The sequence below is a fragment of the Balaenoptera ricei genome, chromosome 2, assembly GCF_028023285.1.
Source record: "Balaenoptera ricei isolate mBalRic1 chromosome 2, mBalRic1.hap2, whole genome shotgun sequence".
NCBI classification, from domain to species: Eukaryota; Metazoa; Chordata; class Mammalia; order Artiodactyla; family Balaenopteridae; genus Balaenoptera; species Balaenoptera ricei.
Genome location: NC_082640.1, coordinates 103,287,702 through 103,424,749, shown reverse-complemented (window position 1 = coordinate 103,424,749; position 137,048 = coordinate 103,287,702). Strand labels below are relative to the sequence as shown.

Here is a 137,048-nt window from a genome sequence, read left to right as displayed (position 1 = left end):
CCTTCAGGCTGCAAACTACATCCCGTATCTTTCAAGTAGGACCCGGATATTGCTAACATCCTTCGCCCCCAGTGAGCCAGGGTCCACTCGTGCTCCATCCCCCCATAGCCGCCCAAGAGCTGTACACGGCCTCAGAGGACTGGTTCTGCTGGAATTGCCCCTGCGGAATCTTTGGAGACCCACCACAAACTTGGACAGCAAACCGTCCTACCCTCCCTTCCCCAATCCAGCCCCGTGGGGTCGCCCACTCCGCAGGGTTTCGATTGTATCTTGTGCACACCTCTGTTTGAGCACTTTCAACATTGTAACTTAATTATTGATTCACTTCTCACTTCCTCCGTCACGCTGTGAGCTTCTTGGGTCCAGAAGGTGCTCTTCTTCCTGTCCCCAGCACCTATCATAATGCTAGCAGGAATTAAGTGCTCAGCAGGAATTTGAATGAATTGTAACCGCTGGCACTTAACACCGTTCTCCAGGGTTCCAAGACCTCGCCAAATACAATTGCCTTTTCTACGTTTCCTCTATCATCCTTTTCCACACCATCACCTCTTCCTTCTTGAAATTCTGCTTTGACTTCACTAGACTCTACACTTGCCTGGTTCTCCTACCTCCTTGAACCTTTTCTAGCTGCCTACTTTACTGACTCTTCTTTCTCCTCCCACAACCTTAAATGCGGGTTGTCTCCAAAGCCCAGCAGCCTATGGCCTTCCTCTTTTCTAGTTTCAGATATGAGTTATCTGCAGACAATCGGATAATCTCTTCCCCTAAACACCAGCATATATTTCCAATTTCTTGATAGCAGTTTCAGTTGTGGGATATACCACTAGCATCTCAAATGTGATTTGTTTAAAACAGAACGTATCCCATTTACCCATATTAACTCCTCTTCTCATCCTCGGTGTTTCTGTAAATGCCTACATCCTTCTAAGCGGAAGATTCTTGGCTATCCTTGGCTTCTCTCCTTGAAACCTCCTCTCACTGACCTTAAATCCTGTTTGTTTGTTTTGTTTTGTTTTGTTTTGTTGTCGTCTTTGATCTTTCACTCCTTCTTTCCAAATCAGGCGAAACCCCAATAGTTATTGACCTATGAAATTTACATTCAATCTGCTGACTGCCCTACTCTGGACACAACAGTTTGTCTATTTTCATTTAAAAATCACCCAGAGATAAACACAAAATTCCTTTGGCCTCCAGACGTGCCACTGCATCAATTCTAAACCCTCCGTAATCTCCTAATCCATCTATACTACTCATACTTATCCTCAATTTCTCGTCTGTATGGCCAGGACACTCAAGATGGCTGTTGCTCTCTGCACAGACCCTGCAACAAGTCCCTGCTTCACTCACATGACTATCCAATCCTCTTAAGTATAGGGTTAATTAGCCCCCGTAACTGATGAGCCCCACCTGACGTCAACTCCCCCCCCCCCCGTCAATAGTAGCCTCCTTCTCCCCCCAAGTATCAAAGATTGCTGCTATGTTCTGTCTGCTGCCCTCGGTGGGGTGTCACTCCAGGACCTTTTGCTTCAGACCTCCTATCCAATAATCCCTTGATGTCTCTGTCGCTGTTTCCAGGCTCTTTCTTCTCTTTGGAGCTGGGCCTGTGGGGTGCAGCCCAACATCATCCCAGGTGTTACCTGCCTAAACCACACTCATCCTCCTCATAATGGAGTTAATGTTTTCTCTGCTCAGTATTCCTCTTTTCCGCATCCCACAGGTTTGATCTCAAGTGTCTACATGACTTCCCCATCCCCACGCCCTGACTTCAGCTGACTGGTCCAGTGGTAGAAACCTGGTCAGTACTGGGCCAATTGGTTATTCCCAGGGACTTTCTGAACTAAAACTGGAAAAGAAAGCTTTTAACCCCTGGTGGTTCCGGTGGAGCTCCTGAGCAGCCTGCTGATATTGTGAAGAAAATTGGTTTATGGAAAGAGAAAATAAAATCAAGGTGCTAAGAGAGACAGAAATGGAAGGATAAAAGAAGATCCAGTCAGCACTTACATTGCTAGTTCTAGTTCCTGAGGCCCAGCTGCATGGTTGTTTAGTCTTTTCCTTGACTTCTAAGCACCAATACATTTTTTTACCTAAATTTATCTGAGTTGGGTTTCTATCACTTGCAGCCAATAGGTCTTAATTGATACATAGAATCCACCCATTAAGAACACACCTTAAATTCCATGTTCTCCTTAAAAACTTGCCCTAATGCCTCCATCTCAAAATGATTGCTCTCCTTCTAACATCCTATAATATTTATTCTTTATGCTGTAACACTGGCAATTACTTGTGTTCAAGTGAAAACTAGATCACAAACATGACTAAACTGCTTTTTCATTGTTTTATGTATACAAGACTTTTCAACAGGGAGTAAAACCCTTGAAGGTAGTGATTTTTGTCAAATACTTTAAAATATATACGACAGTAACCTGCACAAATTTAGACAGAATGGGCACTGCCTCAAGAGGCCAAACAAAATACAAATTTCATGAAAACCTTTTAGAAGGGCTGTAGTGACACAGTCAAGCAAAGAACATTGTAATAGGGCAAGAGGCAAATATGATTCAGCAATTTCACCTCTTGATGGAGTCCTTTCAGAGTTTAAGGAGGCAAAGGAAATAAATGATTTCAGAAAAGGAAATTACCTGGTGGGAGTTTGATGTCATCTGTAACCCCACAGATCCAGGGTTAGTTCCCTGCTTTGCTAATCCAGGAACTCTGTTTACTCAGAGGATTACTTCATGACAAGCAACTTCATAGGAGGAGAAATGACAAACCAGAATGTCCATTTATTAATTGACAACAGAAAATGGGTCTGATTTGAGACCCAAGACCATCTACCCAGGACAGTCCCTCCTTGGTGGGGAAACCCACCCTCCAGGCCAGACACAGACCAGTGGGTGAGGAGGGTCACATAATTAGAAAGAGCTGGCAGTGCTCAAGCAAACTGTCCTTTAAACAACAGGTATTGTCTATTCTTCCTTTGGGGATATTTCTATCTGCTGTGCTGAGACCAGACATTTTATGACGCCACTTTAATCAGTATATAAACACAGACATGTTCTTTTTCTGTGGCTCTTGTCTTAGTTGACTCCAGGTAGGTATACCCCAATCCATCCCCCACCAATATATGATCAGCAACAATCCCTTCAGACTGAGGTGATTTTATCCTCCTTTACAATTACAATCACAATCCAGGTGGCTCTATCACTGTCCCTTCCTGACTTGGATTTGAGAAAGATCTGCTGTGTTTGCCACAGCATTACATATCTCCTCAACCTGAATTGCTTTTGCTTAAACCTAGGAGAAAATTTATTTTTCACTTGCCAGGGTGCAAGATTTGGACAGACTTAATAGCTTCAGTTTCTGATTGACATTTCCTAACTGGTAGTTGTTTTCTGGAGTTGAGCCCTAAGGGGGAAACTACTCATTGTTTCCTGATATTTGTTCTTCCTTTGTTTCATTGTAATAGAATATTTAGCTGGGCCCATAAATAAAGTTTACATTTCCCATTTGCAGCTACCAATGGAAGTGCAAATGTTATGTGAGAGCGGCTGAGAGCTTTCCTTAAAAAAGTTGACAGGTGTCCTCTCCATCCTTCCCCTTTGCTTTCATATTACTGCTTAGAACCTGTCATGACAGAACCCCATCCTGGACCAGGAGGATGAGGGCAAGCTCCTGCAGAAGTAGTAGAAAGCTAGAAGGAGCCTGGGACCTTGAGGACTTTGTGAATCAGAGCAGGCCAAACAGCCCTGGATCGCCTACATCTGGACTCTTAACATGAAAAGTAAGCTTTTTTTTTTCCTATTAACACTGCTAATTAGGGTTTATCACCCACAGGTGACTCTAATCCTAAATAATGTATCCCACTTTGTACCACTATCTGTAAGTGTACAGCTTGACCAATTTTGGGTCATGTTTCTTTTTTAGTAAAAATAACACATCCAGATAACTAATAAGGACCTACTGTGTAGCACAGGGAACTCTACTCATTACTCTGGAATGGCCTATATAGGAAAAGAATCTTAAAAAGAGTGGATATATGTATCTGTGTAACAGATTCACTTTGCTGTACACCTGAAACTAACACAACATTGTAAATCAATTATACCCCAATAAAGATTTTTAAAAAACCAACACACACACATACCCCCAGGGACTTCCCTGGCCATCCAGTGGTTAGGACTCCACGCTTCCATTGCAGGGGGCACGGGTTCCATCCTTCGTCAGGGAACTAAGATCTCGCACAAGAGTGCGGCCAACAACAACAAACAACAACGACAACACATCCAGGTAGACCCAACAGGAAAGATAGACAAATAGGCAGGGACTTCCTAAACTCACTGAACTTTCTGTGATGATGGAAATGTCCCCTATCAATGCTGTCCAGTATGGTAGACCTCAACCACATGTGGCTGTTAAATACTTGAAATGAGGAATTGAATTTTTAGTTTTATTTATTTTAATTAAGTTTAAATAGACGCATGTGGCTAGTGGCTGAGATATGGGACAGTGTGGTCCTAGAAATGGTGCAAGAACCCTGAATTACTCCTTAATGGGTCAGCATGTGAAAGCCAGAGATTAATTAACATGATATGGGAAATATATAACTCAAGTATAAATTTTGTCACAGATTAAACCATCAGAAGAGTCAGGTAATACTGGCTCGGGTGGTTTCAACCAGTAGGGCATTATTCTGCATTTTCTCTCCCCCATCCCCTAAATGTGGGCTTCCTCAAGATTTAGTACTTAAGCTTTTTTTTTTTAATAAATTTATTTATTTTCGGCTGTGTTGGGTCCTCATTGCTGCACGCGGGCTTTCTCTAGTTGTGGCGAGTGGGGGGGCTACACTTCATTGAGGTGCACAGGCTTCTTATTGTGGTGGCTTCTCTTGTTGCAGAGCACGGGCTCTAGGTGCACGGGTTTCAGTAGTTGTGGCACATGGGCTCAGTAGTTGTGGCTTGTGGGCTCTAGAGCGCAGGCTCAGTAGGTGTGGCGCACGGGCTTAGTTGCTCCATGGCAATGTGGGATCCTCCCGGACCAGGGCTCAAAACCATGTCCCCTGCATTAGCAGGCGAGTCCTCAACGACTGTGCCACCAGGGAAGCCCAAAAAGCTACCTATTATTGTTGAACTCTGGGAGAGTGCTCAACAAGTCCACAGTCTAGTGCATGGCATGGTGTCAAATAAAAAGTGGCAGCACAGAGTGAGAGGAATTATAGTAGAGGGAGTTACTAGGTACAGTGTGGCCCAAAGAAGGGTGTGATGGGCCAGGCACCGAACCTAACACTTTTGAGGCAATTTCTCTTTTAATTCTCACAACATCCTATGAAGTAGGTACTAATATTATGCCTATTTCACAGGTGAGAAAACTGAATCTAACAGATGTTAAGTAACTTGCTAGTCACAGGCTTGTCATAGCTGGTGAAGTGGTGGAACTGGGATTCAAATTATGTTTGTTGGTTCTCTCCAGGATACATGCTCATTATCCACTACTCTGTATCATATCTGCTCATCTGAGTCAGGGAGTAGTTCCTAGAGGAAACTGAGCTGAGTACTAAAGGATAAAGCACTTAACAGACAGATGAGAAGGGAAAAGGCAATCCAGGTGAGGCAGCATGCATGCCCAAATGCACGGGGTTATGAAAGAGATCATGTATCTGAAAAAAAGAGTTCTGTTTGGCAGAATGCTGACAATTTCCAGGGACTAAATTCACACACAGAGTCAAGCCTAGGGCCAGACAGTTACCATATCATGTCTCTTACATCTTACCACAATCTTACAAGACAAATGTTATTTCCCTGCTACCTCTGAAGATAACGAAGCTCAGAGAGGTTAGGTGACTTGAACAAGTTCACAGAAGCAGGGAAGTGGTAGAACTGGCCTCTGAATGTAGGTCCTATATCTCTATGCACTCCTTTGGATCATAGGGTATAGTGAGGGCAGAGGGAAAAGGAAGCAATAGAGCAGTTTCTCAAGTATTTTTTTCACTGTGACCCACAGTAAGAAATGTAATTTATTATGACCCGATACATACATACATATTAATATGGTGGAATTTTCCAGGGCCCACCAACATCCAGTTCTTCTATCCCTCTGGGCATATTGGAGGATTATATTTCTCTGCCTCTTGGCAATTAGGCAGTCATATGACTACTTCTGGCTAATGAATTATGAGCAGAAGTGACATTTACCAATTTCTGACCAAAACATTTCATTTCAGGTTCAAGACCATCCAATGTTCTCTTCCCCACCACAGTGATTGTGAAAGCACGTACTGAGCTGGATGTACCACAGAACTGAAACACCCTGCATTGCTCTTTTTTTGTTTTGTTTTTTTTGACTGCACCGCGCAGCATGTGGGATCTTAGTTCCCCAACCAGGGATCGAACCTGTGACCCCTGCAGTGGAAGCATGGAGTCCTAACCACTGGACCGCCAGGGAATTCCCCACCCTGCATTGCTAATCCAACAAGAAGAGGACAGCTGCCCTAGAGCATTTCTGAGATTCACAGTAGACTTCGCATAAGTGAAAAATAAGCTTTGCTGTGTTAAGCCACAGAGATTTGGGTGTTATTTGTTACTGCAGCAAAAGCTATCCTATCCTCACTTATGTAATATATAAATGAAACATAATACTTGATTAATCTAAGTAATACACTCTCATAGTTTCAATTCTATATATTACACTTCTTTAAATGTTACATGTGACCCACTAAATTGATTTCATGACTTACAAACAGGTCACCACTCATAGTATGAAAAACATTTTTGAAGAGTGGTCTGGGCCAGACAGCATCACAAATCATATTTCACACCAAGCCCAGGAGTTTGAACTCTATCCTGTAGACAAAGGGGTGCTCATTGAAAGGAGAAATACAAATAAGATATGACTTTTAAAAATGTTCTCTAAGAACAAGTCATAATGGCTTTAAGAGATGGATGATGGTGTAGAGGCTGAGGAAAAGGTACGGAGACTAACGTAACGTAAATCAGGGCGGTAGCAGTGGGCATGGATGAAGAAGACAGTGAGATGTACTAAGGAGGTAGAGTCAGAAGGCTTAGGAAGTGTTTGAGGGAGGTATGAGGAAAGATACCAGGAAGCAGTTTTGGATAACTGGGTGGACAGTGACCCCATCAATTAGTAGAGTGAGTAAAAGAGGAGGAACAGGTTTATAGATAAGGATAAGGAGGGTAGTTTACACACGTTAATCCGAGGCACTTGTGGGTCATCTGGTAGGGAGTGTGCAGTAAGCCTGTTGACATATATGGAGACCTGGAGATCAGAATCAGCTGATTATACAGTCTTGGGAATTATATTAGCAGAGTGGAGTTCAAGCCTAAGTGAATACCCATTCATTCATTTGTTCATTTGTTTAGTATATTGTTTGAGTGCTAATATGTGCCAGACATCATGCTGGGCAATGGGCCAGATACAACAGAGTTTGCAGATCGACAAGAGAAAAGGGCCTAAAATGGAAAACCAACACTTAAGGGACGAAGCCTGAGAAAGAGTGGTCAGAGAAGCAAGAGTAGAACCTAGACAAAGTGGCATCACATAAGCCAAGGGAGTCAAGAGAGGAGTCATCAATAGTGTCAAATGATACAGAGAAGTCAGACAAGGTAAGAACCTAGAAGGAACAATGGATTTGGTAGTATTTAATGATGTGGGCATGGGGAGCAATTTTTTTCCCAGGATCAGGGCTAAAGAATAGACAGAAGGGGACTTCCCTGGCAGTCCAGTGGTTAAGACTCTGATCTTCCAACAAAGGCGGCAGGGGTTTGATCCCTTGTCGGGGAACTAAAATCCTGCATGCCACACGGAGCGGCCTATATAAATAAATAAATAAATAGTCATCCCTGTAAATTTATTTTTTAAAAAAAGAATAGATGGAAGATGAGAGCATTCGACTATGACTGTGGCCTATATTTTCAGAAGCATGGCTCTTATAGTGAGTCTCTGTTATTGATTGCTAAGCAGCATTTTCTCTCCTTCCAGTACTGTGTCCCCAAATATTGTTTGGAAAACCACTCCTCCTCCATTCTCAGCCACATGATTTGGGTGGGATTAACTCCAAATCCGGCTCCAAGGGTTGCCCTAACTGGCTCAATCCAATCAGCACAGCCCGACCCTTGGTCCCAGGGATTGGTTCAGAAATTGACAACTAATCCAGTCAGTGCCAAGGAGTACTGTGGCCTTCTAGGAAGAAACAGCTTCCTCTCTCTTCCCTGGAGGTTCCTCAGTGAGATCCTCTATCTTTCCCTGGGTAAGGTGGTGGGAGGATTTGAGCTATTTTGCAGCCATGAGGAGAGAACTTAAAACTGCCAGGGGTGAATGGGATGGGACACCAAGGATTAAAGTAGAGTGAAGAACACAAAGGGACTAGGCTCCTTCAGACATCATTTGAGCTACAGCATCAAGTGTTGCTTAAAGCCAGACATGCTTCTGGACTTTTCAGTCACATGAGCCAATAGATGCTTTTGTTTAAGCCAATGTGTGTTGAGTTTTCTGTTACTTGCAGCCAAAAGCATCCTAAGTGATGGGGTTGTGAGAAAGAAAATAGAACATAATTATAACTAGAGGAGACACAAGGTCAAAGAATTTTTACTTTTCAGACAAAAAGAGATGTGTTAAAAGGAAGGATCCAGCAGAAAAAGAGAGCTTGAAGACAAAGGAAAGGGCAATAATAAATAGAATAATGGTTCAGAGAAATAGAAGTAGCAGAATATAAGGCATAGGAGGAGATTTAGACAGAAGGGAATGCCCACCAGTACCTGGGACAAACTAGGCACTCAATATTTGTCAAGTGAGGATGTTAATCATTTGGAATCTTCCAAAAACTCCTACATATTGACAACTTGTTTATATAAGTCTGCATTTTCTGCATTTAAATCTTCCTGAGTCATTGTCAGAGGGTCACTCTAACTTCAGCACATGATAATATGCATGTGCTGCTTATTTCAGGAAATATCAGGGATAAAAATAGTCCCTGATCCTGAACCCCTAATGTAATTTTTGGGCTTCCCTGTGTCGAGACCAGTGTTTTTCAAAATGAGACCATCCCGGGACTTTCCTGGTGGTCCAGTGACTAAGACTCCACACTCCCAATGCAGGGGGCCCAGGTTCGATCCCTGGCAGGGAACTAGCTCGCACATGCTGCAACTAAAGATCCCGTGTGCCTCAACAAAGGTCCCGCATGCTGCAACTAGGACCCTGTGCAGCCAAATAAATAAATAAACAAATAAATAAATAAAATGAGACCATCCCATACTCTTGAGGAAATCACCATGGGTATCTGTTAAAAGTGCAAATTCCTTGGTCTCACCTACTGAAACAGACTCTGCATTTTAATAAGCTCCTAGTTGCTTCTCAGTAAAGTTCAAGAACTGCTGTACTACATTGGAAGCAGGAATGGTGTCTTGTTCACCTTTGTTTCCTCAGAACCTGGTTCAGTGCCTGGCACAGAGCAGGTGCTCAATTGAATGTTTTTTGTTGTTGTTTTTGTTTCTGTTTCTGTTTTTAACTGAGCAGCTTCCGGATCTTAGTTCCCTGACCAGAAATTTAACCCACACCCCCTGCAGTGGAAGTGCAGAGTCCCAAACACTGGACTGCCAGCGAAGTCCCTTATAAAAGTAATTTTAAAGATATAAGGTTATCCCTGTGGCAGCATCTCTTTCACTTCCTGGCATTCTGACGTGCTTTTCTTGAGTGCTTTTTTGAGTACAGAGGACACTTCAGGGTATGTGTGTATCAAGTGCACACAGCATCTGTTATGTGTGCTGAGGTAGGAAAAGGTTATGAACCATGGAGCTATACTGAGAGAGGCCAGAGAGAGGGCTGACTTTCAACATCTTAAAATCAATTCTCACTCACCAGGAGGAAACAATTAAATACAAAAAAAACCCAGGTTTCCCATTTAATAAGTGTTCAACATGTACAGCATATACAACTTAGTCATGGAGCTCAGGCCTATGGGGATAGACATTACCTTGTAGTTACACACAGCATTTTCTCAGACTCCTTTGTGCCACCTTGGCCTGGCAGTCAAGCCAGTCTAACGCTACTGGGAGAGGTCACGTTACAAGATAATACATGTTGCCCAATCCTGTTTTTGGGGTGTGTTTACATGTGCTCCCCCAAAGGTCTGGAACAATACACACCAAACTGGTCTTAAGAGTTAAGGAGAGGGGGCTTCCCTGGTGGCGCAGTGGTTAAGAATCTGCCTGCCAATGCAGGGGACAGGGGTTCGATCCCTGGTCCGGGAAGATCTCACATACCACCGAGCAACTAAGCCCGTGCGCCACAACCACTGAGCCTGCACTCTAGAGCCCGTGAGCCACAACTACTGAAGCCCACGTGCCTAGAGCCCGTGCTTTGCAACAAGAGAAGCCACCGCAATGACAAGCCTGCGCACTGCAATGAAGAGTAGCCCCCGCTCGCCGCAACTAGAGTAAAGCCTGTGAGCAGCAATGAAGACCGAACACAGCCAAAAATAAATAAATAAATAAATATTTTGAAAAAAAGAGTTAAGGAGAGGGACTTCCCTGGTGGTCCAGTGGCTAAGAATCTGCCTTCCAATGCAGGGGACGCAGGTTCCATCCCCGGTCAGGGAACTAAGATCCCACATGCCGTGGGGCAACTGAGCCTCACACCACAACTACTGAGCCCACGTGCTCTGGAGCCCATTCACCACAACTAGAGAGAAGCCCACGCACCACAACTAAGACCCAACACAGGCAAACCAATCAATCAACATTAAAAAAAAAAGAGTTAAGGAGAGAAGGAGAATGAGAATGAGGGCTACCTTTTTACTTTATACACCTCGGTATTTGGATTTCTTATTTACAACGGGCATATATTAATTTTGCACTTGAAAAATAAATTCAAAATATCTGAGAGTGACTGAAACACGCCCCACATTCCCCCCAACTAATTAAATTACACTTTACTCAAAGGATTAACTTAGAAATGTGTGTCACTCGGTGTTGCAAAAACATTTTTTGAATGAATAAAGAGCCTCGAGGAGACACTGAAAGAAACCGTGGCTTTAAGCTCTGTCCTCAACACACCAGGGGTTTGCCTTCTTCCTTTCCTTTTGATTTCATCTATTCCTCTTTTTTCCCCCTTCTCCCTTTCTCCCTTCTTCTCCTTCTTCTTCCTCTTCCAAAAAAAAATAGCACCTGCATGAGAGCAGTCAGTAGGAAAATATGATTCTATTCACACATTGGGGCATTAGGGCACGATTTGGGGCTGAAAGAGAAAGTCATCCAGTCTAAGGCAAAGTAAGAAAAACAGGGAGAAAGAGGAAGGGCCATGCATGAAAAGCATGGTGTTATGCTGAGGGAACACAGCTTAGAGTCCCCAGGCTGTCATCTCTCCTCTCTCCTTGAAGTCTGGCTGCTCAGTTCATCATTGAAAAGTGCTCAGGCTCTGGTGAACCAGTCCCTGCTAACCAAAGACAGAGAGAATGATTTATAAGATTGATCAACAGTTTATTATGAAAAGTATATTTGTCAAGAATATTTGTCAAGAATATTTGTGTCTAAAAAGGAAAAGCCTTTTTAGATTAGGGGGCTGCTTGGAGTTCAGGGGCTTCAGAGCAGATGGATATGGAGGGTGTTAAGTGATATTTTCTCCAAACTGGGGAAATCTGGAATGTCACCCACTCTTGGACTCCCGGGAGAGTATGACCAGGCTCATGGACAGGGCATGCTAGCTGCTCAAGGCCCCTCCAGCCTACAGCACTGGAGACGTATTAGAAGACTCTCCTTTCCCTATCCCGCCTCTGGTTACTGTGTTTCTCCCTTCTTGCCCCGTCTTGACCACCTTTACTATCTTGCTCCTCCATATGTTTTACACTAAAATTACTTCCAGTGTGCTGGTCCCTTACTGCTTTGAGTAAACAAGCTGTAGGTGCTTGTCTACCAGACCAGGGAGAGGCACCAAATTACTGACGATGGTTAAGAATGCTACTCTGGGGCTTCCCTGGTGGCACGGTGGTTAAGAATCCGCCTGCCAATGCAGGAGACATGGGTTCGAGCCCTGGTCCAGGAAGATCCCACATGCCGTGGAGCAACTAAGCCCATGTGCCACAACTACTGAAGCCTGCGCGCCTAGAGCCCGTGCTCCCAACAAGAGAAGCCACCACAATGAGAAGCCTGCACACCACAACCAAGAGCAGCCCCCGCTCACCGCAACTAGAGAAAAGCCCACGCGCATCAACGAAGACCCAACGCAGCCAAATATAAAATAAAAATAAAATAATTTTTTTAAAGTAAGAGTGCCACTCTGGGGTCAGACTGGCTCCATTATTTACCAACTATGTGACCTTGAGAAGCTCTCTGTGCCTCAGTTTCTGGATGGACACAGAGATATATCCTCCAGGAAGGAGGGATTTGCTGGCCCAAATGATGGCCTTTAGCTTTCAGATACTTCAGTATCTAGCTAAGCTGCAGAGAGACCCTTTCCCCAAGGTCATGGGCTTCCCATCTAATGAATACATCTAATGAATAATAGAGGCAGGGCATTATAAGTCTGGCCATTTCTGTCCCCAATGTGGGACATCCTCACCATCTATTTTAGCTTCAGAGTGCCTACATGATCAGTTCATATTGTTGTCAGGTATGCACCATAGTTCAATTTCTCCCCCTTTTCCTCCCTTCCATGGTTGTCAATCCCAGGAACACTCCCTAATAAACACTCTGTACACTAAACTGGGTCTCAGAGTCTGCCTCTTGGAGAACCCAAACTGCAACAGTTGGTGCTAGGAGAGGTCTGCAAAAGCAGGCAAAAAATTATGTTCAGAAGCTGGGTCACTCACCACACAGCTGGAAATGAAGATCTGGTGGTCCAGTTGTTGAACATTTCATCGATGATGAATGGAGATAGTATGATGATAGAAGGGATGTATCAGGCATTTAAAAAATATGTGGCGGAGGGTTCACATCAGCTTCACACCCAGCCTGCCAAAACGAACCAAAAAGCTGCTCCAGGTTCCAGAAGCACCTTCCTCCCAGGGCTCCAGGGAGTTTGCCAACTGAGGCTGCCTCTCCTCCAATCTCCCCACCTGGCACTGCCGCGATTCAGAAGAAACAGGGATGCTTTTGGCTGCCCTGCCAGGCGCACACTGGCTGGAGGCTATCTGTATCTGCCCACATCTACCTGGGCAGAGCTTTTAAAGGTGCCAGAGCCTCCCCATAGTCCACTCTAGGCAGGGTCTCCCCCCACCTTCCCATAGTGCACATCTGAAGGTGCCCACACTTGGTGAGGGGTTGGAGGGGGGAGGGGGGAGGGGGGACCATCTGAACAGCAGCTGCCCACCCCCGAGTGCCTCTGTGTGGTCCGGCCCAGTGGCAACCCTGACCACCACCTGAGCACAGGTGCCCTCTTGGGACCACCGCCCTTATCTTTGTTTCTGTAAGAATAAACAAAAGCATTTAAATGTTTTACCTTCTTTTATGCATACAGACTCCAAAATCAAAAAGCAACACAAATTTTTATTTTTTGACTTAAAAGGTATAATGAAAAATTATGGGGAGAGTATTCATTATGGCAGGTGTCTATCTGTTAGAAAATATGTATATATCTATATGTCATATATCTTGTTAGCAGGTTTATTTTTTGAATGAAAGGTAACAAAGAAATCGATCTGAAATATGTACCACGAGAAGTCCCATGTCCCGTCAAACTTGTCAGTATTTTATAAATAAACTTTTCTTTGGAAAAAAAATATGTGGGGGGGGCATCAACATCCATTCATGATAAAAACTCTTACCAAAGTGGGTATTGAGGGAATATATCTCAACATAATAAAAGCTGTTTATGACAAACACACAGCCAACATAATATTCAACAGTGAAAAGCTGAAAGGTTTCTCACCAAAATCTGAAACAAGACAAGGATGCCCACTCTCATTACTTCTTTTCAGCATAGTATTGGAAGTCCTAGCCACAGCAATCAGACAAGAAAAAGAAATAAAATGTATCTAAATTGGAAAGGAAGAGGTAAAATTATATGCAGATGACATGATACTATATATAGAAAACCCTAAAGACTCCACACAAAAACTACTAGAACTGATAAACAAATCCAGCAAGGTAGTAAGATACAAGATTAACATCCTGAAATCCATTGCATTCCTTTACACTAACAATGAAATATCAGAAAGGGAAAGTAAAAAAAAAAAAAAAAAAAAAAAATCCCTTTTAAAATTGCATCACAAGGGACTTCCCTGGTGGCACAGTGGTTAAGAATCCCCCTGCCAATGCAGGGGACATGGGTTCAATTCCCTGGTCTGGGAAGATCCCACATGCCATGGAGCAACTAAGTCCGTGTGCCACAACTACTGAGCCTGTGCTCTAGAGCCCACGAGCCACAACTACTGAGCCTCCATGCCACAACTACTGAAGCCCGTGTGCCTTGAGCCCATGCTCCACAACAAGAGAAGCCACCGCAGTTAGAAGCCCGTGCACCACAATGAAGAGTAGCCCCTGCTCGACACAACTAGAGAAAGCCTGCGGGCAGCAATGAAGACCCAATGTAGCCAAAAATAAATAAATAAATAAATTTTTTAAAATAAAGTAAAATAAAATAAAATTGCATCAAAAAAATAAATACTTATGAATAAACCTGGTCAACGAGGAGAAAGACTTATATGCTGAGAACTATAAAACCTTGATAAAGGAAATTGAAGATGATTCAAAGAAATGGAAAGCTATTCCATGCTCTTGGGTTGGAAGAATTAATATTGTTAACATGGCCACACTAAAAAAAAAAAAAAAAAAAAGGCCATACTACCCAAAGCAATCTACAGATTTAATGCGACCCCTACCAAATTACCCATGACATTTTTCACAGAAGTAGAACAAGTAGTCCTAAAATTTACATGGAACCATAAAAGACCCATAACTGCCAAAGAAATCCTGAAGAAAAATAACAAAGCTGTAGGCATAACCCTCCCAGACTTCAGACAATATTACAAAGCTACAATAATCAAAACAGTGTGGTACTGGCACAAAACCAGACATATGGATCAATGGAACAGAATAGAGAGTCCAGAAATAAATCCACACATCTATGATCAATTAATCTTTGACAAAGGAGGCAAGAATATACAATGGAGAAAAGACAGTTTCTTCAGCAGGTGGTGTTGGGAAAGCTGGACAGCCACATGCAAATCAATGACGTTAGAACACTCCCTCACACCATACACAAAAATAAACTCAAAATGGCTTAAATACTTAACTATAAGACATGATACCATAAAACTCCTAGAAGAGAACATAGGCAAAACATTCTCTGACATAAATCTCACCAATGCTTTTTTTAGGTCAGTCTCCCAAGGCAATAGAAATAAAAGCAAAACTAAATAAATGGGACTTAATCAAACTTATAAGCTTTTGCACAGCAAAGGAAACCATGAACAAAATGAAAAGACAACCTATGGAATGGGAGAAAATATTTGCAAATAATGCAACTGACAAGGGCTTAATTTCCAAAATATAAAAAACAGCTCATACAACTCAATAACAAAAAACAAACGACCCAATCAAAAAATGGGCAGGGGCTTCCCTGGTGGTGCAGTGGTTGAGAATCTTCCTGCCAATGCAGGGGACACGGGTTTGAGCCCTGGTCTGGGAAGATCCCACATGCCGCGGAGCAACTAGGCCCGTGAGCCACAATTACTGAGCCTGCGCGTCTGGAGCCTGTGCTCCGCAACAAGAGAGGCCGCGATAATGAGAGGCCCACGCACCGCGATGAAGAGTGGCCCCCACTTGTCGCAACTAGAGAAAGCCCTCGCACAGAAACTAAGACCCAACACAGCCATAAATAAATAAATAAATAAATAAATAAATAAATAAATAAACCCAAAGTTTAAAAAAAAAAAAAAGGGCAGAAGACGTAAATAGACAATCCTCCAAAGATCACACACAGATGGCCAATAGGCACATGAAAAGATGCTCAACATTGCTAATTATTAGAGAAATGCAAATCAAAACTACAGTGAGGTATCACCTCTCACCGGTTAGAATGGCCATCATTAAAAAGTCTACAAATAATGGGGAATTCCCTTGCAGACTAGTGGTTGGGACTCGGTGCTCTCACTTCCAGGCCCCAGGTTCAAACCCTCGTCAGTGAACTAAGATTCTGCAAGCTGCGTGGCACAGCAAAAAAAAAAAAAAAAATTAAAAATTAAAAAAAATAACAGGGCTTCCCTAGTGGCGCGGTGGTTAGTAATCCGCCTGCCAATGCAGGAGACACAGGTTTGAGCCCTGGTCCAGGAGGATCCCACATGCCGTGGAGCAACTAAGCCCATGAGCCACAACTGCTGAGCCTGCACTCTAGAGCCCACGAGCCACAACTGCTGAGCCCTCATGCTGCAACTACTGAGGCCCGTGTGCCTAGAGCCCGTGCTCCGAAACACGAGAAGCCACTGCAATGGAAAGCCCGTGCACTGCAACGAAGAGTAGCCCCCACTCGCTGCAACTAGAGAAAGCCCACACACAGTAACAAAGACCCAATGCAGCCAAAAATATATATATATTTAAAAAAATAACAAATAACAAATGCTGGAGAGGGGGGCAGAGAAAAGGGAACCCTCCTACACTGCTGGTGAGAATGTAAGTTGGTGCAACCACTATGAAGAACAGTCTGGAGGTTCCTCAACAAACTAAAAATATTGCCATATGATCCAGCAATCCCAATCCTGGGCATGTATCTGGACAAAACTCTAATTTGAAAAGATACATGCACCCCTATGTTCACAGCAGCACTATTCACAATAGCCAAGACATGGAAACAACTTAAATGTCCATCAACAGATGAATGGATAAAGAAGATGTGGTATATGAATACAATGGAATATTACTCAGCCATAAAAAAAGAATGAAATAATGCCATTTGCAGCAACATGGACCTAGAGATTATCATAGTAAGTGAAGTAAGTTTGAAAGAGAAAGACAAATACCATATGATATCACTTATATGTGGAATCTAAAATATGATACAATTGAACTTATTTACGAAACAGAAATAGACTCACAGACATAGAAAACAAACTTATGGTTACCAAAGAGGAAAGGGGGTGGGGGAGGGATAAATTAAGAGTTTGGGAGTAGCAGACACAAACTACTATATATCAAATAGATAAACAAGGTCCTACTGTATGGCACAGGGAACTATATTCAATATCCTTAATAAACTATAATGGAAAACAATATGAAAAAATATATAAAACTCAATCAATTTGCTATATACCAGAAACTAACAAAACATTATAAATCAACTATATTTCAAAAAATATAAATGGGAGGCATAATAATTATAAGGATAGTGAAATTGGGTTCTGTTACTGAAAGCCAAGTGTGAAAGCCAGAGGGCCTCCTTAACAGTATATGAAGAGGTCTTCAACACCTGCAGTGGGATGGCAGGGAAAGCTGAGGTCCCAGATAATCATCAGAATAGTTTAAGCTCCAGTAAGGTTAAACTCCCAAGCAATGCAGGTCAGCTAAGGGCCCTAGTTAGGAAATAATGAGATCATGACACATGGAATGGGGATATCTGATTGATGCTCCTGAAGATCTTGAATTTCCAGATTCTCCTGAACCCTCCGAACCTAAAGAAATGGCCCACCATCCCACACTTTCCTCTTTCTTGTAGACAGTACAGAAGCCTGTACCCTGTAAGACTGCATGTACCCTCCTCGAAGTCTGCCTGTATCTCCCTCCTGGATACTCGGCCAATAACCAGGGTTAAAGCACCATATAACCTAGTAGAGGACATATTGGGACTGCTAAAGGAGGAAAGGGACTATACCCAAAGGAGCTGCAAGAACTAGCCAAGCATGTACAGGCAGGAACTGGGAGAGAAGCAAGGGACTGGATTCTGAGGGCGCTTGATCAGGCGACCAGGTTGTAAAATTGGGTTAGGGAGAGTTTATTGATTTGGGAGCACTCTCCTAAAATACAGAATTTATCACTCTGCCAAGGACCCCAGGAAATGGTACAAATTTGTTACTAGAATGGCTCTTAGAAGCACAGAAAACTTTACAGCCCACATGAGGTAAAAAATGCCAGAGTTGCTAAGACAGATGGTGTAGGAGGAGATTTTAAAAACTCAGAGAAGTCAGCATGAGGTGGATGTACTATACAAGGTCAGAAATCCCACAGACTGATTATTTTCTGTGGGAAGACCAAAGAGGATACTGCATTCACCAAGGCCATAAGGAATATGACGGTAAGAGGTGCACCAGCATCACTAAAAGTTCAGTGGTGGTTTTCCTATTTGGGCCAGGACTGAGTATGAGAGGTTGTTAGAAAACTGGGCTAACTAACAGCAAGGGGGCAATAGGGTCTTGAAACAAGAGGCCAGGTGGCAACACTTAACTGCCAGAAGCCAGGTAGATGCAATTATTATAATGAGTGGAAAGGTCAGAATGACAGCCACAGAAGCCTGAGCCTCAGAGAATTATGGAGATGTTTAAAGAGCAAAACAGATAGGCAGACAACAAGGGTACTCCTCAATTTTCAATCAGAAGAAATTAAGGTTGGATGATCAGGTGGCTGAGGGCAGTTGCCCCAATGGAAAGTGATCATCCTTTGCCCACTTTCAGATCTGGGTCAATTTTCAGACCCTGAATTCATTAAGAGATGGTCAGGTCACCAAAAGGAGGACCCTGCAACACCATGGCAAATACACACAGTAATGATTTCCGCATCCTTCTCTCAAAGTTCACATACATATGTGTATTACTATTTCCAAATATATTTTTAGATATAGTTGTAAGGAACAGAATACAAGTTCATTTAAAATGGTTAATGAATACATAGTAATTTTTTTGGCATATAAACAACAGAAATTTATTTCTCATAGTTTTGAAGGCTGGAAGTCTAAGATCAGGTTGCCAGCATGTTTGGGTTCTGGTGAAGACCCTCTTTGGGTGCAGACTGCTATCTTTTTGCAGTGTCCTCACATGGCAGAAGTGGTGAGAAAGCTCTCTGGGGTCTCTTTGATAGGGCACTAATCTCATTAATGAGGGTTCCACCCTTATAACCTAATCACTTCCCAAAGGCCCCACCTCTTAACACCATCACATTGGGGATTAGGAATGCATAGTAATTTTTGTCATTTTCCATTTTCTCAAAAACAACAGATGTCAAAAATATCTCTTTTGTCCTTTGGGGTGGTCTGCATGAAAAGGGATCCTCACAGCACTTTAAATGTGCATGCCTTTTGCAGTGTGTATGTGTGAATAAATGTAATCTCTTGAGAGCAGGGATCTTGTCTTGGTGACTTATTCATCTTATTCAGCATCTAGCTCAGTGCCTGAGCTCAGGCATATAGTAGGTGTTTGATAAATACATGTTGAACAAATATATACACATGCAAACAATTTTGTTTGTTTTGATAAAGAGTGGATGGATATCTTGGGATGGGAGAATTTTACATAGTTTTTTTTATTCCTTTATGTTCTGCCCTTAAATTTATTTATAATAAGTAGGAATCGTTTTTATAATTTAAAAATTATTCTATTCCCCCAAAAAACATTTTAAAATTATGAAAAATTCACACTCAGTGTAATAAGTTCACACAACACCGTGTACAAATTAAAAAATAAAAATCTCCCATCTCCAACACTCTTCCTCCAGCCCCTTCCCACTCTACTGTAATCTGCCTCTCCAATTATAACAATGATACCTGACATTTACTGAGTGCTTACTCTTTACCAGGAAGTATTCTAAGCACTTTTTTTACCTGTGTTAACTAATTTATACCTTATTATAACCCAAAGAGGCAGATATTATCATTATCCTCATTTTACAAGGGGAAACTTTCACAGGTTGGGTTCCTTGGGAAGCCAACTCAAGAGGAAATTTACAGTACAGAATGTTAATTCATTCATTTCAGTTTAGTCTCAGTATGGACTAACTCTAGTCCATGATGCATTAGAAGACCCCTTGCAGAAAGATCAAAATCAATAGATTTCACTCAAATAAAGAACCTATCTTTCTTCATTGCAGTCAGGGGTCACTGACTATATTATGACTTTCTTTTATTCACACATTAGAGAGTGTCCTCAGAGAAGGGCACCAGCCTTTGGGGTAGCTAGAAGCAAGGGAGATGACCTGGTCATTTTGAGTCATCTTGGCCATGGGCTCAGTTCCAAGGGTATGCTGGGGGAGAGAAGTCTAGGGGACTTCTCTTAGGAAAAAATCTTTTGGAGTAAAGAGATAGTTGAGCCTTATTTGGGTTGTCTTCTCTACCTTAATCCTGAACCCTTTTCAAGCTAACTGGCAGCAAACTTGACATGTAGGTATGTGTTTAGTTCCAGGGATTTCTCTGTGTATGTTATATCTTCTTTTATTATTATTTTAAAGCATGCACATTTGTGATACAAATTTGCTGGAGAAAATAAAATATAGACAGTAAAGGGGAAAGGAAAAGGGAAACCAGACAGCAAGAACTCATCAGCCTGCCTCTGCCCAGTAACAGCTCAGGGAAGACTGAAGTCTAGCTCTCAAGTTCACTACCAGAAGAAAGAATTAATGGACTCCAAAAACTTTTGAGAACAGTTTCAAATTATTATTGCTGACGCTCCCTACCTTATACTCCAAATCCCACAAAGAAATCACTTCTGAATTTGTTTTTATCAGCTGACCTCAACAGGCATAAAACTGAACTGATTTCCTGCACCCTCCAGTCTCCCCAGCCTCCTCTCCACTTGTGTTCCTTATCTCCATGAAGGACCCACCAGCTTCCTAAGCCAGAACCTGAGCATCATTTGTATTTGGAACCTCACCTTTTCCCTCTCCCAACTAATCTTCAAGTCCTGGTAATGCTACCTTCCAAATTATCCAGAATCCATCCACTTCTCTCCAATTCCACTGCTTCTTCCTTACTTGAGGGCATCATCATCTTTTGCCAAAATGCAATCAATAGCCTCTGTGGTTTCCCCGCCTTAGTCTCCCTCCTTTTTAATCCATTCGCCACACTGCAGCCAGAGTAATTTTTTTAAAAATCACGAATCTGATAATGCCGTTCTTCAGTTTAGAATCTTTCAAAACCAAAGTTCACACTTACTAAGAGGTTATTAGGTCTGAATCATTTGGCCGCTGGGTCCCTCCGCAGCCTCATCCCCACACACCACCATACCCTCTGTTCGGCCATAATCAACTTTCAGTTCCCTGAGCCCAACTTTTTCTATTATCGCTAGGTCTCTGACCAAGAGGTTCTTTGCTTGCAACACCCTTCCCGCTACTCTTTTTTTGGGTAAATCAGATGCATCCTCCACGTCCCAGCTCAGTTGTCACTCGCACAGCCCAGGTAGGAAGGCTTCACCCCACGACAGATGCCCTCAGCGTGGTCCAGCCGATTTGTGTCTCCCAGGCGGACGTCCCTGACGGTGCCCTCGACACTCCATCAGTGTCGGACAGTTGAAAGGCTCCTTAGAGCGGACCCAGACGCTTGCCGCTCCAGTCCACGACAGGTAGGCAGCACATGAAGCTTCAGCCCCGCAGCAGAGACACACCCAAGTCTTCCAGCGGGCAGCGCCGGTTACGGAACGGCGGTTCAGAGCCCGGAACCCAACCCGGTGCCCCCGCCTCCCACGCTGCGTCGGGGGCGGGGAGGGGCGGGGCTCTGGGCGCCGGCGAACGGCGTGCGACGAGCAGGGGGCGGGGCCAGGGGCGGAGCGGAGCGCGCATGCGCGGTCGCCTTTGTGTGGGTCGAGCAGCGGCGGCGGCGGCGGCAGTGGCGGTCCCACTGGCAGGCGGGCAAGAGGGGAGTCCGGGCGGCGTCCGGCGTGGGAGCCGGGGGACCACGATGGTAAAGAAGCGGAAAGGCCGCGTTGTGATCGACTCAGACACGGAAGACAGCGGCAGCGACGAGAACCTGGATCAGGTGAGGGCAGGCCGCGGAGGCGCGGGCCAGCGGAGCGGGAGAGCTGAGTCCCGGCCACTGTAGTCGGGAGCCGGTCGGGCCCCGGGCCTCCTGGCTGGAGCGCCCGGCCTGCCTTGTGTCCTGAACGCGCGCTGCCGCCCCTTTCTGCTCTCTCCACAGTGCCCGCGGCCCGTGGAGTCTGGCCGGGGCCTGGAGACAGAGCCCCGAGGACTTGGCGCCTTGGGCGGGGAGGCGGGGCAGGGGCCAGGCTGGTGGGCCTCGGGCTCGGGGGACTGGAGGGGTCCTTGGTCTGCCAGGGCCAGATCGGGGCGGCAGGCTGCACGTCAGGCGATCCGGGCACGGAGAGATAGGAAGTATCGCCCGCCAACCCGGGAGACTGGGAGGTTTTGGAGGAGGTGCAAGGGTGATCGTGGGGCGGTGGGGGGGAGGGAGGCCGAGAAGGTACAAGCTCTGGAAGATGAAGTTTTGCAGACAAGGGTGTGAACAGAGAGGAGGGGAACCTCTGTCGTGCTTGGCGAGGAATACGTAGCTGTGGGCACGAATCTATTTGGCAGCTAGGGTCGTTTGTGTTTGAGAAGGGTCTCTGTTGAGATGTCAGACCCAAGACAGCTCATGGGAGGAGGAAAGAGGGCATAAGTGGAGAAATATCTAGGGCGTCATGGAGAGAGTGTGGCGGGGCCTCTTGGCCCTTTTCATGCAGCATCCCAGAATTCTTTCTACTTGAAAGATGTACAAGAGACATTGAAACTAACTTTTGGTCTCACTGTCTTGGGGTTGCTTGAACTGTTATATACTCTAGAAAATACTGTAGGGAGGAAGCTGTCCTTTGTAGCAGTGCTCCAGTGATACCAGAAGATACAAAGAGGGTTTTTCCCCACATTTTGTGAACAAATGATATAAAGAAAGGATATACAAGAGATAATAGTTCTATAAGTTGAGTAGAGAGAGTACTGAACTTAGAATCTGGAATTTTTGAGTTCTAGGCTGGGCTATGCTGTTTTCTAACTATGTATCTTGGGCCATAACAGTAAAGTCTAGATAAAACATCAGCCTTGTGTATCTGATTGAGTTATTATAAAGGATTAAGTATTTGTAAGAATTAATGTTGGGGGCTTCCCTGGTGGCGCAGTGGTTAAGAATCCGCCTGCCAATGCAGGGGACAGGGGTTCAATCCCTGCTCCGGGAAGATCCCGCATGTCACCTAGCAACGAAGCCCATGCGCCACAACTACTGAGCCTGCGCTCTAGAGCCCGCGAGCCACAACTACTGAAGCCCGCGCGCCTAGAGCCCATGCTCCGCAACAAGAGAAGCCACCGCAATGAGAAGCCCGCGCACCGTAACGAAGAATAGCCGCTGCTCGCCGGAACTAGAGAAAGCCCGCGCACAGCAACGAAGACCCAACACAGCCAAAAATCAATATATAACATAAATAAATTTATTTTTTAAAAAAAGAATTAATGTTGGTACAAGCACTTAGAAACTAAAGCATTTCTATAAATTACTTCTTGGGAGTCCTTTGTATTAGGTCAGAGGTCTCAGAAATTAAATATTAGGGCATGAAAGAGGAGGACTTTAAGAAAGAGGGACTGAAGATGTGTTGAAGAAAAGAGGGCTGTTTTGAAAATGGTGTTATGGAGGTGGGAGGTGGGGAGTAGTGGGGCCTGTGGAGAAGTATCAAAGGGATAGACACCTTGTTATGGGATAGGAAGTAAAAGGTAAATTGAAAATATTCTCACCCGAAAGACTCCTGAAACTTATGAAAATATTTTTTAAAATTGTTTTTTAAATTAATTTATTTATTATTTATTTATTTTTGGCTGCGTTGGGTCTTTGTTGCTGTGCGCGGGCTTTTCTCTAGTTGCGGCGAGCGGGAGCTACTCTTTGTTGCGGTGCGTGGGTTTCTTATCACGGTGGCTTCTCTTTGTTGGGGAGCCCGGGCTCTAGGCATGCCGGCTTCAGTAGTTGTGGCTTGCGGGCTCTAGAGCACAGGCTCAGTAGTTGTGGTGCATGGGCTGAGCTGCTCCGCAGCATGTGGGATCTTCCCAGAACGGGGCTGGAACCCGTGTCCCCTGCATTGGCAGGCAGATTCTTAACCACTGCACCACCAGGGAAGTCCTAAAAAATATATCCTTGACTGTAAAAGTTTGTTGATAATTTTAGACTGCCACTTAGGAGGATTAGAACTTTTTTTAAAAAACTATTTTCTAATCTAGAAATATAGATATTTCTGATGATAACATCAGCTACCATTTACATAGGGCCTGGGATGAACCACTCACCTCAATTAAGTGCTTTATTTATATTGTCAGGTTTTCAAATTATGGTGAAGCTGGTACCATTTTCCCCATTTTATTTATTTATTTTTTAAATTTATTTTTGGCCGCGTTGGGTCTGTTGCTGCATGCGGGCTTTCTCTAGTTGCGGCGAGCAGGGGCTACTCTTCGTTGTGGTGTGTGGACTTCTCATTGCAATGGCTTCTCTTGTTGCGGAGCACGGGCTCTAGGCGCGCGGGCTTCAGTAGTTGCGGCACGTGGGCTCAGTAGTTGTGGCTGGCGGGCTCTAGAGCACAGGCTCGGTAGTTGTGGCACATAGGCTCAGTAGTTGTGGCACATGGACTTAGTTGCTCTGCAGCATGTGGGATCTTCCCGGGCCAGGGATCAAACCCGTGTCCCCTGCATCCGCGGGCGGATTCTTTTTTTTTTTTTAATTAATTAATTTATTGGCTGCGTTGGGTCTTCGTTGCTGCGCGCGGGCTTTATCTAGTTGTGGCGAGTGGGGGCTACTCTTCTTTGCGGTGCGCGGGCTTCTCATTGCAGTGGTTTCTCTTGTTGCGGAGCACGGGCTCTAGGCACGCAGGCTTCAGTAGTTGTGGCATGTGAGCTCAGTATTTGTGGCTTGCGGGCTCTAGAGCTAGGACTCAGTAGTTGTGGCACACGGGCTTAGTTGCTCCGTGGCATGTGGGATCTTCCTGGACCAGGGCTCGAACCCACGTCTCCTGCATCGGCAGGCGGATTCTTAACCACTGCGCCACCAGGGAAGCCCCTTCCCCATTTTAGATATGAGGAAAATGGAGGTTGAAGATGTAACTTATCTAAATTCACACAACTTGTTAGTGGCATTTCAACCCAAATCTGTACAACTACAAGGCCTATACTCTTTCCACTATACCAACTTAATCTGTTTTTAATATTGCAAAATGAAAATGATGTGTCATAGCCATTTTCTGTGTTGCTAGAATTCATCTTTGTAAAGTATATTGAATAGTTTAGAGAAAATTGATATATCAGTTTAAAAAATTATTTGGGGGACTTCCTTGGTGAAGCACTCTTAAGTCACCTGTTCTGATGATGCATGAACTAAGCTGTAAATTATTCTGTCTTTGGTGATTTTCCACAGAAGTTTGACATATGAAATGAGAGCTTCCTTTTGTAGTAGAGAGATTTTTCTGATCCACAGAAAGCTTTTCCAAAGTGGGAACTGGAGGGATTGCAACTTTAAACCAAACTTTATCTATTTGTAAAAAGAAACTAGCATAAAATTTGTAAGTAATACCTAATGCATTTTAACAGCAATTTCAACTTCCTTCTTTTCAACTACTCATTGGTGTTCTTTTATCAGATGGGAACCAGATCAAAATTCCCTTTTCCTGCGCATCCTAACAGGCACTAGTGCCTTCTCTATATGTTCAGCACTGTGCGAGGCTCTCAGAGGAATCAAAAAGATCTATGCTCTCTAGAAGTTCTCCCAGAGATCTTTAGCAGAAGTTCAAAGTCAGCCTAGTTTTGGGGTCTTTAGGACTCCTCTGAACAAAATTAATGCATTCTGGGCCTTTCCTCACCAAGATGCCTTGGACTGCTCCATCTAGTTCTGGGTCTTCGTTGGGGGGTATAACATTGTATTTGTTGTCTAGTGGAAAAGAACAGACCACGACAAATCTCGGAGTGTCAAGTGTGAGAGTGGAGCACAGTTAATAAGGAGATCCTTTGTCTCTGAGTTTTCCAGGTGGGAATCTAAGCCATTATGTCAGAAATATTACCTCCAAATTAGTCCTTAGCCTTCTACGTTGGTTTTTCCTGGTGGTGAGAGGAGGAACATGTGTGTCAGAAACTGCTTGGGTTGCTTGTTTAAGATGTACTTTGCAGGGGCTCCCATCCCAGACCTACTGAATGAGACTCTCTGGGGACTCTCTCCTCTGCATTTTTACCAGGTACAGCCCAGGTACTTATTTGTGTTAAACACTGAGACCACTGTCTGTATGCAAGTTAATCTTTTAGTAAGACACTGTAAGTAGTTTGGGAGAGAAATAGCTTCCTGTCTCAGCCATAGTGTGTGCACATACAACCAAAAGAACTTAACAGAGATGTTCAAAGTGGCAAAGCTGCTGGTTTTTCTAAATCCCTGAAGCTGTTTGAATTGTTGGGATGATTTTTTTTTTGAGGCCTGTTTCTTTTTTCCCTTCCTTCTTCTTGGTGGGAAGAGGTATGTAGTAACTGAATTGGAGTCCTTTAAAATTTGTTTTAACTTTCAAAGGTTTTAAAAACTCAGACCTTTGAGAATTTGAAAGATTTATTTTAACATATGACCTGATAGTGACCTTATTTTTTTATGTTGGCCACACCGTTTCTTCAACATTTCAGAATTGCAAATCATGGAGATACTTGCTTTTGGTGCTTCTTGGAAAAAAATAACAGAATTTGAGCCAAACCTAGGCTTTTTTACCCCACCACGTACCTCCATGGAGATAACGTGTGCACTCTTTATGGAATAATATCTATGCAGTGGGTCCTATAACATGAAAAGCATCCAAGATAATAAAGGAATCAGAGTTGTCTATTCAGATCAATACAACTCAGTATTTATAAAAACTTTGCTCTGCCGTTTCCAAGGAAAAAAAAGCTACATACTGGGATGCTTTATTTCGTAATTTCCATCCTTATTTAAAATGGGGATTGTGTTGTCCTGTCCTCTTTTTCTCTGCTCGTTCTACTTGAAGTAACCATAAATTAAAAATTTTTTGAAACAATAGGCCCCTAAGTATTTTCTAGGAGTTATTTTTAGACATTATGTGTTAAAAATAGCATTGTTATAAAGTATCCTTCCATAAACCTTCCCCATAAAAGGTGGGAAATTTAAAAGTTGTTCTTCTCACCTAAGTGTCCATCGACAGATAAATGGATAAAGAAGATGTGGCACATATATACAATGGAATATTACTTGGCCATAAAAAGAAACGAAATTGAGTTATTTGTAGTGAGATGGATGGACCTAGAGACTGTCATCTAAAAAAAAAGGTTCTGAAGAACCTAGGGGCAGGACAGGAATAAAGACGCAGATGTAGAGAATGGACTTGAGGACACGGGGAGGGGGAAGGGTAAGTTGGGACAAAGGGAGAGAGTGGCATGAACATATATACACTACCAAATGTAAAATAGATAGCTAGTGGGAAGCAGCAGCATAGCACAGGGAGATCAGCTCGGTGCTTTGTGACCACCTAGAGGGGTGGGATACGGAGGGTGGGAGGGAGACGCAAGAGGGAGGAGATATGGGGATATATGTGTATGTATAGCTGATTCACTTTGTTATAAAGCAGAAACTAACACACCATTATAGAGCAATTATACTCCAATAAAGATGTTAAAAAATAAATAAATAAATAAATAAAAGTTGTGCTTCTCATTGATAAAGTCTTTTTACATTAGAGCAGAGTTTGAAGTCTAGGATGAACTTGTGAGAAGTGTTGGGGTTAACTTGTGAAGTTTTAAATTTGTGTCATAATGTTGCATCTAGCCTGATGTAACTCATCTGCCAATTTCACTTGATTTTCTTTTAGAAGTAGTGCAGGGAAAATTGAGTCCCATGGGAGCTTTAACAGAGAGACTTTCAGGAAAAATTCAAAACCTATCTTTCAACACTGGTTCTCTTGGTGTACTTATTTGCTCCCTAGACCGTAAGTTCCCCAAGGGCAAAGATTGTTTTTTTGTTTTTTAAAATCTTTCAACAAATGTGTTAGACGGTGTGAGGCAATAGGGCTATTGGGTGAACAAAATCGAAGCAGTTCCTACCTTCAAGGAGCTTAGGGGATAGGGGCAAAGGGAGGGACAGGGGCAGGCATTGCTCAGACAGTCATTTCCTTACACTTGCGTTACAGGCTATGAAGGAAGAGCAAGGATGCTGTGAGAGTTTGACCAGGGACTCTATGATCGCCTGATGGGAGTGACATTTAAACTGAGATCTGGAATATGGGTTAGGGATAAGGAGATAGGAGACTGAAGAGTACAGGGACATGTGAGTGTTCATGGTTGAGGGACCAAAATGTACAAAAGCATTGAGGCAGGAAGGACCTAGCACCCTCATGAAACTGAAAGAAGCAGAGTGACGGGGACATCACTAGTTGGAGGGAGAGTGGTACAAATGAAGCTGCAGAAGTAGTCTGTTTGGACGCTTTGAGGATGGAAAAGCCAGTTTAGTGAATCACAACCAGTGTTAAAAATAAAAACGAAATTGAATCAAATAGAAAAAAAAAATCATATGTCAGACCTAGTAAAGATAAGTATTGTTTCATAAAACTTGTATTTCACAATATGCATGTATGTATATACTGGGTCATAAGGTATAATTTATCTTTCTGTGGGCTGGGGTTAAAAAGATGTTTTAAGCCACTGGCAGGTCCAGGTTGGCAATAGTAAGGGCTGTGGACTTTATTCTGAGGGTAATGAGAAACCACTGAAGGATTTTAAGCTGAAAGAGGTGTTCCAACTTGTCTTTTGAAAAGTTTTCCCAGGCTGCTATGTGGAGAGTAATCTGGAGAAGGGACAATAGTTAGATGGCAGATAGAGGAGTCCAGGTGAGAGATGATGGAGAGCATAAGTTCCACTAGAATGGAAGCTCCAAGAGGGCAAGGCTGTTTGTTCAATGTAGTATCCCTGCATCTAGAACAGTGCCTGGCCTGCAGCATATACCTTGTCAGTATTTGTTGAATGAATGCCTGACTTGGACTGTTGTAGTTATAGAGACGACAGAAAGTGGATTAATTGGACATAATATTCATGCCATAAAACTGAGAGGATTTGATGACTGATTGGATGTTGGGGGTGAGGAAGAGGAGATTCTGGCATGAGATGGGGAACCCTGGAGGAAGATCAGGTTTAAAGGTAAAGAGCATGTGTTCAGTCTTGTATGTGTAGAGATTAAAGTTGTCTATGAGATACTCAAGTGGAGACATTTAAGTTCGTAGTTGAAAATAATGCCTGCTTGACACAGAGTAGACAATTAATAAATCTTTGTTGAATAAGCAAATGCTGCTTGGCATATCCACGGTAGAAAGTTAGATTCTAACTTTTCTGATTATAGTAGTATTACTTAGAGGTAAAGGGACACTGTCAGATTGGGAGTTCTTGCTTTAGCCCCTCTGCTGTAATACTGATACCTCTTCTAGAAGGCATGGAAATGTGCATTAGTTACAAAGTGTATTAGAAGAGGGAACCAAATAGGAACAAGTAACAGTAGTAGAATTTTTTAAAAAATTTTAATGTACCTTTTATTTTGAATGTGTTGAAAACTGGTTTTATTTTATCAATTCTATGACATTGTGGGCATTTATATAACTCAGTATTTTATCTATAATTATAATCACTTTGCTAGAAATTGGAAAGGGAAGTTGCCACATTTCATGCCAGTCATGTGAAATGTAAAGGAATATTACACTGTCACTTTGGAATTACTACTTCAGAAGGGTTTTCATGTGTATGTTCATTGTTTTGGTTTGGTTTGTTTTTTTTTAGTGATAAAAATAGTACATGCTTGTTGAAACAGTTCCAGCAAAACAAAAATACCTCCCTGTTCCACAAACATATATGCACGCAATGGCTCTGTTCCTTACTCCTGAAAAATAACCAGTGTCCACTGTTGGAATGATGTTCTTCAATCAACAATTTTGATATGAAAGAAAGAATAGAAAATAATGTCTCAGATTTAAACCTCTATGAATTACTACTCTTTTCTTAGCATCTCTCAAGTCCTCCCACTTCTCTCTGTCCCTGTGGCTTCTTACCTTGACCAGGTCACCATGCACTCTGATGACCCTGTTGTGGACTCCTCTCTGCACTTCCTCCCTGGCCCTGTAGTCTGTTCCTCTGTCAGTCAGAGTGCTATTTTAAAAACCCTCAGGGGATGGTTACTTCCCTGCTTAAAACTATTTGATGGCTCCCCACTGCCTTCAAATAAAATTCATTTTCCTGATCCTGCTGTATAAACCTGGGAATGATGTGGTTTCTTCTTACCTTTAACCTGCCTCATTCCATCACCCCCCCCCCACCCCCTGTCCCCTTGCCTATGAAGCTCTAGTCACCCTGGTTCCCTTTTAGTTCTTTGGTTAAGCCAAGCTATTGCCAATTTCAGGGCCTTATCTATTCGTTATTTTTATATATAAATTTATTTATTTATGTATTTATTTTTGGCTGTGTTGGGTCTTTGTTGCTGCATGAGGGCTTTCTCTAGTTGCGGCGAGCGAGAGCTACTCTTCCTTGCCGTGCGTGGGCTTCTGATTGTGGTGGCTTCTCTTGTGGAGCATGGGCTCTAGGCGCGCGGGCTTCAGTAGCAGCATGCGGGATCAGTAGTTGTGGCTCGTGGGCTTAGTTGCTCCACGGCATGTGGGATCTTCCGGGACCAGGGATTGAACCCGTGTCTCCTGCATTGGCAGGCGGACTCTTAACCACTAGGGAAGTCCAGGGCCTTATCTATTCTATCTGAAGACTTCTATCCAGAAGACTGCACCCCTGTGTCTTCCCCCCAAGTTTCTAGTCTCAGCCTAAATACCATTGCCTCAGAGAAGCCTTCCCCCAATCACCCTATTGCAGATAGGTTCCCCACTCACTTGATTCACTTCCTTCTTAGCACTTATCACTAGATATACTTGTTTCTTTACCTGTTTATTGTCTGTCTCCCTCACTTGATTTTATTTATTTATTTTTAAATTTTTATTGGAGTATAATTGATTTACAATGTGTTAGTTTCGGGTTAGTACAGCAAAGTGAATCAGTTATACATACACCCCCTCACTTGATTTTAAGTTCCGTGAGGTCAAGGACTATGTATCTCTTCTTCCTGACTGTCTACCCACAGCTTGGTATATAGTAGGTGCTGGTAGCAGGGGAACTATCTGTCCCACTTGCCAGGAACTGAGTTTCCTAGAATTCGGGACTTTCAGTGCTAAAACCAGGACAGTCCTAAGCAAACCAAGATGTTTGGTCACCCTAGATGGTAGTAATCACTTGCATTAGTTTTAGTTTTTGCATTAGTTATTTGTGGAATGAATACGTGAAAAAGAGCTCAGCATGCTAATTAGCTATAAAAAACCTCTGAGGTTTATCCATTTGGGCTTTTATTCTCCTTTTCTGGGGTGCAGAATCTGTATCCCACTTTTGTGTGATCATGGGAGGTTTGATTAAAGAGATGAGATTTAATTTCCTTTAAGTAAGTAATTTCCTTTAAATAAGTTGCTTTATTACAGATTGATCCCGACATGGCATTGCAAAAAGTACACTGTGAATGATGGGGTGGGGGAATTAAATCCTAAGGTTTATGAGTCTTCACATATTGATGGATTAGGATTCTAATTTTAACCAGAATAATACTATTTTAATAAATACTACCTTAGTGCAATTAGACTTGCTTTATTTTAGGGTCTCAGTTTTGGCTGTCTAGTTTATTGTTAAATATGGTTTTCAAGCAATGTTAATGAAACTGCTCTAGAAGCCAGATGTGGCATCCTACACAGTCATACCTATAGTGTGTTGGGCATTGGCATTACTCTCAGCAGATCTTTAGTTCAGCTTAAGTTTGATAAACCATGTGGGCACCCCACACAGCCATTCCATCCTAGAGCAATGCTGAGATAAGTAGGGGAGGTTTTCACTAGATGTGATGAAATACAGGGAGGATGGTGAGAGAGAACCATTGGACACACAGAAATGTCATCTCAACCAGTGTGGCACAGTGAAGCGGGCTAGCAGGAGAGAGCTGCAGATGGACCTACCCCTGTGCATGAATCAGTTTTAGATTGGCTTTTTTGAGTATTGGTGTTGGATAAATCAACCCCTACAGGTAACAAATCTGATGATCTCTTCATGTGTGGAGTGTTGGCAAGACCTTTCTGTTGCGCATTAGTGTGTCCAGCTGTATTTATGAGCCCTCAGAATATAAAGGACTTGGGCTTCCTTGGTGGCACAGTGGTTAAGAATCCGCCTGCCAATGCAGGGGACACGGGTTTGAGCCCTGGTCCGGGAAGGTCCCACATGCCATGGAGCAACTAAGCCCGTGCGCCACAGCTACTGAGGCTGCGTTCTAGAGCCCGCGAGCCGCAACTACTGAAGCCCACGTGCCTAGAGCCCATGCTGCGCAACAAGAGAAGCCACTGCAATGAGAAGCCTGTGCACCGCAAAGAAGAGCAGCCCCTGCTCGCCGCAGCTAGAGAAAGGTCACCGCAACAACGAAGACCCAATGCAGCCAAAAATAATAGATAAATAAAATAAATAAATTTATTTAGAAAAAAGAAAGAATATAAAGGACTTAACTGTGAAGAGTAGCCCTGCCATGAGTTCCCCCAGTAACTTCCTATACAATTCTCAGCTTGTGGAAAGGGTATCTTTCACACTTTTTAAGAAGAAGGTATTTGCTGTCTCTGTACTATTGTTAATATGGTATTTAATGTAGTAGAAGAAGGACTGTGCCTATCAGATGCAGTTGTTTGCTGATGGAGAGACATTTGTTAGGTTTTTAGTATAGAGTGGAATCTCTTTAACAGGAAGGCGATACTAACACGTTAACACTTCAGTTACAGTAACTTTTTTTTTTTAATTTGATGGAGGTTTTATTAAATCTGTGAGAGCCTTAAGAAGACATTTTTTTAAATTTATTTATTTATTTTATTTTTGGCTGTGTTGGGTCTTCGTTTCTGTGCGAGGGCTTTCTCTAGTTGCGGCAAGCAGGGGCTACTCTTCATCGCGGTGCACGGGCCTCTCACTATCGCGGCCTCTCGTTGCAGAGCACAGGCTCCAGATGCGGAAGCTCAGTAGTTGTGGCTCACGGGCCCAGTTGCTCCGCCGCATGTGGGATCTTCCCAGACCAGGGCTCGAACCCGTGTCCCCTGCATTGGCAGGCAGATTCTCAACCACTGCGCCACCAGGGAAGCCCTAGTTACAGTAACTTTTAGTGGATATCTACTGCTTGTAATATATCTACTGCTTGTTTCAGGAAAGGATTTGATTGCTAGCATATCCAAATCCCTGTTATAATGAGTTGGTATTAAAACAGAATTCTAGTGCATTTGTGAACCTCAAAGGGTCAGGAAGTACACTACTTACCAGAAGTCTTTCCTAATTTTTATAAATTTGCATGAAGGTAATGTGGAAAAGAGATAATAGTAAAGGCCATACACAAATTACCATATAGCCCAGCAGTACCACTCCTAGGTATTTATCCAAGTGAAATAAAAACTAATGTTTACACAAAAACCTGTACATGAACAAATAATTGCCCCAAGATGGAAACAACCCAAATGTTTTTCAACTGGCAGATGGATAAAGTGTGGTGTATCCACACAATGGAATACTACTTTGCAATAAAAAGAAACAAACTGCTGATACCTGTCCAATCTAAATGCATTATACTAACTGAGGAAACCAGATTCAAAAGACTACACACTATATGATTCCATTTATGTGGTATTTTACAATAGGCAGATCTGTAGGGACAGAAAACAGGTATGTGATTGCCAGGGGATGGAGGGAGAGATATGAAGAGCACTTACTTCCTGAAAAGGCTTCAGATCATAAACACTCTACTTTTTCATACCAAAATGGTAACTCCTATTGACCAGTGCAAATTACAGCAAAATTTGGGGGGATGATGGAACTGTCCTATATCTTGATTGTGTGAGTGGTTCAACTGTATGTATTTGTCAAACTCATAGAACCATCCATAAGAAAGGATAAAAGGTACTGTATGTAAATTACACCCTCAAGTTTTTAAAAGACTGTAAACACACAAACATTGCTGTAATTTGCATATGGTCAATAGGAGTTACCATTTTGGTGTGGAAAAAATAGAGTGTTCTTATGATCTGAAGTCTTTTCAGGAAGTTAGTATGCTAGCTCTGTCTAAAGAAATGAGAAGAGTAACATTTCGTTACTGCTTATGAAGAAGAGATGGTGTCAGCTGTTAATCTGAGAAGGTCATTTTCTCATTCTGGCCAAGGAGGGTATACTCCTAAAATAGAAAGAGACTGGAAGAAGAAAACATATTTTATAGCAGTCTGTTTTTAAAAAATTTGTCTTGGCACTTAACCTATAATTGTATAGCACCAACATCATCAAGGAATAATACTACTAGTATTTATTAGTTATATTTTTCTCTCTTTTGACCCAAGGGGAAAATGTAAACCATGATTGAAATAGGAGCTAGGATTTTATCTGCCCTAGTTTGAATCCTGGTTCTCTCCTGTACTAGCTGTATTACCTTGGGTGAGTTACTTAACCTCTCCTGCTCCTTAGTTTCTCTATCTTTAAATGGGGAAGATAACGATACTTACCTTAAGGCGGTTGTGAAGATTAAATGTTAGATGCTTAGAAAAGTACCTGGCATCTAGTAAGTACAATATAATTTTGGGCTCATATTGATATTAGCAGAAAGCAAGAGAGTAAGTATCCTTTTTTTGTGTTTTTGAGTGACTGGACTGAGTTGGGGAGAAGTAACAGGAGAGGGAAACCATGTGAGAGAGCAAATCCTGGTTGTAGCCATATCTTACTAAATGGCGTATCTCTTCTCCTTTAAGCTCCCTTAAATCACCAGGACAAGGCAGAGGTGGTGAATGGGAATATTTGGGTTGTCAAATTAGGATTCCCATGTAGAGGCCAGCATACTTACTGCTTGACCCTGGGTTCAGCACCAGAAATATACTTTTTTTTTTTTTTCCTGGTTTAGGCATCCAAAATTAAAAATGACCTCAGAAATTTGTAGTTTGTCAGCTTATTCAGAACAGCCCCACAAATGCCAATTTTACCATGAATTATAGATAATAAGAGGGTGCTCAGAGTATTAGCTATACCAATAAGAACAGGGAGCAAATTACCTTTGTAGACATGGTTCTTATCGTATCAATTGCTGAGAATCAGTACTTCTGTAACTTACAGAGGAAATTCCAGGGTAGCCTCCAGTTTAGTTTTCTAGTCACTTTTCCATTTCAGACATACATTTCCCATTAAGAGTGAGGGAACAGATTTTTTTTGGCCGTGCCGTGCAGCTTGTGGGATCCTCGACCAGGGATCAGGGACCAGGGATCGAACCCGGGCCCCCTACAGTGAAAGATCAGAGTCCTAACCACTGAACAGCCAGGGAATTCCCGGGACAGACTTTGAAAGCATTTCTTTAGCACTTAGGAGTGCTGGCAGTCGGTCTGTTCATGTGACCAAAGTTCCCATGATGTCCTTCAATTGAAACCACAAAGAAGTAGAAGAGATCTAGAGAAGGTGGGCATTTTATTATTTTTGGATATATTTTCTCTGTGAACAAAACTCACATGGCTACTTTTGCCCTCTCAGGAGCTCTTGTCCCTGGCAAAGCGGAAACGAAGTGACTCTGAAGAGAAGGAGCCGCCTGTTAGTCAGCCTGCAGCCTCCTCAGACTCGGAGACGTCTAACAGTGATGATGAGGTGGGTGTGGAGGGCTAGGCCTCTGGGACTAATGAGTGTTCGAGGGTCCTGAGTTGGTGACTCCTGGCAGCCTCTTTTCCTTAAACTGAGACCTTCCTGCCTAAGATCTGTGAGAACTTCTTGGGGAAAGAAAATTGTGTATGGAAAGCTCTCTCATTGTGATGTTCTTTGTACTGCTAGTTACCTAGTGGGTACCTCTGCAGTGCATTCGTGGCCATTTTTAGTCTTTTATTTTCAGCCCTTTTGCAGAGGGAGCACAACTTGTTAGTCACCATCTCTTTTATTTTTTGTCACCTTTTTATTCCCACTTTTATGTTAGAAAAGAAAGTCTATCAGTAATGCCTGATAACGTATTAGTGGGAAATACTTTAGCAAGATAAGAAGCTTTCTTTGGGTAGATGGAATCAACATCCCTCAGAGTAGTGGCATTAGCTTTTAATGAGAAACGTCCAGCTGTTCATTGTTTAAGCCAAGGTGACTTTCCCAAACTGCTGTCCACCACCAAACAAGGCCCTGAAAGATCCAGAACTTTAATGGAAGAGAGAGATTAGGGGAAAGGTCTTTGAAGCACTCCTACATGTCCCTCAATTGATTTAAAATACTTTTTTTCCCTGAGTAATTTCCTGGGGGGAGGCCGGATATCATCTCTCTGTTTAATCTCTTACCCTGCAGTCTAGGAAAATATTTTTAACAGTGTACTAACAGTATTTTGTTTTAAAGTTCCTCTAAAGTAAAAAATGTTTTTTATTATAATGAAATTTAGTTAACAGCTAGAACAGTATTTACCAGTGCCCTGCATATGCAAATTAGGAACGATTGCATTCTGATTGACTGTACTGATATTCTCTTAATCTTAAATAATTCAACAGACCTAAAAGTGCTTTGATAGCAAGAGGTAGTGAATGTGCAAGTTTTGTTCTTTTGTTTCGTTTATTTTTCATGGAGGTACTATAATCCCTCTAAAATTGATAAAGTAACCCAATCTGCTTAGAAAAACAGTGGATTCTATGAAGTAATTTGCTTTGTTTTGTTTTTCTATTTAAAAAAAATGCAAAGATAATACAGGAAAATCTTGAAATAATTCCCTTTCCCACTATTCCTACATCAACTCCTTTCATTTTCCATGTTTCAGAAGTCAGCTGCTGTGGGATATTAAGTTTGAATCTGTGTTGTGTTTGGAATACCCTGTAACATGTTTATTGTCTTTGTACTTCCTTGAGATACAATCAATAACTATCCTTTGAAGCATTTTGTTTTCCATATTCCTGTCATTAAATCACTCCTAAGTATGCAGTTGCTGTAGGGATTCCTTTCATCCTTTTGAGCTGCTTCTACCAGAAGGTCAACGTATGTATCAACTGCACAGCATTAGAGGAGCCCAAAACTTGTGCTAGGGTAGATCCAGCGTCCGTAAAAATATTTACAGCTTAGGATTCCCTTTGTCACTCGCAGCTACTTAACCAAGTCTGAGAGTCTTCACCTTAGAATGCTACCAGCTACTTATGTACTTATTGGAGAAAAAGCTGACAGGCAAGCTGTACCCTGTCTAGTGGGGATTGAGATTGAGAGTTTGCGTAACTTTCCCCCCAAGGTTCTTAGCTCTTGCTGCTGTCTCCAAGTCCCAGCCCCCTGGCCCACTGGCTTCTGGCAGCTCTACTCTAGTCCCTCCTCACCCTGCACTGGGAATAGCAGTCTCTATATCATGGCCATTCTGAAAAGGGCCTGTTTTTTGGTCTGCATTATCACTTTCTGGCCCAGGCTACTAGCTTAAGCACAGAGCACCCCAAAGTTAGGGTAAATACTTCATTATTTTGGACAATTAAGAAAATCCTTTTTTTAAAAATCCTACCAACCACTAGAGAACTCAGTGGTATTGTAAACTCAGATTTATGGCTGCCATAGAGATATTTTAGAGTGGGTAGGGGACTTCTGAGAGATCCTTAGAACAGTGTTTGAGACAGAGGCTCTTGTTATTTTTCCTCTCTCATAATGAATATTCATATATCTTTGTAGGTGAAACCCATATACTGAAATAATTTGCTATGTTTTCTAGTTTCTGCTATGGCTTTAATATCCTTATTACCTACGAACTAACCTTTTAGAAATTTGGTTGTTAAAATGGCAGTTCTCAGTCAGATGGAGCCTGCTTGTACTAGAAGCTACTCTGGAGTTTTTTCAAATACACCTCCCAACCCTTTTCCCCTCCCACATGACTCTTGTTTATTGTCATTAATGATGATGAACACAGGTAGAAAGAAGTATGTTGTTCTCCTCAGATTTGCTAGGACAGAAAACTAGTCAGGAACAACTGATTTAGGAGGTTAATGGCTAGTTTGTTTTAAGGAGAGACATGCACTGACTTTAGAGCAAGAAGATATCTAGCTAATTGATGGGGGTGGGGAGGGGGACACAGAGAAATTATGAAAGTTTCCTATCCAGAAAAAAGTGGGTACATTCGTTATTAAGTATAAATAAGGCTCAATTAGGGGGAATTCCTTGGTGGTCCAGTGGTTAGGACTCTGCGCTTTCATTGCCAAGGGCCCCGGTTCAATCCTTGGTCAGGGAACTAACATCCACAAGCTGTGCGGCATGGCAAAAAAAAAAAAAGCTTCAATTAAGGAGAGAATAGTAGATATCTTGTGTATTATTTTTGATGAGTGAATTATTCTCAGTCATATCTTAGGCACGTGAGAAGTAGAACTCTTTCTGTAAGGTTTACATTGACCAAGCCTGGGAAATTGGAAAGCACACCTCAGTGGTAGGTTATAATGCTGTGGTGTGGCATTTTGGTGCTGTCACTTCCCTGTCCCTGAAAGCATTTGGTAAGAGAAGCCACCACCAAGGGTGCAGACAGGTGTGGCCGGGAAGAAAAATAACAGGGTTAGGAGGAGGAGAGCTAGCAGTGCTCATTCATGAGATTTAAAGTTTAAAAAAAAATGGCCAAAACAAAAAAGTCCATTTGTTAGGAGGAACAGAGTCCTAAATCGGGTACTTCAGAGTCCTTTTTAGAAACATGGTGAATCTCGTGGAAACAGATAGCTGCACCTAGATAAGAAATAAGAATAAAGCCTAGATTTTCCCTTGTTACCAGTAAAAATCATGTTATCAATAGATACCAAGAAAACCCTTTATTTGTTGTTCAGAATTGAATATAACTACATTAGACAAAGCAAGGACACAGCTGGATTATGTTCTATTGCCCTGTGCCTGAGCGAGAATGATTATTTTAAAAAGCTTCACGTACAGTCCTGTTTTCAACATTTTTGAGAAATAAAAACATTTGGCCCAGCCCTGTAGTTCAGCACTTGTCACCTGTTTTTTCTTCCCCAGAACTTCCTGGATACATTTTATGCTCCAGCTTACTACCTCTTCAGAGACTCTGGCCTCTTCTTGCTTTTCCCCCATTCCATTTTTTTCTACTTTCTTTCTTTCTGAAGCTTCTTCTCTTTCCCTCTTATCCCATTTAATCTTTTGAGCACTCCCACTTTGATCTAGTTGCACTCCTATTCCCACTATGTTATCGCTTGCTGGCTCCAATATTTTTATTAATAGAACATTTTGAAAAAGATACAACTTTTACTTAAAATTCATTTAGTAATAACTTTTCCAGGAAGTCGGCCTAGATACCCAAGAGCATTTTGTTGTTGCTTTACCATGCAGATAATACATAATCAGCACATACTGATAAAGGCCTTCACTGCTAAGCTAATATTTTCCTGTGTGTATATTCATTTAATAAGGTTTTCATACACACAATACCTCTGGAAAAAGATATTCCATATAGATGAAATATCCCAATACTAAAACTAAACTCTTGAAAGTTTAAAATATAAAACCACTATATTTGAAAATTTTTTTGATATTATTATATATAGTTTTTTAAACTGATTTAATCATGATTATGAATGACAGTTCTTATACTGTGAAATAATGACTTCCAAAATACCAAGCTCTGTGGTGCTGGTTTTTATCTTTCCTTTCTCCCCCAGTACCGAAGTTAAGCAGTGGCCATTGTTCTCATCTCCTAGTAATCTGCTCTACTTCCACCTTCCTGTGTCTCTGATCTGCTCTGGGGTCAGGAAACCAGGGGGCCCCATAGAGTTTAGGTTGGAATACTCTGCTTTAGTACTTGAATTTAACAATAGCTATTTGAATTTCTCATAAGTGTTTTTTTTTTTTAATAAGTTTATGTATGTATGTATTTATTTATTTATTTATGGCTGTGTTGGGTCTTTGTTACTGCACGCGGGCTTTCTCTAGTTGTGGCGAACGCGGGCTACTCTTCGTTGCGGTGCACGGGCTTCTCATTGCGGTGGCGTCTCTTGTTGAGGAGCACAGGCTCTAGGCGCCTGGGCTTCAGTAGTTGTGGCACACGGGCTTCAGTAGTTGTGGCTCGTGGGCTCAGTAGTTGTGGCTTGCAGGCTCTAGAGCACAGGCTTAGTAGTTGTGGCGCATGGGCTTAGTTCCTCCGTGGCCTGTGGGATCTTCCTGGACCTGGGCTTCAACCCGTGTCCCCTGCATTGGCAGGCAGATTCTTAACCACTGCTCCACCAGGGAAGTCCCCCTCTTTTTTTTTTTTAGCATGCTTCTCAGTTCTTGGCTATGTAGATTACCATACGATAGCACCTCATTTATCTAGATACCTAAAATCTCATCACAAGAAAAATAAAGTGATTTTCATGGACCACTTGCTTAAACTGTGTACAACAAATTCTGACACTTCCTACCAAACAGTGCAGTGGAGTACTGATTATATTTTACATTTTTTTTGGTATCATTTGTTTCACTTTTGTTTTTATCTCCATAACCAGACTATAAGTTTTTGTGATTGAGTGTAGGGATTCTCTTGTGTTTTCCAGTTAAATATAAGTGATTGCTTGATTATAAGATACAGTAGTGCCCTTTGTACTTTGTTTGATTAATTACAAATAATTAATTTCTTTTAAGGGAAAAGAAAACTTAGCTATTCCTCATTGTTCTTCAGGCTGACATTTGCATATACTCTTCAACTTTGCTGACCCTTTTCTATCTTCAGTATCTTCACAGGGAAAAAATACCTAAATCAGGAACCATGCCCTCTCCACACACCTCTTTGTTGGCCACTGTTAAGATCTAGAATAATGACTACCGAATCCTTTTGACAAACACTTCAATTTAGTGTAACACTCAGTTCATATAGAATCCTACAACTTCAAAACTCCAAGGGGTCGTAGAGATCATTTAGATTCCCTTATTTCAAATAAGAAAACAGGCTCCCAGAAGTTCTGGTTTCCTTTTTCCATCATAAAATAGTACCCTCCATTTATATAGAACTTCATGGTTTCTAATGTGCTCTTAGCGTCTTTTATTCTGTCTCATTTGAGTCTCACACTACCCTGATAGGTGGTCAAGGTGGTATTATTATTCCTACTTTACAGATAAGGAAACAGTCTCAGGTTGAGGGCTTGGGCCTTTATTCCAATTCTTTTAACCTCTAGTCCCATAGTTTATCACTAGCCCAGCTGTTCTTCTTGAACCCTACTTACCAGTATTTCATTTCACTGTAAATTCGTTTCAGGAGTAACTGGGCTGCAATGGTTTCTACTCTGGGTCCTGAGACCTGGAATATGATCTTCCTTGTCCATTAGCGATAACCTCTCTGAAATGTTGAAGTTTCTTTGCTTTTCTGCCTCCAGGATAAAAGTACTCAGCATGTCAATGGCACCCAAGTCCAAGGCAACCACTCCCCACCCCATGTTCCTTCCTGTCTTTCAGCTGAATGCCAGGAAGGTCAGCTGCTTCCCAGAGTAGGGACCTGCTTATAACAACCCCTACACTCTCAGTCTGGCACAGGGTTATGTAGTACTTTCTAACCCTCCTTGTATCATTAGATAATTGCCGTCCATTAGAGTATCAGTTACAGCAGTGAGAGTCAAAGTGCTAATCTCTTTTAATTTATTAGTTAAGAAGACATCTTCCTTCTAGTCACTGTTTTAGGTTTTCATCACTGCATTATACGTAATACTTTCCTGGTGTTTTGTGTGAGCCTGCATGCATGTAGAATGCTTGGGAAAAGCAGGGTGTCAGAGTGTATTAGAGTCCTGACTGACAGTGGACCCTTTCCCTTTCCCAGATTGTTTTTAAGCAGCTCTCCTTGGGGGATGCTCTGGCCTCTGTACTCAGATGCAGATCAGCAGGCACTCATTTTCTCATTCTTGCCTTCTGTGTGGTGCATTTTAGGGCACTTTTAAGGTCATAACAGAGCTTGCCTTTCAGTGAAGCCATAGTTCCCAAAACAAATTAAGAAAAGCCAGGTCATTTCTTCTACTCTCTGATGGATGGGGAAAGCCTGAGAGCATCTCTTTAATCCTGTACTGTACTCTTTAGACTCCATTTACTACCACACTCTGGCAATGAAAGAATAAGTTTTCCTTCTGTCTTGGAGTCAACAGAATAAGGCTTTTGCAGGAATAGGTGAGCAATCTCTGGGCTAATGGCTGGGTTAAGATATTTCTATGCCAGTTTTGCCTACCACAAGTCTTGACCATCTCCTTTATGGTTTATTAGATTCTGTGATCTTGAGAGAAGAGGTACTGGGCAAATATTTAAAATATGTGCTCAGACCAAAAAAACACTCAGGAGCCTCTGGTTTAAAGGAGTAAATGTAAAATATTACAAATACGATCTACTCTGCAGGAAAAAAAATCTTTTGGGAAATTATCAGTACCCATTTGAGTCTCTTTCTCTATATTAAATAGGAGTAATGAGACTGGTCCCCATATTTTAAGTGATTATTTTATTTCCCTGAAACCCTGTCATATATAGTGAGTTTGGTTGTTTGCCATTGGCATGACAGACTCTATTGAGTTAGCCTCATGGGAGGTGAGGCACCTTTGTCATCTCATTTCTTTTGAAAATTGTGTTGGAAGGAAAAAGACCAAGGTTCCCTTCCCACACTCAGGTTCAGCCAGGCAAGCCCTTGTTAAATTGAAACATTTTACTTCTTCTATTTTAACTCTTATCTTTTCTCTCTCCCCTCCAGGGGATAAGCATCATAGGCTATAGATGACAGTTGCTAAACTTAGGCAATGGCAGATTGCAGCAGATAGACAGTGGAAGGATAAGGAAACCAGATAGCTTTCTAGCACCTCCTGAATTCGATTCACCTGTGTGACTTCACATTTAAGCCTTTTTTTTACTCTCATACACAATCCCCCTTTTCCCCCCACCCTGGAAGTTCAGAATTTGGCTCTGTTGCAGGTGAGAAATCCAAATCTGTAGGTGAAAATAGATCTAGCCACTCTAACACACATGTGACCCTGGTAGCTCACCCTTTATGCTCTCAGCCTTTTCATATTCCCATTAGGTAGAAGTACAAAGGGACTTCTTTGTACAAAGAAGGGATTTCTGTACAAAGAAGTACAAAAAGATACCCTGTTTAGAAGAGATGGGTCATGCTCATTTTCATAACCAACCAATAAATACTGACTATTATGTGCATAGTTGTGCTATTTCCTATAAACAAAGCCAATGCAAAAGATGTTTTATACATTATTGCCTCTAGTAATATCTGTATTCTCAGCATAGGAAGTTGATATATTTTAGTGCAGTTAACTATGAAACTGAACACTTTGGCCTCTTTTGGATTCTTTCAAACTGACCTAAAAAGTATCTTTCTTGAATGATTAAGATTTCAAATGGTTGAAAAATAGCTTTTAGAAGAGAAGCATTAGGATTTCTTTCTAAATAGTGATCTAAGTGTTGAATTGTTAAAAGTTTGAGAAGTAAATTCACTTATAAAGAGAATTGGCTGTTAATGTATATCACTTAATTCATAAGTGGTATATTACTTAATATATCATTTATTCACTTAATATATCATTCTAGAACATGGAGCTGTTTTATTTTCACTTGTCCCTTCTTCCTAGCTCCTGAGTACAAAAATAAAGTGGCAATTAAAATAACTAAGAGTAAATTAAAATAAAAAATCAGAAGATTAAAATAGTGCCCTTTCACAATATTTTATCAACGTAAATTAACAGACTGTAGTTCTTAAAAATAGCTCACCTGGAACATTTCTAAGTTGGAAACCTCATCAGAACTATCCCTCCACCCAACACCCCCCAAAAAACTCCAAAATAAATTTACTTCTGATCTTGGCTATTGTGAGGTAGGAGGTAGATTTATGATCACATTATAGAAGGAGCAAAGACTTGGTGCTTTTGTTAAACATTAGATGTAGAATTTTTATGTTAGGTTGCGCAGTGGTTGAGAGTCTGCCTGCCAATGCAGGGGACACGGGTTCGAGCCCTGGCCTGGGAAGATCCCACATGCTGCAGAGCAGCTGGGCCCGTGAGCCACAGTTACTGAGCCTGCGCGTCTGGAGCCTGTGGTCCGCAACAAGTGAGGCCGCGGTGGTGAGAGGCCTGCGCACTGCGATGAAGAGTGGCCCCCGCTTGCCACAACTAGAGAAAACCCTCACACAGAAACGAGGACCCAACACAGCCATAAATAAATAAATTAAATAAATTTAAAAAAAAAAAAAGAAAAAAAAGAATTTTTATGTTAATACCAGATTTGTAATTCAATCTGTGATGATGGAAAGATGAATATTATTTTGATTTTTTATCCTCCCCCTCCTTGGTTGGTTGGTTTGTTTATTTAGTATTGTCTCAGTTTGTTTTACAATTTCCAGGGTTTTTTTTTCAATATTTATTGAAATATAGTTGATTTACAATGTTGTGTTAGTTTCAGGAGTACAGCAAAGTGATTCAGTGTTTTTATATGTACTTTTAAATAATTTAATTTAATTTTTTATTTTTTAAAATAAATTTATTTATTCATTTATGGCTGCATTGGGTCTTCGTTGCTGCGCGGGCTTTCTCTAGTTGCGGCGAGAGGGGGCTACTCTTCGTTGCAGTGCATGTGCTTCTCATTGCAGTGGCTTCTCGCGGGCTCTAGAGCACAAGCTCAGCAGTTGTGGCCTAGTTGCTCCGCGGCATGTGGGATCTTCCCGGACCAGGGCTCAAACCCATGTCCCCTGCATTGGCAGGCAGATTCTTAACCACTGCGCCACCAGGGAAGTCCTGAATTTAACTTTATTTTATTTTATATATATATTCTTTTTTAGATTCTTTTCCATTATAGGTTATTATTGAGTATAGTTCCCTGTGCTATACAGTAAGCCCTTGCTGGTTATGATTATTATTTTTAGAGTACATAAAATAAAGTTTCTAAGTAAAGTATTTTTCACCTAAAATCATTATCCTAAATTGACAAGTTAAAATATCAAAGGAGGTATGGTTTAATGTAACTAAATAGTCTCTGTGAATTTAAAAAATGATTTTATGGTCTTTCAGACTTATAATTAAAGTGCTTGATGAAGATGATTTTTTTGGCCTTGGAGTGATCAACTGTGTATTGCCTGCCTGTTATTTTGATAATACAAGTTGCAGGTTCCTTATATTTAGATGTATGGGATCTCCTATTGAAGATCCAATGTAAATATTATGTTGTAGTGTAATATATGCAGATTTTTAAAAATCTATATACATATATATATATATATATATATATATATATATATATATTTTAATGATCTATGATACTTTCTGACTCCTTGGAGTTGGTACCAGTGATACTACCATCCATGCCAAAGAGTGGCCTTCATCATTTTCTCCCTGTGTTTTCTGAAGTTTTCTCTTGCTAAAAAGCTTTATTCCCTGCTTTCCTGGGGCCCACTCCAGAACTCAACCATGCAGTGTGTACTGAAACCCAGACATACCAATTTATGTTTATTATATCAGTTATCTACTGACATTAAGAAATTACAAACCAGAGGTTATGAAGTTTTAACAAAGGTTTCAAGATTCAATATCTTTCATCTTATAAAGTGTATTTGTTTCGTATCCAAAGCAGTAGAGACTTGTAATCATTTTGATGAATGTCAGAGACTCTTAACTCTTGAAACTTACAGGTTTTCTCAATAAAATCCCTGGTTCAATTTTCCTTTTTCTTTTTTCCTTGTAGTGGACTTTTGGGAGCAATAAAAATAAGAAGAAAGGAAAAGCCAGAAAAATAGAGAAGAAAGGAACCATGAAGAAACAGGCCAATAAAACTGCTTCCTCAGGCAGTTCGGACAAAGACAGTTCAGCTGAGAGCTCAGCCCCTGAGGAAGGTGAGTCAAGTGGTGCAGACTTGGGAGTGAACTCTTATTTAGTAGAAGCTGCAGAGTCAGAAATGGAGGGAAAAGGTGCCTGCATTACAATTATAGCATGGCCTCTGCCTTTATTGCAGGGGTCTCTAATCTTTTCAGTGGTCATGGTCTGTTTAGGATCTGAATGAAGCAAGAAAAATACATGCATTCCAAAGCGTTAGTGAGGCCCTTGAAACCCATCCAGGAAACCCATGAGGATTCCCTGCATTAGAGTCTCCATTCACCTTAACTTGAGTGCCTTCTCTTTCCTTTTTCTTGGTTATTCATAGGGGGAAAATCCTTGAACCAGATACAAAACTCAGTAAAAAATGTTGTTTCGAAATGAGAATTTTTACTAACACTAGTTTGAAAGTGAACTTGTTCCAGGACTAAAATGGTAAACTTTATATTTGTTTTGAGTAATAATGTTTATATACAAACTGGCTTGTACAGAATTGGCCTAACCTGCTTTTTAAGCACATGCCTGTGAATGTTAGCTCAAATTGAGTCAAGCACAAAATTGCTAGTTTAACTTAATAAATACTCAGTTACAATATGTAATGCTTTTTTCCATCACCCTTAGTCCTACCAAGATCCAATATCATTAGGAATTCACTAATCAATCTAATGACTTATTAAAACATTGATTTTTTTAAATGCCAACTAATAAATGTAGAAGAAAGTATAGTTAGACAATCACCATTTTCAACCATCATAGTAATAATTGATTTACTGAAGTGTTATCGATGAGTGTTAAAACCACTGGATGATAGTTTGTTGAGGAACAAGATGTTTACACAATCTCAAAGCATCTCCCTATACTTATTATGAAAATTGAATATGGACTATATGTCAGATAATGCTATTTCTTAAATGTTAAATTTCCTGAGTTTGATCATTGTATACGTGGTTATATAAGAGACTGTCCTTTTTACAAGAAGTATTTAGGGGTGAAAGGTCACAATCTCTGCAGCTTACTCTCAGTTCAGCAAAATAAATGATAAAAATGTGTAAATTGTTTTATGTATGTAGACAGAAAGTGAATCGGCAATGTTAACAATGGGTGAACCTAAGTAACAGATGTACGGGAGTTGAATTATTCTTGCAACTTTTTTCTGTAGGTCTGTAATTTTTTCAAAATACAAAAGTCAAATTAAAAAGATCATGCTGGTTTCTTAATCCAGCCTAAGTTTCTGTAACCTGTGTTTGCATTTGCCAAAGGCAGACCAAGGGTTTTCCCAAGGGAGGTGAGATGCCCATGTTCCACTTCACCTAGAAGAGCCAAGGGGTAATGATTATCAACACTGTGGGGCCACCTGTGGCTCTGTCTTCTGCAGCATCACCTAACCTTGTGTTTGGTCCTTTGTTGCAGGTGAAGTGTCAGATTCTGACAGCAACAGCTCCTCCTCCAGTTCAGATTCAGACTCTTCCTCAGAAGATGAGGAATTCCATGATGGCTATGGAGAAGACCTCATGGGAGATGAGGAAGACAGGGCCCGTCTGGAACAGATGACAGAAAAGGAGAGAGAGCAAGAACTGTTCAACCGCATAGAGAAGAGGGAGGTGTTAAAAAAAAGGTAAAGTGGTAGTTCCTTAATGATAAAATAAAATAATAAAGTAATTTCCCAGAGTTCACATTTGGAGCCCTGTCTTCACAGGATTCAAGACTTGAAATTTCTCCTCATTATTTATGAGTTAGGAATCTGACTATCCTCCCAGCATGCTTTTTGTATTTTTTTTTAAACTCAAATGTTAAATTGCTTTTTGATATACAAAGCTGCTTCAGTATTTTGGATTACTTTTGCCATATTTAAATGGCAGAAGTTTTTCCTCATCTCCTAACAGAATTTCAAGGTGAAAATAAACTTGACTTTGTCTCAGGAGATAAAATAGTCCTCACAATTTGGATCCTTCCCTACCTACCTAATATTGCGAAAGAAACAGAAGCATTTTCCTTGGCAGCAGTTAGTCCCATTTCGTCTGGGAGCCTGTCTGTCCCTTCTGGAGACCATATTAAGTCTGGTGAGTTATCCTAGACAAGAATGTTTGGCTTTCAGTCAGCAGCAAGTAATAGACATTTGTTTTGAGTGTGAATGCTTCCACGGTTACCTGTATTGGAACAAACAGGACTTAAGAAACGACCACAGTTGCCAGATGGTTAAGAATGACTTCTGAAATTTGTATTTCTGAATTGTGGAGAGCATAACAAGAGGTTCTCATATAAGGGCAATAGGGCCCTATGATAAAAGCACAAAGTAGCTCGAGAGTAGTGGGTGGCTGATCTCAAACTTTGGTTTTTTATTTTTCACCTTATATGAATGAGGCAGTTGACTGACTGATTCAGTGACTTTTTTAGTGATTGGAAGAATGTTTACAGTGATGATAATTAAGACAGAAGTTCAGAGCCATTCACAGAAAATGGAGGTTTTTGTAGTTCATTTGTTTAGGTACAAGGCAGTACAATATGGTAACTCAGAAACTTTCTACATCTTTTTAATGTAAACACCATCAGCATCCTGTTTTATAGCCAGCAACACCAGTAGTGAGGTATCATTTTTGGTTGTTAGATTCTTCACCTATTCTAGAGCTTCCTCTTTTTTTATTTAAATTTTTTTTTTTTAAAGGTAAGTGCAGGCAGCATAAAGGTAGCTTGGTTGTGCAAAGAGCACTGACATTTTCCATCAGAAAGTCTAGGCTCAGGACTTCCCTGGTGGTCCAGCGGTTAAGGATCTGCCTTCCAATGCAGGGGATGCGGGTTCGATCCCTGGTCAGGGAACTAAGATCCCACGTGCCGCAGGGCAACTAAGCCTGCGCGCTCTAGAGCCTGCACCTGCAGCTGTAGAGCCCGCTGCCACAGCTACTGAGCCCGTGTGCTCTGGAGCCCGTGCACCACAAGGAAACATCCCACATGCTACAACGAAGATCCCGTGTGCTGCAACTAAGACCCAATGCAGCCAAATAAATAAATATTTTTTTAAAAAAAGAAGAAGAAGAAAGAAAATCTAGGCTCAAGTCAGACTCACTGGCTAGGTTATCTGAATTAGTCACTTACCCTCCTCCTGCCTCAGCTTCCTTGTTGAGGATTGTTGTAAGTCCTCAGTAAGATAATACATATAAGAACATAATGTAAATATAAGCTGTTAACTTTTTTAAAATTGAAGTATAGTTGATGTACAATATTATATAAGTTACAGATGCATAATTTAGTGATTCACAGTTTTTAAAGGTTATACTCCACTTATAGTTATTATAAAATATTGACTATATTCCCTGTGTCATACAATATATTGCCCCTCCCTGCTTCCCTCTCCCCACTGGTAAGCACTCGTTTGCTCTCTATATCTGTGAATCTGTTTCTTTTTTGTTATATTCACTAGTTTGTTGTATTTTTTAGATTTCACATATAAGTGATAGCATACAGTATTTGTCTTTCTGTGTCTGACTTATTTCACTTAGCATAGTCTCCTCCGAGTTCATCCATGTTGTTGTAAATGGCAAAGTTTCATTCTTTTTTATGACTGAGTAGTATTCTATTGTATGTATATACACCACATCTTCTTTATCCATTCATTCCATATTTTGGCAATTGTAAATAATACTGCTATGAACATGGCGGTGTATGTATCTTTTAGAATTAGCATTTTTGTGTTTTTCAGGTATATACCCAGGAGTGGAATTGCTGGGTCATATGGTAGTTCTATTTTTAGGTTTTTCTTTTTTTTTCTTAATATTTTAAAGAATATTTATTTATTATTATTATTTTTTTTGGTTTCTTTTTTTTTTTAACATCTTTATTGGAGTATAATTGCTTTACAATGGTGTGTTAGTTTCTGCTTTGTAACAAATTCAATCAGTTATACATATACATATATCCCCATATCTCTTCCTTCTTGCATCTCCCTCCCTCCCACCCTCCCTATCCCACCCCTCTAGGTGGTCATAAAGCACTGAGCTGATCTCCCTGTGCTATGCGGCTGCTTCCCACTAGCTATCTATTTTACGTTTGGTAGTGTATATATGTCCATGCCACTCTCTCACTTCGTCCCAGCTTCCCGTTCCCCCTCCCCGTATCCTCAAGTCCATTCTCTAGTAGGTCTGCATCTTTATTCCTGTCTTGCCCCTAGGTTCTTCATGACCTTTTTTTTTTTTTTTAAGATTCCATATATATGTGTTAGCATACGGTATTTGTTTTTCTCTTTCTGACTTACTTCACTCTGTATGACAGTCTCTAGGTCCATCCACCTCACTACAAATAACCCAGTTTCGTTCCTTTTTATGGCTGAGTAATATTCCATTGTATATGTGTGCCACATCTTCTTTATCCATTCATCTGTTGATGGACACTAAGGTCGCTTTCATGTCCTGGCTATCGTAAATAGAGCTGCAACGAACATTTTGGTACATGACTCTTTTTGAATTACGGTTTTCTCAGGGTATAAGCCCAGTAGTGGGATTGCTGGGTCGTATGGTAGTTCTATTTTTAGTTTTTTAAGGACCCTCCATACTGTTCTCCATAGTGGCTGTATCAATTTACATTCCCACCAAGAGTGCAAGAGGGTTCCCTTTTCTCCACATCCTCTCCAGCATTTATTGTTTGTAGATTTTTTGATCATGGCCATTCTGACTGGTGTGAGATGATATCTCATTGTAGTTTTGATTTGCATTTCTCTAATGGTTAATGATGTTGAGCATTCTTTCATGTGTTTGTTGGCAATCTGTATATCTTCTTTGGAGAAATGTCTATTTAGGTCTTCTGCCCATTTTTAGATTGAGTTGTTTGTTTTTTTGATATTGAGCTGCATGAGCTGGTTGTAAATTTTGGAGATTAATCCTTTGCCAGTTGCTTCATTTGCAAATATTTATTATTTATTTATTTATTTAGGCTGCACCGGGCCTTAGTTGCAGCATGCAGGGTTTAGTTGCGGCATGCGAACTCTTAGTTGTGGCATGCATGTGGGATCTAGTTCGCTGACCAGGAATTGAACCCAGGCCCCCTGCATTGGGAGCTCAGAGTCGTACCCACTGGACCACCAGGGAAGTCCCTATTCTTAGTTTTTTTAATTATTATTTATTTTATTTTATTTATTTTTGGCTGCATCGGGTCTTAGTTGAGGCACGCTGGATCTTTCATTGTGGCGCGCGGACTCCTCTCTAGTTGTGGCGTGCAGGCTCCAGGGCATGTGGGCTCTGTAGTTTGCGGCACGCGGGGCCTAGTTGAGGCGTGCAGGCTCAGTAGTTGTGGCGTGCAAGCTTAGTTGCCCCGCGGCATGTAGGATCTTAGTTCCCTGACCAGGAATCAAACCTGCGTTCCCTGCATTGTAAGGCGGATTCTTTACCACTGGACCACCAGGGAAGTCTCTGTTTTTAGAGAAACCTCTGTACTCTTTGCCACAGTGGCTGCGCCAGTTAATTTTCTCCACATCCTCACCAACATTTGTTATTTGTGTTCTTTTTGATGATGGCCATTCTGACAGGTGTGAGGTAATATCTCATTGTGGTTTTGACTTGCATTTCCCTGATGATTAGCAATGTTGAGCATCTTTTCATGTGCCTGTGGGCCATCTGTATTTCCTCTTTGGAAAAATGTCTATTCAGGTCTTCTGCCCATTTTTTAATCAGGTTGTTTGTTTTTTTGATGTTGGGTTGTATGAGCTGTTTATATATATATATATATATTTTTTTTTTTTTTATATTAACCGTGTATCGGTCATATCATTTGCAAATATTTTCTCCCATTCAGTAGGTTGTCTTTTTGTTTTGTTGATGGTTTCCTTTGCTATGCAAAAGCTTTTAAGTTTAATTAGGTCCCATTTGTTTATTTTTACTTTTATTTCCTTTGCTTTAGGAGACATCCAAAAAAAAATACTGCTGCAATTTATGCCAAAGAGTATTCTGCCTGTGTTTTCCTCTAAGAGGTTTATGGTTTCTGGTCTTACATTTAGGTCTTTAATCCATTTTGAGTTTATTTTTGGATATGGTGTTAGAAAATGTTCTGATTTCATTCTTTTACGTGTAGCTGTCCAGTTTTCTCAGCACCTCAGGTATTAACTTAAAAATAACTTCATTGAGATGTAGTTTACACACCATAGACTCTATCCATTGAAAGTGGTTGAAAGTGGTTCAGTGGTTTTTTATATATTCATAAAGTTGTGTAGCCATCACCACAATTAATTTCAGAACATTATCATCACCCCAGAAAAATACCCTGTACTTATTGGTACTCAGTTCCCTCTACTGCCTCCTAGCCTTAGGAAGCCACTAACTTACTTTCTATCTCTATAGATTTGCCTATTTCTGGGCATTTTATATAAATGGAATCATAAATATGTAGTCTTTTGTGCCTGGCTTCTTTCACTTAACATATATTTGAAGTTCATTCATGTAGCATGTATCAGTACTTCATTCCTTTTTATGGCTGAATAATATTCCATTATGTGTATAAACCACATTTTGTTTATCTATTAATCTGTTTTGATATCTTTGCTGTTGTGAATAGTGCTACTATGAACATTCATGTACAAATATTTCAGTATCTATTTTCAATTCTTTTGGGTATATACATAGGAGTGGAATTGCTGAGTCATATGGTAATTTTATGTTTAACTTTTTGAGAAACCACCAAACTGTTTTCCATAGCAGCTGTACCATTTTACATTCCCACCAGCAATGTATAAGAGTTCCAGTTTGTCCACATCCTTGCCAACACTTGTTATTTTTTCTTTTTTTGATAATAGCTATCCTGGAGAATGTGAAGTGTCTTATTGTGGTTTTGATTTGCATTTTCCTGTTGACTAATGATGTTTAGAATCTTTTCAAATCCTTGTTGGAGAAATGTCTGTTCAAGTGCTTTGCCCATTTTTTAATTGGGTTATTTGTCTTTTTGTTGTTGAGTTATAAGAGTTCTTTATATATTCTGGTTACTAGACCCTTATCAGATAACATGATTTGCAAATATTTTCTCCCATTCTGTAGGTTGTAAATTTCACTGTCAAGTATTGTTTAATGCACAAAATTTAAAAATTTTTATGCACAATAAATTTTTTATTTTCTTGCTGCAGCTTTTGGTATCTAAGAATCTTGCCAAATCCACAATCATGAGTATTTACCTGTATGTTTTCTTGTAAGAGTTTTATAGTTGTAGGTCTTATGTTTAGATCATTGATCCATTTTTTAAAATTTTGTATTGGAGTACAGTTGATTTACAATGTTGTGTTAGTTTCAAGTGTACAGCAAAGTGATTCAGTTATACATGTACATATATCTATTCTTTTTCATATTCTTTTCCCATACAGGTTGTTACAGAGTATTGAGTAGAGTTCCTTGTACTATACAGTAGGCCCTTGTTGATTATCTATTTTAAGTATAATAGTGTGTATATGTTAATCCCAACCTCCTAATTTATCCCTCTCCCCCTCATTGATCCATTTTGAGATCATTTTTTGTATATGGTGTGAGGTAAGAGTCCAACTTTATTCTTTGGCATATAGCTATCCAGTTGTCCCAGTACCACTTGTTGAAGAGACTGTTCTTTCCCTAGTCTTGGCACCATTGTTGAAAATCAGTTGTTCATGGATATATGGATTTATTTGTTGACTGTATTCTGTTCCATTGATCATTATGTTTATGGTTATGCCAATACCATACTGTTTTGATTACTGTAGCTATGTAGTCAATTTTTAACTTGGGAAGTGTGAAGTGTTAGGAACCTTCGTTCTTCTTCAAAATTGTTTTGGCTATGTGGGGCCCTCTGCATTCCCATAGGAATTTTAGTATCAGCTTATCAATTTCTGCAACAGCAAAAGAAGCAGCTGGGATTTTTATAGGAATTGTGTTGAATCTGTTTATCAAATTTGGAAGTATTGCCGTCTAATATTAAGTCTTTTAATCCATGAATGTGATATCTTTCTACTTACTTAGGTATTATTTAATTTCTTTCAACAATCCTTTAGTTTTGGGTGTAAAAGACTAGCACTTGTTTTGTTGAATTTATGACTAAATATTGTATTCTTTTGGATGCTACTTTAAATGGAATTGTTTTCTTTGTTTCGTTTTTGGATTATTCATTGCAAGTATATAGAAATACAGTTAATTTTTGTATATTGACCCTATTAAGAACTAAGTAAAAACTTTCATAATTGGGGTTATTTTAGAATGTTATGAAAAGAGTTTAATATTTATTATATTCCTTTATTCCTTCCATAAAGTTCCTTAAATTCACACACAAAAAAGTAGTTTTGTTTCATAAAAGCCTGCTTTTTGTTACAGGGAGAGAGCCTAGATTGCATTTGTTTAAGAGAATAGCATATTTATTCACATGTTTGCTGGGGTGGAGCTGAGGGAGGCATTTTTCCTAATGAAGAAAGATGGAGAGTGGTGTTTTTAACATACAGCCTGTGTCTTGACCACCTTAAAAATGTGACAGTGGCTTTCTGTGGCTTCATTATGTTTCTAATGGGACACCATTGGAGCTGATCCAAGAATCAACTATTTTCTTCCATTATGTGAAGTTGAGGAAGAGCAGTGTGTTACCAACAGGATACAACAGTATCCTCAGTATTCTCTCATTTTAAGTCTATTCCACCTTAATGCTTTCAAGTACTTTTGGTGTATTTATATTCAATATTTTTAATGTACTTATAAGATACATTGGAGTTTCTTACAGGAAACCAAAACATTTATTAACTCCTCCCCAGCACTTACTTCCTTTCTCCTATCTAATAGAAATCAGTCTACAGATATTTCATTGCCACTTAAAAACCAAACAAATATATTTTAAACAGATTTGAAATCAGGAAAAAACTGAAAACAGCCAAAAAGAAAGAAAAGAAAGAAAAAAAGAAAAAGCAAGAAGAGGAGCAGGAAAAGAAGAAACTGACACAGATTCAAGAATCTCAGGTAGGAGATTCAATAGTCCTCGTTATCCAAAGAATAAAACCTCCATTTTGAGTGTGTATGTGTGTTTATATAAAAGATGGGTTTATATTAGTCAGCCTAGGTCAGTTAGTGCAAGACTATTTATGTACTGTCTTCATCTTATAGGTTTCATTAATCTCTGGACATATCATTTCACCATTAGCTGTGCTGTTTAACTCCATGGGAATTCTACTCAGGTCTACATGTAAAAAGCAGCTCATTGGTGTATGAGCACTCCTTAAGGGAAAGTTTGTAAACTTCCTGTCCCGGGTAGCTGAATTGGTTATGATGTTTACTCAGGTGTATGTCATCCTGGACTTGGTAATAAATGTAGCTGGGAAAATTAGTCATCTCTGCATTTATCACAAAAAGCTTTGTTGACAGTATTAACATATATTAGCTGTGATCTAGGGAGTCCTTCCAGGAAGTGTTTATTCTTATACTTCTTAGGCTTTCTGTTTATTAGGCAGGTAAGACAGGGACTGACTTTACTGCTCTATCCTCTTTGTCCACAAGAGGATGCTCTCTCCTCTTAAGCAAATATCAATTTCTGCAGCCAATATAGATTCACATTGGAGAACTGAATAATTTTTAGGTATAGAGAATGTTATCATCAGCTGTTGGTAAAAAGAGTCATCCTACATATTTTTCCCTTCGCAGGTAACATCCCATAACAAGGAACGACGTTCCAAACGGGATGAGAAACTAGATAAGAAATCTCAAGCCATGGAGGAGCTAAAAGCAGAGCGAGAAAAACGGAAGAACAGAACAGGTAAGTGGGGAAAATGTGATGGCTACTTTGTGTCTTTGATCATATGATTTAACTTCCTGATGCCAATTTTAATTTTTCCCCCTTTTTAGCTCTCTAGTATAGGCAGTTCCAAACACATACAGAGAATAGTATAATGAAACTCCATGAACCCATCCTCCAACTTCAGCAGTCAACTCATAGCCAATCTTATTAAATCTGCACTGCCCTCTTCCTTTGGGTTATTTTGAAGTAAATCCCAGCATCATCATATTTCAACCATAAATGTTTCAATATGTGTCTCTAAAAGATAAGGACTCCTATTTTAAACATAACTACAGTACCATTACTACACCTAAAAAAAAGTAACAAATATTTTCTCCCAGTCTGTAGGTTGTCTTTTCATTTTATTTATGGTTTCCTTGGCTGTGCAAAAGCTTATAAGTCTGATTAGGTCCCATGTGTTTATTTTTGCTTTTATTTCTTCCCTGACCAGGGGAATGAGATCTTGCAAGCCCCACAGTCAAAAAAAAAAACCAACACAAAACACTTGTTATAGTTGTTTTTTGTGTGGTTGTGCCATCAAATGAGTACTTTGTTTTATTTTGCTTGTGATCTGTAGAGATGACTTGTTGTTCTGTTCTATGATTATACACGATGCAAGGTTCCAAAGTCAAATCTACTAAGCAAGGTATATTTAGAGAAATTTAGCATCTATAGCCTTCTCTTTCACCCCTTGCCTTCCTCCCATAGTAGACGACCACTTAAAAAAAATTTTTTTATATCCTTCCTTTTTATTTTTTAAACAAAAGGACACAGATTCACCTTCCATCTTAGATTGTTAGTGCATTATACACACTTCTCTCTACCTTGCTTTTTTCACTTAACCATATATTCTAAAGATAACTCTGTAGTTTTTATGTTGAGCAATGGTTAGTAGACTACCTGTTTTTGTAAATAATTTTATTGGAATACAATGATGCCCATTTTTTCATAATTGTGACTACTTTCTGTCTACAGTAACAAAATTGAGTAGTTGATACAGTGACCATATAAAGCCTATCCTAAAAATATTTATGTGTTCATTTAAAACATTTTCTGACTCAGGATGCAGTGTAAGGCTCGGCTCTTTCCTTTTTTACAGCTGCAGCGTAGTTCATTGGGTGGATGTGCTAGAGGTGATTCAGCCACTCCCCTTTGTAGACATTTGGGTTGTTTTCAGTCTCCTGCTATTACAAATAGTACTGTAAACTCAAAGTAAGTTTTTCCTGAAAGACTCTCTGAAGACATCTTAAGTTTTTCCCCAATTTTCCTGCCAATCTTCAAGTGCCTTGAGAGAAATAAAAGACAACTGTCAGTAGAGTTGGTGACCCTTTTTGCCCACTTAGTGACAGTCTTCCAGCCCTTTTTTCTGTCTACTGCGGCTTGACATTTGGTGCGACTTAAACTTTCTGGTTAACGCACTTGTTAACACAAGTAATCACAAACCAGGCCAGAGAGGATGGAGCTGTCTATTGAGTCCTTTTCCATGTTCCAGTTCTTTTTCAGGGATGAAAGATGTTTCAGCTTCTTATTGAGAGAATCTAGGTAAACATTTCCTCTTTTTTTAAGCTGAGCTCCTCGCCAAGAAACAGCCATTAAAAACCAGTGAGGTGTACTCTGACGATGAGGAGGAGGAGGAAGATGACAAGTCCAGTGAAAAGTCAGACCGCTCGTCCCGAACATCGTCATCTGATGAAGAAGAGGAGTAAGCTGTGTACATTTTGGTCTAGTAGTCAGGATAGGTGGGTTCTTCGGGGAAAGGCTTAGTGTAGCTTCCAAATTTCCCCTGTTCGGGTGACGAACTTTGGTTTGGTTCCGTACCCTGAATTGCCGAGCTGGGTTCCCCAGCACATCAGCCCAAACATATACTTCTGCCGTTGGCTCTTAGCCTGTACCCCTGAACATTTCATCAGGGCCAGGCGGGTAGGAGCTGCCTTCATGTCACCCTCAGATTGGCCAGGAGCTTCCATTAGTTTTCCTAGTCTGGTAGGTTATCTGGGATGGCAGCCTCATTTGAGACAGTTCACACTGCTGGTTAGGAATAGGATTCTTTTCCCACTTTCCTGTTGCTTCATTTATTTCTCCTACTGTGTGAAATCACACATACTTCGGTTAAGTTTTAAGAAGTTGATATTATTTATTTACCTTGATCTGTTTTTATGATGCACATTTTTCCCAGTGTCCTTTGTTCCTCACAGGAAAGAAGAGATCCCTCCAAAATCACAACCGGTCTCCTTACCGGAGGAATTGAATCGGGTTCGATTATCACGGCATAAGCTGGAACGTTGGTGTCACATGCCCTTCTTTGCTAAAACTGTCACAGGATGTTTTGTACGGATTGGCATTGGAAACCACAACAGCAAACCAGTTTACCGGGTTAGTGTTTCTTTCCTTGGACAATTGTCCATGTTTTAAATATAATGATTCTTAGCTAGAAGTAGGAACTACTGAACAAATCTGTCACTTTTCCCATTTGATGAGAAAATAGACTCCAATTGAGATGCCCTTAGAACAGTGACAGTCTGAGCCAACCAGAGATCAATTGTGACCTGCTTGCTGCCAAGAGGAGTACTTGGAGCCCAAGGGTCTAGATTTAGAACAATTTTCTCTATCCTTCTTCCATGTAGATGTGAGAAGGCAGACACTTATGAAGTATTTTTCAAGAGTTATGTAATCTGGAAGATTTGTTCATTTGAAAAATAAATGAAAAATTTCCATGTTACATACTAAGTGACTTCTGGAACAGGGAGTTATATTGAGGTTTGAAAAATGACAAACAGGGACTTCCCTGGTGGCACAGTGGTTAAGAATCCGCCTGCCAGCACAGGGGACGAGGGTTCGAGCCCTGGTCCGGGAAGATTCCGCGTGCCATGGAGCAACTAAGCCCGTGTGCTGCAACTACTGAGCTTGCACTCTAGAGCCCGCAAGCCACAACTACAGAAGCCCGTGCGCCTAGAGCCCGTGCTCCACTACAAGAGAAGCCACCGCAGTGAGAAGCCTGCACACCACAACGAAGAGTAGCCCCTGCTCTCCGCAACTAGAGAAAAGCCCATGCGCAGCAACGAAGACCCAATGCAGCCAAAAATTAATTAATTACTTTTTTTTAAAAAAGAATCTGCCTGCCAATAGAGGGGACACAGGTTCGAGCCCTAGGCCGGGAAGATCCCATATGCTGCGGAGCAACTAAGCCTGTGCACCACCACAACTACTGAAGCCCGTGCTCCGCAACAAAGAGAAGCCATCACAGTGAGAAGCCCTCGCACCTCAACGAAGAGTAGCCCCCACTCGCTGCAACTAGGAAAAGACTGTGTGCAGCAACGAAGACCTGACGCAGCCAAAAATAAATAAATAATTTATTTTTTAAAAAAAAACCCCTCCAACCTAATAGAGATTATTTTGTGAGTTCCAGCTCTGCTTCTGTGGTCTAGATGACTAGAACATAGCTGTTTGATTTTTTTTCTTGTTGTTTTCGTTTGTTTTGTTCTGGGTTGTTTGGTTTTAACATGTGTTTACCTCCTTCTGTGAGGACCAGGGGCCATGCCATGTCCCAGAAACCTTGGCAACAGAAACAGACCTCATGGTCTTCACACTTGATTGATAAAACTAACCTCTGAAATCCAGGTGCACCCCTTAGTAAGGTAGAATTAAGTTGGAGGGGAAGCTTCCAATGCCCCACCAGGCTCACTGCCTCCTCGCCTGGCGCTTGCTTAACTCTGGGCACAGGTGCCTGGCCGTCTGAGTTCTAAGCCCGAGAAAGGTGCCCAGAACACCTGGCAGCTGTGGGCTTCTCTCAGCGCAGGGTCACCCATCTGCACTCACGCAGAGGGAGCCAGAGGGCGGGGTGGAGAGCTCTGAAGGAGTCTGTTGTGATTGGTGTCTCTGTCGTCCCTTAGGTTGCTGAGATCACGGGTGTAGTGGAAACCGCCAAAGTTTACCAGCTTGGTGGCACCAGAACAAACAAAGGGCTACAGCTACGGTAGGAGAGGTGCTTCCGTGGCAGCTTCTGCTCCCGCTGCACACAGGCACTGCCCGTTGGGGCTGTTATTCACTCCCAGTGTGATGTTTCTTGTTACAGTAATACTGTTTGTGTTATCCCCGCAGGGGACTTGGAGGGAAACTTGTATTCTGCCTTTGCCTATAGGGAAAGTAGGATATATCTCTCTCATAGGGGGAAGTCAGGGATTTGGAGTGGTGGGACACATAGAAGGAAAATGTCAGATTGCGAGACCCCCTCCTCCCAGAATCCTTTAGGCATTACTCAGTGAGCATGGTCAGGAGGCTTGCTTCTGGTCCTGGCTCCATCACTAACCAACTTGATCTTTCACAAGCCAGGTTACCTTTTTGGACTTGGTTTCTGCTTCAATAACATGATATTGACTGAATGCTGGCTACATGCCACAGTTCTAGGCATCAGGATAGAAGCGAGAACAAAATACACACACAAATCCCTATCCTCTTGGAGCCTGAAAATTCTAAAGGCCCTATATGGGAAGGAATAGAAGTAGCTGGCCAGGTGACTGCAAATAGTGGGTCATAGACAAGGCTCTGCCATGGCCTTATTTGGCCTCTCTGGTCTCTCTGTTCCCTTCTCCCATTCCCATCATTTCTCCTGGGCTGTTTGAAAAGAGCCAGTTGGGGTGGGCAGCAGCCATGATGTGCCGAGAGTGACTATCTCCGGGAGGATGGCACTGACTCACGTGGCCAGCACAGGAGTCAGTAGAACGGCAGTGTTCTTTCTTTCTAGGGACAGAGCTTCCTTGTCATTCAGATATCTATGTAATATTTCATATTCTTGATGCCAGTTGACTGATGGATTTTATTGTAAATGGACTTTTGAAGTACTGGCCAAATCCACTTGTTTCCAGGGCTCACTTTGATTCTTAATCCCTGCTGCCCGTTAGAACAACCTGGGAGGGGTTTTTTGTGTGTGCAGTTTCAGTGCCTGGTTCCTACTCCCAGAGATTCTGATTCAGTTGATCTAGAGTGGTGCTTTGGCACTAGAAGTTTTGTAAATATTCCTAGATGATTCTAAAGGGTAGCTAGGATGGAAACCCACAGAGACACGTGGTGTACAGTCTGGTGGGGTTGCTCTTCTGGCGCTGCAGTCAACATACCCATTCCTGAAGCTGCTCTTTTTCGTGTAGGCACGGCAGTGACCAGCGAGTGTTCCGCCTAGAGTTTGTCTCAAACCAGGAGTTCACTGAAAGCGAATTCATGAAGTGGAAAGAAGCGGTAAGTGGAGAGACAGCACCTCCCTAGCAGTTGTTGATGAAAACACTGAGAGAGCCTCTTTGCAAAATAAACTTTTATCATGTTTTGGTCCAGATGTTCTCTGCTGGCATGCAGTTGCCCACTCTGGATGAAATCAATAAGAAGGAATTATCTATTAAAGAAGCTCTTAATTATAAATTCAATGACCAGGACATTGAAGAGGTAAGAAACCTGGTCCCCCAGAGTCTGGAGGCTCATCAAGAACCAGTGTTAGAGAAGATCATGCCTTTCTTTTCTTTCCTGTATCTTGACATTTTTGGCTCTGCTACTGTTGCATGAGGAAGAGGGAATACTGATATCGCTACCTTATTATTTATAGTTCATCAAGATTTTCTCCATACATTCTCACTTGAAGTCATAGACTAAGGAAGTGTATTCAAGGTTCAGGGATCTGTATTCTTCTTCTAGCCTTGGTCCTTCAAGAGTTTTCTTTTTCCAAAACATTTTGGTAAAATTCTTTGATCTCTGTTCTCTTGGACAGTGGCTAGCCTGACAGTACAAGATCCTTGGGCTGCTGCTGTTTATGGGTGCATGTTTCTTCCCACTATCCCAGAAGAATCTCCGTGACCCCGGAAGCAGCATAGTATCCCTTGGAATGAACTTGCTCTCTCTGTGGGGCATGGCACTGCTATAGGAAGAGCAGCCCCCGTTTAACTAGCTGCTTACCTCCAAAATGGGCTCACCTATCCTGCCTACAAAACTAGTTTAGAAATACCTCACTCTGGTATCTCCTCTCTGGTACAGATTGTAAAAGAGAAAGAAAGATTCAGGAAAGCTCCACCCAACTATGCTATGAAGAAAACGCAGCTCCTAAAGGAAAAGGTGAGGACTTGTGGTTGAACCTCTCTCCCTGTCCTGTAAGGAGATGTGGAAATCAAACTTGTTCACCATCTGTCAAGTTAGTAGTGGCAGGATTGGGAGAAAATGCTGGGCTCAAATGTAAGCAATCTTGGCATCTGGGCAGCATCCTTTGGCTGTTTTCCTGTCTATAAATTGAAACTGATCTTGCTTGTTCCATTTTCCTCATTTTCTAGTCACTTTAGTTTCATGTGTAATGAGATAGACCCCAGGGTAGTATCAGCACTGGGTCTGAACAGACGAATGATATTGCCAAGCCCAGCTGCGGTGGGTGGTTTTCCATTCTTCACATCAGGGTGGCGTGAGCCTTGTTAGGCTGAGTTAGCCATGTGGGGCCTGGGTTCTACGGTGTTTGTTTTCAGTACTCTTTCACGCCTCCTGTCATTTGTTCATCATGTGAGGTATCTTGCCTGTGCTGGAAGTAATGGGACACTTAATATAGAGCCAGTCATAGCCAAAATCTCACGTGTCTCTCTATGTGCAGGCCATGGCCGAGGACCTGGGGGATCAGGATAAGGCCAAACAAATCCAAGACCAGCTGAACGAGCTGGAGGAACGAGCAGAGGCCCTGGACCGCCAGCGGACCAAGAACATATCTGCTATCAGGTGTGTTACAGATCCTTGGTCCACAATTATCAGGCGAGCCTGTGGCCTTGTACGCACTGTGCTCCAGTGGCTCCACTTATCTCCAGGGTGAGGACTCAGTGGTCCCCTCCCTTCTTTCACAGCACACTGACTCATGCCTCTTACTCACCCCACAGTTACATCAACCAGCGGAACCGGGAGTGGAACATTGTGGAGTCTGAGAAGGCCCTTGTGGTGAGTAAGACAACTTTATCTGGATCACTGAAAATAGTTTTAATTAATAAAACAATATGTAATCTTTTCTGTATCTTGCTTCAGTTTTTCTTTCAATTATTGAAGTAACGTGTACACTTAACACACACATAGTTCCTCTGTAGGCACACATACAACCACATTAGTTATTAATTTATAATAAAAAGCAGCAGTCTTCTGCCCTGTCTTACCCCTCCCCATCTTTAGATTCTACTCCATGCGTATTCATTTTTATCAATTTCCAGTCTTTTTCTTTTGGTTGTTGCCCCCGTAATCTGCTCTGGTGTCCTTAAAGGGAAAAGGATGATAGACAGCCTTTGACTTTTTTCAGGCCCTTGCAGACTGTTATTTATATGTAAGCTTATGATGAATGAGAGGCGGGGGGCAGGAGATACAGTTCTGTAATACATGCTCTCTGTTTCAGGCTGAAAGTCACAACATGAAAAACCAACAGATGGATCCTTTTACCCGGCGACAGTGTAAACCTACCATCGTTTCTAATGTGAGTGCCTAAAGAGAACGTTTTTAGTCAGGACCTAGATTCGGGGACAGAAAATGAATTCCATTAGGAGATTAATAAAGAAGTTAAAAATAATGTTGTCTTAGTGGGATTTGCTTGCCTCAAACTCTTGGGTCTGGATACTTCCTTTTTTTATCTTACTGTAGGACATACAGGTAGTGAAAACCTGGCATGGATTTGTAGAAACCTATGGACTAACCGCCTATGCCAGGGCAGGTTTACCAGTGCAGCAGAGGTGAGGAATGTGTAGGCTGAAGCGCCTAGCTAGGGCCCGTCTGGGCTGGGCTTCAAAGCTTTTAATTGCCCCTTTTTGCAGCCTGGAGGAAAACCCCACTGATCTGCTGATGGGCCCACTGTGGTGCCTGTGATGTTAGTGGTGGTAGGTGGGACAGAAGCTGGTGGTAGGACTGTGTGAGTGTTGAACGATCTCAAAAATAACTTGCATTCTCTCTCAGTCCAGAGACCCGGCTGTTCAAGCTGCCATATTGGCCCAGCTGAATGCAAAATACGGTTCTGGAGTGTTACCAGATGCTCCAAAGGAAATGAGCAAGGCAAGTATACTACTGGAGCTCGGCCGCTGGCCCGGACACCAGAGCAGGCACTTCCTGGGTCGGGTTTGATTGTCCCCACCTGGAGGAACATGGCCTCCCACTTGCAGTCCTTTCTCCATCCTCATTATTTACAAATGTGATAAACAACTACTGAATTCTGGTCAGATGACCTAAATTCTAAACCCAACACCACTACTTAATGAAGGCCTTGACTACGGCTTTAGGCAACTGACCTCTAGCCCTCTAATCCGCATTTTCTCATATGTAAAGTGGGGGTAGTATTATATACCCTGCTTATTTAACTCATAGGACAATTAGAAGGAGTAGTTGACGTGTAAGGATGAGGCAGTTGTAAAAGTGAAAAGCTCTTTGAGAACTAAAATGTTAAACCAAGAGAAACTGCCCGTTTAGAAGCCATTTTCTGCCTTTTCCTGAGGAGCCCAAACCGTTCCAGGAATTCCTAAAATCTTGGGTCCAAGGTGGCTTGTTGTCTTAAGCCCACCCTTTCTCCCTCACACCACAGACATGAGCCTTCCCTTCCCTCTCCTCTTTTAGGCTCAGAAAAGAAACCTCTTTGTGGCCTCTTCTGTCCTCCCTCTGAGAGAAGGAATCAGAAAAGGACCTTAGTAGGAAGATCTAATGAGCTTGAGCAGGAGCCTTTACCTTAGTGGTTGCTGCTTCTTTGAAGTCCACTTGCATTTATGCTTTTGTAATTACTTTTTCTCTTCACATTGCAGGGTCAGGGAAAGGATAAAGATTTGAATTCTAAGTCAGCCAGTGACCTCTCAGAAGACTTGTTCAAAGTACATGATTTCGACGTGAAGATTGATTTACAAGTTCCCAGCTCAGGTAGGTGAAGGTGCAGATTGGTGATGAGCAAGGACCACGTGGCTCCATGGCTCTCAGCCAGCAAGGAGGCCTGATTTTAGGGAAGAAATGGGGGTGTCTGCTTACCAGTATTTATGGAGACCAGAGTAAGACAGGCTGCAGGTCTGTTTTGAGAGGGAACAGGGACAGTAAGGAAGGCTACCTGAAGGAGTGAAGCACGAGACCAAAGGACCTCAGATGTCGATTTGCCTCTTCTTTCCCATAGAGTCAAAGGCTTTGGCCATCACCTCCAAGGCTCCGCCAGCCAAGGATGGAGCTCCAAGGAGATCTCTGAACTTGGAAGACTACAAAAAACGACGAGGGCTTATTTGAGCGCACCCAGCCTGCTGCTTCTGACCCTGCATGCCCCATCACGGTGTCCCACCTTTCCTCTTTTCCTTTGATTTGCCCTCACTGGGCTGGAGCAGCAGTAGAACTGGGAAGAGACTCCAAACTGCCAGTCACCTGTAATATACACCATGTGCTGTATAGACTTCCCTTGTCTGCACCGTCTCCCACCAACCCCCCCAGGCCCCACCCAGTGTGAACCTGGGCTCTCTTGGGCTTTGTCCATGTCTTTAGATTTGTGTTTGCCTTTTCTTTTTTTTTAAAAAAAACCAGCACAGTTCATTGGCCACTCTGCACGCATTCAGTGTTACCGTGGAGCTGGGATTCTTGCTGGAGCCCCTGGCGGTGATAGCAGCAGCACTGGGCAGCCTCCTCTATGGACTGCCTCGGACCCAACCATTGAACATTTGGCACCTGACCCTGTGGAGGGAGTGGGGACTGGGCACCTGCAGTCCTCCTTCCTCTCTCCTCATCTTTCTCTTCTTCCCATCTCTGCGGAAGAAGGGTTTTCAAAATCAATTTAGTTTCCAAAAAGTGTACATTTGTGGGGAGGGAGGGGGTTCTATTTGAGAGAGAGTGTGTATGTGTGTATGTGTCTGTAAGTGTGTGGATTTTTTTATCATTTTTTAAAAATGCAGTACTCTTTGTATCAGTCTGTCATGGGTCTATAGCTGTTTCAGATTTTTTTCAGCTGTACTTGAGCATCTGAAACTGCAAGAAAGAAACTCATTAAATGTGATTCTTCTTACTAAACAGGCCTGACTGCTGTAGCTGTGTAACTTCCCCTCCCCCACCTCCTCTTCCCCATCACCTCCCCACCTTGGAGAAATCTCCCCAGTTTGGCCCCTACCCTGTCGGCTGTGTCCTGGCAGGTGGGAGGGAAGCCCACAGCCAGGTACCAGGGAGGGCAGTGCAGGTGTCTTGCTCAGCCCATGTGTACAGCCCACAGCTTCCTGGCTGAATGTAGAGTGTGTCTATTCCCCACCCCATGCACTTGTCTCTTCCTAGTGATTCTGTTTTGCCATTTCAGCAAGAATAATATTTTGTTCTGTTTTTTAAGAGAAAGTATTCAACATGAATGTGGAGAGAACGAACACAAAGATTTAGGTTGCAAATGTTACAAGCATGTGCAGTTTTGTGTGTGTGTATACATATATATATGGTAAGCATATATATTCTTGTGCAGCTAGGGTGAAGCCAGCAAAGAAGTATGTATGTCTTTATGAAATGTTTGCAAAGAGATAAGCTGACTGCTTGATAATCATTCTCAGGTGTAAAGCTCCAAGTGTAAATAAAAGTGGCATTTAACAGATCTTTTCAGAACAAAGTACAGCTGACTATATAAAACAAGAACTAAGATAAAGGAACAGCTGAGAGCTGCTGATTCCCACAAGAGGGAGAGGCATCTCAAAGCCCTGCTTTGTATGTCGTCACCCCACTTTCTATAAGAAAGTGGGATGATGGGAAATCATGGAGTTAAGTTGTTTTTAAACATAAAAATGAACTTGGTAACTCTTCCGGGTTTAGTAGAGCCTCAGTGTTGCTTTAACTTAGTTTATACTTTTTTTATTTAAGAAAAAGAAAAAAGCAGCAATCGATGGTTTTTAAAAAAGAATTGTGTCTGTAAAATTGATAAATATGACTGTAACACAGCTATGTGGTGGCTGTGACACAGTTTGGTTGGGCAAAGGAGTGGTGGTGGACTCATTAAAATCATATATACTTGAATAGTCCATTGACCGAAACTCTTTATAGACTATTGTGTAAATGTGGAATCACAGACTGTTAAACATTGCCTGGACTCCAGCAGAGTCCTGGAAGCTGCTGGGACCTCTCCTGTAGTGACAAACTTGGACTTTTTTTTCTTTCTGGTTTTAAAAGACATGAAATTATAGAATCCATATAATTTGCTGGAGTCATTCTGATCCAACATGTAGATCTGTATTTAGTATCATTTGGATTTGGAGACGTGTCGGTTACATTATGGCTGTGTAATAAAATTTTTATTAAAACTACATCACACTGTAGCCATTTTGCCACTACCTCCCCACATGCAGCTAATGGAACTTTCATTCTGAGACACCAAAACACAGCAGGGAGCAAAGCCAACCAAAGAAGACCGAACGTTAACTTGTCACCTGAGTAGCCTACTTGGTGATTGGAGTCAAGACTGAGGACTTGTCTGCAGTCTCAGCTGAGGCAGGGCCTCTGACCTGAGATCTGGTCCAGGCATTGGCTTTATCCCACCAGCTGGGCTTCTTGGTGGTTCAGGGTATTTCTTGTGCTGGGGAATCGCAGCAGCAGCCCACTGCTCCACCCCGACCCCACATGTGGTTTCAGTATTGAAGGGTGCAGCACCTAAGTCTGCTTTCTACATTTTTCACTTCCTTCCAAGAAGCAAAAAGGCCAATATCCATATGCCTAGCTCATGATGTATAGGTCTGTTTGTCTTGCTTCTGGCAGGTGCAGGGAAAGTCTACTGCCTGCAACTTCCCTTTGAAAAAAATGCTTTTTTCTTTGTTTCTGTGAAGTCCTGACCTGTCACTCAAACTGTACAGATACTTGTAAATAAACTTTATGCCCTGTTTTAACAAGGGAATCAGATTTAGTCCAAGGACTGCATCCTGAGTGGCAACTCTCAAAAGTCATGCTTTAAAAGTCCAAGAGAGTCTCTCTTTGACTTGGTTTCTCTCCTTCCCCTACTCTTAGCCCTTCACCCCCAAAGTGAAAGTGGCTGTTGTCAAGCCACCTGGTTCCCCAGAAGCCTCTCTGAGACAGTAGTCGTCTAGAGCCAAGGCAACCTCCAACTGGCCTGGTTTACTTCCTACTTTGGAAGATATAATATCACCAAGCTTTAACAGAACTAGGTGGGCCCCTGATACACTGCCTAACACTAGTGAGAGTCTGGTCCTTCCAGCTTTCAGTTGGCTAAGCCACAATTCCTTTGTTAACCTGTTTTCAGCCTGTCATGAGTGTGAAGGGGGAGCCCAGGGGCTGTGAGTGTGGCTATGGTGGAAATACTGATACCCTTCCCTCACGGCCCAAGCTGGGGAGATCTGTAAGGCTCACCACCAACACTGCATGAGGCTGTGTCTCAAACCTTTCTGACCATGTGTTAGCTAGGAAGCAAGATCCTGGATCAACTCTCCTTTAGAGATGGGAAGGTGGAGGTGACAGTCACAATGGTACAAGGCCAGTCCAAGCCTGCCTTTGGTGTTGGGAGAGGTGTGTCCCTGGGGCTCACCCAGCAACTGCGTCTCATGAGGTTTTCTTAAACTCCCTATCACTCCAGCCGCCTGATTTTTGTTTATTTATTTATTTATTTTATTTATTTTTGGCTGCGTTGGGTCTTCATTGCGGTGCGCGGGCTTCTCATTGCGGTGCCTTCTCTTGTCGCAGAGCACGGGCTCTAGGCGTGAGGGCTTCAATGGTTGTGGCTCGCGGACTCTAGAGCGCAGGCTCAGTAGTTGTGGCGCACGGGCTTAGCTGCTCCGCGGCATGTGGGATCTTGCCGGACCAGGACTCGAACCCACGTCCCCTGCATTGGCAGGCAGATTCTTAACCACTGCACCAGCAGGGAAGTCCCCAGCCGCCTGATTTTTGGAAGAAGTGGGCTCCCTGGGAGCCTAGAGAGCAGGGATTCTGAGCAGAGGACAGCCTAGTCCAGTTATCTCCCAGGGTTCCCTGCTGTGAGGCAGCCACTTCTGTGACTGCCTCAGGTGGAGGGGTGTAAAGGCGAGAGGGGTGCAGGGTCCATCGACTTTTTCTGGAGTTGGGGGAGCGAAGGAGCCGACTTTCCTTGGGTGTCCTGGGTAGTGGTGCCCAGGAATGGGGAAGCCACGGACCTCCAGCTCAGATTTTTTTTGCGTGACTTCCCTGACCAAAGGGGCAGCTGAACTGCCTTGGGGAGGAGAGTGTCAGAGGGTTGGAGGGAACAGCAGCACTAAGGCGGGGGGGGGGGGGGGGGGGTGGCCAGAGGGGCAGCCTGCCTTCTCTGTAAATTTCCCCAGGCCAGCCCCACTGCCAGAGTTTCTTGGCCCTGAATAGGGGCTTAGCCAGTGGAGCACAGGCACGTCTAGGGCTTCCAGACTGTGCCCTGGGCCGGAGGGAGGGCCTAAAAGCCACAAGGCAAGCGAGCTCAGTGAAGGGTTCATATCCCAGCTCCACCACTTAACTACCTAGGGCTGAGCTGGTTAACTCTTCTGAGCCCAAGTTCCCCATCTTTAATATAAGATCCGTCAGGAGCCTGTTAACGTGTTCCTTTCCTCAATAAGGGTTCGATAAATGCTGTTGTCAGTGAGAGTAGAGGCCACTGGGCCTCGCAGGAGAGACTGTTGGGGCAGAGTGGCAGGGGTTGGGATGCAAGGGGCAGTGTGGTGAAATAGGGGTGGGAAGTCACAGGAGAACAGCCCGAGTGCTGGCAGAGGGCATGACTCGGCCCAGAGACTCCCGGCAGCCTCCACCTTGGGGGTCAAGAAACTCAGTCTCCACATCGAGGTTCCAGTGGGTGCTGGGGCTGGCCTGGAGAACCGTCCAGAAAAAGACAGCTGCCTTTTGGTCCAAACTTGCTGCTGCTATTCTCTCCAGCCCCCAACACACTCCCTCTTTACTGATGGTCAGTCTGAAAGCATCCTCCCACTCCCGACCCTCAGTGGCTCTGAAGGCCTCCACCTCGCCACTGCCCCAGCGGGCTCAGAAAGATTGTGAGGCCTGATCTCCCCACCACCACGGAGAGTAATCAAAACATTAAAAACAGTACCAAACCTGAAAATAAGTGTAAAGAAGTCCAACCAAGTTCTGATCTGTTTCATAATGACTGACTACCTTGATAACTGTCTTCAGAATATCACTTTTTTCTCTCTCTCTCTTTTAGCTGTTGATGACCCTGCTTTGCTAAGTTCATGTGGAGACCACATCTTGCTCAGCCATAAGCACATTCACCTCTCCTGGAATGCACTGATCTACCTCCACCGATTTTTCCCTGGAGAACTCCTCTTCACACTTCAGTGCTCAAAGATCACCTCCTCCAGGAAGCCTTCCCTGATTGTCCCTTCCCACTCGGGTTTGGGAACACCTAGGCTTCCCCTAGGGCGGCACCCACCACGCTGTACTGTTGTTATTTGTGAGTCTCCACCCCCATCCTGGAAGCTGCTAGTGTCCTCCTCCGCCTGGCACTTAGTTAACGCCCAATAAGCGTGGTGGAGGGAAGGGGGGCGGGGCAAGCCGACGTCCCTCCCAAGCCTCTGTGTTCTGGGGCTTCTGATGCCACCTCTCCCCTCCATCGTGTTCCCAGACCGCAGCGCAAGCGGGAATGAGACCCGGCGGTGCGGACGCCGCTTGCAGTAGAAGCCCAAGCTGTCCGTCCTATGGGTTCGACCCGAGGCCTCGAGAATAGCAGCTGTGGCAGATGGGAGCTATCCCCTCACCCGGGGCCGGTGTGTCACGGCCCCGACCAGCCAACAGCCTCGGCCTCCGTTCGCCCACTGGAGTCCCAGCGAGCTTGGAGTCCGGGTCCGAGCGCCGCGCGGGGCAGAGACCCCGCCGCCTGCACGTGCGCGCGCTCGCGGCTCTGTGTGTGGACCCCTGCCGGGCGCGCGTCCCAGCGGCTTCCCACAGTTGGGAGCAGCGGCCTCAGCTCGCAGGCGCGCTCCTGGCGCGTGGCGTGGGGCGCCCCTGCGGCCAGTGCTGAGGCGGAGTGGGCATCTGCTCCACGGACCCGGGGCGTGCGCGTAGCTTCCCGGTGGCTCCTGGTTCCACCCAGCCACCGGAGGCTTTGTGGGCTCGGTCTCCGCGCACCCGGGGTGGAGGTCACGCTGGGAGGCAGAGATCACAAATGGAATTAGGGGATGCGGCCATCCCCCGCGGTTACAAGACTCCAGAGGTGCCCTGGTAGGGACGTCGGGGACGGAGGACGACTGCATCCCGAACGTTCTTAGAGCAATCGCCTCGACACTGGGGGCCGCGTCCCGCGTCCCTGACCTCAGACGCTGCCAATCCCCTCTGCCTCCACTTGGCCACTGGGAGAGATTCTGCGGGTTCTGAGTTTTAGAGAGAGGGAGGAGGGAGAACCACAGGAACACAGGCTCCTGGGAGGGATGGGAAACCTTGTTTCTGAAGTGTGTCAGGAGAGAAAATGTTCTTATTGAACATACACAGGCGTGGTGACACATTTTGTTCGTTTTAGAGGAGAGTGATTCAGATGGTGGCGGGTCAGTGAACGCTGCTAGATCCCAAGTCCTGCTAAACTGTCAGAAGACATTCCCAGGATATTACCACAAATTCTATCAATTATGGAGTCAGAGATTGCGTGGGGAGGAGGAGAAACCCGGAGGCAAGGAAAAGGGCCTTGGGTTGTCAAATGAAGACAGCTGTTCACTTTTCTTTCCAGGAGGAAAGAGACCTCCAGTTCTTCCCCATCTGCAAGTTTTCATTGGGCCCTGGCTCTGGGAAGCCCTCCAGCACTCTCTCTACCGTGCCCTGGGCAGAGAAGGGCAACAGACTGACCAGGGTTGGGGAATGGTTTGCATGAAGCAGCTGAACGACCAAGGTCTCACTGAAAGTCCCTTGGAAACAGTAAATACAGCCATTTATCATCCTGGGAGCTGTTTTCTGTTGGGTCCTTTCTCCCTTCCTTCCATCAGAAGACAATGTAAAATGATGTACCACCACTCCTGGTAAGGAGCTACTCATTGCTGTATCCCTTTCACCTAGCCTGGTTCATAGCAGCTGCTCAGTGGAAGTTTGTTTGCTCTGTAAATGATGAATGAGTCATAGGTATTGTCACAGAATATTGGAATCCTGGGGTCAGAAAGTCCCTTGGAGGACACTAAACTAAGCACCACAGAGCATGTCTGGGAGTTGTTGACTAGAATGAAACCCTGTACCACCTGGTCTAAAGGAGCATATGCCGCCCCTCTGCCTCCCTAATGCGCGCGCGCACACACACACACACGCACACACACACACACACACACACACACACACACACACACACCATAGAGGCTCAGCTCTCTCTGGAGAGGCTTTCAAATCCCCTCAAAACAACAGGTGGGGAACTTCCCTGGTGGTCCAGTGGGTAAGACTCCACGCTCCCAATGCAGGGGGCCTGGGCTCGATCCCTGGTCAGGGAACTAGATACTGCATGCCGCAACTAAGAGTCCGCATGCCGTAACTAAGAAGCCCAAGCCCGCATGCTGCAACTAAAGACCCCACATGCTGCAACAAAGACACGGCACAGCCAAAATAAATAAATAAATAAATAACTATTTTTAAAAAAACCAACAAAAAACAGATGGCCCATTCATCCTCTCTCTCCTAGGTGAGAGACCCTGCCTCGGGGTCTTGGGAAGCAGAAACTGGCATAGAGATGGTGAGTAGTGACCTTGCTCCTGCCCCTGGGGCCACTGGTGCTGCCCTGTGGGTTGCGTAGAGGAGGAACAAAGGTAAATGAGGCAGGCTAGGGAATAAAACCAGAAGCACCTCACCTCACACACCCCGTTCTTTAGGCGCCCCCTTCCCCAGCTTTTGTGCCCCAGGGTTGTTACCCCCAGGAGGGATGTAGCCCTCATGCCTGATAAGTCCTGAAGGACATGGAGAGGGGTGAAGACTCAGACACCCCAGGATGCAGGCCTCTAGGGTTCAGGAGGATCCCTGAACTGAGAGGCCACAAGAAGAAGAAAGATCAGTTCTCTCCTCAGACACATAGCTGACCTTGCGGATAAGACACAGGGACTCCCATGGCCCATCTCAGATCAGCCACCTAATGACCATCAAAACCGTGAAACATTCTTCTTTGCCCTCATACCTCCATTTTTTGCAGCACACAAGAGGCCATTCCTCCACCTAGGTAGTAGTCAGCCTGATTTTTCCACCCCCCTCTACTCACATCCATCTACTCAGCTTCAAGGACTGGAAAAACTGGGGCACAAAAACAGGATTTCAGGATTTGAAAGGTCATTCCTGGCTCACCTAAGAGGACATGAGAACCCTTTGACCTTGTCCCACAGCTATATTGGGACCCCTAAACCCTGCCCCCTTATGCTTTCTGCCTGTGGTAGGTGGAGGCAGACTGCCTTCACTGGATAAGGAACTCGGGACTGAACTACAAGTTGTTAATTTAAGAAACTGAGCATAGCACAGGAATAGAAGTTAGGACACACTCTGGCTTTTCCACCAACTAGCTGTGTGGCCTTGCACAAGTGCCTTAACCTCCTTGGTTGAGTCACTTAACCCCTTTGTTACTTCTGCTGTACTGTGAGGATGATAGAGGCATCTAAAAGTACTTCCCACTCTAAAATCTATGAAATTAACTCTCATTTCAATATGCAGTTCCCAGGTTTGCCCTTATCTTCCCAGTGAGGAACACCTGGGCAGGTGTGGCAAAGACCTCTTCTTTGGTTGCTGGCCTTGGACAAGGGCCTAATACAAGAAGAAAAAGGAATTGCCCTGAGTTTTCTTGTGGCGGCCAGATTGACACCAGCTCCCAGCCTGCTCATGCCTCCAACATTGCCCATCCATTGACTGGCACACAGGTGTGGAGTACATGTTCCCTCCTCTTGCTTCTCTTCCCACCTTTCCAGTTCTGACAGGTCCTTGCTGACTCTCTCCACCCTGGATTTGCCCCCAGTCTCCTCTCTGAGGGCAGTACCTTCCCAGCTCCCACCATTAAGCAGGGTAGCTCTGAAGGAGGGAGAGAAGTGAGAGCAAGAGACATGGGTGTTTCTGGGCCTTCAAGCCCTTGAGTACACCCCTCACCCAAACACCCAGGCTCCTGCCGACCTCTGTGTCCCAGAGAAATAGCCATGTGTCTTCCCAGGTTCTTCACAGAGGACTTAAGTATTCAGACTCCTGTATTTCCTTCTTTCTCTTACTCCTTCATTCCTTCAGTTTCTCCTCCTTCCTCCCCCTCCCACTCTTTCCTCCACACTTTTACCTTCTTCATCAATTCCCCCCCAGGGATCGTCTCCTTTCTTCTTTGCTGAAGGCTCCCACTGTTTCTCTGAACCCTCCTTTTCTCTCCTCCTGGGCCATCCTTGAATTCTGGCTGAAGGGAGATAACGAAAGGAAAGCTCCTCCTTTTGGCCTTCATCAGCTCAGAGGCCATCCTTCTGAGGGCAGTCTCCCCAGAAGTCCCCCAATAATCCCTAGGCACCAGGCACCTGATGAGGGATTCTCACTCATGGCATTTGGGGGAAAACAGGACATGCTGTGAAATGCTGACTTCTACTCAAAGCAGCCTTTGCAGCTCAGCTGACAGCTAACACGCGAAGTGACCAAAGACCCGCCACTATGATGCCACTGCTGAGAACGTTGCAGTGTATGAGATCCTTCACCACCATTAGCACCCTCTTCCCAGTTTCACAGACACGACTCAGGTGAGGTCAGGTGAGGTTTTCCTACATTTACAAGTAAGAAAATGGAACTTAGAAAGGTGAAGAGACTGCCTAAAATCACATCTGGGGTGTGGTGAACCTGAGGCTGGCTCTCTCTACCACTCACACTAAAATTATTCTAACGTTTTAGAGATATCGCATCTTTCATTTTATTCTCACATCAGTCCTGTGAGGTGAACAGCAACCCTGCCAAGGAGAATCAGCAGTTCGAAGGAGGTGAAATGACTTGCTTACAGCCCCACAGCAGAGTCCAAGCCCTGAACTCCAAAAGGCAAGGAGGAAGAAGGGCTCAGCCCTCGCCAGCCAGCAGCCAAGGATGCTGCCCAGGTCTCCGCCAGGAAAACCTGGAGAGATCCGGGTCCCGCCCCCTGACCTTGTACTCTGCCAGCCGGGAAGTGGGGAGCTGGAGGGGTAGCGAGGGGGAGAAGCCTCAGCTCTTTCCCAAGACAGAGTCCCCACTTGGGCACATGCCCTGGGGTGAGGCTTCTTTGGGAAGCCGAAGGCCTTGAACTCTGTGCCGAAGGGGCCCCGGGCGGAGAAAAGCCCTGGAGACCGGGAAGCCTTAGCCCAGGATGGGTGGAACGCGGAAAGGAGCCCGAGGGACTGGGTGCGAGAGCAAGAGCTGGATCAGCTCCTCCCCTGCGGGGTCGGGGCCCTTGGAGTTGCCAGGAGGAATCTCCCGGGGAGGCGGCACTGCGTGGGGCGGAGCAGCCCCTCCGGTCTTCTCGAGAGTGGGCACTGAGAGGCCGCGAGGGCCAGGCCCGGGTTTTGTGTGTTTCCAGGAGGTCTGGGCTTCCCGGCCACCCGGAGGAGCAACAGGGAGCCTTCCCGTCCGGGCAGGAGCCCAAGGAGGTCCGCGCTTTCTCTTAAAGTGAAAGGAGTGGGCGGGGGGCGCGGCCGAGGCGGGGCCCAGGCGAGCGGCCGCGCAGGCTCCGCCTCGGGGCAGTCTCAAGCCTGGGGCGCCGAGCGGCTCCAGTACCCGCCGCGCCGCGGGCTGGTGGGCTCCCCGGCGGCTCTGTTGCTGGGAAATGACCCTGCCCGGGGGCCCGACGGGCATGGCGCGACCGGGAGGCGCGGGGCCCTGCAGCCCCGGGCTGGAGCGGGCCCCGCGCCGGAGTGTCGGGGAACTGCGCCTGCTTTTCGAGGCGCGCTGCGCCGCGGTCGCTGCCGCCGCCGCCGCAGGGGAGCCCCGGGCCCGCGGGGCCAAGCGGCGGGGGGGACAGATCCCCAACGGGCTTCCGCGGGCTCCCCCTGCCCCGGTGATCCCGCAGCTGACTGTGACGGCCGAGGAGCCGGACGTGCCCCCGACCAGCCCCGGGCCGCCCAAGCCGGAGGGTGGCTGGCTCCCGGCCGTGGGCTCGTCGCACCTGCAGCAGCCGCGCCGCCTCTCCACCTCGTCGCTCTCCTCCACTGGCTCCTCGTCGCTGCCCGAGGACTCGGAGGACGATCTTCTGAGCGACAGCGAGAGCCGGAGCCGCGGCAACGTGCAGCTGGAAACGAGCGAGGACGTGGGTCAGGTACTGGCCGCGGGGGCGGGGCCAGCGCGGGGCGCGGGGGCTGCGCGCGGGGACCTGCTTTGAGCTCTCTGCGGACCGACTCCTGCCCTAAGCTCCCTCCCCGGCGCGTCCGATTCTCACTCTTTAGGAGGGCATTTGGTTCTAAGGGAGGCGCCGGGCCGACCCCTCACCTTTACAGTGGTCACCCCGGTTCCACAGGCGAGTCGCGGCCCGGGCCCTGGGGCGTCTAAGAGAGTAAGGAGGAGTCTGCGACCGGCCACGGGGAGCGGGGAGGGGGCGGGGGGGGGAGCGTGACTTGCTGGCTGAGAGATGGTTGGAGGGATCGGAGGGGCTTAGCGTTGCCCCACGAACTCTCGGAGAGTGGGGTCAACGAGTCTCCCTCTCTGCCTCCCCCTCTCCCGCGCCGCGGCCCCACCCCCGCCGTTGCCACGGTTTCCCTCTCCTGAGTGGGAGTGGAGCCGCGCTCCAGGCTCTGCTCGCTAGCCGCCGCCGTCTGCTCCCGGCGCCCGCACCAGGCGTGGACGCAGGGAAGGGAGGGGCGCGGGACTGGGAGCTCTGGCAGGGGGCGGAACGCGGCCCTCCTCCGCTTTACTTCTCCTAATTCTGGCCCGGGAGAAGGTAAACTGAGGCCGAAAGGGTGGAACCAGCCTGCTGATCTCCGCCTCTGGTAACCTGGATGTTCCGGGGCCAGGTTTGACCCTCGGATAACCCAGGCTAGGGTGCGGTGAAGTCATTCCCGGTGCCTGCCCCTCCCGCTTGTGCCGCGCCCAGGATAGCCTTCTTGTCCCCCTGGTTTTAACCAAGGCCAAATACTTCAAATAACTATCCGCGGTCAACGCGAAGGAGTTGCTCTAGATCCACGTTATGCAAGTGTCCCTGGAGTGGAGGGAGAGGCGAAGGGCGCCCCGCAGGCTCTGGTGGCTCGGGGCCTGCCCAGAAGGGCGGTGAGAGCGGCTGACGCGCGCCGGGGTTGCCGGGGCCTGCTGAACCTGGGCTCCCCCCGCGCTCGGATTGGAAGAGGCGCGGGAGTCACTGTAATGACTTGGCGTGGCTCCGTGACTCAGTTACCCCTGAGACTTACATTACCCAGAGGGCGGCGTGGTTTGTGACACAAGAGGAAGAAGGGAAAATTCTCATAGAGCAGGAACACACTCCGCCACCAGGTGTAGGGTGAGGGGAGTCCCTCTCTCCTCCCCCGGCGTAAGGGTACGCCTGATCCCCGATCATTCCTGGTGCAACCCTGGCGCCTGAAAGGAGGCGGGTGCCGCCCAGTGGTTTCTAAGGCGGTGATGTGGGGCAGTGAGAGGACTCCTCCCTCCCCACCTCTGAAAACCCGGAGCAGTAGCTGTGGGCCCACCGCTCCCCCGCTCAAATCTCTGACAGCTGAGAGGCGGGCGCTGGAGGAAGGGAGCCACGAGGGAAGCCCCCAGCTTCGCTCTTCCTCGCAAAGGCGGAGGAGGTCCCGCGGCCCAGGACCGTGCACAACGTAGACAGGCCAGCCTGGGTCAAGACTCCGGGGACCAGTCGCAGCTATGCCTGGGCGTCTTCGGCCGGCCTCTCCCACTCTGGGCCTCGCTGTCACCCGGCGCGGCAGGAGCTGGAGCAGATGGCCGTTGAGGGCCCTTCCAGCTCCAAGGCGGCGAGTCCCAGGCCTTCCCAACCCCCAGCACGCCGGGGCCTCCCCGAAGGCAAACAGCCGAGGCAGCGGCAGATAAGCCAGGGGCTGTTGACAGAGGCCGCCTGCGTCTGCGTGGAGGGCCGGGCTCGGACTTTGCCTCGCGGCCAGGCCGGGAGCGGCACAGTGCGCCCTCCCAGGCTGCCTTTAGGGCTTCCCCGGGTAGGAAGCAGAGCCCATCGGCTGGCTGACCGTGAAGGATGCACCTGGGAGAAGGGTGCTGAGGCAGTGCTCGGCAGCTCCCAGCTCGCCAGCCCCTTACAACTCAGGCCTGGGTGGACAACGGGAAGAGAGGGTAGCCTCTGCCCGGCTTGTACATCCTTCACTTCTCTTCCTAGGAGCCACGCACAGTCTTCCCAGAGCCTGGAGCTGGGCTCCCCGCAAGGTAGTTGGGACTGGGCAGCCTGCCTCCCTCCTGGGTCCTTTCCTACGGTAGAGGGAAGAGTCATGGGCAGGGAAAACCATACAGGCCAGGAGAGGAGTTGGGGCCCTATCCCCAAGGGTGGCTGGCATGACTGTATTCTTAGGCCTTGTCTGCCTCTTAAAACAATTTTGGGGTGTTGCTCTAGCAGAAGAGAGGGTGTTTGACTCTTGTTCGTTTGGTTCTCTTCTCTCAGTGCTCCAGGATGGGTAAGGAGACCTGGATTCGATCCTGTCCTGGACCCAGAACTCCCACACTTCACTTATCACTAATTATAGAGCAGAATTTAGGTTAACAGGCTTCCTTTTTAAAAAGCAAATACCCCTGGGAGGGTGAAGTCGTGGGTCACTTATACCTTAGTGCAAATCATCTTATAAATTTAAACGGATTGTTCTCATCACCACCGCCACCAGGAGTGCTTATGTGATAGAGTATTGGGAACATGGCAAGGGGGTTGGGTGGTAGAGAGCTTTAGCCAGAGTCTGGATGGCTGGAGGTAGGGAGTAGAAGTCAGGAAGGATGGGGATGAATACCAAAGATGAAGCAAAGGATCTGTTCTGGCAGAAGATACACTGAATATCTGGTGTGATATGAGAAGGAGGAGTCCTCAGGGCTTCCAAATAGAGCTCAGACAAAGGAGGGTCTGAGGCTAGTATCCAGCTAAGCCCTGCCCAGAGAGAGATGCTCCCTGTCCAGCTCCATGAGAGAGGAATTATCAGAGGGTCCTCCTGTGACTTCATCAAAGACTCTTTCACATGGTCAGCTCTCCTGAGCTTTTTGTCCCAAGATGTCTGGGTAGCCTCTTGCTGTGAGTGGCTTTCCCAGACTTCTGTGGTGGAATAGACTGTGCCAAGAGGATGGAGTTTTAGCCCTCTTTTCAGCTAGATTTCACTCTGTAACATAATAAATCTGCTTTCTGATATTCATACAATAAAAGCCTTACCTGCTCAAAAATATATTCCCTGCTGTTGTTCGTGTGCCCAAATCCCCGCCCACCCACCAAAGAACGATTCTCCAAGAACCTTTTTGGATACGTGCATCTTTATATGCATTATGTTCCCTGGGGGAGGTAGCTCCCTAAGATGGAAGACGACAGAGTTCCATGATACTTGCATCAACTCCTTCCATGTTTGACCATATGCATTACTGGCAGAAGAACTAAATCCTGTCATTACCAACCAACCTCAAGAGGTGGCTGAGAGGGCTGAGATGGCATTACGGGTGTGAAAGCCCTTTGTAACCCACATGGCTGGAACCAGCCTTAGTCTCTGCTGCTCTTGGCTGATAATGATCCTCACAAAACTGGGGTGGGGAGAGTGGAGAGATGACCCCATGTTACCTCAGCTTGGGAGCAAGTCAATGCTATGTTATCACACATCAATCAAGTGTCAGTAGCCCAGGACTGCAGCTACTAAATCCTCTTCTACCAGGCACACCTTCCACCTTCCAGCCTCACTCACTGCTCCCACATGATCCCAGAAGAAAGGATGATGCCGTTCTCCCATCTCACCTAACCCAAGGCTGGTTCCGTCTTCTACTGTGGTGGCTACAGAACTAGATGTACCCTCTGATGAAGTCCATTCTGGTCCCAAATTCTGCCAGTAAGTCCCTAAAGCTGCCCGAAGCCCAACCATTAAACCCGTCCCTTTGGATGAAGCAAAAGTGTCCAGCCAACAGAGAGGGGTCCGCAGACAGATCTCAGTGTTTCCTCAGTGATTAAAACATACCACCTTGTGGCTGCAAATTCCTGCCTCTTGTACAAAACTCTTTCTCCTGCAGGGTCCCCTTTGACCCCTAAAGGGAGTCTGGGTGGTAGCATGGATTTTGGAACCTGCTGGGGCAATTGATGCATGAGGAGGGGGTTGAACTGGAGCTTAAGGCAGAGACTGGGGGCTGGGAGCAGGGATGGAGGGGATGTTAACTCTCTGAACTTTGATTGCCTTCTGTAAAACGGCAATAATTACCACCTCATGCACTTGCTGTGCATGTGCAGCAGCATAATGAATCTCAAACTGAGTGTGGGGGAAGAGGGTATCGGATGGTGCCACTCAATACACACAGCACATACATCTTCCTGGAATTTTATTTGAGGATTCGGAGGTGGGAGAGTTTTATAATAAAACTTGGATTTATTATGCAGCATAATGCAAACCTTGTATGTATTAAAGAGTAAAAAAGGGAGTTTTGAAAGAGATGTCATGCTTCTAGTGGGCTGCTTCTGGCTACACCCCCAGATCCCTGGGGATTGGACAAGTGATCACACCCTAGTGTGCCATGTAGGGACTTCAGTAGGAAAACAGGAGCAACGCTGTCTGATGGAGATGAGAAGTGCCTGGCATGCAGTAGGCGGTCAGTAAATGGTGGCTCGTGTTATGGCAACAGCTAGGTCCAGAGGAAACAGGCTCACACAGATGAAACTCTCTCTTGGGTTCACTCAGCTAGAAAGTGACAGAGCCAGGACTGGAACCAACTCCAGACTCCCCATCCAGTGCTCTGTCACTAACTTCCATCTCCTCCCCATGGAAAGGGGTTTTATGGTCATCAGCCTCCCCTGCTTAGGCCAGCATGCCAGTTCTCCCTCTCCCTGTTAGAACACCCTCTGGTCAGGGAAGCTGGATTCCTGGGTTCCACCCTTGTGGAGGCACACATGTGTAACTCCTCTAAAAGGCAGGCACCCTGGGAGGAGGCAGCAGACACACTGTTTGGATGAGCAAACCTCTGCACTTCAGTGGGTAGACACAGGACTGATGAGTTTGGGGTGGGAAGAGGAAAGGTCCAGAGTATGAGATACTCTCAGGACTGGGTGAAGGCTAGACACAATGGTCAAGAGGCAAAAGGTACACCAAAATCTACATTTCCCTCCCAATTTCATCTAAGATGACAGACCCTCAGCTCTTTATCCCATTTTCAAAGCCCAGGTTTCTGGCTCCAGATCAGGACTAAGGGTGCCCTGGGCCTTGTCAACTGGCTAGGAGTGAGATGCATCCAGGGATAGCAAGAGGGCCTTGGGGAGCCCCAAGCCACTCTTTCTCCAAGCCCTACCAGGCTGGCCTCCCTGCCCTGGGCCTATGTAATGGTTTGTTTCCATGTTTGTCTTTCTCCTTAAATGAGAGGAACCAATGGTCCCAAGTAAATGAAACAATAATCCAGATTTGTCCAGCTACTGCTTCATGCCAAGGAATGGGTTGGGGGTGGGGGCATCTGTCACACTCAAGCCTCATTTACTACTCACAACAACCCAGCGAGAGTGGTTATTTTCCCATTTTACAGATGAAGAAACTGAGCTCAGAGGCTTCTCAGGCCCCAGAATATCCGGAGGCATTGGTAGAAATGCAAATTTTTGGTCCCACCCCAGACTGCTCAGAATTTCCGTGTGGTAGACCTGAAAATCTGCATTTTTTAAACAAGAGTGACCATCATGTGATTCTCATGCTCACAAAAGTCCTAAAACCTCGACAGAGCAGTTTAGTAACCTGTCCATGCAGCTTTGGAGCAGCAGAACTGGGGTGCAAACGTGAGCTTTCTGACGCTGAGCCCAGGGCTCTTTTCAGCACACTGAAGAGCTGGATGTCTGTCGCCTCCATGTGCTTGTCTCAGGGTCCGCCACACGGGCTCACAATAAACTTTCCCTGAGCGAATGAATGATTGACTCATCAGGCCCTAGCTGCTTATTGTAAGGTTGGGCGGGGCGACACCATGTTCCAGAGGAAAGAGGGCTTATGCAGACGCTAACTTACAGACCGGGACCGTGTCGCTTTCAGAAAAGCCACTGGCAGAAGATCCGGACCATGGTGAATCTGCCCGTCATGAGCCCTTTCAAGAAGCGCTACTCCTGGGTGCAGCTGGCGGGGCACACGGGTGAGCACGGGGCAGGCGCGGGGGAGGTGGGTGGAGGCGGGGAGGAAGGCACTAGGCAGCACTAACTAGCGCCTGCCCGCAGGGAGTTTCAAGGCGGCGGGCACCAGCGGGCTGATTCTGAAGCGTAGCTCAGAGCCCGAGCGCTACTGCCTGGCACGGCTCATGGCGGACGCGCTGCGCGGCTGCGTGCCCGCCTTCCACGGTGTGGTGGAGCGCGATGGCGAGAGCTACCTGCAGTTGCAGGACCTGCTCGACGGCTTCGATGGGCCCTGCGTACTTGACTGCAAGATGGGCGTCAGGTACGCGTGCCCTACCGGGCAGGTGGGAACCTGTAAAGGGCCCGGGGCGGGGACGAGCGCTCTATGCGTGCCCAAGGCCGTGCTTTACAGGGTCCGGGTGTGCGCCCGCTCAAGCCCCGCCGCTGCCTGCGCCTCCGTAGGACTTACCTGGAAGAGGAGCTGACCAAAGCCCGCGAGCGGCCCAAGCTGCGGAAGGACATGTACAAGAAGATGCTGGCCGTAGACCCTGCGGCACCCACCGAGGAGGAGCACGCGCAGCGCGCGGTCACTAAGCCGCGCTACATGCAGTGGCGAGAAGGCATCAGCTCCAGTACCACGCTCGGCTTCCGCATCGAGGGCATTAAGGTGAGCCACGCCCGCTTCGCTTTGCACCTCCCGGGCCCTTCCCCCACCCCACCACCCCCCGGCCCCACTCTGCGGTGTCTGTCCTCCATGTTGACCTCCCACCCCGACAGTCCCCGGAAAAGGCAACCTCTGGCGGCAGTCTCGCTGTCCCTGGCATTCAACGTCCCGGGAGGTACCGCTGCTCTGGCCTGATCCTCTCCTCTCGGGCGGGCACGGGGCCCCTGACAATTTCTGGCCACCTCTTACAGAAAGCCGACGGCTCCTGCAGCACAGACTTCAAGACCACGCGAAGCCGGGAGCAGGTGATTCGCGTCTTCCAGGAGTTTGTGCAAGGGGATGCCGAAGTGCTGGTGAGCGCGGGATCCCAGAACCCTGAGGTGTTGGGGAGCCTGATACCTAGGGGTGTCCCCAGGTCAGGTCAATTTATGTAGCACCCTACCCTATGTGACCCCCATCATAGCATTTATCGCATTGTGTTGTAATTGCTTTACATTCCTTCCCTTCTGGGCTGCGCGCCACGTGGGGGCCTGTGCCTTCCTCACCACGGTATTTGCCAAGCCAAGCATGCATCATGGCGCTCCTCATATTCGCAGAGGTTCCACTGGTATTTAGTTAATTTGTTCTCCTCTCCTACTCTACCCTCTCCAGAGGAGGTATCTGAACCGTCTGCAGCAGATCCGGGACACACTGGAGGTCTCTGAGTTCTTTAGGAAGCACGAGGTAAGAGGGGTGGGCTCAGGTACCGTGTCTGTGGTCTGTGAGGGAATAGGGTGGAGGGCTTCTCCGGATTAGAGCTGTAGCCTGACGGTGTGGGACTCGGCAGGTGATCGGCAGCTCGCTCCTCTTCGTGCATGATCACTGCCACCGCGCCGGCGTATGGCTCATCGACTTCGGCAAGACCACGCCCCTCCCCGACGGCCAGACCCTGGACCACCGGCGGCCCTGGGAGGAGGGCAACCGAGAGGACGGCTACTTGCTGGGGCTGGACAATCTCATTGGCATCCTTGCCAGCCTGGCTGAGAGATGAGGCTGGGCCCCTGTCTCCGCGGACCGGAGGGTCTGACAGAAGGACCTGCGCCTGCATCCCCGCCATGCATGCAGGCAGAGACTGAAACCCCGCGGTGCGGGGCGGTTCATACGGTCCTATAGGGCCAGGTGCCGACCACTACGGGACACACTGCACGCGCAGGGCCTGGCCCCCATAAAAGCCCCAGTGTTCCCAGAGCCGATGACACTAATTGACCGGGCGAGGGAGGAGTAGAAGTGGGATGAGTGGCTTCTTCTTCAGCCCAGCTCTTCTGAGGGGGCTCCATACCTCTCCAGAGAAGCCAGATAATGAACTTTATTTCACAGGTACTAGATCTATTGGTCTGACCTCCCACACTACAATGGACTCCCTTTCCCAATAAAACTCAAAGACACCAGCTTTGACTCAGGCCTCATCCCCGCCCTCCTCTGGTCCCTTCTTTCTCAGTTCCCTGGCATCCCTCACATCCATTCAGATCACTGGAGGATATGAGAAGAGCTCTTTATTAGAGGTATCTGTAGTGTTGGGGGCTGCCCAGATGGAGGACGCTAGCGGGGTAAAGGCAATCTGGAGAAGGCTTCCTGCAGGAGGCAATTTCAATTCCCCACCTACACCTGGGAGTTGGGGGAGTATCCTCTGGTCCCAAATATCAAAGGCTGGGAGTGGCCAGACTCTTGCCCAGGAGGCCTGAGACTGGTTTCCAGGATGGAGGGTCCATGGTGCCAGGCCAGCCCTAAGACAGGCCCAGACATACAGCACGGACTGTGGGGGACAGAGGCTACTTGGAACATAAGCCACCTAGAAGCCTGGGGAGGAGTGCAGGGAGGAACTGCTACCCTCAGTGCCAGAGTCCTCACCCTCAGGGCCCTTTGGGACCCAGGAACCATAGGTGGGATTCCAAAGGTTCTGAGGTTGGAGACCCCTGGATTTGGAGGGCTTGAGGCCAGGGGCCAAGGAGGCTCCCTCCCCAGCTCTTCAAGCTCCCCGGACTTGGTTCTTGGGTCTGTGGACATCTTAGGCCCCCCAAAGATAGATAGGCTCCCCAGCCCCTTCCTCCTCCAGGATGGGTCCCAGTTCCACCGGAAGGGGTGAATTCAGCACATCAGGGTTCTGTAATGGGAGGGTAGGGGAGCAGGGGGCCACAGTGTTGTTTTATGGCTTCCCTCCTGACCCCCAAGTCCAGGGTGGTCGGCACAGGTCAGGGGGCACACCTGAGTGCGCTATTGAAGACCTCCAAGATGCTGGCAAAACTAGGGTGAAGTTCAAGCTGATGCTGCCAGCACTGGGTCATGATATGGTACCTGGGGAGAGGCAGGCGTTCATGCCAACCCATGGCTGTGAAAGGCCTCCCTCCTGAGGCAGCACTCCATACTCACACAGGCCTTGGACAGACCCTGAGAGGGTCCATCCATCCCCCTCAGATGACAAAGTCCAGCACCTCCTGATCGGTGGGCCAAGGGTAGGGCATGTAGTCCAGTGAGATCTTCCAGAGCAGCACTCCAAAAGACTTGCATCACAAGTGGGAGGAACTAAGTGAAGCCCATCAGGCACAGCTTCCCTTTCCCTCACATGAGGTGGCCCAAGGCAGGGAAGGGCGTGTTATCAACAGGAGTCTGTCTTGGATGTGAAGATGCCCTCCAGGAAGGCCTCTGGAGGCATCTACTTGACAGGCAGCAGAACTTGGCTTCCCTTGCCTTAATAACTGGCCCTACATGAGGGAGGAGAGGAGTGATGAATTGTTTAAATGGCCCAAAGGTGCTGGTAAACTCCCTTGGAGCATCAGCCTTCTCCACATCCCCAGGTCCTACACCTGTAGACAGTGCTTGCCATCCCGAAGTCCCCAGTCTTGGCCATTTGGCTGGGTCTGGTGCAGCTCGGCAGGCAGTTCCTGGCAGCAATGTCCCTGCAGAGTCAGGTAAAAAATTCACTGCCAGAACTGAGAAACTCCAGCCTTGATCTTTTCCTTAAAAGTTATGTGGAAGGGCTATTCCTTGGGGAAGGAGTTGGGCTCGGGGTCCCCAGAGCCAGGATCACTTCCAACCTGTGGATGAAGTGATTTTCCTCCAGGTAGTGGCAACCCTGGCCTATGTCCCAAGCCAGTTGGAGAAGGTCTTGCATGGCCAAAGGTGATGGCTGGCCCTGGGTCAGGCAGAAGGCGCATCAGACCATGCAGGTTTGGGGACACATGAACAGGGTCTTCAGAGGGGCCTGGAGGGCTGGGAGAAGGGTCTCATCAGCTGTGGCCACCTATGCCTCAGGAAACTCTTCATGTCCCCTCCAGACATCAACTCCAGCAGAATTAGGCCAGGGGCAGCCTGGATGCTAAGCCCCACGCAGCGCAGTGTTCTGATGGCTGACCTTGTTGAGCCAGTGGTGCACATATCCCATCACCAGCAGGGAGAGAAACCATGCCCTAGGCTCCACAGACTGGAGTGAACCTCTGTGTCTCTAGAATTGCTACCTCTCAGCCCCAGGGTGAAGAGAGGCTATTTGTGCAGGCAGGTCTGGGTGCCTTCCTCCCATCTTCCACGCCTGCCCCTGGCCCCAGGTGTACCTGATGATAGTGTCTCCATGAGGAAATCCAGCTGGTCCTATTGAGAGCAGAGTTCTGGCAGAGTCTCGGGAGGAAGAGGGCAGAGCTCCTGAGCGCCCTGGACACTTCAGGAAGTCAGGTTGACCCTAGCTCCAGCTATTGTTCTTTCCTCCCTGGACCCTTCTTTCCTACTGTCAGCTGGAAGCCCCACCCCCTCCCACCTTGATAGTCACCTGCAGGGGGCTGGGGTCCCCAGGAAGGCCAATCACCAGTCCCTCATAGACCTCTCCGAAGGCACCATGGCCCAGGGCTCTGCAGGAAGACAGGTTGGAAGTGAGTGGGTGACTGGGTCTGGGGAGGGTCCTCGAGGGTCCCCCTTGTCCCCCTGATTGCCCTCCATACGCCCAGCTGGCCCTCTCTGAGGGTCTGAGCTCTCCGCATCACGGCATGTCCCCAAGTACAAACCCTGCAAGGGCGACGGTGACTAGGCCAGAGCCAGGGCAGAAGAGAGGGCAGGTGTGGGCTAAGGGGGTGGGGTGGGAGTCTGTGCTAAGGCTTCCCTTAGGTCCTTGCATACACCCTGGGGTGGAAGCAACCCTTGCTCCAAAGGAATCATATCCTAAGGTCCCTACCATCCCAGAACTGGGGATGACAGCTGACTTTGGACAGGTTACTTTCCCTTTAGGAGCTTCTCTGACCTTCATCTTCTCTACACAAGGGGTTTGGACGAGACGTTCTCTGGGATCCATAATTCACCACAACAGGGAGCAGGATGGAGGGTGGGGATTCAGAGTGCACAGGTTCTCAGAAGGAGGGGGAGGACGCAGCTGAGCAGAATGACATTTACTGGGAAACCTCCGTAAGCCCTGGGGGCAGAGGCCAGGACTGGGCCAAGCCCCACCTGGAAGTAGTAGGGGTTGGGGGTTGTCCTGATGGTGGAGGTGAGCTTGCTCAGCTGGAGCTCAGGGCCTGGCAGCCTCATCCACCACAGGCCCTGCCACTTCTTATGGTTCACTGAGGGTGGGAGGAAAAACAGCACACTCTCTACCTGGCTGGCCATCAGGCCTGCCCTGACTTGCCCCCTTCCCAGGACACCTCTCCAGATGCCCATTAAGATAAATGTTGTCCTCAGGCCTCCCCAGCTACTTCTACTCTTAGAACCCCAGAGGAGTCCACCACAGCTCTGCTGGAAGTAGAGGTCTTGAAATCAGCCATGTCTGCCCCTGGGACCCCACAGAAGCCCATCAGTTCAGTGGAGAAATCAGCCATGCTTGCTGGATGCTCCGTACCCAGAATCAGGACCCCACACACCATAGGGAGTCTCAGTGTCAAGATCAACATCACAGCCACCATCAGAATCAAAGGGTCTAAGGGGTGGGCAGGTCTAGAGAGAAAGACACATCTCCAGTGGGAAATGCCTCTCTGTCCCTCTACCCCAAGTTTTACCCATGCCTCAAGACTCAGCTCAAGTGTTAACTTTTCCATGATGCTTTCCCCACTTATCCTAAATGAATGCAACCTCTCCCTCCTGAGAACCCCTAAAATACTTTACACCTCCCATGGCAATTGTCACTATGAGATATATCTAGATATAAATGTAGATGTATATTTAGAGATGGTGATAGATATCTCCCCTCACACACTAGACCACTAGACTATGTGCTCCTTGAAGGCAAAGATGCACCTCCAATCCCCTGCCCAACACCCAACATGGTACCTGGCACACAGCAGGCATCCTTCCCGTGCCCTACTGCTCCCCCCAGCCCATGGCCCCAGGAGTCCAGACCTCGGACACAGGCAGGACATACCCATGCAGGTGATGTTATCTGCAGCCAGCTCCATGCCATCTGGGCACATGCATCTGGCCAACTGGAGCTCTGCCTGCCACTGGCAGATTTTCAAAGGCAGTGACCACGATTGAGGTATAATCGAATCTCCACCTCTCCATGACTATAAGTAAAAGAACTCATATTGCAGGGTGAGCATGGGGGGCATACGTACTTTTTCCAGCCTCATGGTTAATTTTAGCCCTGGACTTTGGAACAAGGAGCAGTGCCAGGCATCTAGGGTGGGTGGGAGAGCTTGGGGGACTTCTGTCAAGCCTGTATGCTTCCTCTTCTGGGATCCGTGAGCTTGCAGGTAGTTGAAGAGAATTCATAGCAAGAGATATTTGACAAGCAGACCAGAATGCCTCATACTGGCATTACAACTGACAGCCCAGTTCCCAAGTATTCCTGTGGTGTGCAAGAACAGGTAGTTCACAGTGCAGAGTTGGTGGCTCAGATGGGAGGGACTGAGGAAAAGGGCTAGGCTAGCTGAAAGGTGGGGGATAGGGGCCAACACCTGGCAGAGGCTGCAAGTAGAGCTCTCTGTTGGGGTGTATGAAGGATACCCCATCTTCCCCATCAGCCCAGAGGATGTCAGTCTCTGAGGCATCGCCCCCCTGGAAATTGAAAGAGAGGGTTTGGCTACAAAATGGGGGATTAAGGGGCACACAGCTGCCTCACAGCTGGGAAGCTGGCTTATGAACAGTGGGGAAGCTGGAGTCTCCCAGTGGAAACCCCAGTGTGGCCTTCTCTACACTCACATTACAGTACAGGTGCTGCCAGCTTGCATGTGGGAGCTGAGGGGCCAGAGAAGTGGGAAAGGAGTAATCAGCTGGAATCTGAAGGCCTGGTTCACGATGGCTGGGATGGCTCCTTGTCTGCCTGAACCTCTCTAATCTCATGTCCTCAGCTATCAAATGGAAGAGGCCCAACCCACATATTCCACTTCTGTGATAATGGAGACGATGCGTATAAAGTACTTATGAACAGTACAGCCCAGACAGACACAAAGGCTCTGTTTCTTTATAGCAGTGGTTTCCAAACTCTGGAGTGTATTAGAATCACCTAGAGGACTGACTAAAACACAGATAGTGGGACCCTCCCCTAAAGTCTCTGATTCAGTAGGTTGAAGGGGGCTGAGAATTTGCATTTCTAACAACTTCTTAGGTGGTGCTGATGCTACTGGCTCAGGGACCACACTTTGAGAACTGCTGACTTAAACTATCCCTGCCTTTCTGCCTCCCTGCTCAGCCTGCTAACTCAGCCAGCTGTAAGTTCCTGGGACTGCTGCAGATCGAGGACGGGACTTGTGATGACAAAGGTCCTGGATGTAAAAGAAAATCGAGGGAGTCCTATCCGCACGTGTGATTTGCAACTTATCTGACCTCCTTTTCTAACAGCTATTACTCTACCTACTCTGACCTGGAGCGTAGCTCCACACCTTTCCTAACTCAACTATCTCCCGAGGGACTAGGTCTGTTCTAAGGCTCTAACCTCACTTCACTCTTGGGGCTGCCCAGGTGCCCTCCCCAAAAGTTCACCTACCCGGGTGGCCGCCGCCGTCTCCCCTGAAGCCGCCGGCTGAGGCCCAGCCAAGCGTAGCCCAGGCCTCCCTGCAGCCCTGGCCACTCTCCGCCCCCTCCCGCGGTGAGCAGCCGGCCGGCAGAGAGTGGGCCCGCGACGTCCAGCCGTCCCCTCCACCTGCAGAGAGACCGCGGGATGGCCGGCCGCGGGGAGGAGGAGCACGGCCTCCTCCCCGCCGCAGCCCGCGCCCTCACCCGCCGCCCCGCCTCTCCAGCTGCTTCCCGGCGCCGCCGAGGGGTTCTGCAGTTTTTCGGGGGTGGCTTGAGTCCGGCCTCGGTCCTGCCGCCTCAGGTACGCCCGACCGCCTCCTCCGGCCGCCACCAGCAGCGGCTCCAGCTCGCGGGCGCGCAGCTACGCGGCAGCAGCGTTCCGGGGCGCGCCCTCTAGCCGTCGAGCGATGACGACCCGGGCGCTGGGTGAGGGCCCTCGCCCCGGGGACTGGAGTAAGCGAAGGGGCTCCCAGCCAGGCCCAGGGCTCTGGGGACTCCAAGGAGCTCGTGTGCGTGCGCGCCCGCGGGAAGGTTTGCGACCTCAACGCTGAGCGCTGGAGGCGGGCGCGGCCCGCGCCGAGGCAAGCAAGTACCCGAAAGACGGCGGCGGCAACCCCCATCCGCTCCGACTCCTGCCCAGCTCCGCGACCCCGGAACCCCTCTGATCCCCTCCGTCGCCGCGTGCTCCTCAGCGGCCGGAGACTCTCCGAGGCAGAACGAGCTGGCTCTCCTGGCTCCCTGGCGGGCGCCCGGGGCCGGAATCAGCGGGGGTCCGGGACCCTCCCCTCTCAGTGCTGAGGTCTTAACCCCAGGAGCGCCCTCTCCTTCCACGCAGCCCTCGCCCTGGGGCGCTTGAGCCGTCCCCCTCTCACTGGCTCCGCTTACCCTCGGACAGGCGTCCTCTCCCTGCTGCCCTACGAGGATGTAAGGCAGCTCCCCGCGACCAAGGGGGGAAACGGCGGAGAGGAAGACTCCAGGCGCCGGTGACAGGTGGTTCTTGGCACCTTTGCCGCCTGCGGCTCCATAGGCTGAGATCCTGCGGAAAGCAGGCGCTGAGTCCCCGGCCCTTGACCATCGGTCCTCGGGCCGCCCGCCCAGGGCAGAGATTGCTGACAGAGGCAGCTTCAGAAGTTCTTATCTGAAGGACTTGGAGGACGTAGTCGATTTTGAAGGAATGGGGAGACTAGGTGTGCACACCATAAAAACAGATTTTACATTTTTTTTTTTTTTTTGGCCGCGTCGCGCGGCTTGTGGTTTCTTAGTTCCTCGATCTGGGATTGAACCCGGGCCCCCAGCAGTGGAAGCACAGAGTCCTAACCACTGGACCGGCAGGAAATTCCCTAGATTTTACACTTACTTCACAAGGCTTAATGGAGATGGAGGGAAGCTCAAGCCACCCTTGGTGGCAGCCGCTGGTTAGGGACACTCCACTTGGCAGGAACAGGCTCCTGGGTACGGCTAATTTGGTGGCGACTATTGCCACCTTTCCCTGGGTTCCGCTGGAAGAAGGGACAAAGCCGCCCTGGCCGCTTGTCACTGCGGAATACCCCAAGACGCAAAATGGTGCGTACGCAGCCTTGGTTCCCCTGACCACAGAACCTCAGATTCGCAGGTCACCACCCTCGTCTATTCCTGCTCCGCACTTACAGATACTGGCCGGCGCCCCGCGCCCACCACAACTGCACGCCTTTCAGAGGCCCGGCGGCCCCACTGTCACCACCACACTGCTGCCGGTGTAGTCCCGGCCACACTGTGTGGGCCCGTGTCAGCTGCTGGCCCTGCAGGTGGAGAACAGCCAACGCCCCTCCGTGCCTGGGAACAGGGAGGGAGGAAAGGGTCAAGAGCACCTGCCCCGGCCTGAGGGTCGGCCATGGTGAGTGGAGAAGGGAGGAAGGAGCTAGGAGCTCACCTGGGGGAATCAGGGGAGAGGCTGGCTCAAAGCGGCTAGGCGGTGTGGTGATGTTCAGGTCCCAGGGGCTTGGAACTGGCAGGGGCAAGGGCGAGGACGGGGGAAAAGGTGCCTGGGACCCTAAGCTGGAGCAGAGAATGGCACCTGAAAGGTGACAGGGCAACAGCAGGGTTGGGAGAGGGCACAGAGGTTAACGGGATGGGAGATGAAGAGAAGGCTGCCCTAGCCTCTCACAGCCACACCCCTACCCCCACCCAGTCAGGGCACACCAGCACCTGGAAGCCGGCCCCAAGACAACTCTGGTCGACGAAGGCAGGTGGAAAGGGTGGTGGTGCCCGCTTTTGTCTCTGCAAGTTTTTCCCCTGGAGAGCCCTTCCTAGTGGATGACTTGGCACCGAGCTGAGCTCGGTCCTGCAGGTCCCCCGTCTTTTCTCAACTTACCTTGGTGGTTCTGCCCCCAGCTGGTGCTGAGACCCTAGGGCCTGTCCCTCCTTCCCCAGCCGATATCTGGAACCTCAGATTCAGGCACCCCTGCAATTCTCTGCCTGCACTCCCCATACACTAACCCAGGAGCTTTGGCTGCAAGGGTTCGAGGCCTCTGCAGGAGCCACTTGGGACCCCTTCTGTCTCGACTGTGGTCCCCAAGCCTAGGAAGGTGCCTCTAACATGATGGTTCCCTGACTGCCAAAAGGCACTTACCCATGGCTCTGAGCCACTGCAGCAGCCGGCTGAGCGGACTGGCCCACTGCAGCCAGAGTTGCAGAGTCAGACCTTGCGACTTCAGCCCAGACTTCAGCCCAGACTGCCGCTTATAGGAGTGTCCAGTCGCTCGCTAGAGACCGCTGGGTCCTAAAGCCGGCCTGGCCACTCCCACCTCAGACCCCAGGATGTGAAGGATCTCAGGGTTCACCTCGTACAATTCCGTTGCCTGCGTCAACTCTGTGCACAACTTCTTACTGTGATTTTGGTGATTTGATGTCAGAAGACCAGAGTGCTAGTATTAGCATCCCTAGTCAATTGGTTTTGGTGAAGAAATCACAACAGCTCTGAGACAGTTTCTCTACCACCTGCAAAACCATAGGAAGGGAAGTTTCTCCGTAAACCACAAAGCACCCGACAACTGAGAGGGCCACACAGCCGTCAGGTGGTTTTGTGTCTTCCTCATTCTTTTGCTCAAAATACCAATTTTACGGGCTTCCCTGGTGGCGCAGTGGTTGGGAGTCTGCCTGCCAATGCAGGGGACGCGGGTTCGGGCCCTGGTCTGGGAGGATCCCGCGTGCCGCGGAGCAACTGGGCCCGTGAGCCACAGCTACTGAGCCTGCGCGTCTGGAGCCTGTGCTCCGCAACAAGAGAGGCCACGATAGAGAGGCCCGCGCACCGCAATGAAGAGTGGCCCCCGCTTGCCGCAACTGGAGAAAGCCCTCGCACAGAAACGAAGACCCAACACAGCCAAAAATAAAAAAAAAAAAAAAATACCAATTTTAGTGGCTGAGGCCTGCTTAATATAAAACACTGAAAAAAAGAAGTTATAGTAGTTAGCTACTTGGTAAAGTCTCTGAGTGTAGAGTGCCGGGTGTAGACACAACAGCGATTTTTTTAAAAGTTTGGTACCCATGCCTTATTTAAGTCTCACTATGAGGTCACAGAATTTACTTTGCAAGGTCCCTGTAAATCAATAGTTCCCCAAGTGCGGTTGGTTCTGGACGGCAGCAGTACCTGGGGACTGGCTAAATGCAAATTCTTGGGTTTCACCCTAGACCTACTGAATCAGAAACACTGGTGGTAGGGCCCGGTGATCTGTTTTAACTCACTGTCCAGGTGATTTTTTGCACATAAGTTTGAGAGCTATTGCTGTTTTGCAGATACGGGAGTTGCTGAGTGAAGCGTATTGTATGATTCTGTGTTCAGCAGCTCCATTTATGGCGAGTGGTTTCTTTACCTACTGACAGCACACTGCACTCACCCTGACCTATAAACACAATGATGGTAAGTAATTCCACACAGCAAATGACACTGTAAGAAAGCTTAGTGTTGGAATTCAGGCAAAAGAACCTAGAAACTACCAAAAGAAAGAAAGAAACCAATGAATCAGAGTTTATGCTTTGATCCACTCCTCCCCAGCCTTTGCCTATCACCAATAAAGTCCACAGTGGAAGGGGTGTTGTAGAACAGCACTATAGACAACGTTTTCACTCCACCTCCCCTCCCGGCCCCCGCCACAGTCCCACCACCAAATTCATACATTGAAACGGAATCCCCACATTGAGTGTATTTGGAGGTGGGGCCTTTGGGAAGTGATTAAGTCATGAGGGTTCCATCTTCATGGGTGAAATGGGATTAGCGCCCGTATAAAAAGAGGCCCCAGAGAACTCCCTTGCCTCTCCTGCCATGGGAGAGCTGCCTATGAACCAGGAAGCAGGCCTTCACCAGATACCAAATCTGCCAGCACCTTGATCTTGGACTTCCCAGTCTCTAGAACTGTGAGAAATAAATGTCTGTTGTTCAAAAGCCACCCAGCCTGTGGTATTCTGTTATAGCAACCCAAACAGATTTAAGATAGACAGCTACTGCACCAGTCTGATTTTTGGCTTCTTCTTGTCTCATGATCACAGCTGATGGAAATAGGGGACCATAAGGAGACAAGATGCTAACCTCATTTAGCACACCTACACTCCAAGTGGACTGCCGAGAGTCCTTCTAGAAGCACCCCCCATTCCCAAGAGCACTGCCCTGGCCTGGCTTCACTCCAGAACTGGGACCCACATTTTTGTTGTCCCAGATGTGGACTCAGTTTTCACCTCCCATTCATGATTCCTCCCCCGATGTCTCTCACAGTAGTCCTGCTTCCCCCAGAGATAACCCATTCCTCGATACCAATCCTGAACTAGTACATCTGAAATCAGTCCAAATCAAATTCCCAGAAGATAAAAAAATTCTTTATTTCAGTGCTCAGCTCCAGTATTCATATACCCTGGCCTGGGGTGGGGAGAGGAAGAGGTGTAGTTAGTTTGTCTTGTCCCCAAGAAGCGGTATATAGCTAGGTCACCCCTCACTCCCAGCACAGACCCTCAGAAGCCCCAGATCCTGAGCTCCAGATATCAGGACATAAGGGTAGGCTCACCAATCTCCAAAAAAGCTCAAAGAGCTTGCTCCTAGGAAGGCAAGACTTCTGCTCTATTGTTTCCTGCACACTCTTAGGACATGAAGCCCTTCTCTCTGGCCAGGCATCTGTTGGTGAACCCCAATAGAATGTATCCATCTCTTCCTCTGCAGCAGCTATATATACTAGGTCTCTGAAACCCCATTTTGGAGCACCCCTGAGATCAGTTTCTGGAGGTACTGCTGACGCAGAGGGGGCAACTGGGGATACAGCTCAAAACCCTCTGGAAGGGCAGAATTAGGAAGCTTATAGTGGAGAAGGTGCTGCCGAAGACCCTGCAGAGAAGGAAGACACTTTATGAAGTGGGTAGTGAGATCCTGTTGAGATCTCTGTTCCCCAAGACCCTCCATTCTCCCACCCTCCAAGATGTGCCCCGCCCTACCTCATCTGCCAGCAGCCAAGTTTTCTGCAACATGCTCCTGCGGGCAGCCTTTACCTCATCCTAGAGGCAGAAGAGGGAGAGGTGGCACCAGGCCACGGGCCTATCACTCGCCTGGCCTGGCCCTCACCTCCTCCCCAGCTGGCTCAGTTCAACTGCAGGTTCCTTCCCTCCCTCTGGAGATGGGGACGTAACTTACCAAGCTCTTTGGGTCCTGGCAGAAGATGAAGCTGTTGACATGAGCCACGGCCACAGCATAGAGCACAGGGCACCAGCGTGATTGGAGCGCACCAGTAACCAGAGCCCGGAAGTAGAGCTGAAGGAGGGCCAGGTTGTCTTCAGGAGGCGCTGTGTAGTTTTCCAGGGACACAGGCAACTGTGACAGGGGAAATGAGACAAGCTGAGGGTCAGGGTGGAATGTGTATCACTGGACAACAGGGTGGATGGTTGATGGTCACATGAAACAAATCATGAGGGCAGAGATCCGGTCCTAGACAGACATCCATTCCTGTCTATCACAAGGATCAAGGTTAAAGACTAAAGAGCTCGAAAGCAGCGGAAACTGGGGAACTGAGAAGCAGCTGTGAATTTCTACTGCTACTACTACTTGCTTAATCTACTTAAAACTTTCAAAATGTGATGTTCAGCTGCTCAATTCTATTACCAAACCTTTCAAAAGTTTATGTTCTTTGGAATAGTAATTCTGTTTCTAAAAAAATTATTCTTAATTCCACACAGAAATGATTATGAGTTTATGTCCAATGGTGTTTATCACAGTGTTACTTAAAATAGAAAAAAATCAGAAACAACTTTCATGCCCACTAAGGGGTTCTGATAAAATAAACTGGGACGCACCTGCATGATGGATTATGATATAATAATAAAAACATTGATTTCTTAGATTATTTAATGATGTGAGAAATGCTTACTACCTAACATTCAATGAAGAAAACATTATGCAGTGATCCCAATTTTATAAAAATATATATGCACAGGGACTTCCCTGGCGATCCAGTGGTTAGGACTCGTGTTCCCAATGCAGTGGGCATGGGTTTGATCTCTGGTCAGGGAACTAAGATCCCACATGCTGCGAGGTGCAGCCAAAAAAAAAAGACGAAAAAAAGGTAAATCAAAATAATTACTACCGGGCAGTGGGATTATGGATAACTGTAAAGTTCTTTTTTTCCCCTTAATCTATTCTTTTTTTGGCCACACCACGTGGCATGTGGGATCTTAGTTCCCTGACCAGGGATTGAACCCGGGCCCTTGGCAGTGACAGCGTGCAGTCCTAACCACTGGACCCCAAGGAATTCCCTGTAACGTTCTTTTTAATTCTTAAAAATATTTTATATTTTCTTTTTAGTTTTTTATACAAAATATACATTTATATCTTACATACGTATATTAAAATGTTTATATTTCAAGCTTACCAAAATAAGTTATAATGAAAATAAAAAAACAAATCTTAAAAAAATTAGTAACTCTTTACAGCTTACAAGTTTAACTCCTTAGCCTGATATCTGAGGCCCTCTAAGACTTTATTAGCTTTGTTTCCAACAAGTTCCCAAGCTGATATCTGTCATAGACTCCTTCCTCTTCCCATCCTGTCATATTCCTTCCTGCCTCTGAGCTTTTGCTTATGCTGTTCCACTAGGTACATTCTATCTTTCTCCTTAACAATCCAAATTCTACCCAATTTTCCATGCCCAGATCAATCCCCACTTCTTCCACAAAGGCTTCTCCTCGTGGGAAGCCCACTTTGATCTTTCCCTTCTCTGAATCCTGACTTAACACCTAGAATCTGAATACCTGAGGACTATGTTGGTTTTAGTACATCTCTTATCTAGACTGTAGCACCTCATGAGCAAGGAGCCGTGCCTTTTTAATAATGAACACCTACTGTATGCCAGACACCACAGTAAGCCCTTTTCACGTATTCTCTTAATCTCCTCAAAGCCTCCAAGAGGTAAGATAAGGAACCTGAGGCCCACCAAAGCTCCCCGCGGCTCAGGACTGCCTCCAAGGCCCAGGACAGGATGCCCATGGTGGGCCCTGCTGGGCTGAGAAAGTACCTGGGTCAGAGGCAGGCCCAGAGCTCGCAAGGCTCCCACGTGCTCCCCAAAGAGGGCAAGGCGCAAGGTGACGCTGAACCGACGCTGCAGGGGGAGGAGAACCAGAGCCCCAAAGAGGTGGTCCCCAAAAGACACAGCCTCAAAATGCTCCAGGAAGTTGGCATAGAGATCCGGGAAAGACGTCAGGCCAGGAAGTGGGCAATCCAGGTTGAGGTTTGGTAGGACTTCAGGCTGGCAGAGCCGGGCCAGGAGGGCTGCCACCAGACGTTGTATTGGGGTCTCCCGGAACAATTCACTGTCCACCAAGAACACACACATGAGCCGTGCCAGGCGGGCAGCAGGAGGCACAGCCTGGAGGGCCTGGGGGCGCCAGCTCTCCAGGACTAGCACCCACTGCAGGGCCCGCATGGCTGTGCCCACGGTGTCAGCAGGAGGGAGCCCCGAGGGGCTGTCTGAGGCCCGGTGGTAGAGCTGAATCAATGGCAGGAAAGGCCAGTCAGTGGGCAGCAGGGGCTCCTTAGCCACAGGGAGCAGCAGGGCTGGGACTCGCTGGAGCGCCCCTCGGTGCAGGGCTTGAGAGGCTAGCAGGCTGGCCCGGGCCAGTGAGCAGTGGGTCAGGTAGCAGCTGCGGGTGCTGGGGAGGTCCTGGCAGGCCTGAGCTAGCAGAGTCCCTCGCCCACACCCAAGGTCCCCGCCGCTCCCTAAGGACAGCCGGTCAGAGAAGTCGGCTGCCTCCGGACCCCCTGATGCTCTTTCCCTGTAACAGAACCCAAAAGCCAAAAATGAGGGCTAGAACCCACAAGTCCATGCCAGCTCTCCAGGGCTTCCCAGAGGCTCCTAGGTCCAATCCTGCTCCTCCCTGTTCCCCTAATAGCCTTCCATGTGATGTGTATAGCAGTTAAGAGGACGGGCACTAGAGCCAGTTACCTCGTTGCACGTTTACAGAACTTCTCTGTGCCTCACTTTCCTCAGAGTAAAGTGGGGATAATAATGATAATAATACACATCTCATGGTACGGTAAAACAATTAAAATAGAGACAAACGGTTAAGGGAGTACCGGACAAGGAGTAAGCACTGGGTAACTGTTAGCTATTATAAGCGTACAGCTAGTTTATAACCATTTTTCAGCCATACAGTCACAGAAGTCTCATAATAATACTCTAGCATATTATCCTCATCCTCACTTTACTAATGAGGAAATGGAAACTCAGACAGGTTAAGCGTAATCCATGGAAGAAAGAGAATGAAACCCAGGTCTCCTGGCCCCAAATTCAGGGCTGCTCTGTCAACCACCACAGCAGCCTCTCAAAGGGCTCAGTTGATGTCGTCAACCCTGGACTTACGGGAGGAACTCCAGCCGGAACACACAGCTCAGCAGTAGCTCATGGGCGAGGTGCTCGCTTCCGGGCAGCAGCCGGCTCAGCAGGGCCAAGGCCATGCCGTGATAGAGGGCAGCACTGGTGGCTGACACTGGCTGGAGTGTCGCCTGTGGACAGAAAAGGGGGGAAGGGGGAGGAGCAGGCAGAGGGGGTGAGTGGGGACAAAGCAAAGAGAAGTGAGGAAGAGAATATATGCTGATGGGCACAGGGCCTGGGCATGTCTGCAGGCAAGTAGAACCGCATGGCCTGCCAGAAGCAGCACAAGCTCCAGAGAAGCAGGATGGGGATAATGGGGGGGGGGGAGTGGACAGAGGGATGGGGGTTGGGGGCACCCACCGCTCTCTGGGCCAGGGCGAGTGCCAGGTACTGCAGGTGATACTCATGGCGCAGGGCCCACGCGGAGAAGGGTGTGAGGTGTGGAGCAGCCACAAGAGCCACACATTGGAAGAAGTAGTTCTGCAGTCCTGGGGCAGCCAATACGGCAGCCAGCTGAGGAAAAGCAAGCTTCAGATTCACAGGGTGACTTTGATGCCCTCTAGGGCTCCCCAGCTGCCCCTTCCCCAGCTAAACTCAGAGAAATGGGTGCTGGCAGAAGAGGCCTCTCTTCCCCAAGGGGTGCCCTTCCCCTTTCTGACTCCTGCCATCTTGGTCCCCTGCCCCCCTAACCAGGCGCCCAGCGCTCACCTGGCCACACAGCCCCTTGTGGATCCAGCCCAGGGTGTTGAAAAGAGAGAGGAGGGCCGTGAGGAATGGGAAGGGGGAGGCTGAGCCAGCCAGACTGAGAGGAGGGTGGCCTCCTGCGCAGCCCAGTGACACGAGGCTGGAGAGAGCTTCAGGGGCCGGAGCACAGGACTGTGGGTTGCAGAGAGGGGAGCAGCACCTGGAAGCAGAATGGAGACACTGAGGGGGGCTCTGGCCTGACATGTGCCGGGCTGGAAACAGCTGCTTGGTCTGCGACCAAGGCTAGCGGAAACGTGGCCGTGCGGACAGTGCCCACGTTCCCTGGAGCCCCCAGTCGCTGCCTGCTAGGGATTCAGGTTTCCCTCAGGCTGGGGGGTTCCAGCTGGGATGGACCAAGGAGCCAGGCGCAGGAACCCCACAAGGAGCGAAACTGCCGCCTCCCCGCCCCACCGCCGGCTCCACAACCGCACGCAGTACACACCCCAGCGAACCCCACAGTCTGCCCAGAGCGGGCTGGCTCAGCAGGGGCAACAGCAGCTCCTCCGACAGGCGCTCCGTGTCCTGAAGCCAATCCCCTGGGCACACGCCTGGCTGGAAGACCAAGACACTCACTGAGCTGATGGCCCAGGACCCCCCTTCTCCTGGACCCTGTGTACCCAGGCCAAGCCCATGACTCCAAGTGGCCAAGAGTCAGTGTTTAGAGGCTTCTGCCTTCTGCCCCTTCTAGAGGCAGAGAAGACCCTGAGGTTGCTCTGGCACCCACTGTCTAGGGTCTTGAGAGAGCATAAAGGCTCCAGGGAGGCTGAGCGGCTGTTTGGGGTTCTACGGTCCCTATCAACGCGACTCCTTGGAAGCTCCACTGGACGTGGAGGTGGAAAGAGGAAGAAAGGTAGGAGGGAAAAGGTGGAAATGGGGAGGGAGGTACGGAGAGGTGGAGACAGAGGGAGAACGAGGGTGGAATGCTCAGGTGAAGGCAGGGCACCCAGGGCGGCGTGGAAGGCAGGCAGGCAACACTCACCTGCTGGCTCCAGGCCTGGTAGTAAGCGTCCAGGAAGAGCAGGCAGGCAGTGGGCACTGGGCCAAGGGCACTCCACATCTCAGGTCTGGGCAGCAACTTCAAGGTCTGTCTTAGACAAGGCTCCACGAGAGGCTGGAGCCCAGACACCTGCGTCCAAGTGACTGAGGAAGGAGTGGCCGACAGACTGGCCTCAGCAGAGTCACTACAGGAGAGCCACAGGGGGCCACAGTGAGGATCTGGCTGCCTGGACTCCCCTCTAAGCCCTGGCCACCCTCTCCCTGTGGAGGAGCACTCCCACCGGTCCCAGAGCTCCCGACAGGACGTCACCGCCAGCAGCTCAGGGCTAGAGCCTACCTTCTGGGCTCAGGGGTGGTGCTACCGGCTGCTAGGGTCAGCTGGGTGAGGACGGTGAGCAGTGAGGCTGTCCTCTGCAGAGCCAGGGGCTGAGGGGAGGGGCTGCTGAGCTCCTTCGGCACATCCTGCAGGGCTCGCGTCAGCACAGGGTACAGCTCCCTGGTAAGCGGGGAGAAGGACCGCCCTTCAGTGTGAGAAGGGAGATGGAAACAGAAGACACAAAGCAAGGCTCGGCCCCGGGCGTCTGCGGTCTGGCTGAGGAGGAGCAGGAGGGAGGCCCAGGGCTGGGGACTCTGGGAAGGTTTCAAGAAGGAAGGCTGGGGGCTGAAGGGAAGGAGGTAGCCCCTCAAGGCTTCCACCACAAGAGGGAATTTAAATCTGATTTCACCAAGATACCAAGCTGGGGTGCACAGAATGTGGTTAACCCAGCTTTGTTCCACTCTCCCCTGGCTACTGACTCCCAAGTTTTCTTCCTTTCTCCCAGAATCACCTCTTTCTCATACTCAGCCTCCTCCGAGCTTGAACCTTGAGCAAGGCCAGAGTGCAGAGCTGGAGGGGTCTGTGAGGGAGCCTACCCTTGTCTCTCCTCACCTGTAAAGGTCACCGCCCTGGCCGTAGGAGGCTGCCACGGCCCACAGACGGAAGGCCTCAGTGCTCAGTGTCTCGGCTTCCTCTGGGGGCAAGGCCAGATCCTGGGGAGCCTCAGCTACAAAGCGGCACAGGCGACTCCGGAGATCAAAGCCACTCAGCTGGGGTTGGGCAGAGAGTCTGGGGATCAGGATCAGCTGGGAGCCCGAAGTTCCAAGCCTCAGGTTCTCTCACTACAGAAACTGGCTCAACTCATCCCTGCTGAGACCCCTCTGGTGCCAGAGGGTCATAGTTCTGGGCTAGGGTGAAACTATCTCATCCATCCCTCCCTTCCTCTCTCCTTCCCTCCTTCTTTTTAGCAAGCACTTGCTGGGCACCTTGGCTATGCCTATTTGTATGTGGCCCTTCTGGCCTGGGTCCAGGGAACAGGGAACCTTCCCTTCACATAATGAGAGCAGAGCAGGCCTACAGGATACACTAGGCTCCAGGTGACTAGGTTCCTGCCTGGGGGTTTCTGTTCCATTTCTAGGCAACTGGAACAGATACAAAGAGAAAGATGGCATGACTGGGCCACCCAGAGTGCAGGGGCTATGCTTAGCCCCCAACCCAGCCCCGTCTCAAGCCCCCATCCCTTGCCCTGTGTTCTGCTTACCAGCCGGGCAGCAATATTCCTACCAGCCGAGGCCAGGACACGAAGAAGTTTCATGGCAGGAGCACAGGGCACTCTGTGTAGACTGAGGGTAGGCCTCACCCCCATAGGGGACCAGCTGGTGGGCAGGAACTCTTGAATCACAGTCTCTATCAGCCGAGGGCACTCTAGGACCTGTGCAGGCCAGGAGGAAAAGGGAGGTAGGGAGGCTGAGGGTCAAGACCAGGCCTAGCTAGGCTCTTTGCCCAGTCCCTGCCTCCTTCTCTTACTCACCCTTGTGGCTGACTCCAGGGAATGCCGGGCCAGGCGGATGAGCACAGCCAGGATGTCAAGGACCACAGAAGGTCCTGGGCAGGTCACCTCCAGCAAGTAGCGTAGCCGAGGCAGCAGGTTGGTGGCCAGGAGCCCCTGAGGATCAGAGACACAAACCCACTACCAAATGCAACTGGGCCCCAGGCCTTGATGACCCCTCCTGCCCAACATGTGCTGGCCCTGGAGGTCATGGGACCAGTGCAGCTGCCCCAGCACTTTTACCTTGATGACGTCATGTCGGGCCAGGTCAGATGGAGGCCGGTTTCCTTCCTCCGGGCTCTTCCTTTTTGCCTTTTCTGCTGGGGGCCCTTCATCCTCATCCTCGTCCTCCTTGTCCTCCTGGCTGGGCATCAGAGGGAACACCAAAGCTCCATGGTACCAAGAGAAGGTGCTATCGAGGAGCTCCTGCCAGAGGAAAGAGTGTGAAGGTGGGAAGAGGAAGAGGGATCAGGCCAGAAAGCGGGTCCAGAAGTAGAGGGCAAAAGCCACGCACAAAGGACAGAGAGGCAAGGCTCCTAGGCTTTGGGGCCTTTAGAAGGCGGTGACACAGCCACCCCATTCTGTGCCCTGCCTGGCAAAGCCTCATCAACGAGGGCAGGCCCAGCAGGAGGCGTAGGGACCCTAATGCCGTGAAGCCTCATTCCTATGCCTGTTGTACCTCATCTCCAGGAGCCACCAGCAGAGCCCGAAGAGCCCGGACGGCAGCTGCGATGACCCCATCCACTCTGTCATCCAGAGAGAAGCGCAGCAGGAAGAGGAAACCAGCATCCAAAAGGAGGCGCAAGACACTGCCCACTAGCCGGTCCCCAAACTCGCCAGCCTGGGCCTTGAGGGCAGGAGGATAAAACCTTGCTGAATACTCTGAAGTTACAGAGTCTCTGTCCTAAACCCTTCACTTGTCCAGCTAGGATCCTGGGTTTGTCCTGTTCTCAGTGTGACCCACAGACAGCTGGTGTGTGGGCCAGTGAGTCAGAGTGAAACAGGCAGGAGGTGGGAAAGCCTAAGGGGAGGGGGGCGGGCAGGACGAGGCCAACAGTCCACTCACCCTGCCGATGACCTGGGCCAACACATGCAGCGCTAGTGCTCTCTGCTGGGACACCTGGCTGCGCGTCAGGTGGAACAGCTCCTGAAGGGAGTACCCTGCTCTCTGGAACAGGGACAAGAAGTCAGAAGGAGCCAAGACACAGGGCAGCACCCACCAACAAATACGTGGCAACCCCTATCTGCCATGCACTGAGTCAGGTGTCAAGGTGAAGACAAAGAAAAGTAAGTGATGTCTCTTGCCTCTGCTCTCCGTGGAGCCTCAAACTGGTAAAGGAAGTAAGACTGGCGCACAAGTAACCATAGCATAAGGCAGTTTGGGAGGAAAGTAGTAATCGGTGTTTAATTTGCAACCAGAGAACAGGAGAGAGAGAGAAGGGGCACCTGGAAAAGTGATGTGGTCTCAGTGGGTGGGTAGAGCTCTGATGGCCTGGCATGGAGCAGAGGGGAAAGGCGTTCCCTGGAGCAGGCTTCAGGAACTGAGCCCTGGAGGTCCTTGAGCACAGCGGGTACGTGGGGAGGAGGCAACAGAATGTGCAGCAGAAGTGAGGGACGCAGAGCTGTGGGGTCAGCAGGGACAGATGGTGGAAGGCTGTTCTGTCGTGCTGAGGCGCCAAGACCTTATTCTGGGAGAATTCCCTGAGCTAGGAAACCTTCTGAGGCAAGGGACAGCCTGAGCTGGGCCAGGGGAAATCACTACGGCAGCCCCGTGGGGGAGCGAGTGAATGGCATGACGGAGTGAGCAGAACATGGCGACTGAACAGACCAGAGGGATCAAGGCTCTGATCGAGGAAGCACTGCGGGGAGGTGGCAAACAGAATTGGCAAGTTCTGGCGACTGACTGGAATGTGAGGGAACAAGGAGAAAGATTTCAAGCCTAACAACTGAAAGGACAGGGACTTCCCTGATGGTCCAGTGGTTAAGACTCTGCGCTCCCAAAGCAGGGGGCCCGGGTTCGATCCCTGGTCAGGGAACTAGATCCCCCATGCGGCAATGAAGATCCCGCAGGCCACAAGGAAGACCCGGTGCAGCCAAACAAATAAACTAATACATAAATATTAAAAAAAAAACCAAAAAACTGAAAAGACAGCAAGGCCGTGAACGGGAATAGGGCGCACAGAAGGGCCAAGGCAGCTGAGCAGCGGTCCTTCTCCACATGGATGTTAAAAGCACTTGCTGAGAGCTGCCCAGTACTCCCTGGACCCCATGCCTCACCTCCGCCTCCTCTCCATGGTGGTGTAGGCCCAGATGGGTGGGAAGGTCCACGCTGGGGGCCAGCAGCTCTCCCTGAAGACTGAATCGGGCCTGCATCCTCTAATGGGTACAGAACGAGAACTATGGGCTGGGGGCACCAGCAACTTCCCCACACCCATTCCTCACCTATAATCCCAGGCCTCTCAGGACGTAGGGCCTGACTCTACCTCTGACCAGAAGTGGGGCTCCTCTGGCCTTAGAGGCCAGGCAGGAGGAGGGGGGTGAGCACTAGGAGAGATGTTTCTCCAGCTTGGGGGAAGAGAAAAGCCTAAGTTCTGGGTGCAAGACAGCAGCCCCACTCACTGTCACCCCACCTTGCCCTTGTAGGCCAGCTGGCCCTCCTCACCTCCTGAGTCTGCTGCCGTCGGAGTGGAGGCAGGTCTTGGGTCCAATGGAGCTTCTCCAGCTCAACAGTGTCCATGTGCAGCCATTCTTTCTGGGGGGTCACGGGCAGTGCCAGAGCTGGGGAGATGAAAGCAGAGTAGTATTCCCTAAGGGGCTCAGCTCACTGATCCACTGGGGTCCCAGCCATCATCCAGAAGCTGCCACATCCACCTCTGCCCAAGGGTCTGGCAGCCTCTGCCTTCAGCTATGACTAATGGCACGGCCCAGGGGCTGGAATGCCTGATATGGCAGAACACACCCCGTCCTGGGCTCTAGCCCCTTTCTAACCCCAAAGATTTGTTGGGAGAGGAAAGAGGAAGCGGAGGAGATAAGGAAGAGAAGAGAGAGGAAGCAGAGGAGGAAGGGAGAACCACATACAGCAGGGAAACCACAGTTCTCCACTCTCTAGTACCGACCTTCTAAAGGAGCAGGGGAGTGGGGACAGTGAGGAGGGGGCAGCTATACCTCAGCAGAGCAAGATACAGAAACACACACCTGCAATATCCTCCTCCTTCCTCACCCCACCCAACCCCCATCCAACATGCTCAACTGGCCTAGAGCTCATCCAGGGGCAGGAGGTTCCTGGCTCTCCTAATTCAATTCTTCTTTCGTTAATCACTAATAAAATCATCCAGTTCCTGGAAGATGAGTGCTCCCACTGGCCTCTCTGCTTCAGGTCTGGCATGTTCACAAGACCTGCGTCAGACCCTTCCTCTCCCACCACCCTGCCATTATCCCCCCAACACTGAGAGCAGAGGCAGTAAGAACTGTGGGATGGATGGAGCCAGAGCTGGGGCAGCTACTGCAAAGGCAGGGGGCAGATGGTCTGGAGGGGGAGGGGGCCATTCAGCCATCACGTTGTGCTGTCTCTTACCAGGGAAGGGGGAGAAGGAGCAGTAACAGGACAGGAAAACAGGAAGCACGTGCAGGAAGATATAAGCATCAGCAAATGAAGACTGATTTCAAGCCAATAATGAAGATTAACGTTAGACCTTCAAGGACAGAGAAGATTCTCTCTCTTCCCATCTGCCAGGCCTAGGAGAAGGAATACTTTCCTCTACTTTTGTTCCCCAGAAGTCCCCTCCTCCTCCAAACCTGGGGCTCCTGGCTCCAGCTCATCTTCCTGCCTGGGCTCACTGGCAGAAGTTGGCATGATGGGCACCTCTCCAGTGACCTCAGCAGAGTGACCTCCTGGCCTCTGCTCCCCTGTGGCCTTCTCTTCTGCCTGCTCACAGGTGTGGCTGTGAGATCTCAAGAAGGCAACCAAGCTGGGATCTAGAAGAGAGCATGTAGGGGAGAACGGGTAGGGGCAGATCCTCCCCAGCCTCTATACACCTGAAATCTGCTTAATACTGCCTGTCTGTGGGTGCCAAGGCTAAGACAAGCCACTTCCCAGCCCTGGCCTGAGTCCCCTGGGCTCTCTTGCAGCCTCGAAGACCCATATCTGTCACTGGGACCTGCCTGCCCACCTATCCCTCCACTCTTCACAGTCCCCTGGTCCAGGCCAGTCTGCCCATCCCTGTGCTTGGCTTCAGGTCAGAGGCCCAAAGTAAGTGGTTGTGGAATAAATGAATCAATGTTGACGAGGGCCAAAAAGAAGGCATTTAGGGGAATAGTTTCTCACTTTCAACTATTTTATTTATTTATTTATGCACAAATGTTCACTAAAAACCTAATATATGGGGACTTCCCTGGTGGCGCAGTGGTTAAAAATCTACCTGCCAACGCAGGGGACACAGGTTCAAGCCCTGGTCTGGGAAGATCCCACATGCCATGGAGCAACTAAGCCCGTGCGCCACAACTACTGAGCCTGTGCTCTAGAGCCCGCGAGCCACAACTACTGAGCCCGTGTGCCACAACTACTGAAGCCTGCGCACCTAGAGCCCATGCTCTGCAATGAGAAGCCCGCGCACCACAACAAAGAGTGGTGCACCCACTCGCTGCAACTAGAGAACGCCCGTGTGCAACAATGAAGACCCAGAGCAGCAAAAAAAAAAAAAACAAAAAAAAAAAACCCAAAACGAATATATTGTATGCTCTATATAAGTGCTAGATACATAGTTTGGAACAGATTGACTTGGCACTACTGTTTTGGTGAACAGAAACTAGGAGGGAGGTGTAGTATAGCACAGCATCACATAATAGAGTACCCTGTAGTTGTACTAGAGTACAGCCAAAATACAGTGTATACTACACTACAGTAGTACAGGATACATGGTATAATGGTTAAGAACACAGCCCATGAGACAAAGTAGACCTGGGTTTATATCTCATTGGTGTTCATTAACAGGATGTGGTACCAGGCTGTGTGACCTGAGGGAGAATTTCTTAAAGTTTTGAGCCTCAGTTTTTTTTATTTTTGTTTTTATCTTTTCATAAATAAATGAGGCTAGTACCACTGACCTCACAGGAACAGTTTGAGGACAAAATGAAATGCGTTAAAGTACTCTGCCTGGCACTCACAGTGAGCCTTCCTCAATAAATGACAGCCCCTTCCTAGCCCAGTCTTGGCAGGAAAGGCTGGTACCCGTACCAAGCTGAGCCAGTAACCGCTGCTGTTCCTGCAGGATCTCCTCCGGAGCCATGGCTTGCAGTCTCGCTACGTTCTCCTCATGGATGGTCTGGGCTTCCTGCTCAGCCTCCTGGCTCTTGAGCCCCTTCCCTGTAACCAGATGGGGTCCCTGGAAGCTGTAGCTGTTCCATGGAAGCTGGCTGCCCTGCTCCCTAGGTGTGGGTGCCTCACAGGCTGCAGCACCTGGAAGAAGGATACAATCAGTTTCATTGCCTCACCCCAACTGGGCCTTCTGTCCCTCTTCTCTAATCCCATTAGCTCTGGAGACAGATGGAAGCCTCAGAGTTTTCCCAGGCACAGAGTGCAGATGCCCCTGGGTTTGGCACAGGACTCCAGGGCACCCTGGGGCTGGGTTGGGGTGATGACCTCTCTACTCATTTTTCCCCTTGGACTTAGAAGTTTCCCTCAGAAACATCCCACTTTCTGACTCTTCTCTTGGATGTCTAGGCAGCCGTCTGCCTCCAGGGGCCTGCCCCCAGTTCTTCTGCTAGTAATTTGCATCATTAAAAGAATCTTGGCCTACATCTTTATTTTACAGTCTCTACCAGACACTTCTATCCCCTTCCTTTCTCCTACAGTCACGTAATGACCTGCCTTCTCCCTGCACCTAAGACCCAGATATGGACCCAAGCTGCCCATACTCAATACTCTAAGTGGAGATATGGGATGGCTCCTCTTTAGATGGCTCAAATGCACTTCAGATTTGAGGCAGGGAAGATGTATATCCAAAGATGACTCTACAAATGTGTATTACAAAAAGGCTGAGCCCAAACCTCTTCAAACCCTGCTCACCCTCTGGTGGGTCCAAGGTAGATGCAACTTCTCCAACCGGTGCGACCTTGGCTTCAGATGCTCTCCTTGCTGCAATTTCCTGGGCAAAGATACTTCTCTTACCAGATGTTGCTGGCTTCCCCTATGGGGCAAAAAGAAAACCCAGGTGACTGATGCTCATTACCCCATTCTCTTCTCAACCTCTTTATACCAAGGTCACTGGAACAAAGAGATACAAGAGACTTGCTTAATCTCCAAGGGTCACAACCCTAGTCCTCAGAAAAAGCAGGGCTCTATAGAAGCATAGGTTTTGAAGTATGACAGACTTGGGTTGGATTTCTGGCTCTTCTATCTATTAGATGTGTGGTGTTGCAAAAGTTATCAGTTTCCTTATCTGAAAAATAGAGATAATGATACCTATATTACATGGCTGTTATAAGGATTAAATGAAGTAATGCATATAAAGTGCTTAGTGTGGTGCTGTTTTAACAATGGAATTGCTTATCATTATTAAGATTATCTACCTGGGGAATATGCACTATGATGCTCACATGACTGTCCTCCCCTAAACACCATCTGAGGTCACCTCTGCCTACCTGTCTCCCCTGTGAGCGATGGAATACAGGAGGGAAAGCAACGCCACAGGGCACAGGCAGATTCACAGCCACTGAACTTGTATCTCGTTCCTGCAGCAACAAAGTACAAAGCAGTGAAGATACAGAGATTTCCCCAGGCTGGACCCTATCCTACTAGCCTCAGTTCTATATGACTAGAACCTCACCCTAGGGAGTCATGAACCCATCTTGCTTCTTAAGTCACAGTGATTCTAAACCAGCCCCCAACCTGACTGTAGGGGGATAAAGTCCCATCTTTCTGAATCACTCTCTGCTCAGTAAGCCTCCCCACCCACACTCAACATCCTTTCTGCCCTTGGATGCCTTGCCCCACTCAACCAGGGTGAGACGCACAATAATCTTAGTCAAGACAGCAGTGATGTGCTTATCATGCCTGTTCAGCCTCTCTTCAGGGTCCTCATGTTCAGGCAGGGGATGGCCGGGGCTGGGCCTGGCTCTCTTTGGGGGAGCAGGAACCAAAGCTGGGGGCAAATCTGGGAGATCTGAGAAAGAAAAAAACCCAGATGTGAGGTTACTCATATCTTCCCAGGAAGAGACTGAGGGCTAGGGGAAAGCCGAAGAAAGAAAGGCAGCTGCTGTGCAGCGCTGGCTCAAGCTGTGTCAACTTGGGCAAGGTATTTAACCTCTTTGAGCCTCTGTTTCTTCATATGTAAAGTGGGGCTGCAGCAACAGAGGTTACACAGTTCTGAAATAATGACGGGGAACCCATCCACATCAGGAAGAGGGAGAGACCCTGAAGCTGTACCGCTCTCCTTTTCAACCTCATACCCACAGCCACTCACTGTCCAGCGTCACCACATCCCGATGATCCTGCAGCGGAGGCCGGTCCGGGTTCGCATCACCACCACTCCTACTTCCTTTCTTCACCAGTTGTACTGCTGGGGCTGCACCAGCTGCAAGAAACTGACTCTGGAAGTGCAGCAGGTCCACCTCGGACTCCCCTGGCTTTGGTCTCGACAGCATCTTGACACTCCAGCTGCCTCCCTAGTGGGACTCTTTCCAGCACTGCTTCAGTGTAGGGAATTCACTCTCATTCACCCCTAGAAGCAGTAAAGATGATGGGCCCTCTGCAACTGAACCCTGATTCTCGTTTTTGTGCGTCAGAAAAGGCTCCTTTTCCCTGGGTTCGGTGGACTCATTCCTCCTCATTCATACCTTATTGCCATTCCCTCCTTACTTAGCTCTCCCTTATGTCAATAGCCCAGCAACAATATTTACTGCCACCTTAGATTGTTTACAATCTGTGGATGATAAAAACTTTCAGGAACAACCATAGGGGACCTAAGGAAAATGTCATTAGGAGCCAGGAGGATAAACGTGTCATACCGGGGAGTGGTGATTCGGTATCAAACTGGTGGGAACATGCCTGGCCGAAAAGTATTCAAATTATTAAAAACCTTGGGCTATAAAAGATCAATATATAAAAATCATTTGTATTTCTATACACTATTAAAGAACAATCAGAAAACGAAATTAAGAAAACAATTCTATTTACAATAGCATCGAAAAGAATAAAATACTTAGGAATAAATTTCACCAAAGCATTTCAAGACTTATATTCTGTCGGGCCCCACAACGGCCCCTAAGGCTCTACGGTCGCGGGCGCTCCTGGGCCACCCGCGTCAACAAAGAGAAATCACGGAGTCTCAGCCTATGCTGCCCGCGGATGGAGGGCCGTGCCCAGGATCTCCGCACCGACGAGGCCGCGGCCGCTCCTGGCCAGATCAAAGACACTGGGGCCGACTCCGACAAAGAACTGGATACCCTGTACCAGAGCCCTCCGCCGGGATCTCCTGTAGTCCGTCCCGCTAGCCCAGCCACCTCCTTGGCCTAGGACCACCTGGACGCCGCCATCTTGCCCCGCTGGGGCCGGGCTTCCGCCGCTACCAGTTCTGAGCTTCCGCCCCGCAGCCCGGCCCCGCCTCTTCAAGTCCTGGCTCCGCCCACTCTTGGGAGGGGTTTGCCCTTTTGGTGTTCAGGACTCGTGAGCCTAAAGGTATTACGCTTGCCGCGTCCCACCGTAACGCGTAAGCTCTGGGCGGACACTCTGTACACATACAACACCCGTGACAGAGGCAAAGGGTTCCTCAGACGCCCTTCCGCACTCACCAGCCCGGATAACCACATCCTACACTCCCAAGCTAAGGGACAGCACATAGAAACCTGCATACACTCGACTGTGACCTCCCCAGTGTGATTATGGGCGAGCAAGAAAATAACCAGGAAAAAGGAAAGGTGAAGCCCAAGGAAAGAAACACTGCAGGAATGGTGATAGTGAGGAGAGGAGAAAACAGCCTCATTGCCTGCAAGGTGATTCACTTCATGAGCATCCTGCCTTTGTTCGTGCCAATGTCTCTTTTTCCTTCCATCCCACCCCAGTCTTTTTCTTCCTTTAAGGCCTGGTTGGAATCAGCTCTAAACTTTTGCCAGCTGGGCCTACTCACCGAACTTTCCTTGGAATCTTCCATCTGCACCACTTGTGTGCCATGTTGGGAACATACTGCCCACTATCAACTGACTCCAGTTACCTTTTCATAAGTATGTACCCTGTTCCCTTGTATAGACTGTGAGTTCCTTGGGGGCATCAGCCTTCTTTTTTGCATCTGTAATGCTCAGCACCCAGCATATTGCCATGAACATAGGACCTTAGTAAATCATTGCTTGATTGAAGGCCGTCTTAGGGCAGCCAATGTTAGTCCAGGAGTTCTTAAACTTTAGCAGGCATCAGAAACACCTGGAGGGCTTGTTAAACCAGATTTCTGGGCCTCACCTGAGTTTCTGATTCAGTAGGTCTCCAATAGGACCCAAGAATTTGCATTTCTAACAACTTTCTAAGTATTCTACAGAGTCCTTCTTTAGTTCTCTTGGTTTCAAGTGCAGCAGTAAATTTCAGCTACTAGGATTTAGCCAACCTTGGGGGTCCAAATTGTACTGGCTGTTCAGAAGTTATGGTGAATGAGGGAGGGAGATTGGATCCAAAAATGCAGGAAGAATGAATGTAGAAAATCACTGTTTGCAACCACTAATCAAATAATCGCTCCAGACAATAATCATCAATAACTGATAAAGCTATTAGGTAAAAGGTTGATGAGAACTTTGTATGGATGGATCAGGTGGTCAACTTTTTAACCTACTGATGAATCTTAACATCACTAAAAGTGGGGCCACTGGACATAATGTGCCCCCTGATGGATGCCACTGAAAGTACAAAACATGTCCTAGGAAGCCTTCATGCCAAAAAATTGAAGCTGAATCTAGTCAGGCATCTAGATCTAACTATCATCTCTAACTACATTAAGAGATTATCAATTAAAACATGTGGTCCTTGTTTGTATCCTGATTCAAACAAACTCATAAAATGACGTTTTTTGAGACTGTTTGGGAAAACTGAACACAAACTGAGTTTTATATGATATTAAGTATTTTTAAAAGATTTTATTGTGTATGGGGAGTTCCCTGGTGGTCTAGTGGTTAGAATTCGGTGCTTTCACTGTCACTGCCCAGGTTCAATCCCTGGTTGGGGAACTGAGATCCCGCAAGCCAAGTGGCACGGCCAAATAAATAAATAAATAAAATGTGTTTTTTAAAAAAATGGGGCTTCCCTGGTGGCGCAGCGGTTAATAATCCGCCTGCCAATGCAGGGGACACGGATTCGAGCCCTGGTCTGGGAAGATCCCACATGCCACGGAGCAACAAAGCCCGTGCGCCACAACTACTGGGCCTGCGCTCTAGAGCCCATGAGCCGCGACTACTGAAGCCCGCGTGCCTAGAGCCCATGCTCCGCAACAAGAGAAGCCACTGCAATGAGAAGCCCGCCCACCACAACGAAGAGTAGCCCCCTCTCGCCCCAACTAGAGAAAAGCCTACGCGCAGCAACGAAGACCCAGCGCAGCCAAAAAAAAAAAATGTATTGGGTATGGATGTGGTTCTTTTTGAAAAATAAACTTTATTTTATTTTTAAAATTTATTTATTTATTTTTGGCTGCATTGGGCCTTCGTTGCTGCGTGTGGGCTTTCTCTAGTTGCGGCGAGCGGGGCTACTCTTCATTGGGGTGCGCGGGCTTCTCATTGCGGTGGCTTCTCTTGTTGCGGAGCATGGGCTCTAGGCACGCGGGCTTCAGTAGTCGCGGCTCATGGGCTCTAGAGCGCAGGCCCAGTAGTTGTGGCGCACGGGCTTTGTTGCTCCGTGGCATGTGGGATCTTCCCAGACCAGGGCTCGAACCCCTGTTTCCTGCATTGGCAGGAGGATTCTTAACCACTGCATCACCAGGGAAGTGCCAAATAAACTTTATTTTAGATTTACAGAAGAATTGCAAAGAAAGAAAGCTTCCATGTACCCCAAACACAGTTTCCCCTGTTATTAGCATCTAACATTAATATGGTACATTTGTTGGAATTGAAAAACCAATATTGACATACTGTTACTACTAAACTCCATACTTTTTTCAGATTTCCTCAAATTTTCCCTAAGGTCCTTTTCCTGTTCCATCCAGCATACCACATTACATTTAGTTATCATTACTCCCTAGGCTCCTTTGGCTGTGATAGCTTCGTAGACTTTTTTTATTTTGATGGCTTGGACAGATTAGAGTAGTACTGGTAGGGTATTTTGTAGAATGTCCCTCCATTGGGATTTGTCTGATGAGTTTCTCATGATTAGACTGGGGTTATGGGTTTTAGGTCCTCCCCCTCCTTTTTTTTTTTTTTTAATATTTATTTATTTGGCTGCACCGAGTCTTAGTTGCAGCACGTGGGATCTTTGTTGCAGCATGCGGGATCTAGTTCCCTGACCAGGGATTGAACCCGGGCCCCCTGCATTGGGAGTGTGGAGTCTTAACCACTGGACCACCAGGGAAGTTCCAGGTCCTCCTCCTCCTTGAGGCTGGAGTATCTACATAAATTATTTGTAATTCTGCATGGGAGATTTGTCTATGCTCTCCATGAATTAACTTATTAATTTATAATATACTTTTTAATTATTAATAAATTATAACTTATTCACTCATATATATTTATATTTGACCCTTTGATAAACCCCGTCATTTTCTGTGTGTGTGTGGTGTTTTTTTTGGCCACACCACATGGCTTGTGGGATTTTGGTTCCCCCGCCAGAGACTGAACCCAGGGCCTTGGCAGTGAGAGCAAGGAGTCCTAACCACTGGACCTCCGGTCCTAGAATCAACCATTTCTCCAAGGACCCTTGGTTCTTTTTATTGGAAAATGGTATTAGAAACCAAGATTTGGGTGCTAGGTATACTCATTGCTACTGGGGTGTCTTGGTTTTTGGCCCTCCTCAGCTGACAAAGGAAATATATGTGTATACTGTTATACATACACATATCTAATTATTTCTGTATGTAACCATCTGAATCTATATATGGATGAGTTTTTTTAAGTCTGTTACAGATACACAGTGTAATATTTACAGCTGAAATTAATTATATGGCTAAGATTTGCTTTTAAAAACTCCATCAAAAGAACAAAAAAAAAAAATGGGGGATAATACAACATAACTGGCTAAGATAGTCATTGAAGCAGAATGATGGGTACATTTGGGAGTCATTATACTCTTCTGTCTACTTGTGTGTATGTTTAAAATATTCCATAATAAAAAAGTGTTTAGAAAGTAGCCTAAATTGCCATGTTGCTATTAAAGTGGGTCAAAAAGAGCACCACAGACAGCCAGATATGTGGCATTCACACACAGATACATTTTTTTCTCTCAGGGCCATCCCTAGGTGAAATTTTGAAGAGGACAACTGTTTTTCTTCCACACGTTTGGACCCATCTGCTGTTTCAGAAACCCCAAGCTTATTGCTCTCTTCCTACTTCCTAAATCTGCTTTTGGGGAAAAACCTGATCATTTGAAAATCCCCCTTTCAGAGTGTGGTCTTTCCTAGGAACTTACTTTCTGCTTCATCATCAACTGGGCAAGGAGTGACATTGCTTCTGGCTTAGGGATTTCAGGCAAGGGGTGTTTGGCAGGTACAGCAATAGTCCCCAGCACCCCTGACATCACACCTGTAACGTAGTTTTGCTCCAAGCCCCAAAGTCACAGATTCCCTGCATTCTCTAAGGTGATGAGGAACACAGTCTGTGGTCTGCCCCATTCCTTAAAGGGAACTTCCCAACTCTTACCTCTTTAACCAGTAGTTGGGAAAGAATATAGCCTTGGTCACAGGGCCAGTGAGACTGCCATGACCCCATAACTCACGTTGGTTCCCCACCACTCCCTGAGGTGGGGACAGGAGGTGGAGTCCTAACTCTGAGAAAGCTGAAGCAGCTACTTCCTGAGACTGCTGGAAGTTGCCATCAAGGTGTTCTGCTGCTATGGGCAGGTGGTTCTTATTTCCAGTTTTGTCTTTGTCTTCTCTGGCTCCTTGGCCTCCTTGGACAGTCGTGGATTATAAAAGGCAGAGAGTGGGCAAATACTTATTTCACACGAGTAGGGTGATGCCAAGGCCCAACCTAGCTCCACCCACAATAAGGGGCTGCTGCTGGCCCTTCCTCTCCCCTGGGATAGATCATAACTGGCTCTGCTTCTGTTCTGAGGACAGGAACTCCTAGGACATCTGCTCATACATTAGGTCAAATACATTTCCTGTTGATTCGATTAGTTTCCTTCCAAGCAATGCATTTACAAAAGGAAGGGAGATTTTTGCAGGCATGTATTTGCAAAGGCAGCCAACCTCCTCCAGTCACACACACACATCTTCTCCCCATCCACCCACAAAGCGTCAGTCACATTTAGAGTTTGCACAAATGCACACCCTCCCTCATACATCACAATGCACACCCTCTCACCCACCTACACACCTCTTCCACAAAATCACACCTGCTCTCATACCCTTAAAGTATGTTCCTTTACTGTGCCCAGAGAGAGAGAGAAAGACGGGGGAGATGGGTAAGAAGAGTGGGTTGTGAGGGCTCAGGAAGGCAAGCACTCTGTGTAGGAGCTGGAAAGTCAGAAGACCAGGACCCCACAGTCCTCTCTACCCTGCAACTAGAAATACTAAGAATCGAGAGGGGTTCAGAAGCAGGGGTTGAGGAGGCAGGCACTCAGGGTGCCAGGCCCCACATGGACAATATGCTGCTCCGGGGTGAGAGTGATGTGCCTCAGCCCTGCAGCTGAGGTAGGAAGTTTGTCAAGGTTGTGAGTGGAGAATGCAGAGGTATTCATGATATGTTCCAGAAGCCCATTTTGCCTGGTAGCAAAGGATGGTCCTTTGGCTGGGATTCTCATCAGAGTTCAGGAAATGGGTTTGGGGGGGAGGGTTGGGATAAGGGGTGAAAAGGAAGTGAAACGCTGGGTTTGGACTCTGGGTTCAACACCTTCTAGGAGGGGTCTTTCCAGTGTCAGCCAGAGTCAACAATTTCCTTTCACTGGAAACTTGAAGTCCCCTCCAGAGAGGAGAGGTGGGGGAGAGGACCTTGAGAAATGACAAGTGCTCAAGTTCAGGGCTGCAGCAGCCGCACTGCCGCAGTAGCCATGGCCCCGGTGAATCTGGCTTCAGCCCCAGACTGTTGTCTGCCTGCCCTGATCCGACTCAGCCTGAGCTCAGACGCTGTGGATTCTGGAATGGAGCAAGGCTTTTCCTTTAGGAAAGAGTCCTGAAGCTGACCCACAGCGCCTCAGAAAATTGCCTGAGCTCTCAGTGAAACGGAGGCTCAGGCCCCTGCCATCCAACTCTGACAGCGCTTCTCCCTGTGATGCCGCCTGGGGGCACCCCCAGCTGGGTCTGAGGCTGCCGCCCCGCACTGCTACTGTTGTTATCATTAGCATAATTAATAAACAAGCACTGATGGGGCCAAGAGGAAGAGGCAGGCCCCTGCTGCTCAAAAGGAGAATCCCTGAAAAGATCCAATGAGGCTGCAGGGAAGTGGAAGGTGGGTTGGAGGGGGCACTGAGTGGCTTGTCCCTCCTCCCCAACCAGGACTTCTGGGAAGGGCCCTTTGGAGTAGGCTCCTGGGGACAGTAAAGGCAAGGGAAAGAGGAGGGGAACATTTGGTAGACTGGATTTGGAACTAGCTCTTTCTCTGCCTGACAGGATGTCTGTGGGCACGGCAATCCCCTTGATTACTGGTTGTGGGGCAGGCCAAGCTCTGAGGCAATTATTCATTCATTTAACAGGCATCTGTCTACTTACTTATGGTGTGCCTACTGTGTGCAAGGTGGTCTACTAATAATAGCTAATGTTTATTGGATATTGTGAAGACACAGCCAACGTTCACACCACATCCTGGGGCATGGAGGCGAGAAGCAGAGGAAGCAACTAGGGAGGATGACAGCCCCAAAAGATATGGGCCATTGGGCTTTGACCTATGTAGTGTAGCAGTGGGGATAGCAGATAAAACCTGAGGATTACCAAGATCTCAGAAAACTCAAGATCCAAGGCCCAAGGTCTTGGAGATAAAGGGGTGGAAAATGGAGTATGAAGATGGGGAATTTGGGCGAAAGGCTCATGAAAGAGGCAGGAAGGTGTGCTAGTATATCCTGTGGCGGGAGCATTCAGTCACGATAATTTCAGGGGGCCTCATGGTTGGGAGTATCTAGGGGATACTTTCTGTGTTGAGAGGAGGGTGCTGGGTTCTCTGATCAGTCTGGACAAAAGTTGGGGTGTGGTAGAGGCTTCTAGCAAGGTTTGGAGGGAAGGATCTGGAGTGTTGGGTTTGAAAAGATGCTGGAGTCCTTAGGGAAAGGAGGGGCGCGGCTGGGGTGCCCGTGCAGGGGACCGAGCCAGATCCTCGGATCCGGCCTTGGGGTAGCTGGGGCAGGGGGTGCCGGCCGGGGCTGCGGAGGTCTGCGAGGAGAGGTCGGCCGGAGGCCGGGCCGGCAGCGGCAGGGTTGGCGCTCGGAGCGAGCCGCCCGGGGCTCCGCGGGGGGGCGGTACGAGCTCCGGCTGCCGGCGGGCGGGCCGGGGAGGAGGCGGCGGCTCCGAGAAGAACATGAATCAGCGGCGGCGGCGACGGCGGCGACGGCTGTGGAAGGAGCGCGGTGCCCAAGAGCGGCCCCGGGACCCCGCGCGGCTGACGGCCGCCGCGGCGACTCGCAGCGGGTGCGGGTCTCGGAGTGCGGGCCGCAGCGCCGCCCCCCGGGCCGGCCCCCGCCCCTCCCCCGGCCCTCCTCCCTCCTCCTCCTCCTCCTCCTTCTCCCTCCTCCTCCTCCACTCCCTCCTCCACCTCCACTCCCTCCTCCCTGGTCGCTCGCGGGCCGGGCCCGGCATGGTGCGGGCTCGCCGCCGATGGCGCTGAGGCGGAGCATGGGGCGGTCGGGGCTCCCGCCGCTGCCGCTGCCGCTGCCGCCGCCGCCGCCGCCGCCGCCACCGTCGCCGCTGCTGCTGCTGCTGGCGGGTCTGACCGCTCTGCTGCTCCCGGAGCCCGCGGCCGCAGGTAGGGGCTGGCCCGGGGGGCGGCGGAAAGCGGGGGGCTGCGGAAGGGCGAGGCCGGGGTCGGAGCCCGGGGACGGCAGCCGAGCGAGCCCCGGGCCTGGGCGGGCCGGAGAATTGGGCGGGGGGCTCCAAGCTGGAAGGCCGAGGCTCGGGCGGGGGGAGGGGGCTCAGCGGTGCGTTCGCCGCGGGATCTCGGGTCGCGGACCCCACCCCCAACTTTCTCGCGTCCGGGCTCATCTGGCGGGGTTGTAAGGAAAGGAGCGGGGCTGCGGGCCGAGTGGTCAGCGGGGGGTGTTTGGGATTGGGGTTTCCCGCCTCGACGTTCCTAGCTGTTTGCTCTCCCCTCCCAGTCCTGGGGACCACATCTGCCCGCCCCACACACGAAGGTCCCACTCTGAAGCCACAGGGGCTGGGACTGAGCACCCACCGGCACCCCTACATTATGTAGGTACAGGGGCTTCGAGAGTGCCCAGTCACAGAAAACACCTGGGCGTACTCTAGTCCCGGTGCCTTCTCTGAGCTTCCTGAGACTGGGCGTGTTGGAGAGGATGGTCTGGGGCAGGGTTGCTGATCTTTGCTCAGCCTTGTGTTCCCACATAGCCATGAGGCATTTGCCAATGGCAGGAGTGCTTCTTGCAGCACCGGGATCCCCAAGTTCACACTACACACCCCTGGGACTGCTGGGCATGTGTGCGGTGTAAGGCTACCCCTCCTTGCCCTGTGACTGGTCCTGAGAGGGTGAAGGGAGTAGGAAGAGACACAGGGCAGAGCAGCAGCCACCCAGCAGGCACCTTCTTTTCAGACAGCACTCCCTGCCATATCAGCATCTCAGGGAAGGAAAGGGAAGGGAAAGAGTGACAAGTATTTCCAGGCAGAAGGGTGTATGTATCTTAGGATCAGAGCGCTCAGGATTTGCCTAGCGTCACACAGCAAAGGGCAGGAAGAAGCAGAACTGGATTTCAGCTATGTTGATAGTTCACCTGCCGCTCTCTGAGGGTGTGTGTGTGTGTGTGTGTGTGTGTGTGTGTATGTGTTCAGAGGGTAGTGCCCCTGTTGGTGTGAGAGTAGCTCAGGGGTTTCGGGCTCCCTGTTCAGGGCCCCTCCCCTCCCTTCTACCTCCTACCTTCCTAGCGCCTGCCCCTGCACCCATTCAGGTATTAATAGAGCGGCCGGCTGCCAGGAAGGCTGCCATGTGTTTTCTGACGTGGTTTTGCAGCCATATGTTCTCCACTTCAGGGGAGCACCCCCTCCTTCCCTTCCTCACCCTCCTTACATTTGCCGGGGTAGGGTGCAGGGGGATGCCAGCAGCAGTGCAGGGCCTGGGCTGACACCTTGGGTGGCTGTTGCACTGACTGGGTGCAGCAGTGATTCCCAGGGCAGTACCTGCCCCAGGTGTATGAAAGCGCCCCACTGTTGCAGCCTGGCTTGCTTTCCTTTTGGTGGTTGGGCCTGACTTAACATTGCCCAGCAGGGAGGTACAGGGAAGAAGTCACTTCCTTATAGCTGGGAGGAACTTGGCAGTGGCAGAAATGGTGCCTGGAGAGCTTGTCATGCTCCTTCCCCCAGCCCGGGTCCAGGCTACCTTCCCTCCCACACTGTCCTGCCTCTGCTTCCTTGGCCATTGGCTGAGAATGAGCCCCCTGACACAGAAGCTAGGTTCTGGAATAGGATGGGGGATATTTCTAGAGACAGGGTCCCTCTCAAGCAGAATGACACATTCTCCTTCCCACCTCTCAGGCCTGAAGCTCATGGGAGCCCCAGTGAAGCTGACGGTGTCTCAGGGGCAGCCGGTGAAGCTCAACTGCAGCGTGGAGGGGATGGAGGAGCCTGAGATACAGTGGGTGAAGGACGGGGCTGTGGTCCAGAGCGTGGATCAGGTGTACATCCCAGTCAGTGAGCAGCACTGGATTGGCTTCCTCAGGTGCAGGACTATGGGGGAAGGAAGGTGTGGGATGCCAGCCTGGGGACACGTTGTGCTCTTTCCACACAACGTGTTTGGGAGCTGGGGGCAATGCTGATGCCCAGAGGTCTGTGGTTTTTTTATTCGGCAACCTGTGGAGACTTCCAGAAGTGGGGACAGGCTGAACCCATGGAATCTGCCCAGCAGAGCTGCCCCCCTTGACCCTGGGAGACCTGGTGTCCTGTTTCCACAGCCTGAAGTCAGTGGAGCGCTCTGATGCGGGCCGGTACTGGTGCCAGGTGGAGGATGGGGGCGAAACCGAGACCTCCCAGCCAGTGTGGCTCACGGTAGAAGGTGAGGAGGCAGAGCCACGTGGGCGTGTTGGCCTGGAGCGGATGCTGTCTGCTAGTGACCACCCTATGCCCAAGAAATCTCAGTGGAAGCTGGGCTGCCCCACTGCCCTCTGGGACCTGATTGCGCCAGACTCCAGGCCCGGCACAGCCATGGAAGACCATACCCACTGGAGTCTGGGTATTTGAGAGCCAAAGGGGCAACTAAGACCCATAATCTATGGGGTGCAGTCAAGTTTCAGTTGTCTGACAAACAAGACTCAAGCACCCATCTGGGGCTGGACCCTGTTCTGCCAAGTGGCCAGGCCAGGAGGGGGAGGGGTGGGGGAGGGGAGGAAGGATCCGCAGCTGCAGGAGCTCAAAGCTGTTCAACCCCGGAAAACAAAGTGACTAAGAAAGTAACAAAGGGCTCTGAATGGGATCTGGGGCCTGCCAGCAGAACTCTGCTAAAGCTCCCGCCCACTCCCCCTCCCTTACTGCCCCTCCCCCAGCTCCCCACCCTCTGCCTCTTCCCTTGCTGTGAGAAGGGCTGGTAGAGTAGGTCTGAAAAGGCAGAATCTGTCAGGCCCAAGGGTACAGCATAAAGGATATCCCTAAGGGGGCCAAAGCAGAGAAGCTTCCCCCCTCAAGCTAGATGCCTGTTCTGCAGTTGACCCAATCATAAGGGCCCGTGGGACCTTCCGCATAGAGGGCTTCAGATGGTAGCAGGCTTGTGGCTTGGGCAGTCGGAAGCTGAGAGGTGGCAAGGCTCACTCCCCACCCGCCTTTTTCCCCCTAGGTGTGCCATTTTTCACTGTGGAGCCAAGAGATCTGGCAGTGCCACCCAATGCCCCTTTCCAACTGTTTTGTGAGGCCGTGGGTCCCCCAGAACCTGTTACCATTGTCTGGTGGAGAGGAGGCACGAAGGTTGGGGGACCTGCTCCCTCTCCTTCCGTTTTAAATGTAACAGGTGAGCAGCCTCAGGAGGGGCTTTGAGCAGGGGTGGTGAGGCTGGCAGAGTTCAAATCTGCTTAAATCACCGAGCCCGCGGTCGTGAGTGTCCAGAGTGCCTGGGTACGTGAGCTGCACCCACCATTACTAAGCTCATTAGTCAGGTGTGCTAGGCTGGCCGGGTGGGCTGATGAGTGGTGATCCTGCTATGTGTGCCTAAGGAGATGCTGGAGCCTCTTTCCTTCGTTCACAGCAGTCTAGGCCGTGCACAGCTGGCCCTGGGAGATGAATGTGTGGGACCAGGGGCACCTATCCCCCCCACCCCTCCCAAGGGAAGAAGCCAGGAACCAGCCCATGCAGAGCTAAGAGGAGTGTCTGGCAGACTTGCCTAGAAGTAAAGAGTCTCAGGCTGCAGAGTGGGGGATGGCAGGGGGAAGGAAAAGGGGGAGGGGGAAGCCAGCACAAAGATACAGGGGCCTCCTCTTCTAATGGCCTTTTCCAGAAATCTCCAAACGTTTCCCAAACAACTGTATCTGTCCATACCGCCACACAGTTAGACCAGAAGCAGCCACGCCTGCCCATCCACCTGGACCCCAGGATCCTCAGGCACATACCTTACACACTTGTGAGACTTGCTAATCTGTGAAACAAAGTTAATGTTTCTGCTCAAGGCTTGAACTGGCCGAAAAAGATGGGAGTCTGAGCTTAGTCTCATGTACTGTAAGGTGGGAGAGACGGACACTGATCTGCCAAGTCCCTTAGGAATACGCATCTTCAAAGGAGGTGGACTGCAGGATCTGATCCTGTTCAGGAGGCGCTGGGTTGGAGCAGATGAGAAGGGAGGTTGGATTCAGTTCTCTCCAGATGTGCGTGGTTGGGACCCTCAGGCAGCCAGCTTGAGAATAAGCACTCACTGAACTCCCACTCCACACAGCACACTGTGCTAGGCACCACGGGAGATCAAGGGAGTACAAAGGAAATAGAAGCCATCGGTCCAGCCCCCCAGGAATTAGTATAACTGGGGAGACAAGACACATGCATAAGGAGCAGAGAACTATTGAAAGGCAGCCACTCTGCAAATAGAACAATGATATGGCACAGAGCAAATAGAGAAGGGCCCTGGAATGTGCAATAAAGGAGTGACCAGAAAAGGGAGGCAGCTTTGTACTGTCCGCGGGAGATGGGATTGTGGTGGGAGGGGCAGTATAACATTTCTCAGGTGCTTTACTGTGTGCCGTGCACTTTACATATGTTGCATCAGTTGGTTCTCACAATTCTCCCATTTGGGAGATGAGAAAACAGAGCCCCAGCCCTGGGATTTATATCCAGGCCCACACTGTGGAACCTTTCCTTTGGCTGGATATTGTAGGATATTCAGACCCAGAGCCTGACTATCCCCAGTCCCAGACTGAGTGGGACTTCATGCTGGGGGGTGGTGCTGACTGAGGTTTTCTGGCCCCAGGGGTGACCCAGAGCACCGTGTTCTCCTGTGAAGCCCACAACGTAAAAGGCCTGGCCTCTTCTCGCCCAGCCACTGTTCGTCTTCAAGGTAGGAGGACCCTGGGAGGTGAGGGGCGGTAAGGCAGGGGCGTTCTCAGCAGGCTGTGGGTGAAGTTAGAATCGTTTGGTGTTCCAGCTCGCCTGGGTCCTGCTGGGATCTGAGGGATGAGGGGTTAACTGGCATGGCTCCATTCCTAGCGGGAGCACCTGAGACCCTGCCATGGCTGAGATGAGAATAGAAACCTGACGTCACAGTAGATTTCCCATCACGAAGCAGAGTCCTTGGGAGGGAAGGAGGGAGGGAGCCAGCAGGAGATGGTCAAGGCTCAGGCCCAGTCTTGCTTCTGCCAGCCCCTGCCGAGGGAATGGGGGTGGGGAAAACAGCCTAGCAGGATGATAGAGGAGACCCAGAGGGCTGCTGTGCACAGCGAGCAGGGTGGAAAGGGGGAGAGAGCCGGTGTGTGCAGGAGTGGGCTGTGGCTGCAGGGTCAGCTGCCTCTCACTGGTATCTCCCAAGGCCGAGGTGCCGTGCTCCCCCGCACACACACACACATTATCTTACCCTATTCCTTGGTCAGACAGGGCCCCCGATTCAGGGAGCAGTAACCTCTCTCCACAGCCTAGGCACTCTCTCGGGTATGAGCAGCTGTTCGCTGCCAGTTGCTTGACTTGTGTATTACTGTGGTCCTGGGAGTGCTGAGTAACCATCTTAAGTTTTTTGGCGGGGGAAACCCTAGGGAGGAACTCAAGGCTCGACTCCCATGCTTTCTCCCTCTTTTTCTATCCTTCCTGGGCACTGACTCTAAGTCCCCATCCACAGCACTGCCTGCAGCCCCCTTCAACGTCACAGTGACGAAGCTCTCCAGCAGCAATGCTAGTGTGGCCTGGACGCCAGGTGCCGATGGCCAAGCCCTGCTCCAATCCTGTACGGTCCAGGTAGGCTGAGAGGGCAGACAGGCTCTCCTGGCTGTGCTCCTTCTGGCTGCCTCGGTGGCACTTTGTTGACAGTGGTATCACGTTTACCTAGTCTTGCCCATGGGGCTTGGTCTCCAGCTCTATTCAGGTGACATTCCCTTACCAGAAACAGCCCTGGCCACTGCCCCTTATCATAGGGTGCTCTAGCAATCAAGTGACGGCAGATCGGCTCAACCCGTGCATTCTTCAGGCTGGAAAACAGATGACTAGAGCAGATTGGGGATACCTGGAAGAGTTTTTCTTATGTGGGTGAAAACCCAAACCTTTGACTTATCTGATACCTGCATTCTTGTGCCCCAACCTCTGACCCATGCCAAAGAGAACAGGGGGACCAGAAGAGGTCCTAGGCCCCAGAGAGTGGGAAAGCTGGGTAAGATGATACTAAAAATGAGGCAATTCAGGCTTGTTCATTTTTGTCTGTTCACTCAAAAGGTATTTAATGAGCACCTTTGACATGGTTCTAGGCAGTTCTCTTGGGCAACAAAGGCCCCTGCTCTCGGCTCCACCCTTTAGAGGACCCCACTCTGGCCCTCCTTTGGTTGCACCCCTTGCCCCTGGGCAGGGAATCCATAGGGCCAAGGGAACACGCCCATCCAGCTCACCAGGACACACCCGTCTCCCCTTAACCTGAGTCTGCTTCTGGGGCCTATATGGGCCTCTCCCTGGTCCATCCTCCCAAGGATGGATCGTGCTAAGGTATGTGCACCTCTAAGCTCAAAGGGCAGTGGGTATGCAGGCAGCACTGTCCACAACCATGCACGTGACGTCCCTCATGTTGCAGACCTTTGGCTGGAGGCTGGCTCTTCTTGTGCCACCACATTCTGGCTTGGGACTCCAAGGATTTGGAGAATTATACATGCAAACCCGATCTTCCAGGTTGTTTTGTAGCTTTGTTTGTCAATACATTAAGATAGAAAATATTTTACTTAATAGTCTGTTCGCTGATTTTTAACGTTTAAATATTTAATCATATGGTACACTGGATCTCCATTTGTACTCTTGCCCTGGGTCTCCAAAATGTAAGGAGCAGGCCTGGTTCATGGTGCCCTTAGGCTCCCAGTTACTTTGCTCTGAGAGTTTGCATTGGCAGGTAAACAGTTACAAAGAGTGGTATCCACTCTAACATAATCATGCATCAAACACAAAGGGGCATGGGTTTTCTCGAGTATTTGAGAAAGGCTTTCACAGAGAGAGTGGTATTTGCATTGAATCTTAAAGGATGAGTTGGACTTTGCTAGGAAGGTTATTCTCAGCAAAGGGAACAGCGTTTGCAAAGACATGGAGGCGTCGAACCTGGTGTGGTGGCGGGTGGGAAGGGGTGGGTTGCACGTGTCTGCTGATAGACTTTTTTAATTGAAGTATAGTTGATTTACAATGTTGTGTTAATTTCTGCTGTATAGCAAAGTGACTCAGTTATATATATTTTTTCATATTTTCTATTATGATTTATCACAGGATGCTGAATATAGTTCTCTGTGCTATACAGTAGGATTTTGTTGTTTATCCATCCTATATAATACAAGTTTGCATCTGCTAATCCCAGACTCCCAATCCTTCCCTCCTCCTCCGCCCTCCCCCTTGGCAACCACAAGTCTGTTCTCTGGCTGTGAATCTGTTTATGTTTCGTAGGTATGTTCATTTATGTCATATTTTAGATTCCACATATAAATGATATCATATGGTATTTGTCTTTCTCTTCCTGACTTACTTCGTTTAGTATGATAATCTCTAGGTCCATCCATGTTGCTGCAAATGGCATTATTTCATTCTTTTTTACGGCTGAGTAATATTCCATTGTGTATATATGTACCACATCTTTTTTATCCATTCATCTGTCAGTGGACATTTAGGTTGTTTCCATGTCTTGGCTATTCTGCTGATAGACTTGAAGAGGCATTAACTCAAGTCCCCCAACCATCCCCCTACCTGTCCCATCTTGCATCTCATCTCACATGCCTAAGAAACCTCCCTGCCTTACATCATTAATTTCCTTTATTTAAAAAAAAAATTATTTATTTATTTTTGGCTGCACTGGGTCTTCGTTGCTGCGCGGGGGTTTTCTCTAGTTGTGGCGAGCGGGGGCTACTCTTTGTTGTGGTGCGCGGGCTTCTCATTGCGGTGGCTTGTCTTGTTGCGGAGCACGGACTCTAGGTGCGTGGGCTTCAGTAGTTGTGGCACGCGGGCTCAGTAGTGTGGCACGCGGGCTCTAGAGCACAGGCTCAGTAGTTGTGGCTCATGGGCTTAGCTGCTCCGTGGCATGTGGGATCTTCCCGGAGCAGGGCTTGAACCCGTGTCCCCTGCATTGGCAGGCGGATTCTTAACCACTGTGCCACCAGGGAAGCCCTAATTTTCTTTTTTTAAAATAAATTTTATTTATTTATTTTTGGCTGTGTTGGGTCTTCGTTGCTGCACGTGGGCTTTCTCCAGTTGTGGTGAGCAGGGGCTACTGTTCACTGCGGTGCGCAGGCTTCTCATTGTGGTGACTTCTCTTGTTGTGGATCATGGGCTCTAGGGCATGCAGGCTCAGTAGTTGTGGCACGTGGGCTCTAGAGCACAGGCTCAGTAGTTGTGGCTCACGGGCTTAGTTGCTCTGCGGCATGTGGGATCTTCCGGGACCAGGGATCGAACCCGTGTCCCCTGCATTGGCAGGCAGATTCTTAACCACTGCTCCACCAGAGAAGTCCCACATAATTAATTTTCTGTTTTTCTGTAGGTGACTCAGGCCCCAGGAGGCTGGGAGGTCCTGGCTGTTGTGGTCCCTGTGCCACCTTTTACCTGCCTGCTCCGGGACCTGGCACCTGCCACCAACTATAGCCTCAGGGTTCGCTGTGCCAATGCCTTGGGGCCTTCTCCATATGCTGACTGGGTGCCCTTTCGGACAAAGGGTCTAGGTAAGGGACTTACGGAGCAGAGTACCTGGGCATGGATGAATGGGGCCGGGGGCTGGGGTAGTAGGGGTAGTGTTGGCTCCAGTTCTGAATGGCATTGATTGAGAGAGGGCTGCCTGAGAGGGAGGATCATGCATCAGTCAGCAAACACTTTACTGAGGGCCTGCTGCTACCTGGAGATAAATCCAGTCCCCGTCCCATTCAGCTCTAGTTCTAGTGGGTGGGGCAGACAAGCAAAGTGGGAAAGATCAGATAATATGGTGGTGAAGAGTGCCCCAGGGTGCTCCAGGAATACCCCCATACAGAGATCTGAGGTCTGAGTGATAAGGAAAGAGCCATATTTGGGGGAAATCACTGCAGGAAGAGGGCACAAAGTACAATGACCCTATGGCACAAACTTGCTTGGAGTTCCTAGCAATTGCAAGGAGGCTGGCAGGGTTGTGAGAGGAGAGGGAAGGATGTTGCTGAGGCAGTAACCAAGGTGATGAAAAGCAATACCCTGCCTAACTGGGATGGTACGGGTCCTGCCATTGCCCACCCGTACTCCCCAGGACGATGGGTGAGAGCAGTCAGAACTGGGAAGCAGACTCTTCCCCCACGTGTTGTTCTCTGAGCTATTTGGTTCTTTGGAGTTGGTTCCAAAGGCCTGCATGGGATAGTGGTGGTGGGTAGGGCAGGGCTCTTAGCAACCTTCTTTTTTTGGGAACAGCCCCAGCCAGTGCTCCCCAGAACCTCCGTGCCATCCACACAGACTCAGGCCTCATCCTGGAGTGGGAAGAAGTGATCCCTGAAGGTCCTTTAGAAGGCCCTCTGGGACCCTATAAACTGTCCTGGGTTCAAGACAACGGAACCCAGGTAAGGAAAGCTTCTGCTTACTACTGGAGTCGGCCCTCAGGGCTCTGAGGCCTTCTGAGCTTCAGAATGGCTGTCCTTGGTGAGCCTGGGGGCCTTGGTGGGCCTGTTTCCATCCCAGGGAGTCTACCCCTCCCGCCCTCCCCTGCAGGCTGCACTCTTCATTGGATTATGTCTCCTGTTGAGATTGCCTCCAGTGTCCACTTGGAAAGGAAAGCAGGAAGAACATTCCTGCACAAACTGGGGGAGGACACAGATAAAGCCTTCCTATCCTCCCCCACCCCCCAGTTTCCGCCCATCCCCCACGTCTGCATTCTCAGACTGAGCCTTGTTTGTGTTCAGGAGAGGCCTCTGCAGCCTGTAGCAGGAATGTGATGACGCCCAGCAGGTTGTGTTCCTGCAGCCCCTGAACCCGCAGTGTCCCTAGCCTCCCATGTTCCTAGCGAGACCTTTTTCTGACTTCAGGCCCCAGCTGGAGGCCTTTCACTCAGGCTCAGTGTGCGATGGGGGTTTTTCCTGGCTGCAGGGTGAGCTGACAGTGGAGGGGACCAGGGCCAACCTGACGGGCTGGGATCCCCAGAAGGACCTGATTGTGCGTGTGTGTGTCTCCAGTGCAGTTGGCTGTGGGCCCTGGAGTCAGCCGCTGGTGGTCTCTTCTCATGACCATGCAGGTAAGACCTGCCAGACCTGTAAGGGGAAAGGGTCAGGGGATGGAGGCTTTCAAGGGCAACCTACACTGATGGGAGGAGGCTGGCAGTGCCTCCCCTCTTAATAGGCCCAAAGACTCAGAGTCAAGCACTTGAGGCCAGGGTTGTATCTCATTCTCCTCCCCCTGCCCTACAACTAGCATAGAAATCCCTGGTCGTGCTGTAGGTCCCAAGAGTCAGGGCCTGTCACTGACAGAGTAGGAACTCTTGGGTCTTCCTTTGGAGCCTCTTTCCAATCTGGACCCTTACTGAGTGAGAGGAGCCTCTTGACCAGGCCAGATGGCCATCACTGGAAAATTCTAAAGGGCCTCCTTGGAGTCAGGCTAGCTCGTGCTGCTTACTGCCCCTGTCTCCCACAGGCCAGCAGCGTGCTCCCCACAGCCGCACATCCTGGGTGCCTGTGGTCCTGGGTGTGCTGACAGCCCTGGTGACGGCTGCTGCCCTGGCCCTCATCCTGCTTCGAAAGAGACGGAAGGAGACACGGTTTGGGTAAGGGGGGACACAGAGGGAGAGGCAGGTGGTAACTGAAGACCTTGGAGCTGACTCCAAGTCCTGGGTTTCCCTTTAGGCAAGCCTTTGACACTGTCATGGCCCGGGGGGAGCCGGCAGTTCATTTCCGGGCAGCACGATCCTTCAATCGGGAAAGGCCCGAGCGCATCGAGGCCACACGTGAGTGAGTGGTGGGGAGCCATAGGAGGAAAAAATGGGCCATCTTGGACCCCTATCTGCATTCCTCTTACTAATTTGACCAATAGGTCTGAACCTTGATGAGTCCTAAGCACACCGTGGAAAAGACACAGACCTATCCTCATGGAAATCGCCGGCCCAGCTGTGGGAGAGCTCACCTAAGCTCATCTCTGCTTTGAGGGTGGAGTCTGGGGTGCAGGAGGCAGGCTGGGTTTTGGATCTGGAACCAGAGAGGTCCCTCCCCTTTCTCACCACCCGCCTCCCCACAGTGGACAGCTTGGGCATCAGTGATGAGCTGAAGGACAAACTGGAGGATGTGCTCATCCCAGAGCAGCAGTTCACCCTGGGCCGGATGTTGGGCAAAGGTGCGTGAGGCTGTGCAGGGATTGGCATGAGTTGCCCATGTCCCGGTGTGTTTGGTTGCTCCCGTCACTCTGAGGGTGTGGATTTAGGTCAGCTGCTATGAACAGCATATGCTTGTAGACTCCTGGGTTTGGGATGTTTGGGGGAATGGAGGCTGGGGACGAGGAGGGCTGAGGTGTCATCACACCCAGCCCAGCATACTTTGCTTTGCTATGAACTAGGGAGCCTCTTTCAATGGCCCCAGAGTCTAATGATTCTGTGTCCCTATGAGGGGTCCCCTGGGAGGGCTCTGGGTTGGGGACAGGAGGCCAAGGGGACTTACCATCATTTGGATCGGTTCCTAGGAGAGTTTGGTTCAGTGAGGGAGGCCCAGTTGAAGCAGGAGGATGGCTCCTTTGTGAAAGTGGCTGTAAAGATGCTGAAAGGTGAGTGGAGAATAGTACTATAGTGGAGTGAGGGCGTCACTTGGGAGGGTGAAAGGGGTGGCTGATCCTGAAGCAGGCTCTGCTAGGCCCCTAGACTTTGCAAGACGAGTTAGCACTAAGTGGGATGCTGTCTGTACCATGTCAATAATTCACAGGCATAAACCCACACTCATTGGTGCCCCAGCCTTTGTCCCCTGCTGTCAGCAGTGACTGTCCTCTGGTTTCACTCGGGGTGATTAAAGCTGTGGTTGGTTGAGCCGTTTGACTCTCCAAACCAAAGGGAAGGCATGAGCGAGTGGAGAAATTGTTGGATAGCACCAGCCCGTGGGAGTTTCTCCTGCTCATGGCCGGACTGTTTCCTGGGCCCACTGGGGGCACATTTTCCTCATTCCCTCCCTCCTTTCCTTCCAGCTGACATAATTGCCTCAAGCGACATTGAAGAGTTCCTCAGGGAAGCGGCTTGCATGAAGGAGTTTGACCACCCACATGTGGCCAAGCTTGTTGGTGAGCTCCTTCTTGGGGGAGGTAAATGTAAAATAGGGCTAAAACTACGCTCCCCCAAGGTGCGAGGGCAGTCTGTGGGAGAGAAGTTCGGACTTCGCCTGGTGAGTAAGCAGACACCAAAAGAGCAAGGAGCGGCCTGGCTGAAATCTGATCAGGCTCTAGGTAAGGAGTTCAGTTTGCAGACCCTGTTCCATGAAGGGTGCTCATATAAACAGAGGAGGAGGAAGAGGAGACAGAGAAGATGCTCCAGAGACTGGGGGGGCAGCCAGAGTCCCTCCTGGGTAGTCACCAGGCCAGTGTGGAACTTAATGAGGAAAGAGGTAGCAGAACCAGGGCTAGAGGTAGAACCCAGCAGGTGGGGTCTCATACAGATGCCTGAACTGTCCCTTGACCTTTATGTGCCCCACTGACTCTCCCTTGTCCCCAGGGGTGAGCCTCCGGAGCAGGGCCAAAGGCCGTCTCCCCATCCCCATGGTCATCCTGCCTTTCATGAAGCACGGGGACCTGCACGCCTTCCTGCTCGCCTCCCGGATTGGGGAGAACCCCTTTGTGAGTGCCTGGGGTGGGAGCAGCCAGGAGTTGGAAAGGGACAAAGACCCTGGGAGAGAGGTTGGCTTGGTGGATAGGGCCAATTGAGTTGGTTGGGAGAAGGTGGGCTCCAAGTTTGACTTTTTTTTGCTAACAGGCTTCCTTCTCCTTCACAAATCCCTGCTGGGAATTCAGGCTGGGCAAGGCCCCTTCCTGAGCGAAGAGTCCCGTGGAGTCCCAGATTGGGGGAGTCTTGACTTTTGGGTGCTCTCCCTCAGATTTGCCAAAGCTTCCTTGCACTGGGAAGCCCCTTCATCCCCTTCCTTTCAGTGATTCTGAGGACAGCCTTTAGGCTTTCTGGCCAGGGAATCCCATTCATCCTGCCCTGGCTGGGTCTAGCCTGAGCTCGCCCTGTCTGCCCACCAGAACCTGCCCCTGCAGACCCTGGTTCGGTTCATGGTGGACATTGCCTGTGGCATGGAGTACCTGAGCTCCCGGAACTTTATCCACCGAGACCTGGCTGCTCGGAACTGCATGTATGTGAATTCTGGAGGGCTCGGGGTTGGGAGGCAGGAAGCAGTGCCAGGAAGAGCTAGCTAATGGTCAGCTCCCACCTGGGCCAGTATCTGCTACGTGAGGGGACGGCTTGAGAGCAAAGATGCCCTGGATTTAGTAAGGCTGCCAGCCTGGCGGAAGGCTGACCCCATCCTCCGACACCCCTCACAGGCTGGCAGAAGACATGACGGTGTGCGTGGCCGACTTTGGACTCTCCCGGAAGATCTATAGTGGGGACTACTATCGTCAGGGCTGTGCCTCCAAACTGCCCGTCAAGTGGCTGGCCCTGGAGAGCCTGGCTGACAACTTGTATACTGTGCAGAGTGACGTGGTGAGCAGGGTGGCACAGTGAGATTTGACGGTAACACAGTAGTGTGGACTAGTGCGTGGGTGGACCTCTAGCGCTGCTCTCTGGGCTTTGGCTGCCCCATTATGAGGCCCCGGAGCCCCAAGATATGCTTGCCTCGGGACTCTGCCTGGCTCAGGAAGCCTAGTGACATCTCGCCTCCAACCTCGATTCTGTCCCAGTGGGCCTTCGGGGTGACCATGTGGGAGATCATGACTCGTGGGCAGACGCCGTATGCTGGCATTGAGAATGCTGAGATTTACAACTACCTCATCGGCGGGAACCGCCTGAAACAGCCTCCGGAGTGTATGGAGGACGTGTGAGTGCCCCAGGAAGGGGATTCTGGGAGGAAACAGGTATTTGGGGTTTCAGCTCATGGCTGCCACAACAGCTGCTGGCCCATTGGGAGCTCCGATCCGCAACTGAACTTTTCTTTTTTTTCTTTTTTTTGTGGAAATGTCCTCGTCATTAGAGGGAAGTCTGACCTCTACCCCAAACTCCCTCTTCATCTACTAGCTCCTATTTTCTTTCTCTCCCCCTTTACCATCCCATGTTTCTTGCTCCAGCCTTTTCCTATCACTCTGTTTTCTCCAGTTTCCAGGGAGAACCAGGAATCCCACCCAAGGGCAGAAGGTGCAGGGTTGAGCAACAGTGCAGGTTTCCCCGTCACCTCTTCCCCACCCCCACTCCTTCCCTGAGGCTGAACTCTCCCTCCCCCTCAGGGAGTGCTGCACAGGGGCAGGAAAAAAACTGCAGCTCCATCACATTCCTTGCTCGACAGGGAGGGGGCGCTGGGGGCGGGAGGTTGGGTTCCTTTCTTGTCTTGGCCTCCTCTCTGAGGGAGTGGAGAGACCTAAGATAACAAACTGAGATCCTGGGAGAAGGGTACTGCCTCCTCTCCTTTCTGGAAGCCTGGAGCCCTTGGGAGTGGGGCAGGGTGGTGATACACTCACTGCACAGGGAAGAGTCATGAGCCCCTTGTGACTAGAAGACAGTATCACTAACATTAGCTGGGTTCTTTACAGGCATTCTTTCAGGTAATCCTCCTCTAACCCCATGAGGAAAAGACTATTATTATTCCCATTTTGTAGATGAGGAACTAGGATTAAAGAGCTTAAGTAACATGACCCAGGTCACACAGCGATTAAGTGAATGGGTTGGGACTTGAATCTAGATCTGTGTGATTTTAGAATGTGCCTGTTAACCATGAACCCGACTATGATTTGTCTATTCTAGTATTATTCTCCCACCCCATGCAAGCCAGAGTTTCCCTGGGCCTCCAGAGGACCTTTTCACTAGTACAAGTCCTAGTGAGGGAGGGAGTCCACGAACCTATTTCCTGCTCTGGGGTTGGACCTCCAGAGGTCCAAGAATGGAGACAGGCAGAGGAAAGCTCAGCCTGAATGGTGGGGTCCTCTTTCTCTAGGGCAATGGGTTTGAAGTGCCCTGAGGTTGGACTGTGGGAGAGAGGGCAATTTGAGTGCATGAATCAGGCCCTATGTCTCAGCAGAGCTCGGGGCATGTCAGGGGCAGGAAGGTCAGGTGTCCCAGTGGCTGTAGCCTGCCTGGGCCTCTGGAGCCACAGAGGTTCTGCTGGGCAGTGGGGACCAGGCCCTGGCTTAGTGTCATCTGGGGCTGGAGTTAGTGTTGTCAGTAGAGGGTGGGCAGGCGCTGGCCTCCCACCAGGCAGCCTGGTGGACAGGCGCCAGTTGGCTCCTGGCACGGCCTTGACAGTGTATCCCAGCCTGGCCACATACCCATGGCCTGGACCATTCCCACGACCTATTCAGTGTCTGGCATGATTCCCCCCATCATTGGAGGCCCCTGTTAGGAGAACTGGAGTGGGGGGAGTGTTTGGGGCTTTTATCGTGGGCACAGGCAAGAAAGTCAGGCATTTGCTATGACTAGATCTGGTCTCAACCCTTTCCTGTTATTTATTTACTTATTTTTCCTCAGCATGAGGCATTCCCTGGGAACAGGGATAAGACCTCAGGGAATCTGCAAAGCTCCTGAAATTGTACGTAAAAAGTGTCCCTGCCAGGGGAAAAGGGCTGGAAGCTTTTCTCAGATTCTCGAAGGTGAGAATCCTCATGAACAATGAGGATTTAAGACCCCCTGAACGGGTGAGGATTTAGGACAAAGGGTGGATTCCCAAATTCCCCCCGTAAAATAACCCCGACTCCAGGCTGTGTTCCACAAGACAAAAACACTCCTACTACCCCTTCCCAAAATAGCGTAAGAGGGACTCTGGACCCAACCCACCTAGCTTCATCACTTTCTACCTGTGTGACCTTAGTCAAGGTTCTTGACCTCTCTGTGCCTCAGTTTGAACATTGGTAAAATAGGGATCACTTATTTCACAGTATTGCGAGAATTAATAATAAATGTAAAATGCTTAGAAGAGTGTCAGATACATAGTAAGCCCTATACATTAGAGTGTTCAATTACATTTTCTTTTCTTTTTCTTTCTTTTTTTTTTTAATTTTTTTTTTAGTTTTGGCTGCGCTGCTCGGATTGTGGGATCTCAATTCCCTGACCAGGGATTGAAGTGGGGCCACGGCAGCGAAAGCCCGGAATCCTAACCACTAGGCCACCAGAGAACTCCCTCAATCACATTTTTCTAAATCCTGGTTTCATATGATTAAAGGGCCTCTGCTTTTGAGAGAAGGACCCTCCTTCCCTTTTCTCTGGCTCCTCACGACCTCCCCTCACCCTTCTCTCTGCCCCAGGTATGAGCTCATGTACCAGTGCTGGAGCGCCGACCCCAAGCAGCGCCCGAGCTTCACATGTCTGCGAATGGAGCTGGAGAATGTCCTGGGCCGCCTGTCTGTGCTCTCCGCCAGCCAGGACCCCTTGTATATCAACCTTGAGGGAGCCCAGGAGTCTGCCGAGGGAGGCAACCTGGAGCTGCCTGGCGGGGACCCGGCCAGCAGCGGGGCTGGGGATGGCAGTGGCCCGGGGGCCGTGGGGGGCACCCCCAGTGACTGTCGGTACATCCTCAGCCCCGGGGGGCTGGCTGAGCGGCCTGGGCAGGAGGAGCAACAGCCAGACAGCCCCGTCAGTGAGTCCCAGAGGCTGCTGCTGCTGCAGCAAGGGCTACTACCCCACAGTAGCTGTTAGCCCACAGGCAGAGGGCATCTGGGGCCATGCGGCTGGCTCTGCTGGCCACTGTGCTGGCTGACTAAGCCCTGTCTGACCCCAGCCCAGGCAGCGAGGTGTGGAGGCTCCTGTGGTAGTCCTCCCAAGCTGTGCTGGAAGGCGGGACTGACCAAATCACCCAATCCCAGTTCTTCCTGCAACCACTCTGTGGCCGACCTGGCATCAGTTCAGGCCTTGGCTGGGTGGAGGTGGGCCAGGCCTGGTTGTCTAAACCCAGGCAGCTGGCAGAGGGGGGTGGTTATGTTTCCATGGTTACCATGGGTGCGGAGAGGAGTTGGGCGAGGGTAGATCCAACCTTGTGGGCCCCTACTCTCCCAGCTGAGCTGCCCCTGCTGCTTTAGTGCATGCATTGAGGCGTCTCTGGCCTGGGGGCCCATCTGTGCCTGTGCTTGGGGTTTAAATGCCCAGGTTTGCCCCTCCTCCCAAAGAGATGCCCTTGTATTATTCCCCTTTAGGTGAGAATTGGTAAGGGATTGGTACAGTCAGGTCCCAAGCCCTGTAGCCGGAGGCAGTGGGACACTCAGGGCTGAATCTTCGTAACCTTCCTGGTTACCCACCCTGTCTAGGCCAGGAGTAAAGTGCAGCTGACCAGGTCACAGCAAGGCATGCTGAATTACACAGGCTACCATTTGCCTAGCTTCTAAAGACAATGCACTGAGCCCAGCTAGAGGAAGGGGTGCTGTAAGGCTTGCCCAGGAAGGAGTGAGGCCAGAGAGGAGTCCAGGAGGCCCTCTTCGAGCCTTCCCGCAGTCTGTCTGAGCATGCTACCAAATCCCAAAATATCCTGACTAACAAAGGCAGCTGTGTCTGAGCCCAATCCTTCCACGCAGTGTCCTTTAGTCCCATCTTTCCCTCTAACTGGAGACCCTCTTCTGTCCCAAGTCTCCAGAGATGGAGAGAAAGTAGGCCTGATGGCTGGTGTGGCTGAGGGGAAGTTACTGGAGCCTGGACCCCAGCCCTGGGTGGGGGAGCCTCTGGGAGTGCATGGGGCAGGCCCTTGCTGTTAGGGACTTTTCCAAGCCGTTAGATGCTGTTTAAAAACAGAAATAAATTGAAGACTAAAGACCCAAGGCTTTGTCTCTTAAATGTTTACTTTTTTCCCAGATCACAAAAATGATCTGCATAGAGAAAAGTTTGGAAAGACATCTGCCAGAATGTTCACAGCTGTTATCTTTACCTGATGTGATTAAGGGAACTTTTTTCCTTTGTGTTTTCTAAGTTTTCTGCATTGAGCACAAAGTGCTTTTGTAATTACACCAGGTCCCAAAGAATCTTATAGTAAAAATAATACATAGTCATAGATGATTAGGAAAATGCAGAAAGTCATTTTAAAAATGTCAAATACCTGTAATCCTACCACCATTGACCTTTGGAAAATGCACGTGTTTTGAAAAAGTTCTTTATCTTGGAACAAAGTCAAAGAGACTACTTTGGCTGCCTCCTAACCCTCTGTCAGACTCTCTGTTGGGTGTGGAGACAGCTCTCACCTTCACAATGTTACCTGGAGCCAGGAAACTGGGAATAAGTGGGCAAAAAGAATGGTGAGCCTCTTGAGGGTTTGAAATAAGAGTATGAAGTTAGCTTTCAAGTATTTCCATCTGAAAACTTTAGAAGCTTTTAGAGCAAGCTTATGGGAACAAGACGCAGGAGGCATGAGAAACCACCACTCTCTGTGTCGAGGAGTGTGGGAAGACTGGGAGGGACACAGGTATTGCCCTGCTGGCTGAGGGCAGTGGAATGGGGCGGGTTCTTCTGAAAGCAAATATCCTGAGAAACCTGTTACTGGCACTCCAGATTCTCGTTCCCATGTGGATCATGAGACCTGAAGTAACTTCCAGGGAAGTGGCTTTCAGAATCTTTCCTGCTTGTGATTAGCTTTAACTGCAAGGAATCATTATTTGTGAGGTAGTGTTTGGGAATTATTGACTTGGAAGTCCTGTACTCTTAAATAATTATCTGCTATTTTTTCTTTTTTCTTTTTTTTTTAATATTTATTTATTTATTTGGCTGCACCGGGTCTTAGTTGTGGCATGCAGGATCTTTGTTGCCACGTGCAGGATCTGCAGGATCTTCAAGATCTTTGTTGAGGCACGCGGGATCTTTTAGTCGCGGCATGTGGGATCTAGTTCCCTGACCAGGGATTGAACCCGTGCCCCCTGCATTGGGAACACAGAGTCTTAACCAGTGGACCACCAGGGAAGTCCCTAATTGTCTGCTCTTAATGGGCTCCTGCTATTATGTGCCAGGCATGGTGCCTAGTGCTTCAAGTATATTATCTCATTTAATACAGGGAATATTCCTATAAAGTGGGAATATAATTATCCTCCAAAAGGACAGAAATGCAGAATAAGTAACTTGTCTAAGGTTATGTAGCTAATGAATTGTTGATCCAGGCTTGAAACCCACTAAGTAAGAGAGCAGAGCCTGTGCAACTCTCCGACCACTCCAGAGAGCACCTTGAAGTTTCATTGTAAACATGTCATCTTTTGGGTGAATGCTTGTCAATACTAGGCACCTTTAAAAATGCACAGGAGTTCCAATATGTGTGTGTGTGACAAAGTAATCTATTTAAATCGGAGATACCTATCAGTAATTAAATCGGTTTAAGTAATTTTTCAGCTCAGTCTCTTTTCCCCAA

At 48.0% G+C, this 137,048-nt stretch overlaps 5 protein-coding genes across 7 annotated transcripts; 3 read left to right on the top strand and 2 right to left on the bottom strand.

The window, feature by feature from the left end:
- Positions 1-21,693: 21,693 nt before the first annotated feature.
- Positions 21,694-66,741, top strand: RTF1 (RTF1 homolog, Paf1/RNA polymerase II complex component). The gene is made up of 18 exons (XM_059913568.1): positions 21,694-21,891; positions 35,487-35,597; positions 45,606-45,753; positions 47,144-47,348; positions 54,552-54,666; positions 55,345-55,456; positions 57,044-57,179; positions 57,673-57,850; positions 59,368-59,450; positions 60,619-60,706; positions 60,800-60,907; positions 61,490-61,567; positions 62,088-62,209; positions 62,365-62,422; positions 62,865-62,942; positions 63,416-63,511; positions 64,249-64,360; positions 64,605-66,741. The coding sequence occupies exons 1-18, from the start codon at positions 21,694-21,696 to the stop codon at positions 64,709-64,711; spliced, it is 2,133 nt and encodes a 710-aa protein (XP_059769551.1). The 3' UTR covers positions 64,712-66,741.
- An 8,358-nt stretch (positions 66,742-75,099) lies between these two features.
- ITPKA (inositol-trisphosphate 3-kinase A) lies at positions 75,100-83,632 on the top strand. The gene is made up of 7 exons (XM_059915571.1): positions 75,100-75,635; positions 81,493-81,589; positions 81,672-81,888; positions 82,029-82,233; positions 82,482-82,583; positions 82,882-82,953; positions 83,057-83,632. The coding sequence occupies exons 1-7, from the start codon at positions 75,147-75,149 to the stop codon at positions 83,258-83,260; spliced, it is 1,386 nt and encodes a 461-aa protein (XP_059771554.1). The 5' UTR covers positions 75,100-75,146; the 3' UTR covers positions 83,261-83,632.
- A 159-nt stretch (positions 83,633-83,791) lies between these two features.
- LTK (leukocyte receptor tyrosine kinase) lies at positions 83,792-91,805 on the bottom strand. The gene is given in 26 exon segments (XM_059915206.1): positions 83,792-84,203; positions 84,205-84,301; positions 84,304-84,370; positions 84,492-84,561; positions 84,637-84,768; positions 84,867-84,968; positions 85,071-85,163; positions 85,302-85,403; positions 85,499-85,613; positions 85,791-85,878; positions 86,015-86,127; positions 86,642-86,679; positions 86,681-86,807; positions 87,083-87,177; positions 87,598-87,697; positions 87,700-87,758; positions 88,142-88,236; positions 89,124-89,320; positions 89,398-89,554; positions 89,787-89,805; positions 89,807-89,931; positions 90,079-90,229; positions 90,841-90,904; positions 90,907-91,005; positions 91,103-91,246; positions 91,802-91,805. Coding segments are annotated over 26 exon segments (2,598 nt in total). The 3' UTR covers positions 83,792-84,058.
- A 2,211-nt stretch (positions 91,806-94,016) lies between these two features.
- Positions 94,017-110,221, bottom strand: RPAP1 (RNA polymerase II associated protein 1). Of its 2 annotated transcripts, none has more exons than XM_059913566.1 (25): positions 110,048-110,221; positions 109,135-109,392; positions 108,686-108,834; positions 108,314-108,403; positions 107,739-107,859; positions 106,908-107,129; positions 105,470-105,649; positions 104,337-104,452; positions 103,952-104,050; positions 102,741-102,842; positions 102,354-102,521; positions 101,918-102,100; positions 101,657-101,791; positions 101,387-101,557; positions 100,738-100,895; positions 100,147-100,305; positions 99,793-99,994; positions 99,256-99,365; positions 98,778-98,973; positions 98,430-98,582; positions 98,058-98,200; positions 96,714-97,470; positions 94,841-95,017; positions 94,645-94,704; positions 94,017-94,537 (listed from the first exon to the last, which is right to left on the bottom strand). In XM_059913566.1, exons 2-25 carry the CDS (start codon positions 109,313-109,315, stop codon positions 94,388-94,390), a joined length of 4,182 nt encoding a protein of 1,393 aa, XP_059769549.1. In that variant the 5' UTR covers positions 109,316-109,392; positions 110,048-110,221; the 3' UTR covers positions 94,017-94,387. The 2 variants fall into 2 exon arrangements, with proteins under 2 accessions (XP_059769549.1, XP_059769550.1); XM_059913567.1 differs by having other exon boundaries at positions 110,124-110,221.
- Positions 110,222-117,395: 7,174 nt separating this feature from the next.
- TYRO3 (TYRO3 protein tyrosine kinase) lies at positions 117,396-135,480 on the top strand. Of its 2 annotated transcripts, XM_059913563.1 has the most exons (19): positions 117,396-117,742; positions 119,479-119,662; positions 119,895-119,995; positions 120,770-120,940; positions 122,384-122,470; positions 123,242-123,357; positions 126,110-126,287; positions 126,994-127,139; positions 127,663-127,807; positions 128,203-128,332; positions 128,412-128,512; positions 128,800-128,895; positions 129,238-129,318; positions 129,730-129,822; positions 130,250-130,371; positions 130,777-130,886; positions 131,077-131,236; positions 131,434-131,570; positions 133,981-135,480. In XM_059913563.1, the coding sequence occupies exons 1-19, from the start codon at positions 117,595-117,597 to the stop codon at positions 134,369-134,371; spliced, it is 2,697 nt and encodes an 898-aa protein (XP_059769546.1). In that variant the 5' UTR covers positions 117,396-117,594; the 3' UTR covers positions 134,372-135,480. The 2 variants fall into 2 exon arrangements, with proteins under 2 accessions (XP_059769546.1, XP_059769547.1); XM_059913564.1 differs by lacking the exon at positions 131,434-131,570 and having other exon boundaries at positions 117,521-117,742; positions 133,981-134,069.
- Positions 135,481-137,048: the final 1,568 nt, after the last annotated feature.

Coding starts and splice junctions, on each gene's coding strand:
- TYRO3 (XM_059913563.1), top strand. CDS start 117,595: ATGGCGCTGAGGCGGAGCATGGGGCGGTCGGGGCTCCCGCCGCTGCCG. Junction 128,896..129,237: donor GGGCCGGATGTTGGGCAAAG/GTGCGTGAGGCT, acceptor ATCGGTTCCTAG/GAGAGTTTGGTTCAGTGAGG. Junction 131,237..131,433: donor ATACTGTGCAGAGTGACGTG/GTGAGCAGGGTG, acceptor ATTCTGTCCCAG/TGGGCCTTCGGGGTGACCAT.
- RTF1 (XM_059913568.1), top strand. CDS start 21,694: ATGCGCGGTCGCCTTTGTGTGGGTCGAGCAGCGGCGGCGGCGGCGGCA. Junction 21,892..35,486: donor GCGACGAGAACCTGGATCAG/GTGAGGGCAGGC, acceptor TTGCCCTCTCAG/GAGCTCTTGTCCCTGGCAAA. Junction 54,667..55,344: donor CACAGATTCAAGAATCTCAG/GTAGGAGATTCA, acceptor TTCCCTTCGCAG/GTAACATCCCATAACAAGGA.
- ITPKA (XM_059915571.1), top strand. CDS start 75,147: ATGACCCTGCCCGGGGGCCCGACGGGCATGGCGCGACCGGGAGGCGCG. Junction 75,636..81,492: donor CGAGCGAGGACGTGGGTCAG/GTACTGGCCGCG, acceptor TGTCGCTTTCAG/AAAAGCCACTGGCAGAAGAT. Junction 81,590..81,671: donor GCAGCTGGCGGGGCACACGG/GTGAGCACGGGG, acceptor GCCTGCCCGCAG/GGAGTTTCAAGGCGGCGGGC.
- RPAP1 (XM_059913566.1), bottom strand. CDS start 109,315: ATGCTGTCGAGACCAAAGCCAGGGGAGTCCGAGGTGGACCTGCTGCAC. Junction 107,860..108,313: donor ATCGCTCACAGGGGAGACAG/GTAGGCAGAGGT, acceptor TTTGCCCCATAG/GGGAAGCCAGCAACATCTGG. Junction 101,558..101,656: donor CCCTGGAGTCAGCCACAAGG/GTGAGTAAGAGA, acceptor TGGCCTGCACAG/GTCCTAGAGTGCCCTCGGCT.